The sequence below is a fragment of the Globicephala melas genome, chromosome 1 (assembly GCF_963455315.2).
Source record: "Globicephala melas chromosome 1, mGloMel1.2, whole genome shotgun sequence".
In the NCBI taxonomy this organism is placed as follows: Eukaryota; Metazoa; Chordata; class Mammalia; order Artiodactyla; family Delphinidae; genus Globicephala; species Globicephala melas.
In genome coordinates, this window is record NC_083314.1 from 88,716,294 (window position 1) to 88,860,472 (window position 144,179).

A 144,179-nucleotide genomic window follows, 5' to 3' on the forward strand; every position below is an offset into this window, starting at 1 on the left:
TTAGCATAGTAAGAGATTAATAACTAATAATAAAATAGAACAATTATAATGATATATTAGAATAAAAGTTATATGAACGTGGTCTCTCCCTCCCTCTCTCTCACTCAGAATATCTTATGGTACAATTTAATGGCTCTTCCACTTTAAGCACTTATCACGCACTGTGGCATTCACTTTGTTTTTAACTTTTTATTTTATATTGGGGTATAGCTGATTAACAATGTTGTGATAGTTTCATGTGCACAGAAAAGCGACTCAGCCATCCAAATACATGTATCCATTCTCCCCCAAACTCCCCTCCCATTCAGGCTGTGTGGCATTAACTTTTGCAATTTGAGGTTGGACAGCAAAACTAGTACGAATTTCTTTTCCTTCTTCACAATTTCACGGATAGAAGATTCATTCTTACCGTAGATCTTAGCAACCTCAGCATAGGATTTTCTTCTTTCCTTAAGTGGAGAACTTTCACCTTCTCACTTAAAGCGCTTTGCAACTGCTCTTTGGCATAACCAAACTGCCGGCATCACAACTCTTGCACTTTGGGGCCATGGTTAAGTAAAATAAGGGTGACTTGAACACAAGCACTGCGATACTACAACAGTCATGCTGATAACCGAGATGGCTACTATGTGACTAACGGGCAGGGTACCCTGGACGAAGGGACGATTCGCGTCTCCTCCTCACAGGAGGAGGCGGGATGAAGCAGGACACGCGAGACTTCGTCCCATTACTCAGAATGGCACGCAATTTAAAACTCACGAATTGTTTATTTCTGGAATTTTCCATTTAGTATTTTCAGACACAGCTGACTGCGGGGTAACTGAAACTGCAGAAAGCAAAAGGATAAGGTGGGGACTACTGTACTGTGTGCCAGGAGAGGTGCCGGGGCAATACGTAATAACAACTAAGATACAGAGGCAAATTTACCATGAAGTTAAAGAAGCTTAAGCTTTAGGGCCTCCCATTAGCACAAGTCCAGAAAGGGATGCTAGCAGTGTTGTACACGTTTTGGAAAACTTTGCAAAAGTGAGCTATTTTAACCACACTTAGTTAAGAATGGTGTCTCTTTCCACTCAGACTCTGTCACATTTCCCTTAGTGCAGGATGACACTGAAGTGGCATTCATGGGATCTGGCTGAGGGCAAGTTGGGGATACAACTGGGTTTGCATTTTGTGGGGTGGTTTGCAGTCACTTTTTAAATAAGTTTTTGCTAGCCATCTCAGTGTGGAAATGGCCTCCAGGGATCCTCCTATTGCCCATGGTACCTTCTCATCTGGCACGTGGCACTAAGGAGCAGGGCCAAAGTTCACATCAGATTTGAATGTGTCCTATGGAAACTGGCACTGGAAGTATGTGGGTGGGGAAAGAAACAAGATTTGAATTGCATAGAGCCAAAAGTTAGTCTATGGGAAAGTCTTCCAATTGTCAGATGTGTAAAATTCTAAATGCAGGATTCAGTTCTCACAGATACCTAGTCATATATAGTAGGAATATTCAGTAATAGTTATGCAATTCTATGCTATACTTTTTTTTTATTTTGATGACAATTATGCCAAATAGGACTTATCAAAATATGTTGGTAGGGTATAAACTGTAGCAGTCCTACAAACAGCAAGTATGTCTGGTTTTATGCATGTTTTATGCATCCCAGTCATCAATAATAAATCTAATTTTTATTATGCTGGAAGAAAGACTTACTTCTCTTTCCTTTCTCTATATAGCAAATATCACAAAACTGTTGTTATATAAAGAAGTGATAAAAGAGTATTCGACAAAAAATGCAGCGGAAGAAAGTATTACAGCAGTGTGCTAGGCGGTTAATTAATAAAAACATTGTATTATTTTTCTGTATCTTCTGATATTTGTGAACATTTTCAGCTTTAAAAGTCTTACAATTTATTATTTCTTTTCTCAATCTAAATAAAGATCCACTTTCACACCTAATTTTGCTTTTGTAATTTTGTATTTCTCTTAAAGAGGGCCCTTCAAATTGTCTAAGTTTCAGGCCCCTCCTACACCCCTGGAGCATATGGTCATGGTTTACTCCTTGTCATGGTCTCATGGGAAAACTCAATTGCCTCCCCCTGCTCATTATATATGTGATCACTGAATACCAGGTTCTGAGCTAGGGATGGGCACGCAGTAGTAGATGAAGCAGATCTTGCACCTTCCTAGGTATGGAGAGGGAGACACCGATATCAAATAAACTAAATCATACTAAATAAACTAAATCATACGGCATGCTGGAGAGAATAAGGGGGCAGAACTTCTCATAGGAAATATTTTAGCTGAGACTGAAAGGGTAAGAGTTGGTCAGATGAAGAATAATAAAAGAACATGGCAAGCGGAAAGAACAGCGTGACCAAAGGCCCTGGGGTGGTAAGGGCCTGGTGCATGACAGGTATTCAGTAAGTATCAAATTAATTTTTAAAATAAATATTACAATTTGTGCAGGGCCAGGGTGCTATGGGAACATGAAGGAGAGGCACTGAACCCTTGCCAAGGGCAGCGGCAATGGACGGATGAGGAATAAGCGAAAGTTAGTCAGGTTGGAATAGACTTTCTGACTTTCAGGAGAAGAAACAGCACGTGCAGAGGCCCTAGGATTAGAGAGAGATCAGAAAGCAGTTCTGTATGGTTAGACCACAGTGAGCTGGATTTAAGAAGGAAAGTTTGGCTGAGGGAAGGTGGAGAGGTAGAACTGGCAAGAAGTGAGGCCAGACATGTAAACCAGAGCCAGACCATGAAAAAGCCTCATAAGCCATGGTAAGATGTTTGGACTTTATGTTGGTAAGGTGGTTTTAGGAAAGGAAATGACATGCTCAGATCAGCACGTGAGAAAGATTTGGTTGCCAGGTGGAGAGAAGACTGGATGGGCGCAGAGGCAGGAAGTCCAGGCACGAGGCTGTTAGAGAAATGCAAGAGAAGGTGGTGGCCAGAGGTAGTGGCAGTGGGGATGCGGAGAGGCAGACAGATCCGTAGAGGAAGGTTGTGGTACCTGATGCAGTTAGCTGGACAAGGTAAAAGAATCATATTGGGGGCCGATGCCAGGCTGGTTCCTAGTTCCTCTTCCTTTAGGAAGCTAGCCAATCTCATGGGAGACAGGCTTCTTGTTTACAGTGGAGGGTTTCTTTCCAGTAGCAGGACTGCCTGTGATCTGCGGTCATCCTGTGCTGCATATCTTCTGTTCACCCCTCGGACCTTGCTCTCTGTTCTCTGACTTCTCACTGGGCTCGGCCAATGGGAGCTGACAGAAGACTGGAGGGCAGGGGAGAAAGGTCACAGTATTTATTCCTGGTGGCCTCCCTGAGAGGAGGACCCAGACTAGTTATGCCCTTCAGTCTCTCTCGAGACAGCCTTCTCATCTCTACTCTTCCCCTTCCTGGTTTCGGTATTCACTTCCCTTCCCTTCACTTAGGACTTAAGGAGGTTACAGCTCCACTGACCAGCTGCGGAATCACCCCAACATCCCTGTGGTTCCCCCACGCCTCATCCACAACTTGGTAAGTTCTTTTAAGTCAGACCACGCCCCCACAAGCCCAACAGCCAGTAAGACCAAGACCGCACCCTCAGCCCTTTTCCTGATGACCAAGCAGCATCTTCCTGCGCCCCTTGCCCCAGGCCAAGTCCTGCTCCTGCCCGAAGCCTGGAGTTTGGCTCTGATTCCTGGCTCTGACTTCCCGAGCACTGGGCCCTGCCCCGTTCAGCCCCTGTGGTCTTCCTCCAGTGCTGGGGAGACCTGAAGAGCCAGTTATCAAGTGACCAGTGACCAAGAACCCCCTCTGCCTCCACTGAGAAGGCTGACTACACCTGCCCAATCGTTGTTCTCAGACTCACCATCTTCTAGGCTCCCTGATGACCTGTAATCTTCTTTATGTCTGTCTGGATGTATGTGTCTATGTCTCCAGTAATTTTGCCTGTTGCCCCCTCCCCGACCTGGGCGCAGGGACAGTGCACTGTTCGCGCTTTATTCCAGCGCCCAGCCCAGTGCCCGGGACATAGTAGTTACTGGGTAGCTTTTCGTTGACCAACACACCAACCGACTGGGCTCCCATCATCTGTTGACAGTCTTCCCCCAGATAAGACAGAGCACCATTGATTAGGCTGCAGGCTTCCCGGCTACAAATCTTTTCAGTCTTGCCTCCTGCAGAGGCGTCTCTTCAGCATCGTGACTATTTCCAGCAACTCCTCAGTCATACATTTATAGTATTCTTGTGAGACACTCCCTGGGCCCAAGAAATGTCTTCGTTGGCCCTAAGCACTGATAAGTCCACAGACACTGACTTCACATGTGGCGTGACTCGTTATATCATCACCTTTCATATTAATTAAATCTCAGGGTTTGTTACAGAACATTTCAAAGTCTGCCTGTGTGTCTCCAACTAAATTATAAGCTCCCAGAGGGCAGAACCCACGTTTTATACCTCTTTAAGGTGGAGTTTAGGTGTAAGGTGACTCAGGAAGAGGCATCTAACAATCAACGTGGAATGTGGGGCTGAGGATGAGAGAGGAGGTTGGAGCCAGACACAGATTTGGGATGCAGCTGCCCAAGGGAGAGCTGATACTGGTGGGAGAAGGTGTAACATTGCTTTGAAGAACGACCACCTTCGGGATGTGGGAGGAAATATACAGCGCAACAAAGGAAAAGACAGAATAGTAGGCTTGTGGGAGGTCATGGGAATGTTGCTGACTCAAGTCGATGGGGAGGGGACAGGTCACCGGGACCAGAGGAGGCGGGAGTGAGGAGGGGCTGATCCATATGTCAGCTGAGAAGTTGAAGGTGCCTTCGGGGCCCTCATGGTACAGTAGTGAGGGTGGACCACACTACAAGGAGCCAACGAGTGAGGAAACTAAGGCAGCGAGTGCAGTTTCAAGAATTAGATAAGGGAAGGGAAGAGAGGGCAGTCACAAGAAAGGGCAGCTTGGCACAAAGGAGGCATTCCATAAATATATCTGTTCATAAAAATGTGTAATCAAAGACTTCCCTGGTGGTCCAGTGGTTAAGAATCTGCCAGCCAATGCAGGCGACGCGGGTTCCATCCCTCGTCCAGGAGGATCCCACATGCCACAGAGCCACTAAGTTCGTGTGCCATGACTACTGAGCCTGCGCTCTAGAGCCCATGAGCCACAACTACTGAAGCCCACATGCCTGGAGCCCCTGCTCCGCAATGAGAAGACACCGCAATGAGAAGCCCCCGCAATGAGAAGCCCGCACACTGTGTCGAAGAGTAGCCCCCACTCGCTGCAACTAGAGAAAGCTGTGCACAGCAACAAAGATCCAATGGAGCCATAACTAAATAAATAAATAAATGGGAAAAAGAATGAAACTGTAAGTCTCTAAAATAATGAGACTAAGGCTTAACATGACCCAAAACATGTTTTTAAAAATTAAATTAAATTAAAAAGTTTAAAAATGTGTAATCATATGTACATTTGTTTTTATAAACTATATCTGAATATATAGGAGAGATAGAAACAGATTGTGGGCAGAGGTGGAAGACCATTCGCAATGGAGTGTTTGAAGATGGAGGCAAGCTAGGTCTGAGTAGGAAAGCATGGGATGCAGGTGAGGCCTTAGACTTGGTCAGGAAATGGACATTCCTGGAAGACAGGAATGATGGCATGCAGGGAGGGTAAAAGAAAAAAAAAATGGATATTTTGCAGTGAAAGGACTGCTTCCCTAGCAAGTTTCCCAAAACATGAAACAACTCTGACTCTTTCTTATTTGCGCAGAGGCATTTAGATGGATTTCAGAAGCTCTTGAGCCTCTTACAGAATGCAGGATTTCTGTCATTGGATTTAAAATGTCTACCATAGAACATTATACCTCTAGCCTGGACAGGGCATTTGAGGGCAAGCTCAGAAAAAGGAGGTAACGCTACCAAAGAGTCCAGAAAACCAAAACGCCTCCTTCATTCCAAGCACGGAGGTCAGTAATAAAAAAGCGTTTAATCCACAGCTTGAATGCAAAGGTTAGAAGAAAGAAAAAAAGCAACCCTGAAACTATATGATGCGCACTCCTTTTTACAAGCCTGACAAAGCAAGCAGGAGACAAATCCCATTTACAAGGACAGTAAAAGCTTGGACTCCTCTCTGACCCAAGCCCTCTCCATGCATCATAAATATTTCCATAGTCATAAATATCACTGATGAGGAGGCAGAAGGCTCTTAATAGGCTCCAACGTATTTCACGGTGGAGGCAGCTAGGAAAAATGCACTGAATAAGAAGAAGACACAGACTTCCGGGAAGATGGCGGAAGAGTAAGACGCGGAGATCACGTTCCTCCCCACAGATACACCAGAAATACATCTACGCGTGGAACAACTCCTACAGAGCATCTACTGAACGCTGGCAGAAGACCTCAGACCTCCCAAAAGGCAAGAAACCCCCCACGTACCTGGGTAGGGCAAAAGAAAAAACTAAACAGAGACAAAAGGATAGGGACGGGTCCTGCACCAGCGGGAGAGAGCTGTGAAGGAGCAAAAGGGTCCACACACTAGGAAGCCCCTTCGCAGGTGGAGGCTTCGGGAGGCGTAGTGGGGGAGCTTGGGAGCCGCGGAGGAGAGCACAGCAACAGGGGTGCGGAGGGCAAAGCGGACAGATTCCAGCGCAGAGGATCGGGCCGACCGGAACTCGCCAGCCGAGAGGCTTGTCTGCTCGCCCGCCGGGGCGGGCGGGACTGGGAGCTGAGGCTCCGGCTTTTGTCGGAGCGCCGGGAGAGGACTGAGGTTGGCGGCGTGAACACAGCCTGCAGGGCGTTAGTGCACCGCGGCTGGCCGGGAGAGAGTCCGGGGAGAAGTCTGGAACTGCCGAAGAGGCAAGAGACTTTTACGTCCCTCTTTGTTTCCTGGTGCACGAGGAGAGGGGATTAAGAACGCTGCTTGAGAGAGCTCCAGGGACGGGCGCGAGCCGCGGCTAAAAGTGCGGAGCCCAGAGACAGACATGAGACGCTAGGGCCGCTGCTGCCGCCACCGGGAGGCCTGTGTGCGAACACAGGTCACTAGCCACACGCCCTTCCGGGGAGCCTGTGCAGCCCGCCACTGCCAGGGTCCCGGGATCCAGGGACAAGTCCCCCGGGAGAACGCACAGGCGCGCCTCAGGCTGCAACGTCTCGCCGGCCTCTGCCGCCGCAGGCCCGCCCCGCACTCCGTGACCCTCCCTACCCCCGGGCCTGAGTGAGCCAGAGCCTCCGAATCAGCGGCTCCTTTAACCCCGTCCTGTCTGAGCAAAGAACAGACGCCCTCCAGCGACCTACACGCACAGGCGGGGCTAAATCCAAAGTTGAGCCCCTGGGAGCTGTGAGAACAAAGAAGAGAAAGGGAAATCTCTCCCAGCAGCCTCAGAAGCAGCGGATTAAAGCTCCACAATCAACTTGATATACCCTGCATCTGTGGAATACCTGAATAGACAAGGAATCATCCCAAATTAAGGAGCGGTGTGGATGAAAGGCTCTTGGTGCTGCAGCCAGGAGTCAGTGCTGTGCCTCTGAGGTGGGAGAGCCAACTTCAGGACACTGATCCACAAGAGACCTCCCAGCTGCACATAATATCAAACAGCAAAAATTTCCGAGAGATCTCCATCTCAACGCCAGCACCCAGCTTCACTCAACGACCAGCAAGCTACAGTGCTGGACATCCTATGCCAAACAACTAGCAAGACAGGAACACAACCGCACCCATTAGCAGAGAGGCGGCCCAAAATCATAATAAGTCTACAGACACCCCAAAACACACCACCAGACGTGGACCTGCCCACCAGAAAGACAAGATCTAGCCTCATCCACCAGAACACAGGCACTAGTCCCCTCCACCAGGAAGCCTACACAACCCACTGAACCAACCTTAGCCACTGGGGACAGACACAAAAAACAACAGGAACTACGAACCTTCAGCCTGCAAAAAAGGAGACCCCAAACACAGTAAGATAAGCAAAATGAAAAGACAGAAAAACACACCGCAGATGAAGGAGCAAGATAAAAACCCATCAGACCTAACAAATGAAGAGGAAATAGGCAGTCTACCTGAAAAAGAATTCAGAATAATGATAGTAAGGTTGATCCGAAATCTTGGAGATAGAATGGACAATAGAATGGACAAAATGCAAGAATCAGTTAACAAGGACCTAGAAGAACTAAAGATGAAACAAGCAACGATGAACAACACAATAAATGAAATTAAAAGTACTCTAGATGGGATCAATAGCAGAATAACTGAGGCAGAAGAACGGATAAGTGACCTGGAAGATAAAATAGTGGAAATAACTACTGCAGAGCAGAATAAAGAAAAAAGAATGAAAAGAACTGAGGACAGTCTCAGAGACCTCTGGGACAACATTAAACGTACCAACATTCGAATTATAGGGGTTCCAGAAGAAGAAGAGAAAAAGAAAGGGACTGAGAAAATATTTGAAGAGATTATAGTTGAAAACTTCCCTAATATGGGAAAGGAAATAGTTAATCAAGTCCAGGAAGCACAGAGAGTCCCATACAGGATAAATCCAAGGAGAAATACGCCAAGACACATATTAATCAAACTGTCAAAAATTAAATACAAAGAAAACATATTAAAAGCAGCAAGGGAAAAACAACAAATAACACACAAGGGAATCCCCATAAGGTTAACAGCTGATCTTTCAGCAGAAACTCTGCAAGCCAGAAGGGAGTGGCAGGACATATTGAAAGTGTTGAAGGAGAAAAACCTGCAACCAAGATTACTCTACCCAGCAAGAATCTCATTCAGATTTGATGGAGAAATTAAAACCTTTACAGACAAGCAAAAGCTGAGAGAGTTCAGCACCACCAAACCAGCTCTACAACAACTGCTAAAGGAACTTCTCTAGGCAAGAAACACAAAAGAAGGAAAAGACCTACAATAACAAACCCAAAACAATTAAGAAAATGGGAATGGGAACACACATTTCGATAATTACCTTAAATGTAAATGGACTAAATGCTCCCACCAAAAGACACAGATTGGCTGAATGGATACAAAAACAAGACCCATATATTTGCTGTCTACAAGAGACCCACTTCAGACCTAGAGACACATACAGACTGAAAGTAAGGGGATGGAAAAAGGTATTTCATGCAAATGGAAACCAAAAGAAAGCTGGAGTAGCAATTCTCATATCAGACAAAATAGACTTTAAAACAAAGACTATTAGAAGAGACAAAGAAGGACACTACATAATGATCAAGGGATCGATCCAAGAGGAAGATATAACAATTGTAAATATTTATGCACCCAACATAGGTGCACCTCAATACATAAGGCAAATACTGACAACCATAAAAGGGGAAATCGACAGTAACACATTCATAGTAGGGGACTTTAACACCCCACTTTCACCAATGGACAGATCATCCAAAATGAAAATAAATAAGGAAACACAAGCTTTAAATGATACATTAAATGAGATGGAGTTAATTGATATTTATAGGACATTCCAGCCAAAAACAACAGAATACACGTTTTTCTCAAGTGCTCATGGAACATTCTCCAGGATAGATCATATCTTGGGTCACAAATCAAGCCTTGGTAAATTTAAGAAAATTGAAATTGTATCAAGTATCTTTTCCGACCACAACGCTATGAGACTCGATATCAATCACAGGAGAAGATCTGTAAAAAATACAAACACATGGAGGCTAAACAATACACTACTTAATAACGAAGTGATCACTGAAGAAATCAAAGGGGAAATCAAAAAATACCTAGAAACAAATGACAATGGAGACACGACGACTCAAAATCTATGGGATGCAGCAAAAGCAATTCTAAGAGGGAAGTTTATAGCAATACAATCTTACCTTAAGAAACAGGAAACATCTCGAATAAACAACCTAACCTTGCACCTAAAGCAATTAGAGAAAGAAGAACAAAAAAACCCCAAAGTTAGCAGGAGGAAAGAAATCATAAAAATCAGATCAGAAATAAATGAAAAAGAAATGAAGGAAACGATAGCAAAGATCAATAAAACTAAAAGCTGGTTCTTTGAAAGGATAAACAAAATTGATAAACCATTAGCCAGACTCATCAAGAAAAAAAGGGAGAAGACTCAAATCAATAGAATTAGAAATGAAAAAGGAGAAGTAACGACTGACACTGCAGAAATACAAAAGATCATGAGAGATTACTACAAGCAACTCTATGCCAATAAAATGGACAACCTGGAAGAAATGGACAAATTCTTAGAAAGGCACAACCTGCCAAGACTGAATCAGGAAGAAATAGAAAATATGAACAGACCAATCACAAGCACTGAAATTGAAACTGTGATTAAAAATCTTCCAACAAGCAAAAGCCCAGGACCAGATGGCTTCACAGGCGAATTCTATCAAACATTTAGAGAAGAGCTATCACCTATCCTTCTCAGACTCTTCCAAAATATAGCAGAGGGAGGAACACTCCCCAACTCATTCTACGAGGCCACCATCACCCTGATACCAAAACCAGACAAGGATGTCACAAAGAAAGAAAACTACAGGCCAATATCACTGATGAACATAGATGCAAAGATCCTCAACAAAATACTAGCAAACAGAATCCAACAGCACATTAAACGGATCATACACCATGATCAAGTGGGGTTTATTCCAGGAATGCAAGGATTCTTCAATATACGCAAATCAATCAACGTGATACACCATATTAACAAATTGAAGGAGAAAAACCATATGATCATCTCAATAGATGCAGAGAAAGCTTTTGACAAAATTCAACACCCATTTATGATAAAAACCCTGCAGAAAGTAGGCATAGAGGGAACTTTCCTCAACATAATAAAGGCCATATATGACAAACCCACAGCCAACATCGTCCTCAATGGTGAAAAACTGAAAGCATTTCCACTAAGATCAGGAACAAGACAAGGTTGCCCACTCTCACCACTCTTATTCAACATAGTTTTGGAAGTTTTAGCCACAGCAATCAGAGAAGAAAAGGAAATAAAAGGAATCCAAATCGGAAAAGAAGAAGTAAAGCTGTCACTGTTTGCAGATGACATGATACTATACATACAGAACCCTAAAGATGCTACCAGAAAACTACTAGAGCTAATCAATGAATTTGGTAAAGTAGCAGGATACAAAATTAATGCACAGAAATCTCTGGCATTCCTATACACTAAGGATGAAAAATCTGAAAGTGAAATCAAGAAAACACTCCCATTTACCATTGCAACAAAAAGAATAAAATACCTAGGAATAAACCTACCTAAGGAGACAAAAGACCTGTATGCAGAAAATTATAAGACACTGATGAAAGAAATTAAAAATGATACAAATAGATGGAGAGATATACCATGTTCTTGGATTGGAAGAATCAACATTGTGAAAATGACTCTACTACCCAAAGCAATCTACAGATTCAATGCAATCCCTATCAAACTACCACTGGCATTTTTCACAGAACTAGAACAAAAAATCTCACAATTTGTATGGAAACACAAAAGACCCCGAATAGCCAAAGCAATTTTGAGAACGAAAAATGGAGCTGGAGGAATCAGGCTTCCTGACTTCAGACTATACTACAAAGCTACAGTAATCAAGACAGTATGGTACTGGCACAAAAACAGAAATATAGATCAATGGAACAGGATAGAAAGCCCAGAGATAAACCCACACACATATGGTCACCTTATCTTTGACAAAGGAGGCAGAAATATACAGTGGAGAAAGGACAGCCTATTCAATAAGTGGTGCTGGGAAAACTGGACAGCTACATGTAAAAGTATGAGATTAGATCACTCCCTAACACCATACACAAAAATAAGCTCAAAATGGATTAAAGACCTAAATGTAAGGCCAGAAACTATCAAACTCTTAGAGGAAAACATAGGCAGAACACTCTATGACATAAATCACAGCAAGATCCTTTTTGACCCACCTCCTAGAGAAAGGGAAATAAAAACAAAAGTAAACAAATGGGACCTAATGAAACTTCAAAGCTTTTGCACAGCAAAGGAAACCATAAAGAAGACCAAAAGACAACCCTCAGAATGGGAGAAAATATTTGCAAATGAAGCAACTGACAAAGGATTAATCTCCAAAATTTATAAGCAGCTCATGCAGCTTAATAACAAAAGAACAAACAACCCAATCCAAAAATGGGCAGAAGACCTAAATAGACATTTCTCCAAAGAAGATATACAGAGTGCCAACAAACACATGAAAGAATGCTCAACATCACTAATCATTAGAGAAATGCAAATCAAAACTACAATGAGATATCATCTCACACCAGTCAGAATGGCCATCATCAAAAAATCTAGAAACAATAAATGCTGGAGAGGGTGTGGAGAAAAGGGAACCCTCTTACACTGTTGGTGGGAATGTAAATTGATACAGCCACTGTGGAGAACAGTATGGAGGTTCCTTAAAAAGCTACAAATAGAACTACCATATGACCCAGCAATCCCACTACTGGGTATATACCCTGAGAAAACCATAATTCAAAAAGAGTCATGTACCAAAATGTTCATTGCAGCTCTATTTACAATAGCCCAGAGATGGAAACAACCTAAGTGTCCATCATCGGATGAATGGATAAAGAAGATGTGGCACATATATACAATGGAGTATTACTCAGCCAGAAAAAGAGACGAAATTGAGCTATTTGTAATGAGGTGGATAGACCTAGAGTCTGTCATACAGAGTGAAGTAAGTCAGAAAGAGAGAGACAAATACCGTATGCTAACACATATATATGGAATTTAAGAAAAAAAAAATGTCATGAAAAACCTACGGGTGAAACAGGAATAAAGACACAGACTTACTAGAGAATGGACTTGAGGCTATGGGGAGGGGGAAGGGTAAACGGTGACAAAGCAATAAAGAGGCATGGACATGTATACACTACCAAACGTAAGGTAGATAGCTAGTGGGAAGCAGCCGCATAGCACAGGGAGATCAGCTCGGTGCTGTGTGACCGCCTGGAGGGGTGGGATAGGGAGGGTGGGAGGGAGGGTGACGCAAGCGGGAAGAGATATGGGAACATATGTATATATATAACTGATTCATTTTGTTGTGAAGCTGAAACTAACATACCATTGTAAAGCAATTATGCTCCAATAAAGATGTTTAAAAAAAAAAAAAAAAAAAGAAGAAGACAGGGTGAGAGATCTCCTGGGAAGAAATTAAAATAGAATCTTCCACTAGAATGATGCTCCATCTATGTGCTGACTTAAGCCAGGAAAGAACTAGCTGAAGACTCATTGTGAGAAGCATTTTCTCCCACTGGCCCAGGGCCTTTTCTATCTCAGAAATGCCAATTCCCTTCAAGCTGAGTTTTGTGGTGGTTGATTTTGTTGATGATGAGCCACCATAAGGAAGGAAGGGAGCTCACTAGCATTTTTTAAAAATTCATAGAGCAGAAGCAAGAAGAACTACAATCCTGCAGCCTGTGGAACAAAACCCACATTCACAGAAAGATAGACAAGATGAAAAGGCAGAGGGCTATGGACCAGATCAAGGAACAAGATAAAACCCCAGAAAAACAACTAAAAGAAATGGAAATAGGCAATCTACCAGAAAAAAGAATACAGAATAATGATAGTGAAGATGACCCAGGAGCTCGGAAAAAGAATGGAGGCAAAGATCGAGAAGATGCAAGAAATGTTTAACAAAGATCTGGAAGAATTAAAGAACAAACAAACAGAGATGAACAATACAATAACTGAAATGAAAAACACACTAGAAGGAATCAATAGCAGAATAACTGAGGCAGAAGAACAGATAAGTGACCTGGAAGACAGAATCGTGGGATTCACTGCTGCAGAACAGAATAAAGAAAAAAGAATGAAAAGAAATGAAGACAGCCTAAGAGACTTCTGGGAAAACATTAAACACAGCCACATTCGCATTATAGGGGTCCCAGAAAGAGAAGAGAGAGAGAAAGTACCCGAGAAAATATTTGAAGAGATTATAGTCAAAAACTTCCCTAACATGGGAAAGGAAATGGCCACCCAAGTCCAGGAAGTGCAGAGGGTCCCATACAGCATAAACCCAAGGAGAAACACACCGAGACACATAGTAATCAAACTGGCAAAAATTAAAGACAAAGAAAAATTATTGAAAACAGCAAGGGAAAAATGACAAATTACATACAAGGGAACTCCCATAAGGTTAACAGCTGATTTCTCAGCAGAAACACTACAAGCCAGAAGGCAGTGGCATCATATACTTAAAGTGATGAAAGGGAAGAACCTACAACCAAGATTACTCTACCCAGCAAGGATCTCATTCAGATTCAATGGAGAAATCAAAAGCTTTACAGACAAGCGAAAGCTAGGAGAATTCAGCACCACCAAACCAGCTCTACAACAAATGCTAAAGGAACTTCTCTAAGTGGGAAACACAAGAAAAGAAAAGACCATACAAAATGAAACCCATAAAGATTAAGAAAATGGTCATAGGAACATACATATCAATAATTACCAGGCTTCCCTGGTGGCACAGTGGTTGAGAGTCCTCCTGCCGATGCAGGGGACGTGGGTTCATGCCCCAGTCCAGGAAGATCACACACGCCTTGGAGCGGCTAGGCCCGTGAGCCATGGCCCCTGAGCCTGCACGTCCGGAGCCTGTGCTCTGCAACGGGAGAGGCCACAGCAGTGAGAGGACTGCGTAACGCAAAAAAAAAAAAAAAAAAAAAAAAAAAAAAAAAAAAAAATTACCTTAAACGTGAATGGATTAAATGCTCCAACTAAAAGATACAGGTTCACTGAATGGACACAAAAACAAGGCCCGTATATATGCTGTCTACAAGAGACCCACTTCAGACCTAGGGACACATACAGACTGAAAGTGAGGGGATGGAAAAAGATATTCCATGCAAAAGGAAATCAAAAGAAAGCTGGAGTAGCAATACTCATATCAGATAAAATAGACTTTAAAATAAAGAATATTACAAGAGACAAGGAAGGACACTACATAATGATCAAGTGATCAATCCAAGAAGAAGATATAACAATTATAAATATATATGCACCCAACATAGGAGCACCTCAATACATAAGGCAACTGCTAACAGCTCTAAAAGAGGAAATCAACAGTCACACAACAATAGTGGGGGACCTTAACACCTCACTTATACCAATGGACAGATTATCCAAACAGAAAATTAATAAGGAAACAGAAGCTTTAAATGACACAATAGACCAGATAGATTTAATTGATATTTATATGACATTCCATCCAAAAACAGCAGATTACACTTTCTTCTCAAGTGTGCACGGAACATTCTCTAGGATAGATCACATCTTGGGTCACAAATTAAGCCTCAGTAAACTTAAGAAAATTGAAATCATATCAAGCATCTTTTCTGACCACAGTGCTATGAGATTAGAAATCAATTAAAGGGAAAAAAACATAAAAAACACAAACACATGGAGTCTAAACAATATGTTGCTAAATTACCAAGAAACCACTGAAGAAATCAAAGAGAAAATCAAAAAATACCTAGGGACAAATGACAAGGAAAACACGATGATCCAAAACCTATGGGATGTAGCAAAAGCAGTTCTAAGAGGGAAGTTTATAGCTATACAAGCCTACCTCAAGAAACAAGAAAAATCTCAAATAAACAATCTAACCATACACCTAAAGGAACTAGAAAAAGAAGAACAAACAAAACCCAAAGTTAGCAAAAGGAAAGAAATCATAAAGATCAGAGCAGAAATAAATGAAAGAGAAACAAAGAAAACAATAGCAAAGATCAATAAAACTCAAAGCTGGTTCTTTGAGAAGATAAACAAAATTGATAAACCATTAGCCAGACTCATCAAGAAAAACAGGGAGAGGACTCATATCAATAAAATTAGAAATGAAAAAGGAGAAGTTACAACAGACAGGGCAGAAATACAAAGCATCCTAAGAGACTACTACAAGCAACTCTATGCCTATAAAATGGACAACCTGGAAGAAATGGACAAATTCTTAGAAAGGTATAACCTTCCAAACTGACCCAGGTAGAAATAGAAAATATGAACAGACCAATCACAAGTAATGAAATTGAAACTGTGATTAAAAATCTTCCAACAAACAAAAGTCCAGGACCAAATGGCTTCAAAGGTGAATTCTATAAAACATTTAGAGAAGAGCTAACACCCATCCTTCTCAAACTCTTCCAAAAAATTGCAAAGGAAGGGAACCTCCCAAACTCATTCTCTGAGGCCACCATCACCCTGATACCAAAACCAGACAAAGATACTACAAAAAAGGAAAATTACAGACCAACATCACTGATGAATATAGACTGAAAAATCCTCAACAAAATACTAGCAAACAGAATCCAACAACACATTAAAAGGATCATACACCATTATCAAGTGGGATTTATCCCAGGGATGCAAGGATTCTTCAGTATATGCAAATCAATCAATGTGATACACCATATTAACAAATTGGAGAATGAAAACCATATGATCATCTCAATAGATGCAGAAAACGCTTTTGACAAAATTCAACACCCATTTATGATAATAACTCTCCAGAAAGTGGGCATAGAGGGAACCTACCTCGACATAATAAAGGCCATATACGACAAACCCACAGCAAACATCATTCTCAACAGTGAAAAACTGAAAGCATTTCCTCTAAGATCAGGAATAAGACAAGGATGTCCATTCTCACCACTATTATTCAACATAGTTTTGGAAGACCTAGCCATGGCAATCAGAGAAGAAAAAGCAAAAAAAGGAATACAAATTGGAAAAGAAGTAAAACTGTCATTGTTTGCATATGACATGACACTATACATAGAGAAACCTAAAGATGCCACCAGAAAACTACTAGAGCTAATCAATGAATTTGGTAAAATTGCAGGATACAAAATTAATGCACAGAAGTCTCTGGCATTCCTATATACTAATGATGAAAAATCTGAAAGAGAAATTAAGGAAACACTCCAATTTACCATTGCAACAAAAAGAATAAAATACCTAGGAATAAATCTACCTAGGGAGACAAAAGACCTATATGCAGAAAACTATAAGACACTGATGAAAGAAATTAAAGATGATACCAACAGATGGGGAGATATACCATGTTCTTGGATTGGAAGAATCAATATTGTGAAAATGACTATACTACCCAAAGCAATCTACAGATTCAATGCAATCCCTATCAAATTACCACTGGCATTTTTTACAGAACTAGAACAAAAAATCTTAAAATTTGTATGGAGGCATAAAAAACCCCGAATAGGGCTTCCCTGGTGGCACAGTGGTTGAGAGTCTGCCTGCCGATGCAGGGGACATGGTTCGTGCCCCGGTCCAGGAAGATCTCACATGCCGCGGAGCAGCTAGGCCCGTGAGCCATGGCCGCTGAGCCTTGTGCGTCCGGAGCCTGTGCTCCGCAATGGGAGAGGCCACAACAGTGAAAGGCCTGCGTACTGCAAAAAAAAAAAAAAAGACCCCGAATAGCCAAAGCAGTCTTGAGGGAAAAAAATGGAGCTGGAGGAATCAGACTCCCTGACTTCAGACTATACTACAAAGCTACAGTAATCAAGACAATATGGTACTGGCACAAAAACAGAAATATAGATCAATGGAACAGGATAGAAAGCCCAGAGATAAACCCACAGACCTATGGTCAACTAATCTACGACAAAGGAGGCAAGGATATACAATGCAGAAAAGACAATCTCTTCAATAAGTAGTGCTGGGAAAACTGGACAGCTACATGTAAAAGAATGAAAGTAGAACACTCCCTAACACCATACACAAAAATAAACTCAAAATGGATTAGAGACCTAAATGTAAGACCAGACACTTTCAAACTCTTAGAGGAAAACATAGGAAGGACACTCTTTGCCATAAATCACAGCAAGATCTTTTTTGATCCACCTCCTAGAGTAATGGAAATAAAAACAAAAATAAACAAATGGGACCTAATGAAACTTCAAAGCTTTTGCACAGCAAAGGAAACCATAAACAAGACGAAAAGACAGCCCTCAGAATCGGAGAAAATATTTGCAAACGAATCATTGGACAAAGGATTAATCGCCAAAATATATAGACAGCTCATACAGCTCAATATTAAAGAAACAAACAACCCAATCCAAAAATGGGCAGAAGACCTAAAAGACATTTCTCCAGAGAAGACATACAGATGGCCAAGAAGCACATGAAAAGCTGCTCAACATCACTAATTATTAGAGAAATGCAAATCAAAACTACAATGAGGTATCACCTCACACCAGTTAGAATGGGCATCATCAGAAAATGTACAAACAACAAATGCTGGAGAGAGTGTGGAGAAAAGGGAACCCTCTTGCACTGTTGGTGGGAATGTAAATTGATACAGCCACTATGGAGAACAGTATGGAGGTTCCTTAAAAAACTAAAAATAGAATTACCATATGACCCAGCAATCTCATTACTGGGCATACATCCAGAGAAAACCATAATTCAAAAAGACCCGTGCACCCCAATGTTCATTGCAGCACTATTTACAATAGCCAGGTCATGGAAGCAACCTAAACCCCCATCGACAGACAAATGGATAAAGAAGATGTGGTACATAGACACAATGGAATATTACTCAGCCATAAAAGGTAATGAAATTGGGTCATTTGTAGAGATGTGGATGCATCCAGAAACTATCATACAGAGTGAAGTAAGTAAGAAAGAGAAAAACAAATATCGTATATTAACGCATATATGTGGAACCTAGAAAATGGTACAGATGAGCCGTTTTGATAACAGAAATTGAGACACAGATATAGAGAACAAACGTATGGACAACAAGGCAGTGGGGGGGAATGATGGTGGGATGAATTGGGAGATTGGCATTGACATGTATACACTGATGTGTATAAAATGGATGACTAATAAGAAAGAAAAGTAAATAAATAAACGTAAAAAAAATTCATAGCAGGATTTTTTAAAAATTCATAGCAGGATAGTGGAAAAATAAATGGTAGTGTATTCATACAATGGAATACTATTCAGCAACAAAAAAGATGGACCACTAGTCACACACCATCATGGATGGGTTTCAAAAACATTATGCTGAGTGAAAGGAGCCTTACGTAAAAGAGTACATACTATATAATTCCATTTATATGATGCTCTCTAATAGGTCATTAAGGGTGGGGAAAAAATCCAAACAATGGTGGCCTTTATGGGTCGGGGGAGAGATGAAACGGGAAGGGATGTGAGGGAACTTTCTGTGGTGACGGAAGTGTTCTCTACATCTTGATGGGAGTTTGGATTACACAGGCACTTGCATTTGTCAAAACTCGGTGAAAGTACCCTTAAGATTTGTGTATTCCATTGTATCTAAATTTTACCTCAAATGAAAAAACTAAACGAAGATTGAAATCTAGTTAATGATATGCATGCTGAAGTAATTAGGGGAAAGTGTTCTGATGTCTGCAAATTACACTGAAATGCACCACTAAAATAAAATAGATTCATGGATGGATAGATGCATAAATGTGTGAGAAAGCAATTTTAGTAAGTTGTTAATGGTAGAATTTAGGTGGCTGGTAGACAGCTGTTCCCTGTAAAATTCTTTCCACTTTGCTATGTGTTTGAAAAATTTTGCAACAAAATGTTAGAAACAAGAGTAATGTGATTTTTTTAAAACAGCAAACATTTACTGAGTCCCTAGGTGTGCCAGGTACTTTACATACATTTTCCCAATCCTCATACTATCCTGATTTTACAGACCAGAAGGTTAACATTCAGAGAAACACAGTTTCAGGGTCAGGGATGCTTCTTTGCCCTTCTTTTACGTTTGCCCTCCAGATGCAGGATCTGGCACTTGTAGTTTGGGTAGCAAACCCTGTCTTCTGCAGCTGCTGCCTCTGAGACTTCATCCTCAGCCTTGGCTTCTGATTAACCGCTAAGGTGAAGAGAAGTCCTCAACCACCAATCAATCAACACTGTCACAAATATTAATTGAACACCTACTACATGAAGGAATTCAAGGAAATATGAAACACAGTCTCTGCCTTCAAAGGCTCCCAAAGTACTGAACCTAGCCTGAAGAACTGGACTCTCTGTGTGACTTTGGCACTAACTAGCTGTGTGGCCTTGAACAAGTTACTTCAGCTCTTGGGCTTTATTCTCTTGATCCATGAAATAAGGGCTTGAAATAGACCATCCCTCAGGTTCCTGGCAACCCTCATGTTTCTGTGACTTTTGATCCATAGTAATTTGAAGGGTCATCAGCTGATCCAGATAGTGTTTGCCAAAGGAATACAGATGAGGGAAATCCTTTGTGGGGGGGAGTGCAGAGAAGTCCCCAGGAAGTGGCGTCTAAGCAGTGCCCATGTGGATGGGGGAGGAGATGGTGTTCCAGTGGAGGAGATGCAAACACCGGGCCTGAAGGGAGGACACACGGGGACTGTGAAGAGGGAGTGTGACTGGAGAGGGGGTTCGTTACCAGGAGCAGAGACAACACCGAGAAAACAGTTTGCGCTTTAACTTCTGAGAAGCAGGACCGCACAAGAGGTGTTAGGCATGGGAAGTATGTGATAAGGTGGTATCTGAGGAAGATTAATCTATTTATTTTCAGTCATGGAAGAAAAGAGCAGCATAAGTAATCACAAATGTCAGATCATTATAAAACCCTGTGGCAGACTCTAGAATACCCTTGATCTGTGACTTTCAAGCTATGATCTTGAGAACATTAGGGCTCCTGGGAAGCGAGGGGAAGCTGAGGGGAGGCAGGGTCCAGCACCCTCTCCCACTCCCGCCTTAACTGCAACAGCACTGCTTTTTTTTTTTTTTTTTACATCTTTATTGGAGTATAATTGCTTTACAATGGTGTGTTGGTTTCTGCTTTATAACAATGTGAGTCAGTTATACATATACATATGTTCCCATATCTCTTCCCTCTTGCGTCTCCCAACAGCACTGCTTTTATTGGTTTCATATATGGGAGTTCCAGATAAAACTTATTTTGAAATAATTCAACAGACTTCAACTGAACGACGTAAATTAATTACACAAATAAGCAGCCAGACAAAGTTGTCAGGAGGGGGTTGTTTGAGGATAAATAATTTGCTGGGCATATGCCTCACACAGCTAACTGAGATGACTCCACATTTCCACCTGCGAGGTGCCAGCTCTGATAAAAGCAAAGAGTCTTAGGAAGAGGGCAGATTTGGAAACGGCTGTGCCTATGCCCCAGGATGTTACTGAAACGTTTTCACTCTGTGCAACATGCATGTGCAGTGGACTTTCAACTATGAAGCGACTCAGGCAGTGGACTTTCAACTATGAAGCGACTCAGGCCCAGTCGGCCTTCTGTCCTGACTTGAGTCCCTCAGCAGGTCCCAGGGCCTCACTCCCCTCCTGGTAGCTGCCTCCTCCCACCCCTCTCCCTGACTCTTTGTGATGTGTTACCCTAAACAAACACTCAAGAGCTTTTCACTCTGCAAAATAGACCAGGGTAACAAAAACAACAAACCTGGGGAAGTTACACAGGTTCTAGATTCTTGCAGATATAATTTGGTTGGATCTCCTGGCTTTGGTCTTCTCTGCAGGAGATAATAGCTGAAAAATTCTGCCCTCCACATTTATTCTTGGATGGTCTCATCAGTGGTCCCTTCTTTCAGACCTGACTCTTAGATGCCCTCAGGCATAGCATTAGCCCTCCCCTTGTTTCAGGTGCTCCCTGACCCTCTGTCCCACAGAAAAAGGGCCTTCCTCATAGCTGTGTTTTCACCCCGCCACTTTGTGCATGACCTTATGCTATGCCCCCTGGTTATCTAATACTGCCTAAGAAGTCCCCCAAAGTTTAACGGCTTAAAAAAAAAACAATCATTTATTATCTCTCACAGTTTCTGTTGGTCAGGAATTTGGGAAGGACGCAGGGGGCAGTTCTGGCCCAGGGTCTCTCATGTGGTTGCAGTCATACGTCAGCTGGGGCTACAATCATCTGAAGGCTTGGCTGGGGCAGGAGGATCCATTTCCAAGGTGCTCACTCACCTGACTGCCAAACTGCTGCTGGCTCAGGTCAGGGGACTCAGTTCTTCTCCATGTGGGTCTCTCCATGTCACTGCTTGAGTGCCCTCATGGCATGGCAGCTGGCCTCCCCCCAGGCAAGAAACCAAGAGACCAAGTCAGATGCTGCAGTGACTTTTACAGCCTAGCCTTGAATGTCATACACTATCCCTCCTACTTATTTACTAGTCACACAGTGACAGACCTGATTCAGTGTGAAAGAGGACCATGCAAGAAAGCAAGGGTTACTGGAGGTCATCTTGGAGGCTGGCCCACCACACTATAGAAAGGTCAGAAGAAGAGGACCAGACTCAAGCCATCAAATAGTTCACAACTTAGTTGGGGGTGGGGGAGAAATCTTATAGACCCGTAATAGTAGGAGGAAGAAGAAGGAGGAGGAGGAAGGAAGGAAGGAGGGGAGGGAGGAGAAAGAAAAAAAAGGCAGGCAGTACATGCCCTGGAATGCAAATTAGGTATGGAGTAAGCAAGACAGATATAGCCTCTGCTCTCTTGAAGTTTGTAATCTAGAGGGAATGGCAGTTTTCGTGTAAATAAGTATAAATAATTGCACTTGGAATAAAATCCAATCTCCTTACCTTGTCCCTGCCTATTCTTTTCCTCTACTACTCATCTCCTTTCTCACTGAGCTTCAACCACACTGGCCTTTCCTCCATTCCTCCAAGAGACCAAGCTCCCACCCCCCACGGGGCCTTGCACTTGCTGTCCCCTGGAATGCTCTCCAGGTCTTTGCACAGCCAGCTCTTTCTGGCCATTCAGGTCTCTGCACTTAGCTGCCACCTGATCTTTTCTGGTTTTGTCATTCCCTTCCTCCAGCTCGAATGTAAGCTTCGTGAGAATAGACTTCGTTAAATCTTCCTCACTGCTGTGCCTCCAGATCTGGATAGCACTTGTTATGCGGTAAGTGATGCATAAATACCGTAATGAGTAAATGCAGTGCCTGCTTTCTGACGAGGTTCTAAAACTGTATAAAATCTTCCTCTAGAATGTTGTAAACTTAAGCTCCAGCCCTGTCTCTTGTCCATCTTGCAATCCAAACCAAGGTTGGTGAATTGCAGGCCTACCTAGGATCTAACCTTGCTGACTCCTTGACCCTGAGCAAATAGCATACCTCTGCCACACCTGATCTTCCACCACGTCTAGATTCAGTTGATCCAGCCCAGGCTGACTGCGTTATTTGTGTTTTCCCTTGGAGATGGGTCCTCAGTTTCTGATTGCCTTTGCTTGGCTTCCTGAACAACTTCCCTCTCTCTCTCCTCTGCGGGAAGGGCCATTCCAGCCTTGTTTTGCTGCACTTGTGTTTTCAGCTTTCCTGGGCTGAAATATCAAAAACAGTTGCTCATTAATATCCCAGCTTTCCTGCTTTTCAGGAGAAACAACATGACAAACAGAAACCCCATGCATATTTATTTTGAAAATACGGTTTTCAATTTGAGAGCAAATGGACACTGCTGGTCTGCAGGTCTTTTCACCTGCTGTGGCGTGTGATTAGTGAGGTCTTTTCCCTCCGGGTGGTGGTGCCAGCTAATGGACTCATGCTCCCTCTGTATGTTTATTTATCTTCAGTTAATTAAAAGTTTGCCAAGTCTTCCTCACTGCCCTTGTTCACAGCAAGGCCAAGAGTTGGCTTGTGGCACTGATCCGGGTTGGCAGCCTGGGTGGGGGAGGCCATCCTATTAAATCTTAATCTAAGAGGGAGATCACGCCTGTGGGCTTCCATCCCTGGGGTTCTCCCGCTGGGAAGTCACAAATCAGTGCCAGAGCTCAGTGCCAGTGGCAACTCTCCCTGCCAGGCCTGAGTCAGCACCAGATGCAATTTTTTGGAACTGTTATTTGACAATAAATTTGAGAATTCTGGGAGATGTCTCTTAAAAACCGGAATGAATTACACACACATCTACCTTGGAAGGGGATGTTAACCATCATGTGAAACTGTATCTTATAAATGATGAATGAGCCAATTTGCCAACATTAATTTTGAAGTTATGGGTTAGGTTAAGACTAGCAAAGTATCCTGTACTTCAGATGTTATGAAACTGTGCCTCCACCAGGACTGGAGGAGGAGATTAAGAACTGAGTTGGCACTCAAGGCCTCCACTGCCCCATTTTTGGAAAGGCCCACAAGTTCGCCTTCCCACCAGCCTCCTCCCTTCAGTCACTGTTAGCTGTGTGCTAGCTTTTGAATCATTTCAGCAGGTACCTTGGCTGACAAACTTGGAAGATAGGAAGAGCACTCTGTTGTGAGTTGAAGTGTGTCCCCCAAAAAGATGAGTTGAAGTCCTAACCTCCAGGACCTGTGAATGTGACCTTATTTGAAAATAGGGTCTTTGCAGATGTGATTAGTTAAGATGAGGTCATACCGGATTGGGCAGGCCTGATCCAGTGACTGATGTCCTTATAAGAAGAGATCACAGCAAGGTCCTACTGTATAGCACAGGGAACTATGTTCAATATCTTGTAATAACTTATAATGGAAAAGAATATGAAAAAGGTAAGCCTAAAACTAACCCAACATGGTAAATCAACTATACTTCAATTAAAAAAAAAAGAAGAAGAAATAAAAAAGGAAGAGACACACAGGGAGACCACCATGTGATGTCTGAGGCACAGACTGTAGTGACGCATCTACCAGCCAAAGTGTGCCAAGGATTGCCGGCAGCACCAGAAGCTAGGAAGAAGCAAGGGAGGATCCTCCCCTAGAGCCTCCAGAGAGAACACAGCCCTGCCAACGCCTTGGCTTTGGACTTACAGCCTCCAGAACTGAGAGGATAAATTTCTGTTGTTTTAAGTCACAGAGTTTGCAATACTTTGTTACAGCAGCCCTAGGAAACTTATACATAATCTACTCCTGGCCCCGCTGCTGCATGCCTCAGCCAGCTTGCATCTCTGCTGAACTTTTTTTTTTTTTTGCAGTATGCGGGCCTCTCACTGTTGTGGCCTCTCCTGTTGCGGAGCACAGGCTCCGGACGCACAGGCTCAGCGGCCATGGCTTACGGGCCCAGTCGCTCCGCAGCATGTGGGATCTTCCCTGACAGGGGCACAAACCCGTGTCCCCTGCATCAGCAGGCGGGGCTCTCAACCACTGCACCACCAGGGAAGCCCTCTGCTGAGCTTCTTGATAGGCTTGGTCACCCTTGCTCCTTTCACTTTCTGAGAGGTCTTATACAATGAAATCCCAACTTGCTAGAAGGTTTTTAGAAAGTGGGAAGTCAGGCTAAGAAGAAAGCCTCATCACATCTCAAGTCTTCCGGATGATTTTTGAAACATCTCAGTCCAACTTCTTGTCCAACTAAGTGGAGGTGAGTAAGCACAGTAAGATGGCTCATTGACAATGGAGGATGTCGCTCTGCTTCAGGGGTCATCACTCTAAATTCAGGTCTCCCTGGTTGGCATCACAGATACAGAGAGAATAAGACGTTGGCATAAAATTGTACTGACCCCAGCACTTATTCTGGAAACTGAATTTTTACTTTCACATTCCTGACTAGCTCTTTGTCTCTTCTAAAAGCTGAACGTATAACGACAACAAAATTAGAAAAAGTTAGATTGAGAGTTCAAGCTAGGTGAATTTCTAGTAACCAAGATTCTATAATATTCTGTTGTAGCTGTGGGAAGGGATATTGAACTTGAGGTCAGAAGACTTGGACTTGAATTCCAGCTCTGCTCATCCTCACAACAACCTGGCAAGGCAAGTATAATTATCCCCCAATTACACATGGCAGGATGGACTGAGGCTGCCCCCATCCCCTCTCCAAAGAGACACACTCAAGAACCAAAAAAGTGTCTTCTGCTTGGTCTTATTTTGCTGAGTGGGGCTCACCTGCTGAGGGTAGAGACGAACTACTCCCGACAACAGAGAGAGTTTTTTAAAGTTAATAGAGGTGAAAAGGAGAGAGCAAGAAAATGATTGGCAGGGAAGAGGAATTTGGGAGGATGGTTGGAAAAGAAAGGTATCTGATGGAGAATCTGATTGTGTCTATTATGTAGTGTGTGATCTGTGTCTTTTTCCCTATGTCCCCCAACAGATTTCTAACTAATGTGTTATGGAGTTGAATCTGGTTTGGGATGTGGGCATTTGATGAGGAATGAAGACCACCCATGAGAATCCAATCATCCCAGGGCTACAAGGGAGCTAAAGCTCAGAGAGCTTGAGCGCCTTGTCAGGGTTACACAGCCTTAGGTTCTGAAGTCAGATCTGTCTGACCTCACACCTATGTTCTCTTGTAACATATGGCTTGTTCTCATGGTGAATTTGCCAAACTATTTCAGACCCAAGAGGTAGCACAGGTTGAAAATTTAAATATTCCAAAATTATCTGTGTAAATGCCCTGGACAACAAACAATAATGGCCTATTCATTGTAGCTTTCATATGGCCAGAGCTTTGCTGTTTCGAGAAATGACCTCTGTTTATTGAGCGTTTACTCAGTGCTAAACCCTTTCCTTCGCATTTTATGATCTAACCTTCCGAGCAGGTCGGAGAGGTAGACATTTTTATCCCTATTTTACAAATGAGGAAATATTAAAGAGTGACTAGACCAGGTCACTGTTGGAAAGCAGCAGACTAATACCTAAACACCAAATATCATATAATTTACTTTCTCAGTAGATAATACATGCACATAGTACAACGTTTACCAAGGAGAAGGCCAACAGTGAAAAGTTAGAGCCTCTCTCTCCACCATCCCCCAGAGGCCCTGTTCCCTTCCCTGCCACCCTCACATGTCCTTCAAAGACATCCTTGGTATTTACACATATGACCACCGGTGCCTCCCTCAGGGGAAAAGAACGTTTGAAGTTAACCCAAGGAAACAGTGTCTTCCCTCAGCCCTCTCTAAGCTTCAGTTTAAACCTCTGGAGCTCAATACCCAAGTGGAATGTGTTTTCATGTTTTCCTGGGGGTTGGTGAGGGATACTGAACAGAGCACGCGGTCTGGAAGCTGATAGGATTAAGTTCAAGTTCATGCCGAGGGCAGGTGACTTGACCTCGCTAAACCGTTTCCACACCTGAAACTGGAAGCTAGCATCCCCACCTCCAAGGGCTGCGGTGAGGATAATATAAGAGAATAAAGGTAAAACATCAGGCGTATCTGGCGTCCTCCCTCCCTCCCTCCCCTCCTGAACAAGAGCCTACCGTTTTCCTGATGCATCTCTAAGAATACAGAGAAAGGGAAAAGCAAACTCCCCAAATCTACGTGCAGTTTAGTGATCAGCTTTGACCTAATTCTACTTCTAAGCATTTCCTTCTCTTTCCTAACCTCCCATGACCTCCCACCCAGCTGCCAAGTATAGAGAATACATGAAAACTTGGGCCCAGTGGGGGCCTGGAATGTTAAAGCTTTTGAGAAAACAGCTGTTTGTTTGTTCATTTATTACCATGATTTTACCCCTGTCTCATTTGATCACAAGAGCCTGTGGGGAAGAATAATAATCCGCTGCACTTAGACCAGTCTACACAGGGATCTTCCAGCCTTGATTTCACTCTACAGCAGCTCTGTGAAAGGGGCAAAACTGCAGCTCAGAGATTAAATGCTTTGGCTAAGAGGAGCAAGGCAGAAATAGGGCTAGAACCCAGGTCTTCACTGGTTTCCTTGGCTTTTGTGGTCTCTAGTAGTTTTTTGTGTGTAATCACTACTGCATCCGTTAGGATGCATGTGGCTGCAAGCAACAGAAAATCCAAGCCACACTTGCTCATGTAGCTGGAAATGCAGAGGTTGGATGGCTTCAGAAGCAGAGCAGGACAGTGGCTCTGTGCTCCTTCTGCTCCTCTCTTATTTCTTCCCTCCTCCATGTATTGGCTTCATTTTCAGGCTGGCTTCCCTCATGCCAAAATGATTTATTGCACTCCAAACAGCACACCAACACATCACAATGTCCAGAGGAAAAGAGAGTCTCTTCTTGTGTCTGCCTAATGCATGAGGAAGATTCTTCCTAAGAAGTCCCAACAAACAATGCTGCTGTGCCTCATTTTCTCAAACTGGAGCCAAACTTGTGGCAGAATCTGTCATACTTGTTACCACTCTGGCTCTTTTGAACACTCATCCTTCATTAGCACAAGTTTAAAATCTTTAGCCCCACCTCCCCAAGGTGGAAGCCAGATTTTGCTCTCCTGACACAGACACAGGACTTTTACTGCAGCTAGTGATGCAAGAAGAAAAGTACAGAGCCTGTTTCTCCTCCCTCCTCTCTCCCTCCTACAGTGCAGTCATCAGAGGTTGCAGTAAAGTTGAGCTCCTGGCACAGAAGCCGCTGGGGTACAGTCTGCAGCACCCGCATCCAGAGCTTGGTGGTGGCAGCAGTTTTCTTGTAGCTCTGCACTGTGGAGCGGTTTGGGCCAGCTTGGTCTGGATCCTGGCTCTCCAGCTCTCCTTATGATCGTGTGAGCCACCCATTGTCCTTTTAATAAATTTGTAAAGTGCTGAATCACCCAGAGTCAGCTTCTGTTATTGCAGCTAAGAGCCTGACTGATTCACACACCCGTTCCTGAGCACATGGCTGGGGCTGGACCCGTGCTCTCTGCTGACCAGCACATACCTGAGTTCCTGAACCAACAATGGTGGTGAGAGGGTTGGGATAGCCCTACACCAATCAAGACCAGCTCCGAAGTTCGGGGTGAGATCAGTTCCGCAGGAAGCACAGGAGGACGTGTGCGAAACCTATGTAAAAATTGGGATTTGTGAGAGAGGGAATGGATGCTTCATGGGCACCCAACAATCTACCAAGCCCTGCTGTGAGAGGCTCTGCAGCTAAGTATGTTCACCCTCACAACACTCCATAAGGTAGGCGTCATCCCCATTTTAGGGACGTGGAAACAGACATGGAGACATTAAGTACAGGATGATAGAATTTTATTTGTTGGTTGGTTTTGTTTTTTTGAAATTAATTAATAGACTTTTTTTCTTACAGAAAAATTGAGAAGTACAGAGAATTCCCCTATACCCCCTCACCACCACTACCACCATCCCTGACTGTTTCCTCTATTATTATTAATATCTTGCATTAGTATGGTACAATTGTTAAAACTGATGAGCCAATATTGATACATTACTATCAACTAAAGTCCATACTTTACATTAAGGTTCACTCATATCGCATAGTCTGTGGGTTTTGATAAATGTGTAATGATGTATATTACCATTACAATATCATACAGAATAATTTCACTGCCCTAAAAATCCCCGTACGCCACATACTCATCCCTCTCTCACTTCTCTGAACCCTTTGCAACCACTGATCTTTTTACTGTCTCCATAGTTTGGCCTTTTCCAGAATGTCACATAGTTGGAATCATACAGCATGTTGCTACCTCAGAATTAATAAGCTCAAGTTCAACCTAGGTCTATTGGACTCTAAAGTCATTTATACACTCATTTTTCTCACTCGCAGGTCTGTGGATCAGCTGTGGCTCTCCTGAGACCCACTGGGTTTGGCTCCAGCTGCAGGCTGTGTTCAGAATGGCTCCACAAACCTCTTCATTTTTCTTGGGCCAGTGGCTACTCGGGGGCCACCCAGGCTCTCAAGGTGGATGGAGGAGTGCATGGGACCAAGTAAATTGCACAAGCACATTTAAGCTTTTGCTGGCCTCATGTCCACTAACAGTTCATTGGCCAAAGCAAATCACATGGCTGTGCCCAACATCAATGGAGCAGGGACATATTCTTCACCTACTCTGTAACAGGTACTGCAAAGCTCAATGGCAAAGGACATGTATGTATAGTAACTGAAACAGGAAAGAGTAAAGAATTGGGAGTAATAATTCAATCTATATGATATGGGATTCTTTTTTTCTCAGCTACTTTTTGCCCATATTCATTCATGATTTCAATAGGTATTTATTGAGCATCTACTCTGTGCCAGGCACTGTTCTAGGCAGTGAGGCTACTGTGGGGAGAAAGGCAGATTTTGTCCCTTGTTCTCGTGGAGCTTACAGCCTAGTGAATTCTTCCAGTGTGTATATATATTCCTTTCAGTGTCTTCAAAATCTTGCTAGAAGAAGCCAGCAAGGGAGGGCAGAAGAATGGAGGAAAAGTCGAGATGGGGGGAAATGGAGAGGCAGATCAGTCTGGGTCCCAACCAGTGGCCATCCTACAGCTGAGCCTCTCTCACCTGCTCTCCTTACCTACTCCTACCTCTGTATTTAATTCTGCCTGCCTTTCCTGTCCCAGGTTTGCTAGGTTCTGCTACTCCAGGGAGGCCTGGCCTTTCCCCCTTATAATCTGTCCATGTTGTAGTAGACGTTTGTCTTTTGGGGGATGTCCATCATTCCCTCCAACTTCAACTTCATACCGTTTCCTTAATTCCCCTTTGGCAGGCTACAGTGGTGTGCAGGCCTGAGCACTTCCATGGGGTGGCCCTGCTTAAGGCTCAATTGCCTGGCCACTGACCTATCTGTGGCTCTTGTCCCATTTTCCAGGCCCGGCCCTTCAGCCTTTCCCCTTGTGGATTCTGGAAGCCTCCACTATCTTGCCGATAATTTCTTCTTTGTTCAAGAGGGTCAGGGGCAATTTCTGTTGTTTGTAATCAAGAACCCCAATCATAGCATATGACCAGACAATCCCACTTCTAGGTATATATCCAAGAAAAATCATATATCCATGCAAAAACTTGTACACCCGTGTTCTTAGCAGCATTCATCATGATAGCCAAAAGTGGAAACAGCTCAAATGTCCATGAACTGATAAATGAGTAACTGAAATGTAGTACATCCATACAATGGAATATTACTCAGCCTTACAAAGGAGTGACGTGCTGATACATGCTACAACACGGATGAACTTCGAAAATATACACTAAGTGAAAGAAGCCAGCACGAAAGACCACATAGTATATGATTTCATTTATGTAAAATGTCCAGAACAGGACGTAAACCTATAGAGATAGAAAGTAGATTAGTTGTTGTCAGGGGCTTGAGGGGGAGGGTGATTACTAATGGATATGGTGCTGATAAATGTTCTAATATTGAGTGTGCTGTTGGTTGTACGATGCTGTGAATATACTAAAACTCACTGAATTGCACAGTTTAAAAGGGTGAATTTTATGGTATGGGAGTTATATCTCAATAAAGCTGTTATTTAAAAGCAAAAGAGCCCTAATCAAAACACCTTCTGGTGCAGGGAGCTCAAGGGGGGAAGGTGGCCTGGGCTACTAAGAAGAGCACCACACTGGGCTCTGGAGGATTCAGTTCTAACCCCAGGTCTGCTTCTTGCCAACCTTAAACTTCACCCTTTTGGACCTCAGTCTTTTCAGCACTAACATGAAGAGGCTTATGAGACCAGTGTTATCCATACTCCAGTCACTTGTGAGCCGCCTTCATGATTTTTGTTGCATCATTGTGCCAACTGAACAATTATCTACCTAGTTCTTTAAATTAACGCATTTATTTAAACCTAGCATCATTCTAAACAAAAATATTCATAAAATCATGCATTTGTTTATGCTGGTTGTATTTCCCAAAACACATTAAAATCAACACTAGATAGTAAAGTTAGAAATGTTCACTCCCCCTGTCACTGTCTGATTTCTACCATTTGGGAATCCTGGACTAGGGTCTTCAAGGGTGGTCTACAAACTAGCCCGCTGGGTAGAGGACCAGGCCTTGCCTTTGTTCCTCCCTCAACTAAAGTGGACTTTTAATTATTGCCTCTTAGGACGTGACCTTGTCCTGTGGCCGCACCTCACTCTGGTTGCAGGGATTTTCAGTCATAGAAAATGAGGGCTGTCCCAAGGCTGACTCCATGTAGTAACTCAAGGGGCATTTCCTGGAATTCTGGGGATGGTTATTGTTATTCTAATTTTACAGAGGGGGAGATTGTCTCAGAAACATTAACTAACAGACCAGAAGAGGAAGAGACAGGATTCAAAACCAGATCTTTTCAAAATTCTTTTAACTATATCATAATAGAACATGTACTCTTTTAACTACAGCATAATAGACCATAGGGCCAGATATTTTGAGGTGGACATAACTTGAAATGAATCAGGCCATACACATAGCTGCCACCTTTGCCTATGGGCGGGAACCGCATAGAGGAATGGGGCACTAATGTGGCTTCTGAGATGAAAATTGTATCCATTGAATTTCTATATATCAGTAATAAACAGTAACAAACTCCCCTAATACTTCCTCATTACACACATTCCACTAATATTTACTAGTTCAAAATTCTATTCCCCACTAGTCAGGGACCATGTCTTTCTTATTCACTGCTGTGTCCGCAACACTTGGCCCAGTATTTGGCACAAAGTAGTCCCCCTAATTAGTTTCCGTTTAATTCACCAGGCCCTCACCGCAAAGGTCCTCTAGCCCAGGTGTGCGTGGTTGGGAGGTAGAATGAGGTGGGCTAAGACAAGCCCGCAGGCAAGAGCAGGACTCACCATGACCACGCTGTCCAGGCACCTGCACAGCAGGCAGGAGGAGGCTGGTAAGCCCTTCAGTCGTGTTCCATACGTGGATCGCGTGTATCATGCATCCTCTGCCATGGAGCAGACTGCCGCCGCCACCCAGATCTGTCTGTGGAGGTGGTTTCAATCTGTCCAGATCAGAGAGCAGAGCAGAGCAGTGATGCATTTATTCCACCCAAAAAAATAACTGTTGACAGCCAGCCCCACGCAAAGCCCCGTGCCAGGCACCGTGGAGGAGACAAATGTAACTCAGGCTCGCACTGACTCCCATGCCAGGCCCCTGAGTACACAGATCCACCAGCCTAGGTCTGCCAATTCCTTGTGCAGTGTTCTTTCCACAACAGGACCGCCTTCCAGAAGTGATGCCCGAGCTGCCAGGATTAGGAGCATTCTTTCTGCTGTGTCCTCTGGAAGGATGCCACTGAGACTTCCCCACGAGGGACCTGCAGTGAGCTAGTGTGAGGGTTCAAGGGAAACAGGACTCATCCCACCCCAGCAAGCTTCCAGTGGCGGCTGGGTCAGTATCTAGATGAGATGGAGGGGGTAAGAAGGATCTGCTCTCAGAGGGCTGGATGGGGTAAGATGTGGGGTTAGTGCCTGGGGGCCAGGAGCAGAGGGAGAAGCAGGTATGTGGGGCATGTGAAGCACTCTCTTTGGGGCTTCAGTGACCTGGGGCTTTCTGGCTGGTTCCTGTCAGGGGAAGGGGCACTCCTCCCTAAGGTAACAAACCCACAAGCTCCTTCCGCAGCCTCTGCCCCTCTTGGGACCAGCAATGACAATGGACCTAAAGCCTTGTGCTTTGTGCTTTTGGCATTCAGCACTCTTTTCTCATGAGGTTTCTACCCTTTAGGCTCCCCGAGAGCCAGGGTGTGCTCTCAGGACGGCTGTGCTCCCCTCCGTGGGATGGGCCACTGTGGATACAGCAGCCCACTCATTGTGAGGCATTTCAGTTGCGCAGGCAGATCAAAGATGGAGAACCAGATAAAAAAGCTTTCGGGAATCCTAAAGAGATGATATAATGGGTGGTCTACACGGGTTTCTCAAACTTGTCACTATTGACATCTGAGCCAGATCATTCTTTGCCCTGTGCAGTGCAGAACGTTTAGCAGCTTCCCTGGCCTCTATTTACTATGTAGTAGTGAGCAGTTCCCCAGCTGTGACAACCAAAAATGTTTCCAAGCATTTCCTATGTCCCCCGGGGAGTAAAATAACCCCTTGATTAAGAACCACTGCTGCACAGTCTTCAAGGCTTTAGGTTTGAATCCTGGCTCTATCATTTGCTAGCTGTGTGAGCACTGCAGGTTGTTTAATCCGGGCCTCAGTTTTCTTATCTGTAAAATGGGGATAATAATAATACCTACCTCATAATATTGTTATGAAATAAGTTAACATGTACAGAACAGTGTCCAGCACATAATAACCACTCAATCAGTGCTATTGCTCTTATCACCAGAAACCAAATGCAGATAAAGTGGAATGTCAAAAAGACTGCTCCATAAACACTCACTGTGGTACACAAACAAGAAATTTAATTCATTCATTCATTTTCTGCCCTGCTTATTTCTGGTAAACTATTTGAGGCAGCTTAAAATAAAAGCACACATACTACCAGGCAATTTAAAGAAAAATTTTTTTATAACACAAGGGTAATTTTAATATTTAAAGAAATTATACAGATCACAAGTAAGCACCAATATCACTTAGATTAATGAGGACAGGACATAAAGCACAAAAGTTTACAGAAGAAAATAACATGAAAAAAGTTCAACAAAGATATAAAAATTAAATAGCAACCAAAAATAAGCTATTAAAAATGTCAGATTAACGAATAAGAGGCAATGAAACTGATACTTTCATATATTGTAGTTAGAAACATGGCAAATTAAAACTGATTGAGATTAATAACCATGAAAACCAGAGAGGGGAAGTTAATTTCATCAAGAACTCAAAATCAGATGCAGTGTTCACTTAAGCAACAGACAGAAACCTGAGCTTCCTAGCAGCCACTGCAAAAATAAAAACACAGCCAAGAGAACTCACCACCAGGACCTGCAAGGTCCATCTAGATTTAGAAAACCATCTTTGTTTTCCCAACTTCCAAATGAGATAAACTTTGTTCACTAAGCCCAAGAGGAACTTTTATCAAGTGAGTCCTAACACAAGGGCCTTGAGTAACAGAGTTAGACAATGTTTCAACAGCAGTTCTGAGGCCATGTATCAGCTGCAATTAAAGCTCATTTAAGGCACACACAACTCTACACCTCTGCTCTGGCCCCTCCTCCTGCACGGATGAATGAATTCCCTGGATATATGCCTGCCCATCTAAGCACAAGTTGGGGCTGTCAGGAGAAGCAGCCTCTCCCCACTGCCTGCCCAGCTGACGTGCAGTCCCCTTCCAGGCTCACTGGCAGGGCTGGTGGCCAGGGCATGCTGCCAGCTGCTTAAACACTCCTGATGGCTTGGCTCTCTGACTGCAGCCCCTCAGTAAAGGGAGGCCCATAGCAGAACCTGGCACTGAGGGCAACACTGTAGCCAAATTCCCCCAGCACTGTGCTGAATGGCTCCCTGGGGGCAAGGAGGCAGGCGAAGGGGCCAGCTCTGAGTGTGGAATAAAAGAAGTAGGGGCTAGAAGCACCCCCAAGGCAAAGGAAAACAGTCACCTGAACAGGACATAGTGAAACCAGCTCCTTGGGACCACCCTGGTGGCACAGTGGTTAAGAATTTGCCTGCCAATGCAGGGGACACAGGTTCAATCCCTGCTCCAGGAATATCCTACATTCCACGGAGCAACTAAGCCCGTGCTCCACAACTACTAGAGCCCACAAGCCACAACTACTGAAGCCCACATGCCCTAGAGCCCACGTGCTGCAACTACTGAGCCCACGCACCGCAACTACTGAAGGCCGTGCGCTCTAGGGCCCGCGTGCCACAACTACCGAGCCCGCATGCTGCAACTACTGAAGCTCGCACGCCTAGAGCCCGTGCTCCACAACAAGAGAAGCCACTGCAATGAGAAGTCCGCGCACTGCAACGAAGAGCAGCTCCGCTGCTCACCACAAGTAGACAAAGCCCATGTGCAGCAATGAAGACCCAATGCAGCCAAAAAAAAAGAAAAAAGAAAGCAGCTTCTTGCCCTCTTAACCTCACTATGCCTCAGTTTCCTCTTTTGTAAAATGGGGATAATATTGACCCATGTGGTTATTGTGAGGATTAAAAGAGTTCTACAGGGCTTCCCTGGCGGCACAGTGGTTGAGAGTCTGCCTGCCGATGCAGGGGACACGGGTTCGTGCCCCGGTCCGGGAAGATCCCACATGCCATGGAGCGGCTAGGCCCGTGAGCCATGGCCGCTGAGCCTGCGCGTCTGGAGCCTGTGCTCCGCAACGGGAGAGGCCACAACAGTGAGAGGCCCGCGTACCGCAAAATAAAAATTTTAAAAAACAAAGAGTTCTACATACAAAGTGCTTAGAACAATGCCTGGCACACAGTAAATGTTAGCTACTATTATTGTTATTATTTTTGCCCTCAGCACTCTTCTGTGTATATCCTAGACTCAAGCAACACATCTCCTGGAGGGTCTCACAGTGCAGGGAGGTGATAGGAGAAGGTTTCTGAACTTTGAATCGCTGTGTAACCCTCAGCCTAGAGACTAGCAATGGGACCAAGTACTAGTTCACAATACACAGGAGGAGCCTTAAGCATGAAGTACTAGTCCAGCCCTGCTACTAACTGGTGCCTTGGTGCAAGGGCCTGGGGCCTTGGGCATATCCTTGTTCCAATCTGGGCCTCAGCTTACTCACCTACAAAATGAAGAGAAGGGACTAAATAATTCCTAACTTTGACTATGCATCCAAATCACTTCAGGACATCATAAAATGCAGATTCCCAGATTCCGGCATGAATCCAAGTCTGGAAAGGGAGACCGAGAATCTGCATTTTAATGAGCTCCTTGGAGAATCTTGATGTTCAGTCAGGTTGGAAAGCCACTATGCTAGCTATGCTCTAAGGCCCTCTCCAATATTCATGTGCTAAATTAAAATCACAGACTCAGGGAGCAAAAGGAGCTTGCAGTGACCATGCACCTTAGGGGTCCAGGGCAGATGGCCACTTGCCTGTGAGAGAGCTCCAGAAGAATAATGCTAACGCCCTTGATGCTCTCCCGGGGTTTCATCAACCCTAGAGGTGAGAAGTTATACCTTCTGTCTAATCAAACACTCTATCTCAGCAATCTACCTCCAGCCCTGAGGGCTTTGTTCTCAGAGTTGTAGAGCAGGGCTATTTGGTGCCCTCCAGCACGACCTTCATGACCTTGAGTGCTGCTTGAAGTCAGCCTGGTCCCAACAATACTACTGGTGAGATGGCTTTTGATTTTGGCCCTTTCTTTCCATTCCCACTGCTGCTGCTCTAGTTTAGGCTGTTAATACCTCTTGCTTGGACCATATAGCAGCTTCCTAGCTAATCTTCTGCCCTTCGATCTCTCCTCTCTTCAATCTCTCCTTCATGGCATCAACATTTTCCTAACCCCAACTCTGATTGCATTACAGCTCCAGCCTACAATCCTCCATGTCTACCAATCAAACCCTAACTCCTCAGCCTGTCATTCAAGGCCTTTCAGCACATTTTTGTTTTTACTATGTCTGTGAACAGGAAATGAGATCACACAGGCCACATTTTTGCTTTTATAGCTTATTGCATTTCTCTTCCACAACCCCCTCTGGCCAAGAGCCACCCTGGGCTACAATTGACTTTCTTGAATATTTTTGACAGAGGGTTTCCCAAACTTGAACACTGTGGAACATCCTCTCCCCACCATTGTCTGTTTTTCACGGCAAAATACTGATAACATCTCATGGATACTAAGTGATTCACGGAAGTCAGCTTGGGAAACACTCTCTATGATCTTCCACCTGCTTATCAATGACTTGACTCTCTATTCTGGGGTCTTCCCAGGTCTTGAACTCCAACTCAGAACAACCACCTAAGGTTGTCATGCCTGCCCTCTCTCCATCTGGCTGTTTTTGAATACTGTAAATGTCCTACAGCGACGTGGAACTAGAACACTAGTCTATCACCACCGCTATCCCTTCTTTGCCTTCCTTCTTGAGCTGGTACCTCATTTTCCCCCAACGTTGAATTTCTCAAGGCCCGTCTTGATTTACTTACATGAGCATGGGTGGCCATTCAAACATTTTTGTTTTCCCAACTTCCAAATAAACAGCCTCCTCTTCTCATTAGCAACTTTAGCAGGTAAATATCTACCCCTCTTGGGGCTACTCCCCTTTCCCACATCTATGACAGACACTGTTGACTGATCACAGCACTTGCTCCTAAGCCCCAGATGTGATGATGTAGATTCAGAATCCTTCTCAACACTGTTCCCCAGGCAGGTATTATCCATCAATCAAAGTTGGCATGCCAGTTGAGACAGTTCTACTTACCATCAATGACCTAGTTGATTAAATAGCTAAGGTGTTTACTAGAAAAGCTCTGTTGAGTTTCAATTTCAACTCTCTATGGAACCTTAAACTAGTCTCTAGTTACAGCCTATCTATTCCAAGTCTTTTAGGCTGGAGGATCCGGGCTGTGGGAGAGGCTCTATTAGAAGTCTAATTTGGCATAAGAATTAGAATAAGATTGCCAAGGTCAGAAGGGCTTCAACTAAGAACTGTCCTGGAGCACAGGAAAGAGACCACCTCCCATCTCTTTCTCCTGCCAAAACCCAAAGAAGTGTCTGGTGAGCTGGCTAGGCTCTAGCCATAAAGAAGAGCACCTGAGCGGCTACAAGACAAATGACAAACTACCCCTAGAAAGATGAATCTCTGGGGCAAAGAGCAATTGGAGATGGCTTTGATGTCCCTCAGCAGCAGCAAGGTTTTCAATTTGGCCTGAACAAATGGAACCATCATCATTGGAAACACTGATATCTTCAGTCAGGTAGCAGGCTGCTCCAGTTTCTTCTCTCTCCTCCGCCCCCTCCTTCTCCTCCAAGCTGATCACATTTCCTTGGTGATTTTCATGCTTAGTCAGTAGGTCTTAGGGCACAAGTTTCAATTCCATAGGGACCTTGTCCATATAAACTACTTTGTACTAATGTTATCCTCTGTACGGTATACTCCTTCCTTTCCTCCTTCCATAAGTGCTGATTAAACACCTACTATGTGCTATGTGGCGAGCACCACTGTGGAGAAGAAAGCCCTTGAACTGCAACGGGAGCCACCAGGGGAGGCTCTGTGGAGACAAAGATAATGTCACTGCTCCGATCAGCAGAAAAATGCATTTCAAGTTACTTTCTCTCCTCTTGAGATCTCAAAAGAGCTTTAACTGAGTGGGAGCAAATTGAGAGCCTGGCAGCTAGAACGCAGGAATTCCAGGGAATTCTACAAAATCACGAAGAGTCCCCATACGGTGAACACAAACCAGTCTCAAATCCGGAATACAATTAGGAGAGATCAACAGAATACTCTCTAGCCTTTAATTATTACCAGGGACTGTTTAAAGTGTTTTATATATATTAACTCTCTGAATCCCCACCATAATGCTATGGATTAAATATTTTATTCTCATCATTCCAAAGATGAGAAATAGAGGCACAAAGAGCTTAAATGGTTTGCTCAAGGCCAGCAGCTAGGAAGTGATGGAGCCAGAACTTGAACTCATGTAGTCTCATTGCAGAGTCCTAAAGTACCTGAAATATGTACATTTAACAACAAAGAAAGTGTTAATTCATAGATTGGAGTGGTGGGGGGATGGGGGTGGATAATAACTGGATGGAGCTTTTGATCCCAAGATAGTCTATCAAAGACAGAAGGGCTTTTTTGTTTTGTTTTGCTTTTGGGGGCACACTGTGTGCCTTGTGGGCTCTTGGTTCCCCAACCAGGGATTGAATCCTGGCCCTTGGCAGTGAGAGTGTGGAGGCCTAACCACTGGACCACCAGGGAATTCCCGACAGAAGGGTTTTGGTAGATGAGAAGCTCAGAGTGCCTAACATGCCCTCCTACTTTTAAGGAAGTCCTCACAAAGGCCAGCCACTCCACCAGACCTACCCACATCTCCTGGTGTCCCCTTGACAGATAGCAGACTGGGGCCCCAGTGCCTGACCCAGCTTACAATGTTCATGTTCTTGAATGCCAGACGTGGAGACAGATCTGCATGGGTCCCTGTAATAGCAATCCATATTTTTGACTGGAAAAAAAATATGATGTAATTAGTACCCACTGCAGCAATGTCACTGGTCCTAGAAGCCTGAAGCCCTAACCTCTAGACTGGACTCTTCCACGTACTGTCCCTTGATTTGGTTTCTTCATCTGTAGATGTTTTTTCATTCATTAAACAATTCTGAGCGCCTCTCTGTGCCAAGCACCACTGCTAAACCCTGAAACCACTAAGTTGAATTCAGTAGTTGCCCCCAAGGAACTCACTATTTGCTGGTAGAGACAGACAGGGAAAAGGGTCCTTACAATGATGCCTTGTGTCCTCGCAAGGCTCCGGAAACCAAGGGACGGCCCCACCCTGTCCCTCCTCCCTGGGAGTCTGGGAACAGCAAATGAGATCACACAGGGGAAAGTGCTTTGTAAACAGCAGAGGGTGAGAATGAGGTATGCGGGGAGGAGGGGAGGGCCATAACCCAGGAACTGTCTGCCATGTCTGGAGAACTTGGGCAGGCAGCTGACCAAGCTAAGTGCTCTGTCTGGGTCTGGGAGACTGGGCAAGGCCTCCTGGATGTGAGGGGACAAAGCCTGAAGAAGCCCTGGGCTCACTCTCCCAGCCAGCCAAGCCCAAACCTTGCTGCCCAGGCCAAGCTACTCTGGGCTCTGCGTGGCAGGAACCTAAACCTGTGTGATGCTGCTGGGAGCTAGGCGCTTTTGCGGACCCCTGCCACCCGTGATCTCTTCAAGGTTGTAGCCTGAACGTGACAAAGGCCAGGTCTCCCCTCTCTTGTGTAACCCGAGGAGCCCGATTCCCATGAATCGCCTTATATAATGAATATCCCTGAGAAATGTTGGCCCGAGGTGACGCCAGCCACTGCCATTCTCTGTGCTGAAGCGCCACCTAGAGGCCAGCTCTAGCTCAAACGACTGGGTAGGTACGTTTCAAAATTTGCCTCGGCAGGGCGAAACGCGGAAAAGAGATGTTAAAAGGACTAAAAGGCAAGAAAACGGCAGAGGACCAGTAAGAGAAGCCCATCAGGCCCCCTGTCGTCTGCTGAGTCAGGAGCTGAAATGTCTCAGCTTCTCACCGGACAGGGTTTCCTCCATGGCTAGGGACCAGTGTGAGAATGTCACTGTTTCTCACATACTGTAAATTCTAGACCCGAAGAGCAAACACGCCAAGAAAACCCTCCAGTTCGCCCTGCAGCCCAGACCCCAACCACCTGCTCCTCCTCTCCTACCCCGAAGTTCAGACTCTCTGGCTAGCTTGGGAAAATGGTTTTTCCGTGGATAAGTCCTCCTCTTGGGGAGACTTTGCTGATTCTGCTTACATTTCTGGAATCAGCTACCCTGCACTGAGCATGAACACACATTTCTCGTGGGCCATTTATTCAGAAGTAGCTGGGCGAGTCTACAAAGGCATCAAAGATAAGCCAATACTTCAAAATCAGCACAGAGTTATTTTTGCCTCAAGAAAATCCAAGCCAGATGGTAGCAGAAAAGTATCAAGAAAAGTAAACCAAAGCTCTCAAACTGAGCAAGGAGGGTTTTTTTTAACCCTCTTACTTTAGGTTTTTCTCTTCAATCTTTTGCCAGACCTGCAATTTAGTTTCCTACTACTGAGCTTACTGAACTCAAGTATAATTGGAAAACAAGATACATGAAATATTCAAGGTCTCATTGTCCATCAAAGCGTCCTAGTTTATGCTGCTTAAAGATGGCACTACGTGCAGTATCCCCGGAATACCCACAGGGGCGACAACACGTCTTTGCCTCCAAGCAGCTGCTGGTCCCTCTTCCCACCCTGAGGAACCTGGGGAAAACTAGAATCCATTAAAAAGCTACAGCTGTTTCTCATGGATAAACTGCAGTCCACTGACTGGCCAAAGAGCCCAGAGGAAGTGAAGTTGTCATTTCTTTCACCTATACTCTCAAGTAAGTTAGATTTACTAAAACTGAAATTTGCTTCTCCCCGGTAGAAACAATTCCACTTGGTGTTCACAGCAACCTCGATGTGAGATCCTGAGATGAATATTATTATCATTGCTGCCTTGCAGAGAAAGAAATGGAGGCTAAAAGAAGGTGAGTAATTTTCCTGTAAGTGAAGTAGCCAAGGTTTGAACTCAAGTGCTCTGCTTCCAGTTTTCCCAAGGTCACCATCTCTCTTGGCATGAAGTCAATGTATTAAGTACTGAAGAGGATATTCTGAAAAACAATTCAGTTTGCCACAGATTGTTGCAAGAATTCTTACACAGGCATTAGGACTACACTTTAAGGTGGACTTTGTAGACCAGGGATGACCCTCATTCAGAAATAATGCTCACTGGAGGTCAGTTCACACAATACGCTTTCTGGGAGGCTCAATGTTTCTCAGTTAAACAAAAAGACTTCTTTTGATTTTGTTTCCCACTTCATTCCTTTCATTGAAGCTAGACAGGCTCTTTGTCCCCTAAAAAATCCCATGCAAGTGTTGTAATTATTATTCTCTGATAAAGTGAGTTTCCTCCTGGGAGAGAGAAGGAGAACAACTAAACAAAAATTGGAAAAAACAAAGGCACAATAGGGACAGTGGTGAGGATGGTCTCTTCACCCAGAAAAATTACAGTATTTCAGAGCTGGAAGGGACCTCTGAGAGCATCTGATGACAGTCCAAATGCTCTCTTGGCAGCCGATATCAAGACCCAGCAGTTAAGCGACTTCCCAAGATCACAGCTCTGAGTGGCAGAGCTGATCAGAATCCCAGTCCAACTGGTTCCTACCTGAAGGCACTTTTCATTTAATCAGTTTCAAGAGATTGTATCTTGTTTCTAAATAAAATCCAGCTAGGAAACCAAATCTCCAGGGATACCCCTGAAATGACTCTTTGGGGACACTCCCCATCTTGAGCTGTTCCAGATGGGATGGGATGGGATGGGAAGGGGAGGGGAATAGAATGGAGAAGAGGGGAAGGGAGCGGAGAGGAGGGCTCCTTTCTGAGTGCCCATAACAATAGCCAATAGTGAAAGTTTGTTGAGCTGTGCTGGGCATCCTGCTTAGAACTTTAAATGCATTAGCTCCTCCCAACAACCGTATAAGGTAGGCATGATTCTTTCCACTTTACAGAAAAGGAGAACGAGGTACAAGGAACTGGCTTAAGCTTTTACAACTTGTAAGAGGTGAAGGTAGGACTGGAACAGCTCTGTTCTACATCAAAGTCCAAATCAGTGACTTAAAAACCACATAGTAAATGCAGGGCCCAGGAAAACTCAAATGTTGGCTGTTCATAGGGAATCCTCATATACTAGTCAGCTGTCTCTACAGAAAACCACAGACACGGCCGAGCTTGAAAGAGGGCATTTCCACCATGGATGGCAGATGCGGGACTTAGGAGTTTAGTTTCTTGCTTCTTCTGCCCAAACTTTCTTACTGGATGGGTGGGGGAAGAGTAGGATGATCAATACGGAAGAAAACATTCAGGACCGGAGGTTTAGTGGGGACAGAAAGAAAACAGGCTTGCTTTTTAAACCAAAGGTATTCTAAAAGCCCACTCTGCCTTCAAGAGCTACAGAAGAAATTCTATGCCATTCTTAAATTCTTTCACTACCCCCAGTAACCATTTCACTAACAGATCTTACATATGCTAGAACTTGAATTAGACACAATGAAGGACTTCTGGGGAAAATGAACCAGCTATCTCTGTAAATTGGAATTTCTCTGTATAGAATCCCTTTCCTGGAGGGAAGAAATATACCCAGCCAGTTCTTACGGCCTTCTCTAAATTAAGACTGCCCAATGGAAGAAACACCAAGACATTCCACAGGGGAAGATGAGGAGGTAGTTTTCAAACTACTTGCCTCACTGGGTATTAAAGTCTTTCCAGCTCAAAGGGCCTTCAGGAAATGGTACATACTCAGAAGTAAGACAGGTGACTAAGGTGTCAGAGAAAACTGGTGCTCTGGAGGAGTGGGGCCCAGGATGCCAAACTCCTGCCAACATGATGCATTGCTTTTTCCCCAAATCTGGAACTTATTGTGATTTTGTGCTTCTCCAGAAGTCAAAATTTCTCAACATTACACACTTGAATCTTTTTTAACATCTTTATTGGAGTATAATTGCTTTACAATGTTGTGTCAGTTTCTGGTGTATAACAAAGTGAATCAGCTATACGTATAAATATATATCCCCATATCCCCTCCCTCTTGCGTCTCCCTCCCACCCTCCCTATCCCACCCCTCTAGGTGGTCACAAACCACCGAGCTGATCTCCCTGTGCTATGCGGCTGCTTCCCACTAGCTATCTATTTTACATTTGGTAGTGTATATATGTCCATGCCACTCTCTCACTTCGTCCCAGTTTACCCTTTCCCCTCCCCGTATCCTCAAGTCCATTCTCTACGTCTGTGTCTTTATTCCTGTCCTGCCACTAGGTTCTTCAGAACGATTTTTTTTTTAGATTCCTTATATATGTGTGTTAGCATACAGATTTTTGTTTTTCTCTTTCTGACTTACTTCACTCTGTATGACAGACTCTAGGTCCATCCACCTCACTACAGATAACTCAATTTCATTTCTTTTTACAGCTAAGTAATATTCCATTGTATATATGTGCCACATTTTCTTTATCCATTCATCTGTCGATGGACACTTAGGTTGCTTCCATGTCCTGGTTATTGTAAAGAGAGCTGCAATGAACATTTACACACTTGAATCTTAAGTTCTTTTTTCAGTAAGAGCTCATCGCTGTGGTCCCTGAACCAGCCCCAGGTTACTTGTATAAAGAACAGGGCCATGGAAGCAGCAGTAATTCACTGTTTGATGACAATTGTATTTCTTCTCTGCACTAGCTATTTGTGGCATGGAACATATACTCGTGCACCTGTCTCTGGAACTTGCCCAGAAGAATAAATAATTCAAGCTACCCTCTATCACTGCTGACTTTAAACACATGCCTATTGTTTTGGTCTTTGTTTTTTGTATTTTTTATTATATTTATTTTTTTATACAGCAGGTTCTTATTAGTTATCCATTTTATATACATCAGTGTAGACATGTCAATTTCCAAATTCATCACAACACCCCCCCACCCCCCCGCCACTTTCCCCCCTTGGTGTCCATAAGTTTGTTCCCTACATCTGTGTCTGTTTCTGCCCTACAAACCAGTTCATCTGTACCATTTTTCTAGGTTCTACATATATGCGTTAATATACGATATATGTTTTTCTCTTTCTGACTTACTTAGCTCAGTATGACAGTCTCTAGGTCCATCCACGTCTCTACAAATGACCCAATTTCGTTCCTTTTTATGGCTGAGTAATATTCCATTGTATATATGTACCATATCTTCTTTATCCATTCATCTGTCAATGGGCACTTAGCTTGCTTCCATGACCTGGCTATTGTAAATAGTGCTTCAGTGAACATAGGGGTGCATGTGTCTTTCTGAATTATGGTTTTCTCTGGGTATATGCCCAGTAGTGGGATTGCTGGGTCATATGGTAATTCTATTTTTAATTTTTTTTTTTTTTTTTTTTTTTTTGCAGTACGCGGGCCTCCCACTGCCGGGGCCCCTCCCGTCGCGGAGCACAAGCCCCGGACGCGCAGGCCCAGTGGCCATGGCCCACGGGCCCAGCCGCTCCGTGGCACGCGGGATCCTCCCGGACCGGGGCACAAACCCGCGTCCCCTGCATCGGCAGGCGGACTCCCAACCACTGAGCCACCAGGGAAGCCCTATTATTAGTTTTTTAAGGAACCTCCATACTGTTCTCCATAGTGGCTGTATCAATTTACATTCCCACCAACAGTGCAAGAGGGTTCCCTTTTCTCCACACTCTCTCCAGCATTTGTGGTTTGTAGATTTTCTGATGATGCCCATTCTAACTGGTGTGAGGTGATACCTCATTGCAGTTTTGATTTGCATTTCTCTAATAATTAGTGATGTTGAGCAGCTTTTCATGTGCTTCTTGGCCATCTGTATGTCTTCTCTGGAGAAATGTCTATTTAGGTCTTCTGCCCATTTTTGGATTGGGTTGTCTGTTTCTTTAATACTGAGCTGCATGACTATTTATATATTTTGGAGATTAATCCTTTGTCCCTTGATTTGTTTGCAAATACATTCTCCCATTCTGAGGGCTGTCTTTTCGTCTTGTTTGTAGTTTCCTTTGCTTTGCAACAGCTTTGAAGTTTCATTAGGTCCCCTTTGTTTTTTTTTGTTTTAATTTCCATTACTCTAAGAGGTGGATCAAAAAATATCTTGCTGTGATTTATGTCAGTTTTCTTCCTATATTTTCCTCTAAGAGTTTTATAGTGTCTGGTCTTACATTTAGGTCTCTAATCGATTTTGAGTTTATTTTTGTGTATGGTGTTAGCGAATGTTCTAATTTCATTTTTAACATGTAGCTGTCCAGTTTTCCCAGCACCACTTATTGAAGAGACTGTCTTTTCTCCATTGTATATCCTTGCCTCCTTTGTCATAGATTAGTTGACCATAGGTGTGTGGGTTTATCTCTGGGTTTTCTATCCTGTTCCGTTGATCCACATTTCTGTTTTTGTGCCAGTACCATATTGTCTTGATTACTGTAGCTTTGTAGTATAGTCTGAAGTCAGGGAGTCTGATTCCTCCAGCTCTGCTTTTTTCCTTCAAGACTGCTTTGGCTATTCGGGGTCTTTTGTGTCTCCATACAAATTTTAAGATTTTTTGTTCTAGTTCTGTAAAAAATGCCATTGGTAATTTGATAGGGATTGCATTGAATCTATAGATTGCTTTGGGTAGTAGAGTCATTTTCACAATTTTGATTCTTCCAATCCAAGAACATGGCATATCTCTCCATCTGTTGGTAACATCTTTAATTTCTTTCATCAGTGTCTTATAGTTTTCTGCATATAGGTCTTTGGTCTCCCTAGGTAGGTTTATTCCTAGGTATTTTATTCTTTTTGTTGCAATGGTAAATCGGAGTGTTTCCTTAATTTCTCTTTCAGATTTTTCATCATTAGTGTATAGGAATGCAAGAGATTTCTGTGCATTAATTTTGTATCCTGCTATTTTACCAAAGTCACTGATTAGCTCTAGTAGTTTTCTGGTGGCATCTTTAGGATTCTCTATGTATAGTGTCATGTCATCTGCAAACAGTGACAGTTTTACTTCTTCTTTTCCAATTTGTATTCCTTTTCTTTTTCTTCTCTGATTGCCGTGGCTAGGACTTCCAAAACTATGTTGAATAATAGTGGTGAGAGTGGATATCCTTGTCTTGTTCCTGATCTTAGAGGAAATGCTTTCAGTTTTTCACCATTGAGGATGATGTTTGCTGTGGGTTTGTCATATATGGCCTTTATTATGTCGAGGTAGGTTTCCTCCATGCCCACTTTCTGGAGAGTTTTTATCATAAATAGGTGTTGAATTTTGTCAAATGCTTTTTCTGCATCTATTGAGATGATCATATGGTTTTCATTCTCCAATTTGTTAATATGGTGTATCACATTGATTGATTTGCATATACTGAAGAATCCTTGCATCCCTGGGATAAATCCACTTGATCATGGTGTATGATCCTTTTAATGTGTTGTTGGATTCTGTTTGCTAGTATTTTGTTGAGGATGTTTGCATCTATATTCATCAGTGATATTGGTCTGTAATTTTCTTTTTTTGTAGTATCTTTGTCTGGTTTGGTATCAGGGTGATGGTGGCCTCAGAGAATGAGTTTGGGAGTTTTCTTCCTCTGCAATTTTTTGGAAGAGTTTGAGAAGGATGGGTGTTAGTTCTTCTCTAAATGTTTGACAGAATTCACCTGTGAAGCCATCTGGTCCTGGACTTTTGTTTGTTGGAAGGTTTTTAATCACAGTTTCGATTTCATTACTTGTGACTGGTCTGTTCATATATTCTATTTCTTCCTGGTTCAGTCTTGGAAGGTTACACTTTTCTAAGAATTTTCCCATTTCTTCTAGGTTGTCCATTTTATAGGCATAGAGTTGCTTGTAGTAGTCTCTTAGGATGCTTTGTATTTCTGTAGTGTGTTTATGATTTCTTTCCTTCTGCTAACTTTGGGTTTTGTTTGTTCTTCTTTCTCTAGTTCCCTTAGGTGTAACATTAGATTGTTTTGTATTGCTTGTATTGCTATAAACTTCCCTCTTAGAACTGCTTTTGCTGCATCTCATCGGTTTTCGATCATCATGTTTTCATTGTCATTTGTTTCTAAGTATTTTTTGATTTCCTCTTTGATTTCTTAGATGATCTCCTGGTTATTTAGTAACGTATTGTTTAGCCTCGATATGTTTGTGTTTTTTACGTTTTTTCCCCTGTAATTGATTTCTAATCTCATAGCGTTGTGGTCATAAAAGATGCTTGATATTTCAATTTTCTTAAATTTACTGAGGCTTGATTTGTGACCCAAGATGTGATCTATCCTGGAGAATGTTCTGTGCACACTTGAGAAGAAAGTGTAATCTGTTCTTTTTGGATGGAATGTCCTCTAAGTATCAATTAAATCTATCTGGTCTATTGTGTCATTTAAAACTTGTTTCCTTATTAATTTTCTGTTTGGATGATCTGTCCATTGGTGTAAGTGAGGTGTTAAAGTCTCCCACTATTATTGTGTTACTGTTGATTTCCTCTTTTAGAGCTGTTAGCAGTTGCCTTATGTATTGAGGTGCTCCTATGTTGGATGCATATATATTTATAATTGTTATATCTTCTTCTTGGATTGATCCCTTGACCATTATGTAGTGTCCTTCCTTGTCTCTTGTATCATTCTTTAAAGTCTATTTTATCTGATATGAGTATTGCTACTCAAGCTTTCTTTTGATTTCCATTTGCATGGGGTATCTTTTTCCATCCTCTCACTTTCAGTCTGTATGTGTCCCTAGGTCTGAAGTGGGTCTCTTGTAGACAGCATATATATGGGTCTTGTTTTTGTATCCATTCAGCAAGCCTGTGTGTTTTGGTTGGAGCATTTAATCCATTCATGTTTAAGGTAATTATTGATATGTATGTTACTATGACCATTTTCTTAATTGTTTTGGGTTTGTTTTTGTAGGTCCTTTTCTTCCCTTGTGTTTCCCACTTAAAGAAGTTCCTTTAGCATTTGTTGTAGAGCTGGTTTGGTAGTGCTGAATTCTCTTAGCTTTTGCTTGTCTGTAAAGCTTTTGATTTCTCCATCAAATCTGAATGAGATCCTTTCTTGGTTGTAGGTTCTTCCCTTTCATCACTTTAAATGTGCCATGCCAGGGCTTCCCTGGTGGCGCAGTGGTTGAGAGTCCGCCTGCTGAGGCAGGGGACATGGGTTCGTGCCCTGGTCTGGGAGGATCCCACATGCCGCGGAGCGGCTGGGCCCGTGGGCCATGGCCGCTGGGCCTGCACTTCTGGAGCCTGTGCTCTGCAACGGGAGAGGCCCCAACAGTGAGAGGCCCGCGTACCGCAAAGAAAAAAAAAAAATGTGCCATGCCACTCCCTTCTGGCTTGTAGAGTTTCTGCTGAGAAATCAGCTGCTAACCTTATGGGAGTTCCCTTGTAAGTTATTTGTCATTCTTCCCTTGTTACTTTCAGTAATTTTTGTCTTTTTTTCCAATTTGATTACTCTGTGTCTCGGCGTGTTTCTCTTTGGGTTTATGCTGTATGGGACTCTCTGCACTTCCTGGACTTGGGTGGCTATTTCCTTTTCCATGTTAGGGAAGTTTTCGACTATAATCTCTTCAAATATTTTCCCGAGTCTTTTCTCTCTCTCTTCTCCTTCTGGGACCCCTATAATGCAAATGTTGTTGTGTTTAATGTTTTCCCAGAGTTCTCTTAGGCTGTCTTCATTTCTTTTCATTCTTTTTCCTTTATTCTGTTCCACAGCAGTGAATTCCACCATTCTCTCTTCCAGGTCACTTATCCGTTCTTCTGCCTCAGTTATTCTGCTATTGATTCCTTCTAGTGTATTTTTCATTTCGGTTATTGTATTGTTCACCTCTGTTTGTTTGTTCTTTAATTCTTCTAGGTCTTTGTTAAACATTTCTTGCATTTTCTCTATCTTTGCCTCCATTCTTTTTCTGAGGTCCTGGATCATGTTCACTATCATTATTCTGAATTCATTTTCTGGAAGGTTGCCTATCTCCACTTCATTTAGTTGTTTTTCTGGGGTTTTATCTTGTTCCTTGATCTGGTCCATAGCCCTCTGCCTTTTCATCTTGTCTATCTTTCTGTGAATGTGGTTTTTGTTCCACAGGCTGCAGGATTGTAGTTCTTCTTGCTTCTGCTGTCAGCCCTCTGGTGGATGCCTAATGTTTTTGAGAGAGAGGAATTCACATAGGCTTTGATGGAACATTTAAAAGGGACACACAATTAAACTATTTGATCTGGCATATGACTCAAGAGCAGCCACTCATTCCACATATGGGGTTGTACTTGTTGATTTAAAAAGTCGGCTTCTCCTTGGAAGAGAATAAAATAGAAGCTTAAAAGCACTTACTCTTGAATGCGCCAAGAAGCACTTACTCTTGAATGCGCCAAATACTTTGCTTCTTTGTTCCCAGGTGCACTCAACTTACAATCATTTATGCTGTAAACACGTGTCAGTTTTTTGTGTTCTGGCAAAGCATCGTGCAGTGCTGCAGTCCCTTTTGTTTGAACCGCTGTGTGGCTAGGGATGTGTGGTGCTTCAGAACTGCAAGCATGCCAGCCAGTGTGTTCATCAGTTTCATTTCCAGTTTCTCTACAGTGCATTTCAGTATACAAAGCATTGACTGGGGTCAGAGAAGCAGCAGCAGCTCAGTGGAAGACCGTGGGCTTCAGATCATGTGACTGTAAGCAACTCATTTAGCCTGAGTTATAAGAAAATTCTGCCAACCTGTCTGGGTTATTGGAAGGCTGTATTTAGTTTGCTCAGGCTACTGTAACAAAATACTACAGACTGCATGGCTTAAATGACAGAAATTTATTTTTTCACAGTTCTGAAGTCTGGAAGTCCAAAATCAATGTGTCAGCAGCTCTGATTTCTTCTGAGGCCTCTCATTGGCCTGCAGATGGCTGCTTTCTCGCTGTGTCCTTCTCGCACATGGTCTTTCTTCTGTGCACATGCAGGTCTGATGCCCAAATTTCCTTCTTCTTATGATGACACTGGTCATATTAGATTAGGTCCAACCCTAAAGACCTCATTTTAATTTAATTACCTTTAATGATCTTATACAGTCGCATTCTGAGGTACCAGAGATCAGGGCTTCGATTTGAGGGGCCTGAAATTTGAGGGGCCTGAAATTTGAGGGGCTGAATATGGAGTTCAGCCCATAACTAAGACTAAATGACAAAGTAGGGCCTTGATGAAAGCTCACATTTTTTCCTTTCTTTGACATGGGAAAAGAACCTGTGCTTTGGAATCATAAAGCATAATTTCAACTCCTGGTTCTATTGCCTGCTAATTATGTGATTTTGGCCAAGTTGCTTGTTTCAACATCTGTAAAATGGGAATAAGACTACCTCCCTCAAACCACTGTTGTGAAGATAAAGTGCTGAGTATGTAAAGTGCTTAACAATACCTGGAAGGGGTAGGCAGAATGTATTTGCTAATTTTGCATTATTTGTTCCTAGCAATAATTGTGATTAATGCTTCCTACTTGTCTCTTTTTGTTAAAGAGCTCTGGCAACTGGCCTTGATGATGGCCTGTGAACTAAATAAACAAAGTGACCAAACTTGGTCCTAGAGATTTCAAGATTTCTTGATTGGCTGAAGAAAGCAGCAGAGGTGGCAGATGGAACATCGCCAACAGAGCCTTGATTACACAAGTCCACATCAGACCCCCAGAGCATCAGACCATCTCCTTCCCAGTATGACCACCCCTGTACTTCTGCTTTCCTTAGCCTATCTCATGACAGAATTTCCCCTATAACAGTCACAGGCAGCCCGTCCTGAAAGCACTGGCAAGAAAGATAACAGGATTGGAACACAAGCAGTATCTACAAAGGACTCTACCACACAAGTGAGGAGCTTTAGACCAAGGGGAGGTAGCTGAGCTGAAAGGTGTTGTAATTGTTACTTCTAGTCAGGGAAGACTCTAGACAGAAGCCTAGTTCTCCGTTTCAACCACTGCAAACCAGCAAGTTTAAAGGGAACCTCCAGAAATGAGCAAGACCAACCCTCATCCTGACACATAACCGTGTTACTACATGGTTGCAGCAGTGCTACTCCAAAAGTGGTCTGCAGATCTTGCCTATCTGCCAACTCTTTGCTACTAGTCCATGACAAAGCACAGAATAAGCACTTAGAAACTTTAACAGCAGTTTGACTGAATACTTTTATATGTTAAATCTATAATAAAAACTTTAACTTTTATTTTGTGTCCTTTATTTTTCTAGAAATTCATTCTTATTATATTTTACAAAAGTAATGGTCCATGGCAACTGGCCCTGCAGCACAGATAACTTCAACACTAGCTTACAAGCTTCTAAATAGCTGAGTGTGAATAAATATCTTTCATAACTCAGCAGGACCCTACTACTTGGGCCCTAGTACATCTCATTTCAAAACAAAAAATATGATAAAACCATGGCATTTTTCTTTATTCCACCTAATAAGAAAATGATAGTCAGGAATAAAGTAAAAATCAATTTCCAGTATACATTCCAGTCCAGACTCTCACCATATTGAAAGTGATCAATGTCCAGAGGCTTTTATTCCAATGTTTATAAAGACTGGAGACATAATACTCTGTTCAGAACTGGAAGGTATCACAGTGGGAAAAATCCTGAATATGAGTCAGAAATTCTGCATTCAAATTCGGGCTTTAAAAGCTTTTTGACATTGTGTAGGTGATAATCTAACTGAGCCACTTTTGTTAACTACAAAAAGTGGAGATTAAAATCCTCTGCCCAATCTACATCTTAAGAGTGCTGTGAGAGTCGAATAAAATAATGTCTGTGGGATGTGCCTCATAAAGAATAAAGTGCAGCACAGGTGATGATGGGATCAGTATTGTCAGCTCAGCCTTCAGAGAGTTGACAGACTCAAAGGAAATAGCCCCTAACATGGTACAGTGAGGAAGCTGACCAGAATACTGACATTCTTCAAATATCTTGTTAAAGATTTACCAGATTAGAAACACTGCCTTCAAATTCTTCTCGGTGCAGAAAGCACTCTTGTTTTCTAACAAACCGTTAGGTGTGTTTGTTTTCATCCTGCCAAGTGTACAGCACCCTGGTGGGTAGCATGAAGGAGAAAGAAGAGTGCACAGTGCCTGCCTGGAGCAGCTCACAGTGCAGGGTGCACCAGTGGCAGGCTCGAGGCTGTGTGTGTGACTCTTAAACACGGCAGGAACTAGAGAAGGGCAACTCTTTCCCATTTTAACTTGCACAGCTATTTGGAGACCCTCTCAAAAGGATCACAAACTTAAAAATGAACCATTTCATTCCTGTCCTTTAGGCAAGAGAAGACCAGAAAATCATAATGTATTTTAGCTTTATTGAAGACATATTACAGTAGACAAACAAGTAGACAAACACATGCTTTATAAAATATACATTCTCATGTGTGAGAAAATATAAATAGACACTAGGAAATGGCCACACTGAACACAACAACTTGGCTTATAACTCTCTTTAGGTACATCTAGTACCAGGGCTGCTCAGACTGACATCCTCTGATAGGGGTAAAAGGGAGAACAGGGGGAAAGTAGAGGGTAGAAGTAGTCTCTCAATGGATCAAGTGGCCACTTTAAGTAGCCAAAAGATATTCCAAGAGCACTTGACCCCCCGATGATCAATTTCTCTTTAAAGACAGAGTTGACAAAAGATCAGTCTACTCCTTACATTTGAAAACAGGCTCAAATCAAGCTTTTTATTCACCTTCACCCCACCTATTGGTGGAGATTATTAGGATTGCTAAGAAACACTCAAACACACAACCTTGAAGGAGCAGGTCCAAATATTACTCCTCACCCACGCATGCACGCACACACACACACCCCTACCCCTTACTACCCACAAAACCTCCAGATGATTTGTGGGCTTTCAGGTGTTGTTTTAAGAGAAGCTTATAACATATCCCAATTCAGAACATGTTATTTTTGTCAACAAATGAGGAGGAAGCGGGGAAGGAAGGAAGAAAATTAAGGCTAACTGATGTTGGCTTAGATTGTACTCCAAACAAAAATGTTTTAAATTAGAAGAAAGAGGGAAAAACATCTGCCACAGTGAACTGGGAAAGAGACCACGTAAGAGAAAAATGAATCATTACTTACAGGTTGCCTAAAAATCTTAGCTCAACTTTCTAAGGTCCAACTGTTTCACAATTACTTCAGTAATCTGCATCAAGAAGCAAAGTAAGAAATGGAGGCTGTAGCATAAAATGACAGCCAATTTACCTCGGATACTCCATTACCCGTTTGGCATTTCTGTGGATATTAAAATGATAAGAAGATGCCATAACACACGTGGGTAAAATACTGGGTATAAACTTGAACATCACAATTCCAACCCCATTCCAAATGGAGTCCCACTGATACAAAGAAACAGGAATAAAAATTAAAGAGTAAAAGGGAAGGTTATAATACATTATAGGCTTTAAAATTTTTTATTATGGTCATACCATTTGGGTTAGGAACCTTATAGATTTTCTCAGAAGAATGAGCCCAGAGTTTCATGTTTTCAGCCATTAACACAAAACTGGCTCCTTTTGTCAATCAAAGAACATAATCTTTTAGTTTAAAAAAAAAATCTTTTTAAGTGTTCCACACTTACTGTATATAAAGAATTCTGAAAGACAAAGTTTTAAGCCTGTCTTGCTTCTGAAGATTTCCAATGATAAAATTGAAAGAGAGCTAAAAGTCATCTTGCCCATATTTGATTTCAATGCAGAAATTTCTTCAATGCTATTAACAGATGATTATTTAGCTTCTGTATACACTTTTTCCATGAAAGGCTGATTATTCCAATTGTCAGACAAATCTAATTGTTAGAGTGTTAGCTTATATAGAATTATTGGCAAGTGTGTACTACATCTCCCTGTAACTTCTTCCCCACTGATATGACCCCTGTCTGCTGGAATAAAAAGAGTGAATCTAATCTTTGTTTCATATGACAACCCTTTAAGTAACTAAAGACTTTTATCATCTCTCCCTTTTCTTAGGAAAATGGATAATAGAGTCTAAGTTGCTTAACATCTTAATGTTTCTTTTACAACCTGCCAATGGGCAATGTGAAGGCAACTGTTTTTAAACATGAAAGTTACCTTACAGAGAAAATACACATTTAAAGCATTCTAAGAGGGCACATTAGAGGGAATGGCACACTGGGCTGGGTTTCTGGTATTTCCTATCCTACAGATTAACTTACATCTAGGGAAAGCACTTTAGAGGCTACTGAGTGACAGGCAGCCAACGGGTCAGGCATAGACTCTGTGGCAGGAAGACTTGGAGTACAAGCACAATGTTATTTCTTCTTCCAGGTATACTTACAGAATCAGTCTAAGAGGGGCACAAACAAATTAAGAGACTTTATGTATCCCTACTGATATGAAGTCGTAATAGGGACAATATTTCTCTCAGCATTTGTTTGCCTTGCTTTTGCAACATTTTTGATTAAACTGGTGGCAGGCAGACATTACACTGATGGGAAGAAACACAGATGAGCCACTAATCCAGTTTATAGTAGAGCATTTGCTATATGCTCTACATATGCAATACTGAAAAATTTCAGGAATTCCAACTCCTAAGATTAGAATTTATGAAATTTACTATTTTTTAAGACCAGGGATAGGCTATTCACATTTAAACAAATTCCTGACTAGTTTTTCAGGCAAGTTTTTTAGTTATTTAGGAAAGCTAGCAATACCTGGGAGGACATCTCAACCATTCGAGTTGACAGAGAACTTGGCTATTCGGGAGACCAGCCTGACACCACTGGCAGTAGAAAGACCACTGCTAAAGCAGAGGCAGCAATCATGTATTTTAAGTTTTCTAGAGCACTGGTTTGCAGCCTGGTTTTTGTCCTCTCACATGTAACAGCTGATGCTCACTTGCAGCCTTGTTCTAACTCCACTTTTTTCACTAAATAAAGTCCATCAGAATGTCAGAGTACTATAATTAGAGAGATGACCTTGAATACATTAGAAAGGTGAGTCACAAACTAGTTACAAATTAGTTGTGGCACACCTCTCAACTGATTCTGATACTCTGGTGTATTGTAATACTAGCATTCAGACCTGGTGTTCTGGAGGACAATGGGTGGTTCTCAATCTACTCAAGATTCTTTATGTTTACTGACACTGTTTCAGAAGCTGAATATTTCTTCTCCTTATGAGGATTTCTTATAGCATTACTCCTGCTAGAGAGGAAATAAATCTGGCTCAAGTCAGAGTAAGCAGCATCACTCCTGTTCTACTCTAAAAAATATTTCATGAAAGCAGCTTTTTATTAGAGTAGATAATCCTCCTTGATTCCAGGAGGGATCACAGATTCACAGAATGTTACAGCTGGAAAGGGCTTTAAAGCATCTAGTAAAATGCCCTCATTTCATAAATGAGAAAGTCAGGCTGAGATGTAAAGGGACTTGCCCTTGATTACACAACTAGTAAGCAGCAGAGCTAGGAACTAAATCAGGTTTCGTGATTCTAAGTCAGTCCAGTACAAATTATACTACAACCTAGTAAAGTAAGAAGATGGATCAGAAATTGAAGGAAGAAAATAGTGATACTTAAGGAGTTCAAAGTGAAAATGAAGAGAGGCTGACAATTTAAAAAGGAAAAAGACAAATGCATGATGGCATAAAACAGCTAGAAAAGTGCTGCTGCCTATGGGAGAAGAATTTAGGATTGAAAAACAGTATGAAATTCAGCTAAACTTCCTGGCAAAGAGCTGAGAAATTATGTGAGTTTAAAACCCTTGAAATGCACAATGACTTAGAAATAGATTATTTTCATTTAAGTGGTTGAAGTCATCTAGTATGTAACTAGTCCTCACTAAATTTAGAGGATAGAATCCAACAGCCTTTCTTTTTTTTCTGAAAGCAGAAAGAAGAGCTTTAGTCCATTACACTTTATTAGAGCACTAAGTCTTTTGTTTACATAAAACTTTCTGCTATCAGAAATTCAAGAAAACTTTTTGGCTTAAATAATCACTTGTACAGGGCTTCCCTGATGGCGTAGTGGTTGAGAGTCCGTCTGCTAATGCAGGGGACACGGGTTCGTGCCCCGGTCTGGGAAGGTCCCACATGCCGCAGAGCGGCTGGGCCCGTGGGCCATGCCTGCTGAGCCTGCGCATCCGGAGCCTGTGCTCCGCAGCGGGAGAGGACACAACAGTTGAGAGGCCCGCGTACCGCAAAAAAAAAAAAAAAAATCACTTGTACAAAACAAGGACCACTCTAAAGCTTTACAGTATAAGAATTTCTGCACGTTCTTCTACTCCCAAAAGCAGTCTTCCCTTCTTAAGACATACTGTGCATTGGTAGAAGAGATATTATTTTAAAAAACAAACACACACAGAAAAAAAAGCAATCTTTGGTTTCCTCATCAACTAAGTACTTTGCTGAAGGAAGATATTCCCCAAACAAGTTTTCCTTTATCTATGCGCATATGACAATGACAAGACTGCTAGTCGTTTGAAAAAGCCTTTTTATGCTTGAAAGATTATATTACCTGGCACTTGTAAACAGATGACAAATGATTAGCTGTACAAATCTTTAGGCATAAAGAAAGTGGTTAATTACACCAAGATGGTGTTTGTGTGTACGCAATTACTAGGTACCCTGCTTCTATACTTATACTTCTTAACAAACACGTATTTAAAACTTTAAACAAAGTCTTTGGATTCACTAAACCAAGTTGTACAAAATCTGTGGTCTGAGAAGCAGCTGTCAATATTATAACTGAATATTATATATAATTTTGGCATATCAAAAATATTTACATTGCAACACATATGACCAATGAATACGAAAATTATTTATAAATGCACATATATATACAGTGAGATCCCTGGGCAACAGGGACCAAAAAAAAAAAAAAAAAAAAAAAGAGAGAGAGAGAAAGAGAGATATTCACAAGAATACAAAACGCTCGACCTAGTAATAGTTGGTCAAGTCTGGGATTCTTGTCGAAGACCTTGAATATCAAAGCCCCACTCTCAACTATAGGATTAAAACCACTGCAGAATCCCAGGCACACTTCCCGGGGGGCTCCAAAGTTATTTTTGTTCCTTGGAAGGCAAAATAGAACAGCATTGTTTACTCAGGATCATTCGGTAGGTTGAGACAATCCAGGGTGTTAAGCAGCAATGAGACTCTCCCTAACAGGCAATGAGCACCTGGGCACATCCCAGTAGAACCATAAGACAGCACTCTGTCCTCTATCTTCCTCCGCCTGTGTTGCACATTTTCTATTAGATGTACCCATTTCTGTCAGCCATTACCCTTTCTTCGTCAAGTATAAGCCCAAACAAATGTCTGGGCCCCCTTGATGTGGTCAGATGTAATTGTAGACAAAGAGCAAAGCAAATGCTGACTTTGGGGTTTCTTCCAAACTCTGAGGTAGTAAATACAAAATCAACTAATTTGAGTCTGCCCAGATTTCATTCTGGAGTGAGTTTCATGTGCCCTCACTGCCATCTTGAATGTTCCGAGTCCTACTAAAATCAAAAGTGTGGTCGTGTAACCTGTGACAGGGCATGGGGGAAGTGGAACAGTCTGGATCACTCTCTGCCAGGCCCTTGTTTTGATGGAGTTGTGGTGACTCAAAGACTGACTGCTGCGATAAAGGAGGATGAGGCATACCTGGTTCTTTGCTTATGTTCCACAGAGGCCGCTGCAAGGGTTCTGAGAACGAGAGACAGTAATAATTATCAGTGGTGAATGGAAGTATAAAATTAATTTTCTAAAATTTAATTTTCTTCTACCCAAGTCTTCAAAGAAATAATAAGAAATAACCCAGTATTCCTGAATAAGGACGTTAAGATAAAATGTATACTTGCCATTTTCTTAGCAAAAACAAAAAAAAGAAAACAAAACAAAAACTGAAACCATGGTCTTTCAAACACTTCTACTCAACAACTTTACCAATTAATTACTGAAACCATGCTGTGCCATCTGCTTTCACCTATTACTGGTGTTTCTACTGCTATAAAACTTAAAACTCTTTAGACACATGGAAACAGACTAAAAGAGAATTAGTATTCATATAGTAATGAAAGTTGCACAATACATAAGTAAAAATTATTGATTCAGTGCAGTCATTGTATCTTTAAATAACAATTAAATGCTTATCTTAAAAAAAATCATTTTGGGCTTCCCTGGTGGCGCAGTGGTTAAGAATCCTCCTGCCAATGCAGGGGACATGGGTTTGAGCCCTGGTCCAGGAAGATCCCACATGCCGCGGAGCAACTAAGCCCACGTGCCACAACTACGGAGCCTGCACTCTAGAGCCCACGTGCCACAACTACCGAAGCCCGCATGCCTAGAGCCCGTGCTCTGCAACGAGAGAAGCCACCGCAATGAGAAGCCGGCACAACACAACAGAGAGTGGCCCCTGCTCGCCGCAACTAGAGAAAGCCTGAGAGCAGCAACAAAGACCCAACGCAGCCAAAAATAAAATACATACAATAAATATATTTATTTTAAAAAATCATTTTAAAAATAAACAACCATTCCCCTCCAGCTTCTAGCAAGCCAATAACTCTACCAACAAAATAATAACCAAAAGCTGGTATTTTAAATCAGGTTATCTATACTTTGGCTTCAAAAATATGCATTTCTCATTATTATTTACTGCAGTGGTGGGCTCTTTCCCCAGAGAACATTTACTGAAAGTTATATTAACTTCATGGGGATGTATTTTGGAAAATGCTAGCCAAATATTCTAGAAACAAACACTCAGAAATAAAAATAAAACCCATGTGCAAAGTAAGCTAGAGCAGGGTTTCTCAAGCTTTAATATTCATACAAATAACCTGGAGACTGTGTTAAAATATAGACTCTGGTTCACTAGGTCTGGGGTGGGACACATGCTCTGCATTTCTAACAAGCTCCTAGGTAATGCTGATGCTGACAGACCACACTTTGAGTAGCAAGGAGCTAGAGCATCCTAGCTAAGGAACAAGCAATGCACCAAAGCACTCTCATTTGCTGATTTCCTCACTTACAGACCAGATTAACAATTAAGACATGCCTAAAGTTGGGGAAAGATACTGCATTTTTAGTTCTACTTACAGTTATTTTGTGCGTGTATATCTCTTCTAGGACATGGGGAAATGGATTTAGTGTTGGTGCCTTTCTTTCATGGACACAGAATTTTAAAGACAAGAGACTAACTTCAATAACAGGATATTTTTCTCTGACCTGTACCCTCTAGAAAACTTTAGAGGTGGTCTCTTAACTAAGAACAACAGAGCACATTGTAAAAGTCCATGTCATTTCATTCACTCCAGCCAGAACCATCCCTGGAAGCACCACTATACAATGTCTTCCACTGTAAACCTGCGGTGCAAAGCCCCACCCTATTTCCAGTGCTCTTTCATTTCAGGCAGACAGGAGGGTGACAGTGGATAAAAAGCCTGGATGGACAGGAAGACATGCTCAGTAGTGCCCTTCATGGTCTAGAAAGAGTTTTGTTTTGTTTTGCTTTGCTTTATTGACTGGGTTGTTTCAAATGCCTCGTCGGCACAATATAACATGTGTTTCTTTTCCTGGGCTACTATCCCCAAACTGCTTTCCCAATTATGGCCCTGACTGTAATACTGCACAGATGAAAGCAAATACCTGACAAGTGATACTGACATGCAACATTTACCTGATAGAACAGCAACCAAATAAAACATTTTTAAATCTTCTCAGTGAAAATCTTCATCAAATTATGCCCAAATCATTATATCCTTAGCATTTCAAGTCTCCATTATTTAAATAAACATGGAAGAAAAAAGTAGTGCCTGTATGAAACGTCTTTATAGAAACTTTTTCTACATGGCTTCTGAATCTTTAGAAGTAAGATCTTGTTACTCCCACAAAAGCTGTTTTCATCCTACAGATCCAGACTTCTTTCTAAATCTAATCTCTAAAAATCTTTGGCTCTAGTTTATATCAATTAATAGTAGCTAATTACTCCATTATACCAACTTGTTTGCTTCTGTCAAATGAGAGTGCTACCTATATGACAGAAGGAAAACTCAAGTAGGTGAAAGTGAAAACAAACCAAAATAACAAAAAACACTGTGCCCTTTACCACTGCTCTTCTGTGTAGAGGAAAGTTTCTTCTCATTTATCCTCTCATGGTTGGTGGGAAAGGCAGACATCTCTCTATCTGCTGCTGATACCAGGCTCTCCAGGGTGGTGGCATCTTGGGGAAGATGTGCCAAATAAGTCTCTTTGGGCATCTGGACCATAAGGCTGGACAGTGTCTGATCTAGAACATCCTCTTCAGCAATATAGGTGTATGGACAGTATTCTCGGGTCCGGGAGTAGATGTTAGCATTGTCATAACAATCTGAGCAGATAACCCGGGTGCCAGTGCCACCTAATGACAACACGGGAAAGAATCCAAACATCCTTCAGTTAAGGAATCAGTTTTGCCAACTATTAGTTTTCTCTAACAGTTGTCATCATATCTGCATTTGTTCAAAACTTGCATTATAAACCAGATGAAGTTTCAAGGTCTTTCTGTGAACTAACTAATTTAATCCTTATAACATCCCTAAGAGGTAAGTATTATTATTATCCCTATTTTACAGACAGAGTAACTACAACACAGAGAGGTCAGGTAAGGCCCAAAGACATACATACTGCCTGAGTGAAGAGCTGCAATTTAAACTCAGGCCCTCTGGCTCCAGCACCCATGCTCTTGAGTAGTACGTTAAGCCATCTTTGACAAGCCTGGATAAGGTCATGCGCAAATCAAGGGAGCCAAGATAAGGCTGGCACTGTGCTACAAGACACATGTTTGGCTTAAGCAAACTAAAGCAGAGAACAAGGGGTTTTGATGACTTTATTTCACAAAAGCCCACATAACTTTTGTTAAGTCAAGAGGTTAAGCAACACTAATTGCTAAAAGGACCCCTAGAGAAAGCCTCTGATGGTGAAGAGTCCTGCCTGACAAGTGTGTGTTTGGCAGAAGTAAAAGTTTAATAATGAGCTCCCTGGACAATTAAGTGCTTTGAAAACTGAATGATAAAAAAAGAGGAAAGTGAGAAATAGAGACTTATTCATGTTAAGCAACAGAATGTTAGAACTGGAAAAGAACAGGAAGTAATTAAGTTTAACCCAGAAAGCAGTGTTATTTCCTACAAATTGCAAAAAGTAGAGGCTTTTAAGTATTCTTTAAAAAGCTAGAGGGGGACTTCCCTGGTGGCACAGTGGTTAAGAATCTGCCTGCCAATGCAGGGGACACGGGTTCGAGCCCTGGTCTGGGAAGATCCCACATGCTGCGGAGCAACTAAGCCCGTGTGCCACAACTACTGAGCCTGCGCTCTAGAGCTCATGTGCCACAACTACTGAGCCCACGTACCACAACTAATGAAGCCTGTGCGCCTAGAGGCCATCCTGGCCAGGGAAGGTCTCACAAACCACACAGTATAGCCAAAAAGAAAAAAAAAAAAAAAAAGCTAGAAATACCCTCCTTTCCATGGAAAGCCAAAATAACGGAATAGAGCTTCCATGTGTATACTACTTGAAGTACTACACAGATTTGTGGAAAGAATATTTAAGAATCATGAGAGAAATGTTTTATAAAATATTGTTTCTTTATTTTTAAAATGAGGAGATTAAAGCTCAGCTTTTAGGTAACTTGTTGGTGACCACACGGCTGGAAAGAGGAACTGGGAGTCAAACCGAATTCTACCCCTTAATTCACTTCCCTGTGTTCTGTCACTCCCTATGGGAAGAGTGGAGTCGGGAAAACTAGTGTTGAGAAGTCAGGTTCACTTAACTATTTTATATCTCTCTGATGTTCTCCAAATTAAGATGAGAATCATCAATACCCTTTAAACCTTAGTGAATGTCTACCTGTCAGCAGGAGATACAACCTCCCCGGGATATGGTCTGAAGGGTGCTCATACCTGAAAAGGATAAAAGACACCTGAAGAAAGTTTCTAGAGCATCTCCTTCCTACAACAATACTTTGGTTTGGGAGCCTCTGCTGTGTTCTCCAATCCCTTGTTTAAGGATGTGTTTTACTCCTTTCTGTCAGAAGATTTTCTCCTCTGTTAAGACTTTAGAGCCTGAACCAAGATGGCAGAGTACAAGGACATGCTCTCACTCCCTCTTGCGAGAACACCAGAATCACAACTAACTGTTGAACAATCATCAACAGGAAGACACTGGAACTCACCAAAAAAGATACCCGACATCCAAAGACAAAGGAGAAGCCACAATGAGACAGTAGGAGGGGTGCAATCACAATAAAATCAAATCCCATAAGGCTGGGTAGGTGACTCACAAATTGGAGAACACTTATACCACTGAAGTCCACCCACTGGAGTGAAGGTTCTGAGCCCCAGGTCAGGCTTCTGAACCTGGGGGTCCAGCAATGGGAGGAGGAATTCCTAGAGAATCAGACTTCGAGGGCTAGCGGGATTTGACTGCAGGACTCTGACAGGACTGGGGGAAATAGAGACTCCACTCTTGGAGGGCACACATAAGTACTGTGCGCATCAGGACGCAGGGGAAGGAGCACTGACCCCAGGGAGACTGAACCAGAGCTACCTGCTAGTGTTGGAGGTTCTCCTGCAGAGGCGGGGGGCAGCTGTGGCTCACCAAGGGACAAGGACACTGGCAGCAGAAGTTCTGGGAAGCACTCCTTGGCGTGAGCCCTCCCAGAGTCCGCTATCAGCCCCACCAAAGAGCCTGCAGGTTCCAGTGTTGGGTCGCCTCAGGCCAAACAACCAACAGGGAGGGAACCCAGCCCCACCCATCAGCACTCTAGCGGATTAAAGTTTTACTGAGCTCTGCCCACCAGAGCAACAGCCAGCTCTACCCACCACCAGTCCCTCCCATGAGTAAAACTTGCACAAGCCTCTTAGATGGCCTCATCCACCAGAGGACAGACAGCAGAAGCAAGAACAACTACAATCCTGCAGCCTGTGGAAGAAAAACCACATTCACAGAAAGATAGACAAGATGAAAAGGCAGAGGGCTATGGACCAGATCAAAGAACAAGATAAAACCCCAGAAAAACAACTAAATGAAGTGGAGATAGGCAACCTTCAAGAAAAAGAATTCAGAATAATGATAGTAAACATGATCCAGGACCTGGAAAAAGAATGGAGGCAAAGATCAAGAAGATGCAAGAAATGTTTAACAAAGACCTAGAAGAATTAAAGAACAAACAAACAGAGATGAACAATACAATAACTGAAATGAAAAATATACTAGAAGGAATCAATAGCAGAATAACTGAGGCAGAACAGATAAGAGACCTGGAAGACAGAATGGAGGAATTCACTGCTGTGGAACAGAATAAAGTAAAAAAAATGAAAAGAAATGAAGACAACCTAAGAGACCTCTGGGACAACATTAAACGCAGCCACAGTCACATTATAGGGGTCCCAGAAGGAGAAGAGAGAGAGAAAGAACCCGAGAAAATATGTGAAGAGATGATAGTCAAAAAATTCCCTAACATGGGAAAGGAAATAGCCACCCAAATCCAGGATGCGCAGAGAGTCCCATACAGGATAAACCCAAGGAAAAACACGCTGAGACACATAATAATCAAACTGACAAAAATTAAAGACAAAGAAAAAAAACAAAGCAGCAAAGGAAAAATGAAAAATTACATACAACGGAACTCCCATAAGGTTAACAGCTGATTTCTCAGCAGAAACTCTACAAGCCGAAGGCAGTGGCATGATATACTTAAAGTGATGAAAGGGAAGAACCTACACAACCAAGATTACTCTACCCAGCAAGGATCTCATTCAGATTTGATGGAGAAATCAAAAGCTTTACAGACAAGCAAAAGCTAAGAAAACTCAGCACCACCAAACCAGCTCTACAACAAATGCTAAAGGAACTTCTCTAAGTACGAAACACAAGAGAAGAAAAGGACCTACAAAAACAAACACAAAACAATTAAGAAAATGGTCATAGTAACATACATATCAATAATTACCTTAAACGTGAATGGATTAAATGCTCCAACCAAAACACACAGGCTTGCTGAATGGATAAAAAAACAAGACCCATATATATGCTGTCTACAAGAGACCCACTTCAGACCTAGGGACACATACAGACTGAAAGTGAGAGGATGGAAAAAGATATTCCATGCAAATGGAAACCAAAAGAAAGCTGGAGTAGCAATACTCCTATCAGATAAAATAGACTTTAAAATAAAGAATGAGACAAGGAAGGACACTACATAATGATCAAGGGATCAATCCAAGAAGAAGATATAACAATTATAAATATATATGCACCCAACATAGGAGCACCTCAATACATAAGGCAACTTGCTAACAGCTCTAAAAGAGGAAATCAACAGTAACACAACAATAGTGGGGGACCTTAACACCTCACTTACACCAATGGACAGATCACCCAAACAGAAAATGAATAAGGAAACAGAAGCTTTACATGACACACTAGACCAGATACATTTAATTGATATTTATAGGACATTCCATCCAAGAACAACAGATTACACTTTCTTCTCAAGTCAGCACGGAACATTCTCTCACATCTTGGGTCACAAATCAAGCCTCAGTAAATTTAAGACAACTGAAATCATATCAAGCATCTTTTCTGATCACGACACTATGAGATTAGAAATCAATTAAGGGGAAAAAAACGTAAAAAACACAAACACATGGAGGCTAAACAATACGTTACTAAATTACCAAGAGATCACTGAACAAATCAAAGAGGAAATCAAAAAATACCTAGAGACAAATGACAATGAAAACACGACGATGCAAAACCTATGGGATGCAGCAAAAGCAGTTCTAAGAGGGAAGTTTACAGCAATACAAGCCTACCTCAAGAAACAAGCAAAATCTCAAACGATCTAATGTTACACCTAAGGGAACTAGAGAAAGAAGAACAAACAAAACCCAAAGTTAGCAGAAGGAAAGAAATCATAAATATCAGAGCAGAAATAAATGAAATAGAAACAAAAAAACAACAGCAAAGATCCATTACACTAAAAGCTGGTTCTTTGAGAAGATAAACAAAATTGATAAACCATTAGCCAGACACATCAAGAAAAACAGGGAGAGGACTCAAATCAATATAACAAAAAAGGAGAAGTTACGACACTGCAGAAACACAGAGCATCCTAAGAGACTACTATAAGCAACTCTATGCCAATGAAATGGACAACCTGGAAGAAATGGACAAATTCTTAGAAAGGTATAACCTTCCAAGACTGACCCAGGCAGAAACAGAAAATATGAACAGACCAATCACAAGTAATGAAATCGAAACTGTGATTAAAAACCTTCCAACAAACAAAAGTCCAGGACCAGATGGCTTCACAGGCGAATTCTATCGAACGTTTAGAGAAGAGCTAACACCCATCCTTCTCAAACTCTTCCAAAATACTGCAGAAGAAGGAAAGCTTCCAAACTCATTCTATGAGGCTACCATCACCCTGATACCAAAACCAGACAAAGATACTACAAAAAAAGAAAATTACAGACCAATATCACTGATGAATATAGATGCAAAAATCCTCAACAAAATACTATCAAACAGAATCCGACAACACATTAAAAGGATCATACACCATGATCAAGTGGGATTTATCCCAAGGATGCAAGGATTCTTCAATATATGCAAATCAATCCATTTGATACACCATATTAACAAATTGAAGAATAAAAACCATATGATCATCTCAATAGATGCAAAAAAAGCTTTTGACAAAATTCAACACCCATTTATGATAAAAAACTCTCCAGAAAGTGGGCATAGAGGGAACCCACCTCAACATAATAAAGGCCATATATGACAAACCCACAGCAAACATCATTCTCAATGGTGAAAAACTGAAAGCATTTCCTCTAAGATCAGGAACAAGAGAAGGATGTCCACTCTCACCACTCTTATTCAACATAGTTTTGGAAGTCCTAGCCACAGCAATCAGAGAAGAAAAAGAAATAAAAGGAATACAAATTGGAAAAGAAGAAGTAAAACTGTCACTGTTTGCAGATGACATGACACTATACATAGAGAAACCTAAAGATGCTACCAGAAAACTACTAGAGCTAATCAATGAATTTGGTAAAATTGCAGGATACAAAATTAATGCACAGAAATCTCTTGCATTCCTATACACTAATGATGAAAAATCTGAAAGAGAAATTAAGGAAACACTCCCGATTTACCACTGCAACAAAAAGAATAAAATACCTAGGAATAAACCTACCTAGGGAGACAGAAGACCTGTATGCAGAAAACTATAAGACACTGATGAAAGAAATTAAAGATGATACCAACAGATGAAGAGATATACCATGTTCTTGGATTGGAAGAATCAAAATTGTGAAAATGATTATACTACCCAAAGCAATCTACAGATTCAATGCAATCCCTATCAAATTACCAATGGCATTTTTTACAGAACTAGAACAGAAAATCTTAAAATTTGTATGGAGACACAAAAGACCCTGAATAGCCAAAGCAGTCTTGAAGGAAAAAAGCAGAGCTGGAGGAATCAGACTCCCTGACTTCAGACTATACTACAAAGCTACAGTAATCAAGACAATATGGTACTGGCATAAAAACAGAAATATAGATCAATGGAACAAGATAGAAAGCCCAGAGATAAACCCACGCACCGATGGTCAGCTAATCTATGACAATGGAGGCAAGGATATATAATGGAGAAAAGACAGTCTCTTCAATAAGTGGTGCTGGGAAAACTGGACAGCTACATGTAAAAGAATGAAATTAGAACACTCCCTAACACCATACACAAAAATAAACTCAAAATGGATTAGAGACCTAAATGTAAGACCAGACACTTTAAAACTCTTAGAGGAAAATATAGGAAGGACACTCTTTGACATAAATCACAGCAAGATCTTTTTTGATCCACCTCCTAGAGTAATGGAAATAAAAACAAAAATAAACAAATGGGACCTTTTGAAACTTCAAAGCTGTTGCACAGCAAAGGAAACCATAAACAAGATGAAAAGACAACCTTCAGAATGGGAGAAAATATTTGCAAACGAATCAATGGACAAAGGATTAATCTCCAAAATACATAAACAGCTCATGCAGCTCAATATTAAAAAAACAACCCTATCCAAAAATAGGCAGAAGATCTAAATTGACATTTCTCCAAAGAAGACATACAGATGGCCAAGAAGCACATGAAAAGCTGCTCAACATCACTAATTATTAGAGAAATGCAAATCAAAACTACAATGAGGTATCACCTCACACCAGTTAGAATGGGCATTATCAGAAAATCTACAAACAACAAATGGTGGAGAGGGTGTGGAGAGAAGGGAACCCTCTTGCACTGCTGGGGGGAATGTAAACTGATACAGCCACTATGGAGAACAGTATGGAGGTCCTTAAAAAACTAAAAATAGAATTACCATATGATCCAGCAATCCCACTACTGGGCATATACCCAGAGAAAACCGTAATTCAAAAAGATACATGCACCCCTATGTTCACTGCAGCACTATTTACAATAGTCAGGTCATGGAAGCAACCTAAATGCCCATCGACAGATGAATGGATAAAGAAGATATGGTACATATATACAATGGAATATTAGTCGGCCATAAAAAGGAATGAAATTGGGTCATTTGTTGAGATGTGGATGGATCTAGAGACTGTCATATAGAGTGAAGTAAGTCAGAAATAGAAAAACAAATATCGTATATTAACGCATATATGTGGAACCTAGAAAAATGGTACAGATGAACTGGTTTTCAGGGCAGAAATTGAGACAGATGTAGAGAACAAACGTATGGACACCAAGGGGGGAAAGCGGTGGGGGATGGTGGTGGTGGTGTGATGAATTGGGAGATTGGGATTGACATGTATACATTGATGTGTATAAAACTGATGACTAATAAGAACCTGCTGCATAAAAATATAAATAAAATAAAACTCAAAAAAAAAAGACTTTAGTCAATTTTCATCCTATTTTGCATGGGGTAAATGTTTTCATTGAGTAGCTTACTTTAAAATATTGCTTCAGATTACTGTGGAAAACTATACACTTAAAAAAAAACTAAACAGGGTAGGCTGAAATTGTAAGCACAGATAATAAAAAGTCATTACCATCAGCGCCTTTGTGTAAATATCCATTGGCAGGAGGCATAAGTTGCTGATGACTACCTGCCTCAGAGTTGCTGTAGCCTTCCTGTGGCTCAGACAGTGTTCCTTGGGAAGACAAGTAGCTGGGAATGTCTGCAGGCAGATTGAGCTCGTCTGTAAAAGAGACATCTGTAACTCTCAAATAAAGTTAGGCAATTTAAGCCAAAACTCAGAAGACTATCTTGCAAATGCATTCTACTTTGGTACTAATGGCCAGGAAAATGTTATGTACCTAGGAACTCAACAACTCCTAGAATTTTCTCTGAAAATTATTTCTCACTAGAATTCTCCCCCAAGCTTCATTTTAAAAGTATTACCAAAAGAAAAAAAACCTGAAGTCTGAAATCTTATCCACAGACACACTTTAGCAATCTATCTGGCTATACCTCTTCTCTTACAGGATTTCAGGGTGGGGGACAGGTGTGAAAGACTGATCTCTGTCATAACGACTCCACTCTTCCCCAAAGGAAAATTACAATGGAAATGAGCCTTAGGTATTAAAGAAAGAAGGTGCACATGCAACTGTTTAAAAGAACAAAGTTTTGGGGGACTGTCTACAAATTCTTAAGCTTATTCACTAGAGCGGTTCCATTATATCAAGAAAGTAGGACATTTTAACAGAAAAACTCTTCCTTCTATCACAAATAAATTATCAAAGCTCCTTAGTTTTTTATATTTAACAACAAATCCTACACTACATTCCTGACTCAGGTATAAGCCACAAGGGTCAACCGGGTACCACTCACCTGTGTTCGTGATACTATAGTCTTCATTTTTCCTTCTCATGTGGTAAATAACAATGACCCAGATCAAAGAGGTACCCACAACACAGCAGACCACAACAATGATGACAATGCCAACTGTGGTCCACCCATCGTCTTCATGCCCAATGCTACTTTGGGAAGAGTCACAATTGGGGGTGGAAATCACATTTAGGTAAATGTGACCACGTTCTGTCCCAAGGGTGTTGGACATAATGCAGGTATATTTCCCAGCATCTTCTAGCCCAGCATCTACAATGATGAGAAGCTGGTTGGCTGCAGCAAAGAAGTGCCGTTCTGTCACCAGCAGTGGTCCATCATCTTTGGTCCAGTTGAGGCGAGGGGTAGGACTCCCTCCAGCTATGCACTGTAATACTGCAGTTTCACCTCGGGTTACTGTCTTGTCCTCCAGAGGTCTAATAAATGAGGGTGTCTCTAACAGAAAGATGCATTAAAAAATATTAGGCAGTTTTATTCCTAATTGAATTAGACTAATTAGGTTACGATGAAATAAGCACTTTCATATGCTCATGGGAGGATTAGAAGTTAATGTTTCAGAAAAGCAAAAGCCTCAAAAAATCTAAATCTCATCTCAGGAATTACACCTTGAGCAAGCTATCCTAAGCAAAGAATTCAAAGGTTTATATACAAAAATGCTTATTACAAAATTAGTTGTAATTTTTAAAGGTAAAGGGAAAAATCTAAAAATCTAGCAGAAAAATGAGTAAGTAAATTATACCACAGCCACATGATATTCATGAAGACTTAATGACAAGGTAACCCTGTGATACAATATTAAGTGGAAAGGGCTTCCCTGGTGGCGCAGCGGTTGAGAATCTGCCTGCCAATGCAGGGGACACGGGTTCGAGCCCGGGTCTGGGAGGATCCCACATGCCGTGGAGCAGATAGGCCCGTGAGCCACAACTACTGAGCCTGCGCATCTGGAGCCTGTGCTCCGCAACGAGAGAGGCCACAACAGTGAGAGGCCCGCGCACCGCGATGAAGAGTGGCCCCCACTTGCCACAGCTAGAGAAAGCCCTCGCACAGAAACGAAGACCCAACACAGCAAATATAAATTAATTAATTAATAAACTCCTACCCCCAACATCTTCTTTTAAAAAAAAAAAATTAAGTGGAAAAAAGTAGGTATACATAACCACATAAGGATGAGTGTTTTATTTTTCTTTTTTAGATTTTTTTTTTTTTTTGGATGTGGACCATTTTTAAAGTCTTTATTGAGTTTGTTACAATATTCCTTCTGTTTTATGTTTTGGTTTTTTGGCCGTGAGGCATGTGGGATCTTAGCTCCCCAACCAGGGATCAAACCTGCACCCCCTGCATTGGAAGGTGAAGCTTTTGTTTTGTTTGTAAGTATTTCTTTCATTGATCTTTTTAATTCTTTAAATTTATTTATTTATTTTTGGCTGCACTGGGTCTTCATTGCTGCGTGCGGGCTTTCTCTAGTTGCAGTGAGCAGGGGCTACTCTTTGTTGTGGTGCGTGGGCTTCTCATTGCGGTGGCTTCTTGCTGCAGAGCACGGGCTCTAGGTGCACGGGCTTCAGTAGCTGTGGCTCACGGGCTCTAGAGTGCAAGCTCAGTAGTTGTGGCACGTGGGCTTAGTTGCTCTACAGCATGTGGGATCTTCCCAGACCAGGGCTCGAACCCATGTTCTCTGCATTGGCAAGTGGATTCTTAACCACTGCGCCACCAGGGAAGTCCCAGAAGGCCAAGTCTTAACCACTGGTCTGCCAGGGAAGTCCCAAGATGAGTTTTGTGGGATTTTTTAAAGATTTATTATTTATTTATTTTATTTTTGGCTGTGTCGGGTCTTAGTTGTGGCATGCGGGATCTTCACTGAGGCATGCAGGATCTTTCCTTGCAGCACACGCGTGGGCTTCTCTCTAGTTGTGGCATGTGGGTTTTCTCTTCTCTACTTGTGGTGCACAGGCTCCAGGGCATGCGGGCTCTATAGTTGTGGCACGTGGGTTCCAGAGCATGGGCTCTGTAGTTTGCGGCAGGCAGGCTCTCTAGTTGAGGCGTGAGCTCAGTAGTTGTGGTGCGCGGGCTTAGTTGCCCTGAGGGACGTGGGCTCTTAGTTCCCTGACCAGGGATTGAACCCACATCCCCTGCATTGTAAGGCAGACTCTTCAGCACTGAACCACCAGGGAAGTCCCAAGATGAGTGTTTTAAAACTCCAGAATATGTCAAAATCTTTAACGGTGTCTGAGTGACCTTCCCTCTTTTTTCTAATTTTCTACATATCTTAAATTTTTTAAACAATAAACTTATTTTTCTGATTACACAAGTAATTACACAAACCAACACGTTTTTAAAAACCCTAACATCTAGAGGAAAAGAGAATTTACCTTGAATTTGAGTCCCATGAAGAAAAGTGTTTTCCAAATGTATGGACGCCAAAGGGGGAAGAGGGTGGGGGGTGGGATGAATTGGGAGACTGGGATTGACATATATACACTAATATATATAAAACAGATAACTAATGAGAACCTGCTGTATAGCACAGGGAACTCTACTTCACTTTGCTGTACAGCAGAAACTAACACAACACTGTAAAACAACTATATCCCAATTTAAAAAGAAAAGAAAAGTGTTCTCATAAGAAAACAAACTGGCTTATCAGGGGAAATCTATGAGGAAAAGACATTTTACCAGAGGATAGGATTAACAGGAGCACACTGGAAGGAAAACAGGAAATCTAACCAGAAGACAGATCATTTTTTTCATCTTATAATTTTTTAAAAAAAAATGAACTGGGGGGAAAGTTACATTGTCTCAAGTTCTCTGTGAAGCAGGTATGTGAGGCAGTATAAAAGTGCAAACTCACTATTGAATAGTAGAAAAAACATATACATGAAGTAGAAAACTTACAGAGGGAAACATAACAGGACAAAGGGATTTGAATATTCAATTCATGGGATAAAAATCTCTAATTCTGCCCTCAGAATTTCCCCAGATTTCAGTTTACTGATCCACTAATATCCTAGGCTGACATAACCCTGCATAAATTGGCAGAGCAAGGAAACAAAGACATAAGAATCCCAACTAAAATCTCAAACATAGATTCTTCTTGCCATTAAGACCAAGAGTCAATCCATAATAAAAAGACTCCCACAAAAGCAGGGACCCACGGAGCAATAAACATACCTAACACGATTAATGAAGCATTTGCTGAGAGGCCGCCTGCTATGTTCTGTGCCATGCAGCTATAGATCCCCATGTCTTCTATTTTCACATTTGCAATGAAGAAGACATCATCCTCAGGCATGACATGCATGCGTCTCTCTCGAGCCGCAGGAAAGTCAGTACCACCATCTTTCTGCCAGGAAATCTGAGGTGCAGGGTGCCCCTCTGCAGCACATTCTAATCTGGCCATGGCACCAGTGCGAATAGTTAGATCCATTGGAGTTTTCAGAAAAGATGGCATCTCTGTTCCAAAAAAGATCACCAAGAGAAAGTGGGTGGGTGGGGGGAATACACGCACACACACACACACACACACATACATACACTCATACCTACATACAAGGGAGGGAGACTCTATTAGGCAAAATACCGACTGTTGCAATGCTCCATTTCTTTGAGAAGACATGCTCCCTGCATTGACAATAAATGCTACTTCAGAGGCCATCTTTTCTCCCAGAACCTCAGGGCATGGAGTACAGTGATGACTAACTCTTCTAGAATGTGTGGCAAATCTACCTGATCTCCTTGATAGGGACAGAAAAAGCAGAAGCCACAAACCTTTTTGAACATATATTTTAGAACCTAATATTTACTATGACTCCCTTACTTAAGAGACTAAATGGTGCTTCCCAAACAAACATCTACAAAGCTGTCAAGGAAACTGCATGATAAAAAAAATTTATGCCTTCAAAACATCTCATAAAACAACCCAGGATCAAGACATATGTACATCTTTTGGTTGCACAAAGCCTGAAGTGTTGTAGTTATTCAGCCTAACAGGTGATATATCAATCAAGCTGTTTTGTTTTCTTCTTTCACAGCCACAATGAAAAAGAGCATTATTTTCAAAAATGGTTTTGTGTGACTACATTTAGACAATGACAATGATCACTGGACCCAGAAATGTTCTCAATACTCCCAGTTATTGGACGGCCTGTGAACAATGTCAGGAATAAATTTCATAGTTTTTAGAACAGAATTATGGTTCTGGAAAGAAAATGGAGAATTAAAAAAAATTTTTTTTTCAAAAGCATAAATAAAAGTGAAAGTAGCCCATCTCCTAGAGCCACAGAATTCACCTTTACCCCTCAGTCAAAGACTGATTAGGGACAGTAAATGGGTAAATTAGCAATCCAGTCTGTATACTGTCATAACCCTAAAGACAAAAACAGTAAGGAATCCCCCTGCAATGTCAGGTTTATCCTAATTTTCTTGGTCAAAGATTCAAAAATCAAACATGAAAAATCCTTCTAACCACAAAACTATCAGGGAGCATAATTTCTTACCATTCACAGTCAGTTTGGCTTTATGAGAATAGTTAGAACCAAAGTGATTAGTAATAATACACTGATATTTTCCTTCATCTGTGAAATTTACATTGAAAAGATGTAAGACACTAGTGTATTCCAGAGCTTCTCCAGCTTGTTGCTGATAACGAACAAAATTCTCAACATCAGCATCATACAAGATTTCACTGTCTTTGCGCCACAAAGTAGACATGGGTGAATCACTGCTGCTCACTGCAGTGCATGTCATAGTCACGTTCATGCTTCTTAGAGCAACTGTGGTTTCAGGATGGTTTCTTATCTGCGGCTTGAGAAAATCATCTAAGGAGAAAAAAATGGGGCAGGAGCCAAGTCAGTTATTTATTTTTGCTTCTATAGATTCAATTTTAAAACAAATAATGTAAAATTGCATGTTATGTTTACAAAATGTCATGTTAAGGTTGAAAGGGACTATAGAGCTAGAATCCAATTCCCTTGTTTTAAGATGAGGAAAATGATGCCCAGAAGGGTCAAATGACTTGCTCTAAGATATGTAAGTCCACAGCTAAGCCTGGACTGGAACCCAGGTTTTCAGACTTCAGGGCTTAGCACTCTTTCTACCATCCCTTACTGTCACTTATGCTTTGAATGTACTTCTTAAGTATTACCAGTTACTGAGAAAAGGAGAAACCTAAATTAGAATTTTAAAACAAGGTCTAATTCTATTTCCCCTTGTGTGTATGTGTATGTGTGTGTTTGTGTGTATATGTAACATATATAAAAATAGGTATTCCAGGCTTCCCTGGTGGTGCAGTGGTTGAGAGTCCACCTGCCGATGCAGGGGACACGGTTCGTGCCCCGGTCCGGGAAGATCCCACATGCCGCGGAGCGGCTGGGCCCGTGAGCCATGGCTGCTGAGCCTGCGCCTCCGGAACCTGTGCTCCTCAACGGGAGAGGCCACAACAGTGAGAGGCCCGCGTACCACAAAAAAAAAAAAAAAAAAAAAAGGTATTCCTATTAATAAAACATACTATTTGAAAGTACTTTGTGCATAACTTTCACCTAAAATAGTGAATAATTCCAAACATGTCAAATGTCCAAATGAAGACTGGCTTAGGACTGGCTAATAAACTATAGATTCATAAATAATAATATATTATTGGACTGATTCAGAGAAGCAGGTATATGAATTCTTAACCAATGTCTTCACTGGGTAACATTTCACTGTGCCATAAAAGTGATAACTAAAAAAGGAAGATAAATTGTATGGTGTAAGCTTATGTTTAAAACTAAAGTCAGAAGGGCATTCATGGCAATGTAAGCAGAATTTAATCATTACTAGATTCTTTGTTTTCTTCCTTAAAATTTGTAAAAACAACTTAAGTATTTTATGTGCCTGAACTCCCAAATGTCCTAAGCATCTTTAAGTAGACTGTGGAAATACATCTGGCAATATACAGGTATCTAAATGATCAGAGTTACTAGTGATATGCAACACAGATACACTAATCTAAAAGTTCCACTGTGTAAAGCTAAGAATTTGTTACTAAAGGAAATGTAAATGTAAAAGAAAAATTTACAAATTGAGAAAAAACAATATAGATGTATACTTGAAATTATAATTAAGTGCTAGAATCAAGACAACTTGTCTATGACAACTTGTCTCTGTCCCCCTTCCCCTCCAAAAAACTCCCAAACCCTGCTGCTTCTGTCTTAGGAAAATGCATCAAAAACAGAAACCGGGCTTCCCTGGTGGCTCAGTGGTTGAGAGTCCACCTGCCGATGCAGGGGACACGAGTTCGTGCCCCGCTCCGGGAAGATCCCACATGCCGCGGAGCGGCTAGGCCTGTGAGCCATGGCTGCTGAGCCTGCGCGTCCGGAGCCTGTGCTCCGCAACAGGAGAGGCCACAACAGTGAAAGGCCCGCGTACCACAAAAAAAAAAAAAAAAAAAAAAGAAACCAAATGAAACTGTTACATTCATACATTGCTGGTGACAACATAAACTAGTGCTACCTGTTTGAAAACACCTGGTAGCACTTTTCAAGATCTACTAAATATAAAATCATGCTTTTGAATGAATTCATGAAAAAAAACTCACACTTTTTGATTCAGGAATCTTACTACTAGATATTTATTCTAAGGTTAATAATCTCCCTAAAAGGTAAAGGCCTACATTTATAAAGATGCTATAATATAGACAGTATTTTAAATGATCATTTAAGAACACACTGAGGAAAAAAACTGCTTATGATATATTAAGTCGAAGAACACAAAATTTAAGCTACAATTACAATATAAAAATGTTAGAGAAGAATCTAAAGAAATGGAAATAGATATGCTAGTAGGAAAGCATTCTATTTAAATTTTTTTTTAATTCCGTTGTTAAGATAGTAAGTGCATAATATACAAAATATTAAAACAAAAATACAAACCACAGACAAAATCTTTCAGATCCACATTCAGGATGCTTTGCCCTGCTAGCCATTCAGGGTGTGCACAGCTTACATTCACAGAATGTTGAAAGTTATTATCAACCAGCCACTGAAGCAACCACTTCAAATGGCAGTCACAGAGCAAACTGCTTGTGTTCAGAATTCTGCAGAAACAAAAGGAAAAGAAGTGCCCTTTACTTTTCATTCCAAGTTTCTCCAGCATTAAAAGCTTACTACACAGGACGTCCCTGGTGGTGCAGTGGTTAAGAATCTGCCAGCCAATGCAGGGGACACGGTTCGAGCCCTGGTCCGGGAAGATCCCACATGCCACAGAGCAACTAAGCCCATGTGCCACAACTACTGAAGCCCACGCACCTAGAGCCTGTGCTCCGCAACAAGAGAAGCCACTGCAATGAGAAGGCAGCGCACCACAACGAAGAGTAGGCCCCGCTCCCTGCAACTAGAGAAAGCCCACGCGCAGCAACAAAGACCCAACACGGCCAAAAATAAATAAATTAAGAGGAAAAAAAAGCTTACTACACACCTAAGCATTTTTCTTGCCAAAAAAATGTTTAACCTGGATCTAACCATGAAAAAACAAATTTAGACTGTCAGCCTTGTTTCCTCAAATATGACAGTGTCATGAAAGACACTAATAAAAGGGGTAGGGGGAATAAGGGTAAGGGATTTATTTTAGATTAAAGGAGACTAAAGAGTCATTACAACCAAATGTAAAGCGTGATCCTTCATTAAGAAAATATATATACACAAAGAACATTTTTGGACATTAGGGAAATCTCAGTATGGACTGCATATTAGATAATATTATTTTATCAATGTTAATTTCATTGGGTGTGATAATAGTGCTGTGGTTATATAAGAAAATAACCCTGCATAGGAAATACATGCTGAGATATTTTAGGAGTGAAGTGTCATGATGTCTGTAGCTTACTTTCGACTGGTTAAGCAAAATAATAAGTGTATGTATATACGTATATGAGTGTGTGTGGAAAGAGGGAGAGAGACAGAAGGAAAGAGAAAGGGAAAGAATGAAGGAGGGAGGGAGAGCAACAGGTAACAAATTTAGCAAAGAGTTAACAATTGATGAATCCAGGTAAATGGCATATGGATGTTCATTGTACTGTCCTTTAAACTTTTGACGTTTAAAATTTTTCCCAGAGAAATTTGGGGAAGAGCTTACTATATATATTGGGACATAGAGACATCTTTGTTGTGGAGAGGGTATAATTATTTTCAAATTATTTCATCAAGACTAAAAACATTTCAGCCCTGTGGCAATGTGTACTGCAACCTAAACTAAGAACCACTGAAAAATGGTTTGTGGTTATAATAGGCCTATAAAATATACGTGAAAAGTCAGTGTTTTGTTTTAATGACCCTTAAATGTCTCATCCACTTGGAAGTAGGGAAAGCAAGTGATTTTGACAACATTATAACCTGCTTTGCATGCATCACCAAAATCCTCAAGTAATTTTAAAGTTTGGTATAAAAATACCTAAGATCTGATTCCAAAGAAGTTTCAAACAGTCTTTAAGGTACCCCAAAAGCCATACTTTATCAAGGGCAATTTTAATTAAGCAGGCCAAAAGTTACCTTTTGCATTTCAGAATTCTTATGTTATATGCATTCATTCACCGAGAAATATTTGAGTCTACTATATGCCAGGCACTGTTCTAGGCTGTCGCACTACAGCTCTCACAAAGCTTATGTATTTAGAGCCAAGCAATAAACAAACAAATGCAAAGTATAGTGTCAGAAAGTTAAGTCCTGTCAAGAAAAACAAAGCTGGGCAGAGACATAGAGACAGCAGCTACCAGTTTAGATAAAGCAGTCAGGGAAAGATTCTTTGAAGAGATGGCATTTGGGCAAAGACCTGAAAGAATCGAGAGAGCAAATCACATGAAGATCTGAGGTAAGATTGTCACAGACAGAGGAAACTATGCACAAAGACCTTGAGGCAGATACTTAGTGTGCTTAGTGTGAAAAGCAAGGAGGCCACTGAAGCCAGAGCACAGAAAGTGAGGGGACAGTGACGGGAATGAGGTCAGAGAGATGGGCAAGAAGGACCAGGCCATGTAAGTGCTTTATAAACTAAGGAAAGAACCTGAGTTGTTTTTTTCCTATGTGTGCTGGGAAGACACCGGAAGGTTAAGAACAGAGGAATGATATGGTCTAACTTATGCTTTCTTAGATATAATATAAGTTACCTCGTGAGACATGGACTTACATCCTAATTCCACTACTTACCTTAGGCAAGATACTGAATGCCTCCAAAATCTCAGTTTCTATTCCTGGAAAGTGGGATTAAGAACACCTACCTCAAAAATTTTTTTAAATAAAGCATTTAGCATAGTGTCTGGCCACAGATACCACAAGATTCACATTAGTTCCCTTCACTTCTGTTTCTTTTGCATCTTTCCACCCTTCACATGCTAATGAACTCTGCTGTACCTAATGGAGTATATCCTGCATTCTCTCCGCAAGTATATGGATAGATATATACCAAATATCAACAGTGGTTGTCTTTTGAGTACTGGGGACTTGGAGTCTTTCTCTCCCTCTTGGTTTAACTATCTAATTTTCTACCATGATTACATAATTTTAATGCAGAACAATTTTTAATTCATATTTGACTCTCCCACCTCCCCCCAATATTTATGCAAAGCACTGTGAAGGACACCAAAAAGTATTAAGAGATACTTCAATAAATGTTGATGTGAAATTCTGTATTATAAATACGACTTAAATTTAAAGTAACCAAGAGCAACTAAAACTTCTCAGTAAATAAGCTGCATTAGAGTTCCTGCATTAGCAGCTTGTTCAAACCAACTCAAAAAATCACCAAGTGACTCTCTGAAGAATGAAACTATGATATTTGCTTTCACCTATAAAAATTATATTTTAAACTGATTTCTCTTAACAAGAGTTAAAACTTTCTTGCTGGCCCTCGGATTATCACAACCAAAAAAAGGTAATACTGATATGCAGTAAGTTGTGCCTTTTCAAGTTAAAGTAAGCCTTAGGAGAAATAACTCAAAATATCTCAAGAGACCAAAAAAATAAATAAATAAATAAGCAAGCCACTTTAAAAATCTGGCAGACGACTTCCCTGGTGGCGCAGTGGTTAAGAATCCACCTGCCAATGCAGGGGACACAGGTTCGAGCCCTGGTCCGGGAAGATTCCACATGCCAAGGAGCAACTAAGCCTATGCGCCATGACTACTGAGCCTGCACTCTAGAGCCTGTGAGCCACAACTACTGAGCCCGCGTGCCACAACTACTGAAGCCCGCGTGCCTAGAGCCCGTGCTCCACAACAAGAGAAGCCACCGCAATGAGAAGCCCGCGCGCCGCAACTAAGAGTAGCCCCCACTCAACGCAACTAGAGAAAACCTGTGTGCAGCAATGAAGACCCAATGCAGCCAAAAATAAGTAAATAAATTTATTTTTAAAAAATCTGGCAGAAAATAACAAAAGATGATCTCCATAACATTTTAACTTTTGTTATTATCTTAGTTATTCACCTTTTACTATATGCCAGGCTCTGTGTGGAGTATCTTCTCAAAACCCTCAAAAGCTTTCTAATGCACTTAGAGGGAAAAAAGTCCTAACTCCTCATGGCCTATTAGGCCCTACAAGATCAGGCCTGTTTATGTCTCTGACCTCATCTCCTACCATTCTTTCCCTTGCTCTTGTCTTCCAGCCACATCAGTGTCTCTGCTGTTCTTCAAGCACAAAAAGCAAGCTCCTTCCTCAGGGCCTTTTCACTTGCTCTTCCCTGTGCCTGGAATGCCCTTCGCCCAGTATAAGATGGTTTGCCATTTCATCTCACTAAGGGCCTGGCTCAAAGGCTGTTATCTTCAGAAAAGCCTTCCCTCACTACTTCAAAATAGCGATCCCTGTACGCTGTACACCTTTGACCCAGCTTTTTCTTCAGAACATTTATTATCTGATGAGATATTATATACCTACTGGTTTACTATTTATCTTCCTAACAGAATTTTGTAATATGCTATGAAGACAGAGACTTTGTCTTGTTCACTACTGCGTTTTTAGCATTTAGAACACTACCTTACATAGCAGATGACAATAAACATTTCTTCCATAAACAAATTATCTCATTTTATCTTCACATAAGCCTGAGGGTGGTGCTCTTCCCATACTGAGAAGGGAAACTGAGTCCTAGGCTAAACACACAGTTGTAAAGAATGGGGCAAGAATCTAAACCGAGGCCATTTGAACTCACATACTTCCAGTGCATCTCAAACTATATGTGGAGAAGGACCAGTTTTTTAAATTCCCAATCTGTTATAGATCAATACTTTTATAAAATTCAACAGAAGTGTCACAGTAAGGTCAAATTGTTCTATAAGTTTCTAAAAAGCTTGCTCTGAATTTCTGTCCTTCTCTCGTCATGAATCAGCTCTGGTCCACAGACCTCCCTTTGAACAGCCTTCAGGCAAGGCAAGGTAAGTTGATATAGCCCGTTGATTCTCACCAGTGGCTCAATATCCGAATCACCAGAGTTTAAAATTAAGAGCAACGCCCAACTAACCAACCCACCCCTGGGAAATCCCCCCTGGGAAATAAGAACAATTTTTTTAAATCATGAATGAAAAAACGTTAAAATGATATGTATTTTTCTATCATAACTATTCAACAGTTTTGGAACATTTAGTAGTTTGAACAGATTAGAGACATCCTCTGTGACCATTATACTTAAAGTGCTAGATCACCTCCAAAAATTACATAATACCTTAATTGTAACTCATTCCAAGAGAACACATGTCTCCAACAGTCCAAAAAGGAAGAGGGGAATAAAAAAGGAACAGTAGGGTAAACATAAAGCATAAGCAGCGTTGCTAAGGTCTCTTTAACTATATGCATCAGCAACACAGGGAAAAAACAGAAGGTCTTGGAGCCACACACTCTGGACTTTTCAATGTTATTTTTAAATTACATCCAGTTACTAAAATAACTGAATGTTAACACTTTCTTTTTTCCTGCCTGAATTGTGTGCTTTGGGAAACATCTGGGTCACATTCATCACACTTTAAGCACAAGCGTGGATAATGATCTAATTAGTGACAAAAAAGACTTAAGTTACGTACAGTTCTTTCAAGCGAGTCTGGGAAAAAGCATTTTCTTGGATAGACATTATAGCATTGTTGTTCAAATCTCTGAAATGAAGAGAAATGAAACATTACCAGTCACCATTTCTACAATTAAGTTATATAAACACTTTAAATGGTCATGAAAACCTCTGCTAAGAGCAAAGATTATTTATATACTGAGCAAAATGGCTGAAAAATACTTACAGATGCTCAAGGGATTCAAGACCAATGAATGCTTTCTTTGTAATTGACTTAATCTGATTTCCTTGTAAGATTCTGAAATACAAACAGACCTTTCTAATAAAGCTCTCCACTAAACAAAATTAAATTCATTAAAATAAACATTTACCTATAACGAGTGAAAATAAGCCTAACATGCATTCTTAAGAAAGTTGTGAACTTCATTATTAACCAGTGTGAAGCACAGAATAAATGTGTCTATTAAGATGTCAGCGCTCAGTGAGGTATCTATAAACAACCATCCTGACCACAGATACACCTGTAGTTTTCATATAATAAACTGGATTATATTCCCAGTTTCTCCCTTCTCAGCAAAAGATCATCCGGTCAAAGAAACTCAGACAAGTGTGAAGTCTGGGAGACATTCTTATGGGAGAAGATCTAAAATCTTGCTTGAGAGAATCCTCTCTTGCTAAATTACCCATAAATCTCACATGATTAAACAGATCATGGTTCAATTCTGGTTTCAGTGCATTTCTTTTACTTAAATCAAAATTTTAGTTCCATAAATAACTTCTCTTTAAGTGACACTAGGAATGTTCTTTCAGAAAGTGCCCCACCACAAAAAAAACAAAATGAAAAACAAACCAAAAAACAAAAACCTTAATAAACAATGAAGCTTCTTCCTTTAGTGGGTGAACCAGAAGGCTCAGACTTTCTAGCCACAGCAAATAGACACAATCCAATCACATTTACAATAGGTTCTTTAAAATATACCTTCATAGACATACATAAATATCATAAGTACATACAATTTAGTGAGACTTGTGAGTCCAGCAAAGGCTTCACTAGCATCTTCTATGGCCCATGAAATTTCATTGTTCCTTAAGTTTCTACGAAAATGTCAGGGATAGACAGGTTATGTTAGTCAACATGACCATTACACCATCAGGCATCATCCTGACATAGCAATGCTAATTTTAATTTTGATCCTTACAGTAAAGGTTAGGTTATTTATGAGAAACACTCAACTCTTCTTTTTAAAGAATACCTGAGATAAGCAGATAAGAACTAATTCTCATAAGCTAAGAATTAAGCCGACCTTGGTAAATAAATTAAGCACCTGCTAAGAGTATTAATCTTCCTAGCTAATAGCCCGTAATTGTGTTAGCATATTAAAAATTATAGTCAGGGCCCTACAAAGAGGAGGATTTCAAGATGCAGGGGGTATGGCTTACAAATCTTATTTCAGACTAATGGGATTTTGGGGTGATCCAAGCCTTCCCCTGAGCCCTTAAATCTAAAATGGCTGACAAAAAGTAATGTCAATACAGAGCTTCACAGCTCAACAGCAATTAAACATGCCCCCTGGAAAGTAAGAATGATATACCCATGTGCTAGAGTGATCACTCTGTTTTCTTTAAAAGGAAAAGTATGGATCTTTTAAAATCCACTGTTCCATTCTCAGACGAAATGCAATTGCACCACACCATGTCATCATGGAAGAAATACCAGTTAAAGATATTTAATCACTTTTGCTTCCTTAAGTCATCTCATAATAAAGCACAAAGTTTTTTGCTTTATAAGACATATGTAGGGCTTCCCTGGTGGCGCAGTGGTTGAGAGTCCACCTGCCGATGCAGGGGACATGGGTTCGTGCCCCGGTCTGGGAAGATCCCACATGCTGCGGAGCGGCTAGGCCCGTGAGCCATAGCCGCTGAGTCTGCGCGTCAGGAGCCTGTGCTCCGCAATGGGAGAGGCCACAACAGTGAGAGGCCCGCATACCGCAAAAAAAAAAAAAAAAAAAAAAAAAAAGACATGTGTAAAGTTATGTGAATAATAGTAAGGAGATAGGAGATCACTCTTCCCATTTAGCTATGTCTTTACCTGAAGTGAAAGCTAAGAAAGATCATTTTATTTTACTAAAGAATAAACACTGAAACAACTGATGGCTCAACTCTGCAGGACTTTTCCCTCTCCTCCACAGAACAGCATAAATAGAACTCACTCACCAAAGGGAGTAAGAAGTATATCTACTCTGGCAAGAGCATTGATCTAAAGCCGGAATATCTCAGATCTGTTCCTAATTCTGCCTTAACTATTTTTGTAGCATTAGATAATCATTTACGTCTGCAATTACTTTCCTAAACTTTAATGCTAAAAGTAATAATCAGTGGTGTACTAAAAGAACCTGTCTGCCATCCCGTGCACTGCCAAAAGACTACAGCTGCGTCTAATATAAATTCCTGAGTTTGCACTGATCTAATTTAACCTCTGATAAGCTAGAAAAGAGAAAAATTTTTTAAAAAAAGGAAATCACTTTTACTTTTTCAAGGCCAAATCTAAAGGAGGACTACTTCATTAAGTTAAAAAAAAAAAAGAAAAAACATCAAACACACACAGGTGCACACACAGACACCTTCACAAAATTATCATGCTTTCTTTGTCACTTATGGTTAGGTCCCAAAGTTGGAACCTGCCTCTTTTCTGAGACCATTTATCAACTAAACCTGATGACCAAAAAGTTCCCTATACAGGAACCTTAAGAATCTACAAATTCTACTAATTACTCTTTTTCTCTTATTCTGCTCTATGTTTGAGATTACTATATTTCATTAAAATACCTCTTCATTCAATTATATTCCATGATCAGGGTAAAACATTCAACTTACAGAACAACAGAAGTTTAGAGTTGAAACTGCCTTTTGCAACCATCTAATCCTATATCCATCCTTCACTGGACATAAAAAAAAAAAAAACCAGGAAAGGCTAAGTAATTTTGTTCATCTAACAGTAAAATGAAAAGCACATGAGGGACTTCCCTGCTGGCGCAGTGATTAAGCATCCGCCTGCCAATGCAGGGGACACGGGTTCGAGCCCTGGTCCGGGAAGATCCCACATGCTGTGGAGCAACTAAGCCCATGCGCCACGACTACTGAGCCTGCGCTCTAGAGGAAGCGCATGGCAACTACTGAGCCCACGTGCCACAACTACTGAAGCCCACACGCCTAGAGCCCATGCTCCGCAACAAGAGAAGTCACCACAATGAGGAGCCCGTGCACTGCAACAAAGAGTAGCTCCCGCTCACAGCAGCTAGAGAAAGCCTGCATGCAGCAACAAAGACCCAACAGAGCCAAAAATACATAAATAATAAATAAATAAATAAATTTATTTTTTTTTAAAAAGCACATGAGCTTTAGCATAAAAAAGACCTGGGAAAAGACCTGGGTTCTAATCCTGGCCCAAACATTTACAAGGTATATGACTTTAAACAAATCATTTAATCTCTCTGAACCTCAGTCCCCCAGTATGGAAAAAAGCAATAATATCCCAGTACTCTGAATGCACCTGGCACATATCAGATCATTAATAAATGTTAGTTTTATTTGTCCAAAGTCATGCAGCAAACTGGTAACAGTGAAGAGGTTTCCTGCCAGAGCTGTTCCCACTATATGTCCTGCATCCTTTTCAATGAGAAGTGGTAGATCTGGTACACTACTGGTAGTTCTAGGTCAGAGGAGTAAGAAAATGTGCATTCCTGACACTAGCAACTGTGTTTTATTCCACAGTAACTGGCACAATAAGAGATGCTTTGTTGTTTAGTTAACTCAGAATTAAAGTACAAACTGAAATGGCTAGAGATACATAAAATTTACATATAGGGATAGAGATAAGCAAGACTGTCTTGCCCCAAGGCATAGGAGAGAAGAACTGCAAAATATTAACATACATAATATGTACACTGATTAGCTGTTTTGCTTTAGTGCTTTAAAAAAATTAGTAAAAAAAAAAAAAAAATCCCCAAAAAGGAGAGATATACTTACAGTGTCTGAAGATTGGAAAGAAACCTAAATACACCATCAGCAATGTGAGTGACTCTGTTGTCCCCTAAGTTCAATCTCTCCAGTAAGCTCAGACCCACAAAGGCAGATTCATCCAGGCGGGTCAACTGGTTATAGGACAAATCACTAAAAACAGGAAACATGGAAGGTAAAAAATTCACTCTCTTCTAGTTCAACTTTCATATTCTTATTCTACTTACATGATAAATTTAGGGCTTTCAAACTTCTAATAAAAAGGGATATTAGATCTCATTACTGGCCATGGGAATGACTTATTCAATCTGCTCTAGTCTCACAGCTTCCACTGAAATGCCATCTCACACTTACAGTTCAGACAGTCTTTGGCAGAACTCCCATGCATCAGGGCTGATTCTTTCAACAGCATTCTGGCTCACATAGAGCTGTTGTAACATTCGCAAGCCATACAACCACCCCTTGTTCACTTCTGTAAGGTTATTATGCTCCAGTTCTCTGCAGAATTAAAGAAAGGAGGAAATATGTTTCAAAACAAGGCATGCAGGACTTCCCTGGTGGCACAGTGGTTAAGAATCCGTCTGCCAATGCAGGGGACACGGGTTCGAGCCCTGGTCCAGGAAGATCCCACATGCCGCAGAGCAACTAAGCCTGTGCACAACTACTGAGCCTGTGCTCTAGAGCCTGTGAGCCACAGCTACTGAAGACCACATGCCTAGAGCCCGTGCTCCGCAACAAGAGAAGCCACCGCAATGAGAAGCCTGCACACCACAACGAAGAGTAGCCCCCACTCACCACAACTAGAGAAAGCCCGCGTGCAGCAACAAAGACCTAACACAGCCAAAAATAAACAAAATTAAATCTTTAAGAAAAAAAACCCAACAAGGCATGCAATGAGAAGATTCCAAAAATCTTCATTAAGTCTTGCACAGAGAGGCATATACCTTTGCTCAACCCAAGTGAGCAGACAAATTCTATTCATAAATATGTACATGTTTCTTAAGATTTAGTGCAAGAAGCCTGTAAGACTCTCTAAAATATCATATCTATAAAATCAACTCACCAAGAGATACAGTATACCTGTTCTGGATAAATCCTAATAATTTTCATCAGTCAAACATTAAGGGAATATAAACTTTTCAGATGAAATGTTTGGAAGAATGATGACAAAAATACCAGTTAGATAACAAAGCTTAAATCTTAATTTATTTCACATAAGAGAAGGGAGGAAGAGCTAAAGTACTGTTATAATTAAAGCTACTATCCTAGCTGTTTGGCACTGAAAAGTCCCAGACTCCCTTCCTAACAATCTCCTATTCTAGTTCATAGTACTTACAATTCTTCCATGTTATCCAAGCCAAAAAAAGCTCCATCCTTGAGTTTGCTAATTCCATTCCGCTGCATTTTCAAAGATCTTAAGGAGTCTAGACCTTGGAATGTGAGACCTTCCACAACTTTAATCCTGTTTCTTTTAAGTTCCCTTTAACAGAAATAGTTTTACAGTCAAAAAATTGGTTTGCTGATTTGCCCTAATAATAATAAAAAGAAACAGACATATAAGAAAAAACAATCTTCTTATAATCCATCTATTTAGTTACTCACAAGAATTGGAGGTGAGGTAGCTTGAAGATCTTGGGTGGAATCATGCTAATTCTATTCCTGTTTAACTTTACCACTAATAAGGAACTTGACAAATTATCGAAGCAACCAGCCTCCAAGATGGTTATCCTATTATTGCTCAAATTCCTAAAATGAACAAGATAACAACAAAAAAATTCAGTGAAACTAAACATTCTACCACTGTAAAGCTGCCTCAAGTCTATGACTAAGCCCCAGCTCTACCACTTAGCAACCGTATGCAACTTTACAAATCATTTAACTGCTTTGTTTCTTCAAGTACAAAATAAGGATAATACCTACTTCATTTGGGTTGAAACAGTATGTGTGAATGTGTTTTGTAAACTGTAAAACACTAGCACTCACGCTAATTATCACCACCATTACACAGGTTAAGCACTGTTTAACAAACTACTCCCATTTACCTTTTACATGACTGTTAGTAAAACATAATCCAGAATTAAATCTCAAAAATTACCCTGGATACTTAATATTTTCTGAAAATAGTGTACTCTTTAAGGGAAGAAAAAAACAAAAAAAATCTAACCTAGGTTTGTTTCATATAAGCATATCAAAATCACAATAAATAAGACATATCTGGGAAGATAAATATCAATGAATAATAAACATGCACTTCAAATTAAATCTAGTTTAAACTCTATTTTACTTACAGGTATTTAAGCTGCATTCGAGGAAATGACGATGTCTTGACTTCTGATATTATATTTGAGCTGAGATCTAAACTCTCGAGAGCAGGGTAAAACTGGAACGCTTCTGCATTTATTTCTGGGATTATATTATGGACTCTATAAAACAAAGATTATATTAAAGCTATTGCCAGTGATCCACCCTAAACCACAAAAATGTTAAATAATTAGGATCAACAACAAGGGTACCTAAAACAAAAACAAAAAAAACTGTGTACTATGCATAATTTAAGTAAAAGACCTGAAATTTTATTTACTTACAATGAGAGAAGAGTAATATTAGTGGTTGGTTCTCCAAAATATGGGATTTCAGTTAGCTCATTATAATTCATTTTCCTGAGTAGGGGGAAAAATAGATATAAAAATTTAGTGAGGGAAATGCTACCTCGAGTTCTAGTTTCTGGCTAGTACATATTCTTTAGGATAAATGCCAAATCTGAAAAAAGCTTATGACCCAGAATGAGTTAGACTAAATATTTTCTACTGAGAAATTAGAGATTTTAATAAAAAAATGTTTTCATGGTATAGATCTATGATTTGATACCAATATTAGAAAGGTTAGGAAATATTTTGCACATTAAATATTTTTAATCCCAGCAAGGTTATTTGAATAGTTACTATTATGACTGCTAATTTAAGTCCTTCTTAAACAAAAAAAGAATAATTCATATCTCTATATATATATTTCTTTATAATAAATAAAATAAATTTATATATAAGTTAATTAAATAAATTTTTAAAATACACACACATATTTTTTTGTTACTCAAAGTTAGGGAAAGTTGCTTGAGACCACAGACCTAAAAGATTATCTCAATTGTTTTAGTAGCAAACCTAATGCAATCACATTTCACCAACCTGTTTTTCAATCACTGAACAACCTCAACAATCTAGAATACAGAAAAGAAGCCAGAAGTAAAAGGCCTCCAAGTAATCAACTGAAGTTACAAAGTCCATGTAATAAATAATAAGGCCATGCACTTCCCACTAAGCATTTTCCTTTCCTCAGGACCTACGCTTTCAGCTAATAGGCTTGTCAATTGTTCATTCAGTCCGCAGCAGATTAGGGGCAGCCAATCTGAGGCAGGGAAGGAGAGAATGCAGAACAAATGAGAGCACAAAGTACCCCTTGTCAGAAAGAAATTCAAAAGAAAAATTCATCTGAGGATTCTGAGGGTGTTTAGTATAGAGGTAAACAGGCCTCAACAGTTGTGCCTCTGGGAATACCACAATGCAATAACTGATATTAATAATATTTTAGAAACTTCTCTCCAGAAACTACGTAATAATACATCTCAGTACTAAAAGAAAAACTTCAATGAAGAGGAAAACTGAATTATATTAACTACCATATTCCAGGTGATACCAAAAATATTGTATTTCATATAAACCTACTTCAGACATGATGCTTCCACCTTAGACAAGTCAAAACATTAAAAAAAAAAAATTTACACAATACAGAGTTTCACTGGCTGAAACTCTGGCAAAAAATAAAATAAAATATATTCACTCTGAAGAGGGGAAATCTTATTTTAGGCCCCAAGGAAGTAGAACAGTATTTCTACGCAGTTTACAACTTGAAATCACCAATGCAATGGCATAATACCCAGAGAGTTTGTGATACTAACAAAGCCAAAGACAAGTTTAGGCTTTTAAACATGTTTTAATCTAAAGTTTTCTTTCCTTCAATTTTTTGACATTTTTGCATTAAACATCCTGAAATTCATAATTCATCAAATCACCTCAAAGAATTTAATGTAAGTTTAAATAAATAAAAATAACTTACACTTCTTGTAATGTTTGAGATTCCAAGCTTATGTTCCAGTTAGACAACCGATTATGACTCAAATCCCTAAACGGAGGATAAGAGATCATTCTTAGTTTAGCCCTAGAAAGCACACTTAAAGGAAAAAAAAAAAAAAAAACAAAAATAGGAATCTAAACGCCCTATCAAATGTGAATTTAAGTAGTACAGATAAAAAGAAATGTTTATAATGCATGAATAAAAATTTATGTAGATTTCAAAATAGCTCTTTTACTTTCTCCTTTTTATAAGGGTTTTTTGTTTTTGTTTTTACTAACTAGGAAATACATTCACATGGTTCAATAATCAAAAAGTATAAAAGGATATACAGTAAAAAGTCTCCCACCCTTGTCTCCAGCCATCCAATTTCCCTCCCCAACAGCAACAAGTGAAAATATACCATTTCTTTTACAGCCTGTCAGATACTTTATGCATGTACCAGAAAAGTTTTACACAAATGGTAGAATAATTTACACATTATTTTGCCCCTTGGTTTTTTCACTTAACAACATATCTTGTAGATCATTCCACAGAGATATTATGGTTTCTTTATCCCTTCCAGTGATTATGTTATACTTTATTATAATGCAGTATGCTTTACATACTTTTGAAAGAAATATATACTTTTAAAGTAACATAATATAAAGTAATATATACTTTTAAAGTAATATATACTTTACATAATATATAATATATATTACACTTTAGCTGTAGATAAACTTGAAGATGGATTAGATTTCACAAGTCAAGACAGTGAGCTTATGTATTAGAATTGGGGTTGACCACATCCTTGATAGAGATGTAGTCTTCCTTAAAAGCAAACAAAGCAATCTAGCTTCAGGGAAGGGAAATTCATCTCACTCCAAGTTACGTTAATGATGATGGTGGTGGTGGCGGCAGCAGCTAACATTTATTAAGTGTCAGGCACTCTTCTATGCACTTTATACATATAAATCTGCCTAAGTCCACACAACAACTTTATGAGGCAAATACCAGAAACAGAGATTAATAATTTGTCAATCCAAGGTCACACAGCTAATAAGTGAGGAAGTCAAAAATTTGAAATTCCATCTCACTTCTAGTGAGTAGTTTATTAGATACAGCAGAGATTTCACTCAAATTAGTCATGAGTCTAAATATTTAAATAGGCTTAAAAATTCACCTTGCTGCTTTCTGGCATCTTTTCAAGACTGAGGTGGAATCTAGCCCACACAAGCTGTCTGCCCAAGAGATGTATTACACATTACAATATGGCTAGCAATAGGGATACACTAGAGAAACATTACAGATCACTTTAACTCACTGTACCACCACGGGCAGTTGACAGATGCATGCAGTTTTGAACGATGTCTCTATCACAGCACAACAATTTGTTCTCAGCTAGTTTCATGTCTGTCCATCTGTAAAACCTAGCCACTTTCATTTAAGAGCTTAATTTACACCATACTATAACTAAGGCTAGATCAAACTGTCACTTTTTCACACAGTTCTAAAACCTTTATTCTAAGATATATGGCACCAGGTATCAGCTCAAGGACACTCATGAATGGAGGGGTGTGTTGGGAAATGTTAAGAGAGAAAAACATGAATTCACTCCACATAAAAATCTTATCTGCAGACACTGTCATCCAATTCACACTTGCTACTGAACAACAAACACAGAATTTCACACGAGTGAAAAGATGTTTATTTACTGTGGTGTTTCAACTTAAGGAGAAATGCGACTGCTCTAATTTAAGTTAGATACTCCATATTCTACTGCAAGGTGGCTGGTCTGGCAAACAGAGAGCTAATATCATCTGTATAGTAGGCTACCACAGCATCATTTACTTCTACATCTCATGCTTTCTGGAATTTTCCTTTTACAGATGAAGGGCTTTCATTTTAATCAGTGCCTCTAATGCCTTTCCAAACCCTAACCTCCTTGGCAGTATAACTTTTGATTGTACTATCCCCTATATTTCTCTCATGGATGTCAATGATGACCAGACAATCAGTTTTAAAGAAAACCATTATTAAAGAAATCAAAAGCAATCAGATTAAATTTAACTTATACATAGTATAAACCACTATATATTCAGGATCAGTGAAAACTGTCCACTGTCTCTACTGGGTGAAAGAATAATTTTCTCTGTGTGTTTGAAAAACCTCTAACACTTTTTGATGGAATCCAAAAGATACCTGAAATAATTTGGAGCCTCTCTACAGACTAATGCTGTCTTAAGAATATATGCCTCAGGGCTTCCCTGGTGGCGCAGTGGTTAAGAATCCGCCTGCCAATGCAGGGGACACAGGTTCCAGCCCTGCTCCGGGAAGATCCCACATGCCACGGAGCAACTAAGTCCGTGCACCACAAGTACTAAGCCTGCGCTCTAGAGCCTGCTAACCGCAACTACTGAGCCCACGTGACACAACTACTGAAGCCCGCACACCTAGAGCCCATGCTCCACAACAAGAGAAGCCACTGCAATGAGAAGCCTGCGCACTGCCACAGAGTAGCCCGTTTGCCACAACTAGAGAAAGTCTGGGCGCAGCAACAAAGACTCAATGCAGCCAAAAATAAATAAAATAAATAAATTTATTTTTTAAAAAAAAGAATATATGCCTCGGGCTTCCCTGGTGGTTCTGTGGTTAAGAATACGCCTGCCAATGCAGGGGACACGGGTTCATGCCCCGGTCCGGGAGGATCCCACATGCCGCGGAGCGGCTGGGCCCGTGAGCCATGGCCGCTGAGCCTGCGCATCCGGAGCCTGTGCTCCGCAACAGGAGAGGCCACAACGGTGAGAGGCCCGCGTACAGCAATAAATAAATAAATAAATAAATAAATAAAAAAGAATACGCCTGCCAATGCAGGGGACACGGGTTTGAGCCCTGGTCTAGGAGGATCCCACATGCCACGGAGCAGCTAGGCCTGCCTGCCACAACTGCTGAGCCTGTGCTCTAGAGCCCGTGAGCCACAACTACTGAGCCCACGTGACACAACTTCTGAAGCCCACACGCCTGGATCCCATGCTCCACAACAAGAGAAGCCACCGCAATAAGAAGCCTGCACACGGTAATGAAGAGTAGCCCCCGGTTGCCGCAACTAGAGAAAGCCCACGCGCAGCAACACAGACCCAACGCAGCCAAAAATAAATTAATTAATTAATTAAAAAAAATAATAATAATATATGCCTCACAGGTCAGAACCACATATAATGAGGCTCTCTGGACTTTTCTGCAACAAATCCACGTTGAACAGATTAAAAAACACTAACAATGAGCTGAAATACACTCCCAAAGTGGTACTATCATAGAAAGCAACTAGTATAAATCATATAGCTGTTTTCTCAAAATACCAGATGTGTAACTAGAATTATATGGATTGATCTGATCACCAGGTATCCATGCAATAAGCATTTATTGAACCATGTGCCAGACACTGTGCTAAGTGCTAAGGTTACAACCACTGTCAACTTTAGTAACCTTTTTGTCTTTTTTTTTTTTTTTCCCCGGTACGCGGGCCTGTCACTGCTGTGGCCTCTCCCGTTGCGGAGCACAGGCTCCGGACGTGCAGGCTCAGCGGCCATGGCTCACGGGCCCAGCCACTCCGCGGCACGTGGGATCTTCCTGGACCGGGGCACGAGCCCCTGTCCCCTGCATCGGCAGGCGGACTCTCAACCACTGTGCCACCAGGGAAGCCCCTTTTTGTCTTTTTTGAAAGCAACATTTGTAGTACTCTGTGGAGCCACTTCAAAATGGTAAACATAAACTCAACATCAACTCAACTACTATCCTTCACTGAAAAATGTGTAAATTAACTTTCTTTTATATCTAGATTTCACTCTGGCATTTAATATGACATGGGTATACGAAGGTACACAGACATACTCTTGCTCTCCATAAGAAATTTCCGATTTATTTTTTTAAAGTAGTCCAAAAAGGCTGAAGAAGATAAATTTGAAGACTTCAAATATCAGATGTAAAATTCTTATATTAAGAATTTGAATAATTTTCAAAATGAAAGTCTCTATTCTTGCCAGTGGCCAGTCATTAATTTCATTTAGTTCACATAAACTAATTCTAGTTTATCTGTTTGTTTTTGTTTTCTAAGTGCAAGTCCTGAAATGGAGAATGTCTTTCAAAGATTTTCCCCTTGAAATATCCTTAAAATGCACTTAAATAGTTGAAGTAATCTAATGCTTGACAAAACAACCTAAAGAGTCTAGCTTTTTAACAGTCAATAATCTTTATTTTTTAACAAGACTAATATCTGAATATTTATGGATACGATGTTTGGAGAGTACAGGTCTCTCAGCGAAGGCCTTACTTATTAGCTCAGTGTTATACTCAGTTCCCACTCATGCTAATCTACAGGGATGTAGCTGTAATAAAAGATGAATTATTAACGTTCTTGATACCATGTGGAGCCAGAGGTGCCATTAATGTAGCCATTTTGTACCATCAGGGTGTAAATAATTTATAAGATATGCAGAGCAATCACAACTGTTTGAGGAGAATCAAGTTCTGCAAGCTAATTGCAAAGAAGTTCTGTAGCAATGGAGATGTTGAAGTTTTCTTCTGCCCAGTCATATATGTACACTTTTGAGTCATCATCAATCTTATTTGTTTTTGAGTATCTGCTGTTTTGAGATAGCTTTCGGTATAAAGCTGTTAGTGATAAAGGAAAAGTAAACCTAAAAGCAGACAGAATTTTGAGTTGTTTCGGGATCCCTGTCTTTAGTATACTCCAAGAGTACTTAAGATAATCAGCCTGTTAAATCACAGTACTAGGATCCCTGGTGGCACAGTGGTTAAGAATCCGCCTGCTGGAGACACTTTTTTTTTCCTCCCTCCTTCCCTCCTCTCGTCCCTTCCCTTCCCCTCTCCTCCCCTCTCGCCTCTTTCCCCACTAAAAAAAAGAATCCGCCTGCCAATGCAGGGTACATGGGTTCGAGCCCTGGTCTGGGAAGATCCTACCTGATGCAGAGCAACTAAGCCCATGCACCACAACTACTGAGCCCTCGCGTCTAGAGCCCGTGCTCCGCAACAAGAGAAGCAACCGCAATGAGAAGCCCGCTCACTGCAACGAAGAGTAGCCCCCGCTCACCGCAACTAGAGAAAGCCCGTGCACGGCAATGAAGAACCAGCGTAGCCAAAAACAAATATATAATAAATAAATAAATCACAGTACTATAATGAGCGAAATGATAATCCTGAGTATATTTTTTAAAGTAAATTACACTGGATACACTCTAATTAGCAAAACAGGGATTTCCATTCACAAAAGGGCAAATTATGCTGGATAAATACATAAAACATTGTCATACCCAAACTACTGGATATATAATATGTTGGTATCTTTTAACTTTTTGCAAAGGGCCCCTTTATCAGAAATTTTGTTACCGTTGAAGTTCACAGTTCAGCCTATTCTCAAAAGCTTGTATTACAGCATGAAGCATAATGCTATTCCAAATTAAGGTTTCATCCTTCAATTGCATTACTTATTTACACTGTACAACACTTTTTATATGAATCCAAAAAGTTGGATGTGGTAGGAAAATGGGAGCACTAATTTTCAAGAATAAGAGGCATATCTTATTTTCTTCCATCATCTTTCCCTGGGTTCTGAATGACTGAAAACATTGCTTCATTGTGGGGACTACAACAACAAAACAAGAAATATGAATTCTACAGCTACCTTTAAGAATAGAGTTTTTGCACACCCAGTTCTGGTACCTGGGGCAAGTCATTTAACCTCTCTAAACTTCAGTCTCATCTACCATTAAATGAGGATACTAGTACCTACCTCAATGGATTGCTCAGATGATTAAAAGGATATAAATAAAATGCTTAGACTACAGGTCAGTGTGTAAATAGTAGATTATATAATACTAGATTTGAAATAGAATGATGGTCCAGCACTCTCACCTTCTCTAAGTATTTACCTTTTGTACACACAGGCATAATCCACTTCCCAAGGTAAAATCTTAATTAATTGGAACTACTCCCCTAAATTAGCTTATTAAAGTAATAAATTAAATATTGCTTCTGAATTCCAATTTCATGAGAAAGATGCCAATAACAAGGCAGCCCACCAAAGATTTGGTCAAATTATTGAGGTATAAACCTATATCACAAGATATGATGTTTTAGAATAACCTAAGAATTCTATTCTACATAGAGTCATATAATTATTAAGAGATATCTACCAGGAAGTTACTGTAATAGCAAAATTATAAAATAAAAAGAAATCTAAATGTTCAATAAAATGAGATCAGTTAAATAACTTATGAAAGCTTCATATAATGGAAATCTCTGCAGCCAGTAAAAAGAATAGCATAAGGAATATGGTCAATAATATTGTAATAACTTTGTACGGAGACAGATGGTTATCATGACACCAGACTAATCATGGTGATCACTTCATAATGCATGCAAATTTTTAAAAATGCATGCAAATGTGAAATCATTATGTAGCACACCTGAAACTAACATAATATTGTAAATCAATTATATTTCAATTAAAAAATAAAAGAATAACAGATATTTATACATAGTGCATAGTACAGCTTTGTGGTGGGGAGGTGTTTCTAAAGAAAAGGGAAAAGATGTATGTGTAACTCTGTGGAAGTACACCCAAGAAACAGTTAACAGTGAATTTTCCTTAGGTGGAACAAGGAACTTGTTACTTTTCCATTTTATATGCTTTTGTACTGTTTTAATAGTTTATCATGGGAAAGTATTATTTAAAAATAAACTCACACATAAAATCTATCTTTAGCCCAGAATGTGACTAGGAAACAAGATTTTAATTGTTACTTTTCGAAGAGACTAGAATTGTTCTTACAGAGTGTTTTCAGAATAATGCTCTAAACTGACCCAATCAGATTAATTATGACATTAGACAAAGGAAAAAATAATAATTAGATGTATTTTGCATTCCTAATCAGTAGTATACCTCAGAAAGATAGTGGAACACACATACTAGATTTAGTTTTTGGACTGATCTATGAAACAGTAAATTGCATTTTTGAACCCAGTGTCTGGCCTTCAAATATCAAGCCAATGAACAGCTGAATTTTTAGCAAGCAGTACAAAACCACAGCATATTAATCCCATGCTTTTAATGTTTTTTCCATTTAGAATAAAAAATAATTCAGCAATAGCAGAACAAAGGCTGTTGCTTATACATGAAAATATACAGAAAGCTAAGATACTTTCCATCATCATTAGTGAGCATTTTCTGACTATGAACTGGGTTCACATCTTCTTATCAGACTATTTTATATTTGGATAGACTATATTTTATTATAATTATTAAGTTATTATATTTTGGGGAGTGAATAGATATTAAATTTAATATAAACTGTCTTATCACTTACGTTATTGGCAGAGAAGGAAGGTCTAATCAAAGCCAAGCATTAGTTGGGTTTCTCATTATTATCTCTTAACACCTATATAGTTTAACCTGGCACCAAGTCTAATATTTCCTCAAATAAGCATAATTATGCTCAGGGTTTGCTATGCTTTTCCTGTTGCTACCTGCCAAGATTTTGATTATATAACTAAGATGTCATAGTGGTTTTGAAATGGATATACAAAAAATAAAAATATATAAGAGAAAGCCAAAGTTAAGAAGTGTTTAGCTACAAATTTATTTACACCACACTTCATTAATGTTGCACTGTTTATGGTTTAACCTTAAAACTACTCATCACTACTAGTTATTCTGACAGTTATTCCGGCATTTAAGTTTATTACAAACAACACAGTTACAGTCTCCTTTTTGGGGAAAAGTTGGGGAAGGGCAAGAGAAGGAAAGGTAAAGAATACACACTTTAAAAAAAACAGGTTTACAGCATAGTAAAGAAAGCTTACATTAAATATTCTGTTCCTCTGGTTTTTGTCCCAAACATGAAATTAATAATTTGGATGGAATCTACTTACTTAAATTGCTTTTATTTTTTTAAATATTTATTTATTTATTTAGACTGCACCGGGTCTCAGTTGCAGCACACAAGATCTTTGTTGCAGCATGCGGGATCTAGCTCCCCAACCAGGGTTCGAACATGGGCCCCCTGCATTGGGAGTGCCAAGTCTTATCCACTGGGCCACCAGGGAAGTCCCTAAATTGCTTTTATTTTTTATTTGCATCAGCTGAACATCTTAACATTTTTGATAACTGGAGTAACACAGAATAAACAAGTTGAGTCATTTAGTTTGGCGTAGAAAAGAAAACATCATACAAATGCATTCAGATTTTTTTTTAAACATTTTTGCTAAGCTCCTTAATATGATTTGTTTTCTCTACTGCTTAAATGCTAGTTTTCCATTATGATTAAAGGGCCTTTAAAAAAGAAAGTATACCATATAAAATGTCATGGTCCTAAGATGAGGGAAATATATTTTCTAGCATCAGGAAGCCTAATGATTATCTTAATGTACAAGTAATTAAGTAATTCTTTGATTATCCATGTGCTTACTATATATGTTGTATATAAGGAAATGCAAAATATTTTTAATATAACAAAACATAATTAGGACAATAATCTCTATAAAAATAAAAGTGTCCTCCAAAGCATAAAGGACTTTTAAAGAATTAAGTAAAGCACAGATCTCCTCAATTAACATTCAGTAAGCAACAACTGTTTATGGTTCAGTAGTTCTTCACCACTGCTGCACATCAGCATTACCAGGGAAGATTCTAACACACTGATGCTGGGGTCTCATCCAGACCAATCAAAGCAGAATCACTGGGGTGTGAGACCTAAGCACTGGTATTTTGCTAAGGCTCTCCAAGTGATAGTCTAACATGCAGCCAGTGCTGAGAACCCTTGCGCTTCTCCAGAAATCTAATACCCCAAAGCCTGATGGTCAGACATGCTCTGTTAAGATTCTTTCAATCCTTTTCCTTTTCTCGCCTTACAATGAAACTGTCCTCGCCAGGCACTGCACTAAGTAGTATGGAACAAAACAGACATTTGGAGAGTTTATATAATCCCTCCTGGAGTTTACAGGATCACCTTAAACTAAAGTCTCACTGACACCAAAATGCCACTAAATTATATTTACTATCAGGATGAAATTCCTGTAAATCCCTATTTGTACCACAGGAGGGTGGGATAGAAAGGGGTAGAAGAAGGAATGGGTGCTTTTATTTCTATTTAATTCTCTTCTGTATTGCTTGATTTCTTTTAATGAGAATATATGCTCTTTTATAATTTATGTGTATTCCCTAAAATAAGATTTTAAAAATGAAGTCTTAGGTAAACGCAGGAAGACATACTAGTACACTGTTAGATAGCTCCTTGGCTACATAGCTCACTGGGAAGGAGAGTCAGGATTTGGGTTTAGGTATGGGAGTCTACAGCAAGGTGAAATGACCCTAGGTTTCTTTACCACTTTCCAGTAGTAGCCTTGTTTGGCTCTCTTCATCTCTTAATTATTGTTCCCTTGCCCAGAAAGATCTTGTCAAAAAGGGCGAAGGTCAACATTGTAAAACTCCTTAGGGATATACTGAGCACACTACTCTCCTCTTTCCAATGGTTCTAACATCTAAAATCGAGTGCCATTCAGGGCAAGGGAACCAGTGAAGACAAAGTTAACATTAAGAGAATCAAACAAATTGTACAAAGAAAAGCAATTAAAACAATATGATTTTTCCCCTAGCAAATTAGCAAATAATAATTTAGATGATGATAATCAATGCTAGGGAAAGTATGATAAGACAGGCACTCTCAGTGTCAAAAGGAGTTTAAGTTGGTAAATTATGCTGGGCTCAATGTAAAATATCAAGATAATTCAGTGTAGACTTGTGTTAACAATGAGATCTAAGTGATCTTTACCAAATATGTATTAGATAAGATTTCTTAAGCCTCTCATTATAGGCTTTCTTCTTCAGCTATTTTCTGAACTAACAAAAATGCCTTGAAGATTACAATAAATTTCATGGGCTCACATCTTCTGTTTATCACTTTCCCAGGCAGACCAGGATAAAGAAGATGAAATATGTTAAAATCCTTAATGCAATGCAAGAAAGGCATATTGTATATGCTTTGAAATAATTGTTGGAAGTGAAACAGTTCGATATAACAGTAGTATGCAAGCCAAGGACAACAGATATTGAATTTTGGAAACACCATAGCAGTGTATTCCCCGTTCCCCTAAATGTGCTTTAGGGATTTACCAGTGGGTCTGTTTCTTTTAAAGAATAAAACTGGTGTTTCTGCTAGCGCCTAGAAAGATAAGGTACGTGAAAGACATCCAAATGCCTTTGAAGGATCCCAACTTTAGAAATAGGTGGCTGGTGTACAGGTTGGAATGAAGTTGTAGACTATTAAAAACCCCTCAAACTGGGCTTCCCTGGTGGCGCAGTGGTTGAGAGTCCGCCTGCCGATGCAGGGGACATGGGTTTGTGCCCCGGTCCGGGAGGATCCCACGTGCCGCGGAGAGGCTGGGCCCGTGAGCCATGGCCGCTGGGCCTGCGCGTCCGGAGCTTGTGCTCCGCAGCGGGAGACGCCACAGCAGAGAGAGGCCCGCGTACCGCAAAAAAAAAAACCTCAAACTATGGCTGCAAGCTATAATGACACTTTGTGCAACTGATTATTCACTAATATTTAGTAAATATCTAATAGATGCTGCAAAGTCCTATAAAAACAAAGACAATCAGAATAAATGAAAGATTGTTCACACAGAAGTTTTTCTGAATTTTGGTGCAATTAAACAAAACATCCTAGAGTGAGATGGGAGTTAGAATTAGTAGTAACTTAGTATGCCTATATTCAGAAATTTTTCTCTATTTTTTTTAAAAAGATGATCTTAAAATACAAATAATTAGCTAAGATAATATACTGATTCACTCAAAATGTTTACTATGGGGAATGAGGTACGCTGAAAAGAAATCATCTAATAAGATATTTTAAAAACTAGAGGGACTTCCCTGATGGTACAGTGGTTAAGAATCCGCCTGTCAATGCAACGGACACGGGTTTGCTCCCTGGTCCAGGAAGTTCCCACATGCTGCAGAGCAACTAAGCCTGCGAGCCACAACTACTGAAGCCCATGCGCCTGTGCTCTGCAACAAGAGAAGCCACCGCAATAAGAAGCCCATGCACCACAACAAAGAGTAGCCCCTGCTTGCCACAACTAGAGAAAGCCCGCGCGCAGCAATAAAGACCCAATGCAGCCAAAAATAAAATTTAAAAAAAAACTAGAGAAGTAAAGGGGAAACATTGTGGGGGCCAGGGGGGATAAATTAGGAGCTTGGGATTAACACACACACACTACCATGTATAAAACAGATAAACAGCCAAGACCTACTGCACAGTACAGAGAACTCTACTCAGTATTCTGTAATAACCCATATGGGTAAAGAAACTGAAAAAGAATGAATATATATATATGTATAACTGAATCACTTTGCTGTACACCTAAAACTAATACAACATTGTAAATCAACTATACTCCAATAAAATTTTAAAAAAACAAAAAAAACTAAAGAAGCAATTGAGAAAGGACTGCTTTAATTTCTTTGAGAGCTTCTCCTCATCTCCCTCAAAAGGTTTTCTTTAATTCAATTATTTGCTGCATTCATTCAACAAATACCTTTGAGTACCTACTGCTGGTCACTGTTCTTCTATAGCAATGAATGAACAGATAAAAATCCATGCCCCCGTGACATTTACATTCTATTGAAAAGACAAAGTAAAATATGTAGCATGTCAGAAGATGATGCCTACTAAAGACAAAAATAAAGCCAAGAAGAGGGCTGGGGCTTTCTATGGAGAAGAGAGTTAACCTGTAAGTCCTGAGTTTCTTATGGAGACTGGTGTGAACAAGAATAAAGGGCATAATGAGCCTGGGGCTGATGGTCTCACAGCAGATACTGGTTGGTGGTGAGGATGTGAGGGTCAGGGCAAGGAAGGCATGGGGAATCTTCCCAGGAATAAGCTCTTCTTCACTCTGGAGTGTAGAACTGGGATAGGATGATATTAGGCAGAGCAAGAAGCGTTTCCTCTTGATTCCTACCTAAAGAGGCCTAGAAGCCAAGAAAGGGAAGTCCTACTTTGGTTTGATGACAGAGTAAACCACGTTTCTAAACCCACAGCCAATCTCACTGTGCTCCGCCCCGCAGTCAATCTCACTTCCCCATAAAATGCAGTGAAAATATCATGGAACACAAAATGGAAGAAGGAGGTATAAAACAAGGGTAGATAGTAACAAATGGGGTAAATATGAGGGACCTTAATACAGGGGAAATCTAATCTGTACCTTTTTTAAAGGGACTCATTTTCAGTTCACCACCTTGTGGTTTGAAGCAATTAAAGTGAATTCTTCTTTTCACATCCCAGCTGGATTATCCAATTGAAAAGCATCAAGTTATGTCAAAGTTATGTTTCTGCCTCTCAGTTTTCTTCACAACCTGTATCCTCTACATGCAATAGAAGGTTGAAGAGTTCATTTTCAGAAAAACAAACATCCTCAAATCAACTCCCCTACCATATTACCTTTCTAAAACCTAAGAATATTTTCCAAAGAGTATCTCAGTCCTTACCAGTATCACTGAAAATGTAGAACGGAAGGATACTACAAATTATTTGCCCTTTTAGGAAAGAAATATGAAGTATAGGCAAAGCTCTGCGGTTTTTGCTTGACATCACGCAAGTCACTGGTAGTGAGCTCAGGACCTCTGAAGGAATCGAGGCTAACTCCACCTGTAACTAACAGTGAAAACATTTTACCAATGTCACTCACACAAAGCAACAGCTAAAGAGGTTAAAGCTCAAGTTATGTGCAAATCTGAAAGACTTCCTGGAGTTATTTAACATAAACTGCCCTCTTCCTAATGCTGAAGAACTAATCTGTTCACAACTACTCCAAAGAACAATGTGGACAAATCTTAAACAGTAACTATTATGAGAACAGAGGAGACTAAGAAACTAGAAGTAACAACTAAATGCATATGACATCCAGACGTATTTCTCTTGTACCCTCTGAGGCACAAAATGACAGTAAGTATTGTCGCAAGCAAAAGAGACAGAGATGGCAGGTGGCTAAGTGTCATCTGCCATCTCTTTCCAATTAATCTAGTAGAGCAGTAGTTCCCAAATCCATGATGAAGTTTTCAGCAGTCAACAGTAAAACGAAAATAATAAGGTCAAGTTTTCCATAAAGCTAAATATAGTTAATCTACAGAATTTTCCTTAACTCTAAAATCATGTATTCCTGGGACTTCTCTGGCGGTCCAGTGGTTAAGACTCCACAGTTCCACTGCAGGGGGCACGGGTTCGATCTCCGGTCGGGGAACTAAGATCCTGCATGCTGTGTGGCCGAAAAACTAAATAGATAAATAAAAATTAAAAAAAAAAAAATCATGTACTTCCTAATTTTTTGGTGCTATCATGAAATGACCATAACAGCAAATAATTGTTGGAGGAGAGGGGTTCTAACGTTCTTACTTGAAAAAACAAGAAGTTGACTAACATATCTGGTCTTTCAATCTTCTGTGTGTGTGTGTGTGTGTGTGTGTGTCTGTGCCTGCGTGTGTAAAATCAGAACAATGTGACACAGAGCTCTGCCATGGAGAATCCAGTCAAGTTTTAAACTACCAAATAAAATTTGAAAGAGTTTCTGACATATAGAAGCATAAAGACAGGGCTTCCCTGGTGGCGCAGTGGTTGAGAATCTGCCTGCCAATGCAGGGGACACGAGTTTGAGCCCTGGTCCGGGAAGATCCCACATGCCGCGGAGCACCTAAGCCCACGCACCACAACTACGAGCCTGCACTCTAGAGCCTGCGAGCCACAATTACTGAGCCCACGTGCCACAACTACTGAAGCCCGCATGCCTATAGCCCATGCTCCGCAACAAGAGAAGCCACCGCAATGAGAAGCCCAGGCACCGCTACGAAGAGTAGCCCCTGCTCACCGCAGCTAGACAAAAGCTCACACACATCAGCTAAGACCCAACACAGCCAAAAATAAATAATAAATAAATTTATTTTTTTAAAAAAGCAGCAGCATAAAGACAGTATCTAGGGAATTCCCTGACAGTCCAGTGGTTAAGATTCGGTGCTCTCAACTGCGAGGCCCAGCTTCCATCCCTCGTCGGGGAACTAAGACCCCACAAGCCGAGTGGTGTGGCCCAAAAAAAAAACGACAGTATCCATGAACTGGCACAACCACTATGGAGAACAGTACGGAGGTTCCTTATAAAACTAAAACTAGAACTACCATATGACCCAGCAATCCCACTACCGGGCATATATCCAGAGAAAACCATAGTTGGAAAAGATACATGCACCCCAATGTTCACTGCAGCACTATTTACAATAGCCAAGACACGGAAGCAACCTAGATGTCCACTGACAGAGGAATGGATAAAGAAGATGTAGTAAATATATACAATAGAATATTACTCAGCCATAAAAAAGAATGAAATAATGACATTTGCAGTAACATGGATAGACCTAGAGATTACCATATGAAGTGAAGCAAGTCAGAGAGAGAAAGGCAAATATCATATGATATCACTTATATGTGGAATCTAAAAAAAAAAAAAAGATACAAATGAACTTATTTACAAAACAGAAAGACTCACACACTTCGAAAACAAATGTATGGTTACCAAAGGGGAAACATGGAGGGGAGGGATAAATTAGGAGTTTGGGATTAACAAATACATACTACTATACATAAAATAGATGATCACCAAGGACCTACTGTATAGCATAGGGAACTCGTACTCAATATTCTGTAATAACCTACATGGGAAAAGAATCTGAAAAAGAATGGATATATGTATATATATAAATGAATCACTTTGCTGTACACCTGAAACTAACACAATATTGTAAACCAACGATAAACTCTTTTTAAAAAAGACAGTATCTAAGTAAGGTTCTGCCTAGGAAAAAAATCACTTCTATCTTTACTCACACACACAATGCTCCTGACACCAGATATTTTTGGGTTTTTTCCCCCACACCAACCAATTCTCCAACACCAGCTGGATATCCTGCAATTCAACTCTGACACTAACTGGAGTTACTGCAGACCCCACAAATTAAGGGCTCAGTCCCACAAGACTGCCCCCTACACCAATCACAAACAGTAGATCCCTATGTTACCCACAAATTCTGTCCGAGTTGGCTACAAATTGGAGGTTCCCCCTCCTTGGAATCAAGCACCTGCTAGAACAGCTCACAGAACCCAGGAAAACATTTACTTACATTTACTGGACAAACAACATGATAAAGGACACAGATGAACAGCCAGAGGAAGAGATACACAGGGCGAGATCCAGAAGGGTCTGGTGCAGGAGCTTCTGTCTCCATGGAGTTGGGATGCACCACCCTCACAGCATACATCCTGGTAGGTGTGTTCACCAACTCACAAGCTCTCTGAACGCCATACTTTGAAAATTTTTATGGAGGCTTCATCACATGGGCATGATGAATTACTACCTCAATCTCTAGCCCCTCTCCTCTTCTGTAAGATGGGGGGCGTGGGGCTGAAAGTTCCCAGTTTCTAATCACCGCTTGGTCTTTCTGGTGACCCACCCCAATCCTAAAGCTATCCAGGAGCCCACCAAGAGTCACCCCATTAGGTCAAAAGACACCCCTATCACCCAGAAAATTCCAAGAGATGTAGGAGCTGTGTATCAGGAATCAGGGTCAAAGACCAAATATTAGAACAAAAGGCACTCCAAATACTTATCACTTTGGAAGTTACAAGGGTTTCAGGAGCTGTGTGCCAGGAGCCAGGGGCAGAGACCGATATATATATACTCAAAAGATACTGGCATGTTGTAGAATCCCATTCAGTCATTAATAACTGGACCAGTCCATCATCATATGGTATGAAAAATAATTTTCAGGTAAGGCCACTCGGGTTTGCAGGCTTCCAGTTAATCTTGTCAGGTTCCAAATGCAGGTGTGGTCTAGGCAAACATACGGTTTCACTCTTTCAGTCATCTGGTGTAACTGCATTAAGAGATATAATCGACTACTCTGAACCCTTTTGAGGTGTTATTATTGGATTTCCCTCACTACACAACCCATTTACTTGTTTCTTTATCTTCAGCTACTATTATTGCTCCTTCTCTCCCTGTATACCCAAACTCTTTCAACTTCGGAAGGAACATCAGGTTCAGCCACTGTGCTGGTCTAGATAGCAAAGAGCAACACTAGTTTAGCAAGCTCCCCCGCTTCAGTCCACAGTTCATTTAGCGTAAGGTAACACAGTTACAGAACTACCTGGGCTCTTTTTACCACCAGGCAATATAGTGGCATTCACTGTTTACCTCAATTTTGCAAGATGGGGTGAAGGCACAACCCACCCCATCAGGTACTTAGGAATCTTGAACCCAAATTTAAAATTACAGTTAGCTTCTTGCTTAGGAATCATCTATGTTTCCAGCACTTATATTTGCAGGCCTGGTCCTATGACCACTGCATCAAGCAGGGGGAAGAAAGTTAATAGGGGAAAGAAAGAAAAAAGTATACTTGTTACACCAGAGTACTTCTCCCTTAGTAAGAATTGCATAGTCATTCCACACCCTCTTCCCCAGACCCACCAGAAAGAGGACTCTATACAGTAGGGCCACTCCTTTAGCCCCACCCCATGTTGAGTATGAGTACACTTTCATGGTATACAAGCCAGCCCTTCATGTCTTTTTCTCTCCCATTTTAGATAACCAATGTTTTAATTGCCCATTCTAGTTCTCCATCAAACTAGTACCCTGAGGAGGCTCTCTCTCTGCCCACTCTTGGACATTATGGGCTATAAAGTGTACTCCTTGGTCTGAAGAGATGATGGTCAGCCATCCATGGCCATCCATGGTCTGGCCATAGGCCGTTGTCCATGAGTCAGTAAAAACTCAAACACAGGGGTTTTTACCACTGTTCAATTCTTGCATTACTCTAGGAAAACAGCATGCAATTCAACCCAGTGAGCTAATGTCTTTACCTTCTTCTATCGGTGGTGGCCTTCAAAATAGGATGCTGTCCCTTCACCTTGCAACTGTCATTCACAAACCAAGCAGCTCTTTTTTGGTCAGTTATGAGCTGTTTATAGGACACTTCCAAGTGACAACATAATCCAGCAGCTCCTCACACAGTTCCAGAGTCAGTCCTAAGGGAACAGAGGCTCCCTATTCTTTAGTATATCCTCCTCGCATGCCCTGGACAGTATGATCCTGTGTAAACCATTGCCATTTTATTATGAAACTCTTCTGGGCACTGTCCTCCCCACTGGAGTGTTTATCAGACATTATGCAAGATATCAAGATTCTTTTCAAAATTACTTTATGACTTTTAGTCATATGGGCAGTTTAATGTCCAAAGGAAGCCAGTAACTACCCTTCAACTGGAAATTCTCCAGTCCAAAGTCCTAGAAGCTGTTGCTGGGAGGCACTCAGGTACACACAGGGTTATCACACAGAGAATTTTCCCATACCAACACTCCAGCTTCTATTCTATGCTAGGTGGGCTTGGGCCACCTTACTGGTTCCCATTTAGCGTGTCCAATTAGCAATATTGCTTGAAGTGTAGATTTACATGCCTTCTGTTTTACAACACTAGGTAGAGAAAACATTCCCCAACCAGATACAGTGTCCATCTTCATTATACAATCAGGTAAAAGTCTGATCAAATATACCATTCTCCTACAAACTTTCACCTTACATTCTTAACTAGAGCCTCCATTAGGGCTTATATGAACAAATTTTGGCTGTAGAGTACTAGGTAGGGGAAGCAGTCCCCATACAGACGTAACACCCATTCCTATAAAACACTCAGGTAAAGAAGATACAACTCGGGCTTCCCTGGTGGCGCAGTGGTTCAGAGTCCGCCTGCCGATGCAGGGGATACGGGTTCGTGCCCCGGTCCGGGAAGATCCCACATGCTGCGGAGCAGCTGGGCCTGTGAGCCATGGCCGCTGGGCCTGCGCATCCGGAGCCTGTGCTCCGCAACCGGATAGGCCACAACAGTGAGAGGCCCGCATAGTGCAAAAAAAAAAAAAAAGAAGATACAACTTAAAGCCTGTTTAAACATTCCAACTTTCATAATCCTATCAACCCTTATATTTTTATGTTCTCAGCTGTATCAGGTTTCACCAGTGGGTTTTGGTACCACAGTGCAAGATGATCTCCTATCAGGAAATCCTGGGAACTTCTCTACCTTCTGACCATTTTATCCACTCTACTGCAAAAGGTTTTGGGGTCCCCCCTTCGTGGGCTGAGCCAAGGGACCCTGGCCCTTTTGTCAATTTTTTTTTCTATTTTTTGGCTGTGCTGCAAGACATGTGGGATCCTAGTTCCCCGACCAGGGATCAAACCCACACCCCCTGCAGTGGAAACACGGCATCCCAACCACTGGACGGCCAGGAAAGTGTCCCTTTCTGTTAATTTTTATCTCATTTAATCTGCCTAACCAATGACCCAAGCGTTTGCTGGTCAAGTTTCTCACTGCAATCTCAGTATTTGGATTTTTAGATTTCTTCAAACTAAACAGAGCAGACTTCTTTGGAGACCTTTAATGTTGGGGGATCAGAAGGAGGTCTTTCCAGCCTGCCCAACCTTGGGTAGTGCAGTAATAAGAGCTTTGTTTTAACCCCACTAATGTCTGTTTTATTCATCCCATTTCTTAAAACCATCTAAAGCCTTCCATTCTGCTGGGTTGAATTCCATGATTCTTCCCTATTTCCTTTGTTTTGCTCCTAACAATATTTGCTTTATTCACCTTATTTCTTAGTAACTGTTTAAAAATGTCCACCTTGCTAACATCAGTTCCCTGACTCCTTTGCCTTTCCTCATTCTCTTGTTAACTAACCTAATGTTTTTATTAGCATCTTTATAAGATCCAGAGGGGAAGCTGAGGCAGCCAATACATAAGGCTTCCCCAACTGTCCCCTAGTTTTGCAGCAGTAAGGTTATATGGGGTGCCCATGTAAGAGTTTCCCCTTAATCACAGCATTTACCATGGACTGGGTAACAGGCACATTCAGCAAGTGAATATCCCAATTATCATAAAGATAATCCCACATGGCTTATACACAAAACATATCATCTGCTTCCACTTGGCATTTATTGGAGGCGGCAGACAGTCCTCTTTCTCAGGGATAAACAGACCTTACAGTGGCTTCTGCCCAATCCATTAGGCTGGCTGTTCCCTCAGGAATAAACTACTTTGTGTCTGGATCACATATGGCCATCAGTGATTGTTCCATAGTGACCTGCAGATCCTCCATCAACCCAAACACACTTTTCCCCACTGCAGCATCTAAAACCAGATACTGCTCCTAAATTAATGACTCTCACAATCCATTTTTATTTTTTTATTTTTTTTAAAGTCTTTATTGAATTTGTTACGATATCGCTTCTGGTTTATGTTTTGGGGGTTTTTTTTTGTGGCTGTGAGGCATGTGGGATCTTAGCTCCCTGACCAGGATTGAACCCGCATCCCCTGCATTGGAAGGCGAGGTCTTAAGCACTGGACTGTCAGGGAAGTCCCTCACAGTCCATTTTAATAAAGGTTCTTCAGGAAGCTGATGTTACTGATCCACAAAATGAAACAACTCCTTCACACTGTACTCCCTGATTTCAGTAGTTTCTTGGTTTTGCCCTCCCCGCACACTGACTACATTCTTGGTGGCCAGAGGTCTTAGAGGTACTTTCTGTTGTCCTTGCTTAATTTTTCCCTTGGTGGGCAGCTTTGAGGCTAGTTACCAAAGCTCAGACTTAGTGAAATCTGAGCTTGGTCCAGCATCAAGGTCTGACCCAGCACTCTCTTTTAATTTCACTTTTACATATTACTTCTTATTACATTATTTCAATTTTAGCTATTATAATTTGGTTACCACAATAACGAAGGGATTAAACAGTTCATCTTTTTCTTACTAGTTTCCCTTTCCTTATGCATCCAGTGAACCAAGAGGCTAGAAATTGGATCCATCTCTAAATTCCATTGGTAACTTTTACCTTTAGTAACTTGAGAGCAGCACAGCTGCCGCTCCATACCATGGGTGACCATGTGGTCACCCAGGAATCAAAGGTTCTGGATCCCCTGCCTTTTTATCCCCTCTCTTCCCAAACCACATTTCCATTAGCCAGATCCACTCTAGCAAATCTCACTCCTGTCATACCAAACATCTAGGAAAAATTCTGTGTTAAAAGAAGAAGAAAAAAAAATTCAATGACACGTGTTAAAACCTGGTAAGAAAGACTTTATTCAAGGTGGTGCAAGTTATCTGTAAGGGTATAGGGACCACTATGATGAAATTTTGCAGTGGGGGGAAAGAAATTGGGCTCAACTCCAAATACCGCAGGGGCAAGTGTGAATTTATAGCCATGGAGCAGGGTGGACAAAATCAGTGGATGGAAAACTGGAAACAAGGGTAAGGGGGGTTCTGGCTAAATAGACCTAAGTGGATTCCTGCTGAAGACAAGCCATGGTGATCAGACATCACCTGGAGGATGGTGGAACATGAGAAACCAGATCAGATATCAAGGGTGATCAGGTATCAAGGGATTCTTGCTAAAACTGCATTTTACAAGTAAGTATACAGATGAGCCTGGATGAAGGTGGTTCAGTAGTCAAAATTTAGTCAAAGAATCTTTGTCAGGCCCCTTTCTTGTTCAAGGAAAGAAGAGACATTCTTCTTTCCTCTGAACAATATGTCTATTTTCTCATTCAGTAGCCTTTTGTTCATTAAGGACCAGGTGAACCTTCTGTAGGGACTTGGTATTATATTTGCTCAATGGTACCAGCAGTCAGGTATTTAATGAGGGGAGTTTCTATGAAAATAAAAGCCAAAATTAATAGTTAGAGATTCAGTTTCTCAGTCCAGAGGGTAGCCAGTTGGGATTCTTAGATTTGAAATTGAAGCATCTTTAAAAGGTAGAATGAGGATGGCAGTGGCCACCTGAAGAAGTTTCCTGGTTTGCAGTTTGAATGTCTCTGGTGATGGATGGCATTAAATGTTCTGATGAATTCTGTTAGTGATCCACACAGCAGGAGGCACAAAGGTTGCCCATATACAATGTGTTGTGCTCTTTTTTTTTTTTTAAGTTTATATCAAGTCATCCAGCTTCAGCTTGCAGGATTTCAGGAAAAGGGCAATTTTAGTTCTCAGTGATGCCACGTCAGGAGAGTGGGGGAAAAAAAACTGGAAACATTAGTTTGGAGAGTTAGAGTCAGATACTGGAGGAAACCAGAATTGAGAATGTGGTAAGGACTGGCCAGTGTGCAAGATAGAAGCCACAAGGGTGCACTACAGTTTTACACTGAAAGAAAAAAAACTTCCCTCTATAGTTAACCTTTTATTTCTTGTTTACATAATTCTGGTCTCATTAGATTTGTCCTGATTACTCATGTAAGTGCAGCAAGAATAGTGATTGACCATATAGGCAGGCTCTTTTTGAGTTCATTTTGCTCAAACTTTTCATAAGGAATCTCAGATTAAGTTTTTAAAAGCCTCTCGAGGCTAGGAAGCCAGCTCAGGAACTAGCCACCAGACTTCATCTCCCATTCCTAAAGATTCAGGTGACTCTCTCTCTTCTTGATGTCCCCAGGATATCGTAAGGTTCCTGGACCTGCCAGGAAGTGACTTTCCTTACTCACCTATGAGGCTGAGAATGCTGTAAGCCAGACAGCAGGCCAGTTTTTCCAAGAGCACCGGTTCCATGAAGGCAACCTTAGTCCCTTAAACCAGATTCTATGCACAGTTCACTCTTAAATATAACATTTCAGTCAAAGTCATGATAATATAACCTATATTTCCAATTGTATCCTCTTACAAGAGCACATTCTTATTGAACTTAAACTACCACATTGTCATGAAAATAAGAATACTGGCTAAAAGTTTCTGAATTCTGGAGGAATCAGGTAGGGAGAAAAAGTAATTGTCTCATCTTTGTTCACAAAGGTATTATCTACCAGATTACTGTTGTAAGCTATAGATAACATAAGAGAAAAGAAAAAGGTTATTTATTTGTTTGTTTTTTATTTATTTATTTATTTTTGGCTGCGCTGGCTCTCCACTGATGCATGGGGGCTTTCTCCAGTTGCAGCTAGCGGGGGCTACTCTTCGTTGTGGTGCATGGGCTTCTCATTGTGGTGGTTTCTCTTGTTGCGGTTGTAGGCGCACGGGCTTCAGTAGTTGTGGCGCACGGGCTTAGCTGCTCTGCGGCATGTGGGATCTTCCCGGACCAAGGCTCAAACCCATGTCCCCTGCATTGGCAGGCGGATTCTTAACCACTGCGCCACCAGGGAAGTCCGAAAAAGGTTATTTAAATCTGAAGAGCAAAACATTAAAGAACCAGTAATGTTTCAAACAAAGAGTGATAAAAAAAATTATAACCATCCTCATCAGTTTATTCAGTCCAATGTAATTAATTCTTGTTCTACTTGATCTTGGGTTAACAGTTTCATAAATCCATCAGCTTCTTCATTACTTCTGGAAATTCTCTCAATCTCGTGGCATGGCCTTACTGATGGCATCATGGAGCATTCTTGCCTGTGGCTGACTGTTTATGCTTTCAGAGAAGAATGAGAGTAAAACAACTTGTCCGTGAATGAAAAAAGACTTAAAATGGCCATGGTTAAAGTTCTGATGAGAGTTCATTTGATAAGAAAAATTAGTTACTTCTGTGGCATACAATATGTTATCATAATAACCAGACAACAAGGCTATTTCAAATCTCTATGAACTTCACACTTTTCTGGAATACCTATTATTAGTAACATATATCCGTACGTGTATAACCTAAGAATATTTGTCCTCATTTATTTGACTATGCTTCTCATGTAATTTAAAATACCAAATAAACCTAATTAGTTTAACATATCCTTTTACAACGTGAGAGACATATCCTTTGAGATTTTCCAGGGGCCTCTGGAAAGTCTCGAAGGTAGTTCGAGACTCCATTCTAAATGGAGTCAAAAAGACTCCATTTAGAATTTGATTTTGAGAAGTTGTCAAAAATACTGAAAAGTTTAAACACTTGACTAAATAAGATCACAGGTCACTGTGAAACAATACTTAGTTATCCATTTAAACAAAGTGACAAAAGATTTCAAAGGCAAATACAGAAAGTCACATAGTTGTTTAAAAAAAAAAAACTTAGCTCTTCTAATATTGAGAAAACTCAATGTTTTAGAGTAATCAAAGACCTGATAAAGACAACATGAAACACAGGAAATTATTTTGATAAGACACAAAATCTTTGTTTCCTAGGCAGACTACTTAAAAGGTAAACCTTTTTACAGTTTCTTAATAAGAACAGACCAACAATCCAATAAAACTTTGGGATTCTAGTTTTGCATCAATACACTTTTGTGTTTGTTTTTTGGCCACACTGCGCAGCTTGCAGGATCTTAGCTCCCCAACCAGGGATTGAACCCACCAGGGATTGAACCCAGGCCGAGGCAGTGAAAGCACCGAGTCCTAGCCACTGGACCAGCAGGGAATTCCAGTACACTTTTGATATTAAAGTTCACTTTTTTTTTTGTAACTTACAAATAAATCCATTCAATCTCAGCAACTTAACCAAACACAAAATTCCTGTTCTGCAAATCTTCTACAACCATTTTTCTAATATCTATTCAGTTTTTGTACTGTATTTTTCCTCTTTCTCATTCTGGAACTCATTCTACCTTAGAATAAAAATCTTTTTTTCCCTTAACTAAACACATCCTTCATACCTTGCATACAAAGTTATTTCTCTTCATTCTTACAGTTTCTAGTAGTTTCATTTACATATATTGATTATGATTTTTAACTATTAATAAACTTTTTTTTAACAGAGAAAACTAGGAAGTAGGCAATTGTGGTCTGTCATGTATCAGTTTTCTGTAGTAAACTAGTATATTTCTGAATATACGATTTTGCAATTTCTAGAGGCATACGATTCCTCTTAGTACAATTTTTGTGTAGCAAAAGAATGTTTACTAATAGATCCAAATATCTTGTTTCTTTGTAACATGTAAAAACAAGATGCCAAAAGTATATAAACTTAAATTTAGGTTCAATAATGAATGTTTCAGTAGTTTATCTTACTTACAAATGACTTTGATTTTTATTTTAGGCAGACACAACACCAAACAAAGCCAGCTATCATCTGAAGTTATTTCCCTATTAACTATTTTTTATAACACATGCATGTTAGGCAAACATCACAAAAGCAAAAACCTAAAAAGTTACATACATAGTATTTCCCCCTTTTTTATTTTACTGCTGTGCTTGACATACAGGAAGCAATTCATTTTTTTTGTACATTTTGTTCTTAGTTTAGATTTAATGTCTGCACCATATTCAATGCTGACAACTCTGAAGACATGCCTGTTCTTATTTTACCAACAATTTTCAAATTAGCTTTATTTACGAAAAATTATCCCAGATAATGTAAACTTAAAACACTGAGCTTCTCTGTTTCTGAGAGTTTCAGGAATACTTAATTTATGTAACTGCTCATTTATCTCTCAGCTAATTTGAACAGGATTGGATTTTATAAATTAATTTGGTAATACCATCTAGAAGTAGAAAAACAGCACACCTCTACAACATATATACAGACATACATAAACATACAGACAGATGCTAATAGAGATCTTAAGTTTTCACTGGAAAATTTTAGTCATGAGTTAGTTAGTAAAACATAGTAATACAAACTCACTGGTTTATATAAAATAATAATCTCTTGTCTTTTCTCTACTCTATGTTTTTATGTGAATTGTGTTTATGGCAAATGGGACAAGTATGGGTTACCTGTTTACCAATTTTGTACAGACCACCTTCCGTTGCCCTGATAGGTAATCTTATGGAGGCTATGAACCAAATTTTAGGTGTTGACCAAGGAGACACCTAGAGGCATCTAGAGGCAGGTCTCCAAAGCCCATCCAACTGCTGAAAACATACAGTCTATTTCCAATTAGCCTTTTTCCTTTTCAGCTTCAGGTAGTTGTTTTGGGGGGTCCCTAAGTTTCTTAACAGCCTCTAGTGGAGGGCAGGGGGTCCAAAGATCAAGTGACTATAAAGACTGAGGTGGAGGGCTTCCCTGGTGGCACAGTGGTTGAGAGTCCGCCTGCTGATGCAGGGGACACGAGTTCGTGCCCTGGTCCGGGAAGATCCCACATGCCGTGGAGCGGCTGGGCCTGTGAGCCATGGCCGCTGAGCCTGCGCGTCCGGAGCCTGTGCTCCGCAACAGCAGAGGCCACAGCAGTGAGAGGCCCGCGTACCGCAAAAAAAAAAAAAAGACTGAGGTGTAAAAAGGTCTGGCAGGGGATAGAGGATGAAGGGGCTTTGAGAAGGACATATAGTATTCAAGGGAATTGGAGGAAATACTGAAGGCGGTGAGAGGGCAAAGGAGGAGCAGAAGCAATGAGAAGGGAGACGTCTTAGCGGAGCCAGTGTAGAGAGATCACAAGTTTCCGAAAGAAGCCAGTGAAGTTCCACATTATCCTCAACAAAAGCATGCCAACAAGAATGGAGGGAGACAGAGAATATACTCAGCAGGGGTTCAAGAAGGGGGTTTGAGCCATCTAATAAGTTCTCATGGGAAAAGCAGGACCCAAGAGAGGGACAAAGAGGCCTCACAGAGAGCCAAGAAGAAAGACTTCCAGCATAAGGAGTCAGGGAATAATAAAAAAGAGCCAGAAAGAGACTTCCAGCCCAAAGAGTCAGGGAATAAATAATCCCCACTCAGGAAAAAAAGAGCCAGGAAGGAGAGATTTCCAACCCAGTATCTTTCAGACAAGAAAACCTAGGACTCTAACTGCGCTTTCTTACAAACAGAGAAACCTGGGACTCTAACCCAGCCTGTGTTTATCTGGGACTCTATCCCAACTTCTGGAGTATACAGTTGACCTTTGAACAACACTAAGGTTAGGAGCACCGACCCTCTGCAAAGTTAAAAATCCACATATAACTTGTAATTGCCTTCCATACGTGCAGTTCCTTTGTATCCAAGGTTCTGCATCCATGGATTCAACCAACCATGGACTGTGTAGTACTGGAGTATTTACTATTGAAAAAAATCTGCATATAAGTGGACCTACACAGTTCAAACCTATGTTGTTCAAGGTCAACTGTACTCAGACTCTTAACAATCAAAATCTGTCCTTACCAGCTTCCACGGACGTTAGTCCGGAGCAATGATTCAGGAGTCGGACTCAACAATGGATCCCCGATCAATCAGTCAGGAGTGAAGATAAAGGCTTCAAAGGTACGCACTTAGGGTCCTGGGTGAGAGGTCCGGGGGTCCAATGATGAATCTGATCCTATCCCGAGTTGTGGCACCATAACTGTTAAAAGGAAAAAAAATACTCAATGATACTTGTTAAAGCATGGTAAGGAAGACTTTGGGGGATGGGGCTTTCTCGATACATAAAGGAACCACTACAATGAAACTTTAAAGTGGGGGAAAGAGATTGGGCTTAACTCTGAATACTCCATGAATAAGAGAAAACTTATAGCTAAGGAGCAGAGTGGTGTCGGTGAATGGAAAATTACTAAGAGAAAACATCTGGTAAGGGGGTTTTTAACTAAACAGACCCAAAAGGATTCTTGCTGAAGACAGGCCAGGGTACTCAGATATCACCTGGGCGATGGTGTAGGAGGAGGAATCTGATCAGACATTGAGGGTGGGGGACTCCTACTAAACTAACTTAGCAGGGATACTGCTAAAACTGACTAAAGTTTGCTCAAGCAAAAAATTTTTGTCACTGGTTTCTTCCTTTACTCACACACACAGTACTTCTGACACTAGATGTGTGCTTTTTCCCCACACCAACCAATTCTCCAACACCAGCTAGATGTCCTGCAATTCAATTCAATTCTGACACTAACTGGAGTTAGTGCAGACCTCACTGGTTAAGCTCTCAGTCCCATAAGATGGCCTCCCACTTCAGAAACCAATCACAAGTCGTAGCTCCCCATGTTACCCACAACTTCTGTCCAACTTGGCTACAAACTGGAGGTTGCCACGACCCCCCTCCTTGGACTCAAGCACTGTTAGAATACCTCACAGAACTCAGGAAAACACTTACTTATGTTTACTGGTTAACTGTATAACAAAAGACATGATAAAGGACACAGATGAACAGCCAGAGGAAGAGATACACAGGGCGAGATCCAGAAGGGTCTGGTGCAGGAGCTTCTGTCTCCATGGAGCTGGGATGCACCACCCTCACAGCATACCTCCTGGTAGGTGTGTTCACCAACTCAGAAGCTCTCTGAACTCCATACTTTGAAAATTTTTATGGAGGCTTCACCACATAGGCATGATCAATTACTACCTCAATCTCTAGCCCCTCTCCTCTTCTGTAGGATGCGGGGGGTGGGGCTGAAGTTCCAAGCTTCTAAGCACAGTTTGGTCTTTCTGGTGACCCACCCCAATCCTGAAGCTATCCAGAAGCCCACCAAGAGTCACCTCGTTAGGTCAAAAGATACTCCTATCACCCAGGAGATTCCAAGAGATGTAGGAGCTCTGTGCCAGGAATTAGGGTCAAAAACCAAATAGAAAAAGGAAAGGTGCTCCTAGTTCTCCTATCACTTTGGAAATTATTGATACAAGGGTTTCAGGGGCTCTGTGCCAGTAACTGGGGGCAGATACATAGTTTAAAACCCAGGGTTAAGGAATTTTGTCTACCATCTTTTTGATGATTGCTGCAAGTCTGAGCATTTGAGTTTGAATCACTAATACATTTAAAGCATTGCATATGTTTTAAAAATTCAAAATTACATAAAGAAAACCACATGTACCTGTTTTATAGCTGAAGGCAACTGATGAAAAATATTACATTTCTCAGTTTAAAACAGCACAACCTCATCTTTTAATATTCTAAGAGTTCTTCTGCTAATGTAAGACTTCCATCCAATTACATTTCTACAAGAGAATTGCTCTCCAAGGCATTTCACTTCAACTGAAAATGTCAATTTCATTATAGGACATTTAAAATTTTTGAATGTCACTTGGCTTTAGGCAATTTGTCTTGATTAAAAAAAATCAAACCTAGACACAAAATAAATATATCTTACATAAATGCAGATACAAAATAAATGTATCTTAAAACTATTTCTAATTATTGTTTATCTACCAATGGAGAATCTTAAAAAGTAGGCCACATTTATTTCAATTACAGCTAAATGAAGTTGTGTTGTTTTTAAACCTGCACCAGATTTAGTCTGTCATAATCAGGTTCAGTTTGTCATAATCAGGTAGTTGTTCCAAGAATTTCTTAGAAAAAGGTAGTTACTGCATTACTAAGATGTTATGCTAGGTTTAATTCAGACTATACTGCAACTGATATGAACTGCTAAATGTTATTTGCATCAACAGAACCAGAATTAGCTACAGGTGTCACTATCATAAAACAACAGGAAACACCTTATTACACTGCAAATCTATGCTACTACATTTGGTTATTTAAGTTACCTTAATTTTCTCAAGGAATTTATGAGGTAGCTTCCTTTCCTATCTAACATAAGCTATTTGCAAATGTATACACACTTTAACCTCTGCAGAGACAGACCTTCTATTTGTATTCCATTTCCAATGGAAATCCAAACATCCCCTCATATTTTAATCACACCTCGAGCTTTTTTTTTTTTTTTTTGTGACAGGTCTTGTTTTAGAGACGACTCTGTTAGAAGTCTGTCAATAAATACATTGCTCAGGGCTTCCCTGGTGGCGCAGTGGTTGAGAGTCCGCCTGCCAATGCAGGGGACACGGGTTCGTACCCCTGTCTGGGAAGATCCTACATGCCGCGGAGCGGCTAGGCCCGTGAGCCATGGCCGCTGAGCCTGCGCGTCCGGAGCCTGTGCTCCGTAATGGGAGAGGCCACAACAGTGAGAGGCCCGAGTACCGCAAAAAAAAAAAAAAAATACATTGCTCAGTTAGCGGCAGAGAAATAACCGTATGTTAGTGGTTAACAAGCCCCATAATTGCAGCATTTAATACCTACTGTTGCTCCTAATGCCACCAGGCTGACTCAGACTAATGAGCTCTCCAGGTGCCACTAACACAGGCCTGTCAAGGTGATCACTCTGCAGTGGAGTCTCCGGAAGAATTCATCCATCCAACCATTGTACTTGCTTCTCATACATAAACAAAGAGGACTGATTTTTAAGGTCTTTGCCACAAGGAAATGCATTGAAAACAAAACACTTAATTTTGTAACAGATACGCCTTCCCTTCTTTACAAGGTGAATCCTAAATTAGATCAAAAATGCTATTTATAAAGATATTTGTTCAAGGTGGTACTGGATGTAGTTAACACATGAAGTTTTAACCCAGTTGTCGAAAATACAGCACAAAATTAGCCAAAACCTGAACTACAGCCAAAAAACAGTTCATAAGTCTTTATGATCGTGGTTATAAAATCACGTGCTTGGGGACCATTCAAGCTGATGCACAGGATGATGCAGCCCAAAACGAGCGAGGAGCCCCAACCATTCAAGAGCCAATGCCGGAGCCCAGGACCAGTGAGCCCTTAACAGTATCGCCGCCCCAACTCCTCCCAGCCCAGAAATCAGAGACTCCCTGCTCCCAAGAATTTTAACCCTGGTCTTCGTACAAGTCTCCAGAACCTGAACACCAGGTTTTCAGGCTCCAACCAGCACCACTCCCCAACAAAAAAAAGCTCACAACATCGCAATGGCATTCTCCTTCAGAACTTAGGCTCCTGGCCGCGCCCTCCGACCAGGCCCGTCTCCCTCCTGTCCCTCGAGGAAGGGAAGCACCCCCCTTTCCTTTGGTCCCCCGCCCGGCAACTCTACTCACAGGCTGACGGCGTCGGGGGGCAGTGAGCTCGACAGCGCCCTCCAGCTGGGCGCTGGCAGTTTCCTGCGACTGCAATCCAACAGAGGGATGCGGCAAGAGCAGGGCGCGGGGCAGAGGCCTGCCCGGGCGGCCGGCAGCAGGAGGAGGACTGCCTGGGCGAGGAAGAGCAGCCGGGAAAGCAGTCCGGACCCACACTCCAGCAGCGGCTCCTCCCGGACGCCTTGGGGCGCCGGCGCCATTTTTCCCCACCCCCCCGACCTGGACGCAGCCCAGAGGAGCCGCCAACTAGAAAAAGTAGCTCGACGGAGACGTTTGGCGGCTGTTCGACCACCTAGAGAAACTGCTGTCGCCTGTACCCTCTAAAGGCAGGCGAGGGGCGGATACAGGTCAGCAGCGGGGGCGGTGGCCGAGGACACACGGCTGAGGACCTACGGACAACGCTCCTCCGCCCCGCCCCACGACGCAACGTCTTCACGCACAGGAGCCAACCAATCGGTGCCACAGGACGAGGTCGCGTCGGGGGCGGGACTCCACGAGGGGCGGGGCTGGAGACAGGGAGCTCCTTAAGGAGGACTTTAAGGTGCTCAGCTCTTTGGGGAGCCCCCTGGAGCTCCGCCGCTGTTCCTCCGCTGGAGTGTGCAGTGGCTCCTTAGGAGGGAGTGAGGGCTGAAGCGCTGAAGTCCTAAGTCCTGATTTGAGATGTATCTACTATAGTAGTAGAAAAGTATCGTTTATCTTCTCCCGGCACCAAGAAAGGGGAATGGCAGAAGGGGTGCCTTCCAAGTCGCAAACACTAAGGGGGCGCGGGAGTTTTCATGTAGCCCACGGCCTCCAGAGCCGAGCTGGGTCCTCCTCTGCCCCTCCTGGTCTGCGGCTTCTGCAATCCTGCAAGTGGAAGGAAACTCCCACTCTCCTAACAGGAAGCAGGTTACCACTATCAGTTGATGGGCTCTTAAGCTCCTCAAGGCAGATGCCCTGTTTTTGCTCTGTGTACCTCCAGCTTCTGTTGTCTTGGAATTCAATAAATGTTGATTGGGCTGCACTTGCAAGGCATGTCTTTAAGGAAAATACTCTTCTTTCCTCTGTTTTGGAGAATGCTGTCCTATATTTACACTCACTCTCAAAAAAGCAAGCAGGGCATTTGGAACTGTCAACAAAGTAACGGCTGGATGTAAGGAATTTTTTTATTCTGAAGCAGAGGCTGTGGAAAACCTACCAGGAACAGTGAAGTCTGGCCACCTTGTTAGCGCAAGTTCGTGTGCCTGATGCACAGTGAGGCCAAACAAACCAAAACGTTGGAGTCTGGAGCAGAGAAAGGTTTATTGCAGGGCCACTGAAGGAGACCGGTGGCTCAGGCCCCAAAACTCCCTGAGCTCCCCAAAGGGTTTTGGTAAAGCATTTTTAAAGGCCAGATGAGGGAGGCGAGTCGCAGGGTATGTGGTCAGCTCATGAACAATTCTCTGATTGGCTGATGGTGAGGTAACAGGGCAGTGTCACAGGGGTTAACATTATCAGTCCTTAGGCTCCAGGAGGCCTGGGGCTATGTGTTCATGGTCATCAAGTAGTTAATATCATCCGTTTGGTGGGGGTTTTTAACACCTGTAAAACAACTCAGGAAATGTGCATCAAATACTGTTATCTATGTAATTCAGAGAAGAACTAAAGCAGAGGATGTGGGGGAAGGCCTGACCTGGGAAGGCGATGTAAGGTCCTACTCAGTTACAACCTTAGACTCACTCAGCCGTGCATTATACCCAAATTATGGATAAGACTTTAAAAATAACAGTGATAGTTCATTTACATTTAGTGCTTTTATGCTCTTCAAGGAGTGTTTGCATCTGTTACATTGTTTGATCCCTCTACTACTGTGAAATTGGCAAGACAGTTATTGCTGCTGAGGAAACAAGCCCAGACAGGTTAAATTAACCTAGCCAGAAACAGAGGTAGGCTGGCATTACTATGGGTTTTCTGACCCTTGTAAATTAAAAACCTGAGCAGGTTAAAAGGAAATGATAATGCCTAGAACATAGGGTTGTCCTAGAAAGTAACTGAAATCAGTCTTTCCATGGCAAGTTTGGAGTCACAATTATGCTTTTTAAAACCTTTTTCTGTTTCTTAATATTGAAATATTTCTTGGAATCAAGGACAATGCTCCAATCCAAACTGAACTTTTAAAACCAAGACAGCAGGGGACTTCCCTGGTGGTGCAGTGGTTAAGAATCCGCCTGCCAATGCAGGGGACACGGGTTCAAGCCCTGGTCCAGAAGGATCCCACATGCCACAGAGCAATTAAACCCGTGCACCACAACTACTGTCTGCGCTCTAGAGCTGCGTGCCACAACTACTGAAGCCCACGTGCCTAGAGCCCGTGATCCACAGCAAGAGAAGCCAAGGCAATGAGAAGCCCGCGCACGGCAATGGAGAGTAGCCCCAACTCACCCTGCAACTAGAGAAAGCCCCTGCGCAACGACGAAGAACCAGCACAGCCAAAAATAAATGAATAAATAAATTTAAAAAAACAAAAAACCAAGACAGCAGAGTGAAACTTACTCTTAGCCTCACTTCCCCGGCTGTTGAAAATGCTTAACAACCTCCACTAAGAAACTGGGCATAGGCAAGAGACCCACACAAAAAAAGGGGAGAGGCATGTTAGTACCACTCTGCATTATAGTTTCACAGCTTCCCTATGGGCTCTTTAGAAATTCATGCTCTCTATCCTGTGTCTTCCCCAATAAGTGGTACAGGTCACACCAGCTAGGAGTCCCTCCCAGCTCTTAATTCCTTCTGCACATTATTTTTTTACCATATTTGACAGCACTTATATGTACCTTATATATATCTTTGTACTCCCATATGGACTAGCACAGTAACTGCCACATAATAAACATTCAATAAATGTTTGTTAAATAACTGGATGATGAGATTATTTTACACTCTACTTAATAAAGTTATCTAAAAATTTTTCTTTTAAAACTTTCTTGGGGGCTTCCCTGGTGGCACAGTGGTTGAGAGTCTGCCTGCCGATGCAGGGGACACGGGTTCGTGCCCCGGTCCGGGAAGATCCCACATGCCACGGAGCGGCTGCACCCGTGAGCCATGGCCGCTGAGCCTGTGAGTCCGGAGCCAGTGCTCTGCGACAGGAGAGGCCACAACAGTGAGAGGCCCGTGTACCGCAAAAAAAAAAAAAAAACAAAAACAAAAAAAAAAAAACACCTTTCTTGGTATGAAAAATATACGTAGCAATAAAGAGAATCACAGTGTAAGCCCCCATGTAGCCAACTAGATTTACCAAATACATGTTTTTAATAAAGAGTTTAGGGACTTCCCTGGTGGCACAGTGGTTAAGAATCTGCTTGTCAATGCAGGGGACATGGGTTCGAGCCCTGGTCTGGGAAGATCCCACATGCCACAGAGCAATTAAACCCGTGTGCCACAACTACTGAGCCTGTGCTCTAGAGCCCGTGCTCCGCAACAAGAGAAGCCACCGCAATGAGAAGCCCACGCACAGCAACGAAGAGTAGCCCCGGCTCTCCGCAACTAGAGAAAGCCCACGTGCAGCAATGAAGACTGAACGCAGCCAAAATTAATTAAATAAATTAATTAAATAAATAAATAAATAAAGAGTTTAGTGATCTGTTTCTCCATGAAAATGGAATAAAGAGTTTTTGTATCCATTGCCCTAGAATTATCTAATTAATCCTTGGGTGCCAAAGTACCTGGGAAGAGTTTTTAGAGTTCAGTGTGACCTATAAGCAGAGATAACTCAGCTCCAGACTCCTAAAGAAAACTGCTCACTTTGGATCCCTTGTTCCAGACCTTTGTATAAATACCAGACCTTTGTATGAACACTACCCCCTTAAAATTCAGCTGTCCTATCTCCCATTATCTATTGCCCATTATCTCTCCCATTGTCTCTATTTCAGTACAGAGACATATGTACTGAAATAGTTGTATGGATTTTCTTCTTCGACGCACACATATATACACTAGTACAGTATGTTATATAACATAGGTCACATATACCATATAAGGTATGTAAATATCTACTATATGAGATATACATGTGTGTAAAACATAATATTCTAGACATATTCATTATGAAAACTCTTCGCCAACTTGGAATATATGAACTTCCTTAAGCTGATAAAGGGTATTTACCAAAACCTACAGCAAATTTCATACTTAATAGTGAAACATTAAAACTGTTTATTTCACATTAGGATCAAGACAAGAATGCCTATCACTGCTTCTATATAACAGTGTACTAGAGATTGGAACACAAGTAAAAATATTAAATGTATAAGGATTTTTTTAATTGAACTATAGCTGATTTAAAATATTATATTAGCTTCAGGTGTACAACACAGTGATTCAATATTTTTATAGATTATACTCCATTTAAAGTTATTACAAAATTTCCCTGTGTTGTACAATATATCCTGTTGCTTATCTATTTTATTAACTTTTTTTAATTATTATATTTATTTATTTATTTATTTTTGGCTGCATTGGGTCTTCGTTGCTGCACACAGGCTTCCTCTAGTTGCGGCGAGCAGGAGCTACTCTTCGTTGAGGTGCACGGGCTTATCATTGCAGTGGCTTCTCTTGTTGCAGAGCACGGGTTCCAGGCACGCGTGCTTCAGTAGTTGTGGCACGCGGGCTCAGCAGTTGTGGCTCATGGGTTCTAGAGCGCAGGCTCAGTAGTTGTGGCACATTGGCCTAGTTGCTCCATGGAGTGTGGGATCCTCCTGGACCAGGGCTCGAACCCGTGTCCCCTGCATTGGCAGGCGGATTTTTTTTTAATAAATTTATGTACTTTCTTTTATTATTTATTTATTTTGGCTGCGTTGGGTCTTTTGTTGCTGTATACAGGCTTTCTCTAGTTGCGGTGAGCGGGGGCTACTCTTCATTGCTGTGCGCGGGCTTCTCGTTGCGATGGCTTCTCTTGTTGCGGAGCACAGGCTCTAGGCACACAGGCTTCTGTAGTTGTGGCACGCAGGCTCAGTAGTTGTGGCTTGCAGGCTCTAGAGCACAGGCTCAGTAGTTGTGGCTCATGGGCTTAGTTGCTCCACGGCATGTGGGAACTTCCTGGACCAGGGCTCGAAACTGTGTCCCCTGCACTGGTAGGCAGATTCTTAACCACTGGCAGGTGGATTTTTAACTACTGCGCCACCAGGGAGGTCCCTTGCTTATCTATTTTATAGATAGTAGTTGGTATCTCTTAATCCCATATCCCTATCTTGCCCCTCCCCCTTCCCTCTTCCCAATGGTAACAACTAGTTTGTTCTCTGTATCTGTGAGTCTGTTTCTTTTCTGTTATATTCTGTAGTTGGTTTATTTTTTAGATTCCACATGTAAATGATAACAGAGTATTTGTCTTTCTTTGTCTGACCTATTTCACTAAACATAATACTCTCTAGTTCCGTCCACATTGTTGCAAATGGCAGAATTTCATTCTTTTTTACGGCTGAAAAGTAATATCCCATCATATTGATATACTACTTCTTCTTTATCCATTCATCTGTTCATGGACAGGTAACTTCCCTATCTTGGTAATTGTAAATAATGCTGCAATGAATATTGGGGTGCATGTATCTTTTCAAATTAGTGTTTTTGGTTTGGGGTTTTTTTTTTTTTGGATATATAACCAGGAGTGGAATTGGTGGGTCATATGGTAGTTCTATTTTTATTTATTTATTTATTTTAATTTTTTTGCCTAGAAGACTAAGGCTTTACTTTTTTTTTTTTTTTTTTTTTGTGGTACGCGGGCCTCTCACTGTTGTGGCCTCTCCCGTTGCGGAGCACAGGCTCCGGTTGCGCAGGCTCAGCGGCCATGGCTCACGGGCCCAGCCACTCCGCGGCATGTGGGATCTTCCCGGACCGGGGCACGAACCCGTGTCCCCTGCATCGGCAGGCAGACTCTCAACCACTGCGCCACCAGGGAAGCCCGGTAGTTCTATTTTTAGTTTTTGAGGCGCCTCCATACTGTTTTCCTTAGTTGCTGCACCAATTGACATTCCTACCAACAGTGTACACGCATTTCCTTTTCACCACATTCTCGCCAATATTTGTTATTTGTGGTCTTTTTGATGATGGCCATTCTGACAGGTGTGAGGTGATCCCTCATTATGGGTCTGATTTGCATTTCTCTGATGATTAGCAATGTTGAACATCTTTTCATGTGCCCGTTGGCCATCTGTATGTGTTCTTTGAAAAAATGTCTACTCCAATCTTCAGCCCATTTTTTTGATTGGATTGTTTGTTTTTTTGGTATTGAATTGTATGAGCTGTTTATATATTTTGGATGTTAACCCCTTGTCAGTCACAACATTTGCAAATATTTTCTCCCATTCAGTAGTTTGTCTTTTCATTTTGTTGATGGTTTCCTTTGCTGTGCAAAAGCTTACTTTTAGGTCTTTAATCCATTTTGAGTTTATTTTTGTATATGGTGTAAGGAAATGTTCTAATCTCATTCTTTTACATGTAGCTGTCCAGTTTTCCCAGCACCACTTATTGAAGAGACTGTCTTTTCTCCATTCTGTAGTCTTGCCTCCTTTGTCATAGATTAATTGACCATAAGTACATGGGTTTATTTCTGGCTCTCTATTCTGTTCCATTGATCTATGTGTCTTTTTTTTTTCTGTGCCAGTATAAAGACATAAGGATTTTAAAAGAAGAAACAAAACTACCCGTACTTACAGAGGATATGATTGTCTGAAGAAAACAATCCAAAAAATCTTCAAGTAAACTATTGGAGCTAGTAAAATGTTCCAACAAGGTTGTGCCTACAAGATAAACATACTGAAATCAGTATTATTCTAGTAGATGAGGAATAATAAAATATAATTTTTAAAAGATAGCATATGCAATAGCAGTAAAAATTAAAAGAATCTTAGAGTAAACTAAAAGATACTTAGATCAAACGAAGTGCAAGAAAAAAAGTATCAATATATAGAGAACATTACTGAAAAGTATTTTTAAAAGACTTAAGTAGATGGAGAGTTTTACTATGCTTTTACACTGAAAGAATGATTATTATAATGATATGGATTCCCTCAGGTCAATTTGTAGACAATGCAATCCCAGTAAAAATCCCAAATGTACATTGTATTGCAAGGGGAAAGTAATAGCAATGACACTCTTGGATTAAAAAAATGTAGAACTTGCTTTACCAGATATCAAGATAGGTTTTAAAGTTGTAGCAATTAAAAAGCATAGGTTTGGGGTAATTCCCTGGTGGTCCAGTGGTTAGGACTCCACACTGCCACTGCAGGGGCATGGGTTCAATCCCTGGTTGGGGAACTAAGATCTCACATGCCACAAGCATGGCCAAAAAAAAAAAAAAAAGTGTAGTATTAATTCGAAGAGATACATTCACCCCAAAGTTCATAGAAGCACTATTTATAATTGCCAAGATATGGAAGTAACCTAAGTGTCCATCAACATATGAATGGGTAAAGAAGATGTGGTGGTGTGTATACGTATATACACAATGGAATACTACTCAGCCATAAAAAAGAGTGAAATTTGGGCTTCCCTGGTGGCGCAGTGGTTGAGAGTCTGCCTGCCGATGCAGGCGACGCAGGTTCGTGCCCTGGTCCAGGAAGATCCCGCATGCCGCAGAGCGGCTGGGCCTGTGAGCCATGGCCGCTGAGCCTGCGCGTCCAGAGCCTGTGCTCCGCAACGGGAGAGGCCACGGCAGTGAAAGGCCCACGTAGCGCAAAAAAAAAAAAAAAAGAGTGAAATTTTGCTATGTGAAACAACATGGATGGACTTGGAGGGCATTATGCTAAGTGAAATAAGTCAGACAGAGAAAGACAGACTGTATAATATCACTTATATGGGGAATCTGAAAAATAAAACATAATAGTGAATATAACAAAAAAAATGAGGACTTCCCTGGTGGCTCAGTGGTTGGGAGTCTGCCTGCCAGTGCAGGGGACATGGGTTCGAGCTCTGGTCCAGGAGGACCCCAACACATGCTGCAGAGCAACTAAGCCGGTGCACCACAGCTACTGAGCCTGCACTCTAGAGCCCGCGAGCCACACTACTGAGCCCATGTGTCACAACTACTGGAGCCCACGTGCCTAGAGCCCATGTTCCGCAACGAGAAGCCACTGCAGTGAGAAGCCCGTGCACCGCAACAAAGAGTAGCCCCAGCTCCCCGCAACTAGAGAAAGCCCGTGTGCAGCAACGAAGACCCTATGCAGCCAAAAATAAATAAATAAATAAGAAGAAACAGACTCACAGATATAGAGAACAAACTAGTGGTTACCAGTGGGGAGAGGGAAGGGGGAGGGGCAAAGTAGGGATAGGGGATTAAGAAGTACAAACATATTACTAGTAATATGCAGGAGACATGGGTTCAAGCCCCGGCCCAGGAAGATCCCACATGCTGCGGAGCAACTGAGCCCGTGCGCCACAACTACTGCAGCCCGAGTGCCACAACTACTGCAGCCCGAGTGCCACAACTACTGAGCCTGCACTCTAGAGCCTGCGAGCCACATCTACTGAAGCCTGCACACCTAGAGCCCGTGCTCCGCAACAAGAGAAACCACCACAATGAGAAGCCTGCTCACTGCAACGAAGAGTTGCTCCCACTGACCACAGCTAGAGAAAGCCCATGCCCAGAAACAAAGATCCAACTCAGCCAAAAATAAATTAATTAATTAATTTTAAAATATCCTTCATGAAAGAGGACTTCTCTGGTGGCGCAGTGGTTAAGAATCCTCCTGCCAATGCAGGGGACACGGGTTCGAGCCCTAGTCCGGGAAGATCCCACATGCCATGGAGCAACTAAGCCCGTGCACCACAGCTACTGAGCCTGTGCTCTAGAGCCCGCATGCCACAACTACTGAGCCTGCATGCCACAGCTACTGAGCCCCCATGCCACAACTACTGAAGCCCTCACGCCTAGAGCCAGTTCTCCACAACAAGAGAAGCGACTGCAATGAGAAGCCTACACACGGCCCACTCGCTGCAACTAAAGAAAAACCCGTGCTCAGCAACGAAGACCCAACGCAACCAAAAATGAATTAAATTACTTAATTAAAAAAAAACTTCATAAAAGACCTTTTTTATGTTCCTACAGACTTGCAAACAGTCCTATTTACAATTCTGTTTTAATTTAGTCTCCTTCCCTACATCGTAATCTTTTTCAAGTTATATACAAACATACAGCAATGGTTCTTGAATTTCAGCAAGTATCAGAATCACATGAAGGGCTTGTTAATACACAAACCCCAGAGTGTCTGATTCAGTAGGTGTGGGGTGACAGCTGAGAATTTGCATTTCTAACAAGTTCCTAGGTGATGCTGAAGTAGCTGGTCCACACTTTGAAAACCACACTTGGAGACCTACAGTAAAGTCTATTATACACAGGACATGTGTTTTTGTGGTTGTAGGAAACTAGGAAACAAAGCGGTGAAAGAAAATGAGGCATTCTCTGCATTTACCTTGGGCTGAGACCAGCACAGAAGCCCATAATCCTGGGTGGCGAATGGGAGTGCTGACAGTACAGCAGGTAGGAGCCAGGTGTCAGTGGAATGAGTTTGATTTGAACTCCCTTTTCCCTAAATATATGCCTGAACAGGTATGTGTGATGTAACTGGCTGAGAGAGTAACTTGACTGGCTTCCCGTCAACCCTCACTGTCCCACCTCCCCCATCCTCGGTATAAACTCCAGTTTCACACCCTGATGGTGGGGGAAAAGGGGGTTGAAAATGCTGACTCCATTGTGTACCCAACAAACCATCTCTCCCTGGGCTGCTTGAGCTTCTGAGCTAACTTGTTAGTCCCTTGGCTTGTTTTTGGCCAGCACAGCCACTCCCCAGGCCTGCTCCTTTATCCTTCCCAGGTTGGGAGGGAACCTACTCCCACTCTGGATGAGGCACTCGTGATGGTTTAATGGGCTCTTGGGACTCTCGGGGTTTGGATATTCTCAGCAATCAGCAGGAGCAGTCGTGCGTTTCTGGGCCCTCCAGCTTCACTCTGTTCACCAGCCTTCCGGGCCTGGAATGTACCACAAGCTTTTTAGCTGACTTAAAACCCAGGGAACTTGCATACGTGCCTGCGTGTGTGTGTGTGTGAGCGTGTGTGTGTGTGTGTGTGCATGCCCAAGGGGGAGCCAGAGGCCAGTGCACAGAAGAAAGCCAGAGGCTTCCGGCTGGTCATTATCTCCAGGCCAGAACCTTCCCGTCCCTAAATGGGACCCTGATACTCTGCCAAAGAGCCAGGCTCTCCCTCTGTATAATGAAGTGCTCACTGATTATCCTGATGATGCTCCAGAAGACTGGGGCCCATGGTGGCCCATCTGCTGCCAAGTCTGCTTCCTTGTTCTACTCCCCTGTGGAAATGAGGATGTCCCTGCAGCTCCCCTGCCGCCTCACTTCCCCAGCATAATGCACATCCCCACGGGACCCTGCTCCTGGGGGTTGAACTGAAATGACAGCGACAGTCTATTAACTGGACTAATGAGAGGCTTAGGCAGGGAGAGAAAGAGAAGCTGGAAGAGTGAGAAGGAAGGGGATGAAGGCAGGAATACCTACAGCACAGGAGTTCAGGACAAGATTTCAGATTGGAACGAGCGGCTCACTTTCTATGTGTTTGGGGAGTGGGCAGGCAGGGATTTGGAGGATGGTTTCACAACACTCACGCTTTTTATAGGAAACATGGTAATTTTTCATCAGCAAATTGCAACATCCTCATTTCCTGAAAGCCTGTGATCTGGGCAACTTATTGTTTTAGGAGCATTATCTCAGTTAATCTTCACAAGATCCATATGAGATGGGAAACTTTAGATTCATTTTGCCCATGAGACCCAAAGAGGTTTGCCCAAAATCATACTTGTAATGAATAACAGAGCCCAAACTCTTTACTACTGCCATTGTGGGAAGTGGTAGGGAATAAGGCTCCAGGCGTACATAAATGTAGCTCTTATTGAACATTCCTCTATTTCAGGCAGAGAGTGCTAAACCCTTTATAGGTAGCAGCACCTTCAGCCCTATAAGACAAGTAGGTTTATTGTCCCTGTTTTACAGATGGGGAAATTTAGGCTCAGAGAGGTAAAGTAATTTGCCAAAGACCACACAACTCAGGTAGGCGGAGAGCAGGGGTTTGCTCTCCGCCTACCTGAGTTCTTAACCTTATTTCATTGCCTCCCTTAATCTCTCTTTGCCCTGAGCTCTTGCAGGCCTCTTATGTAAGAGAAAGCTAGCTGCAGGAATGGTGAGACGGTTTAGTTCTCTCTAGTGAAAGCTGCAGTTTGACCTAGAGGATAGGGATCGCCAGGAGATTTAGCCTGTGGAACTGAAGCCTAAGCAAGCAAGCATAGAGGATAAATTGCCAGGACCTGGGTCTAGAAGCTTATAATGGATGCAACTGCAAGTGTTCCTTCAGGGCCACCTAAATCCAGCTCACTCCCCTCTCCAGGCAGAGACTTGAGGGAGTTGTTAATAGCAAGAAATTTTCCTCAACATTTTAAGATTAAAAAAATGTTCTTCTGTCAACAAGGCCAACAGGGTAATCTGCGCTGGTAGCTGCGTCCTTCCTGTTTGTCCTCCTGAAGCAGTTCCAGCTGACCAGCCACTGGGAACCTGCTGCTTAAGCAGCTGGTAATGGACTGCAAAACAACACAGGAAGGGCCTGGCGGGCAGGGTTCAGCGCCCTCCGAGGACTGTGGGCCTGCCTTGCAGAGAGAAGAGCCAAAAGATAAAGACACAGGAGCACAGCTGATATATCTAGCTCTCCATAGCTAGTGCATATCTAGCTGTCCTCTGCCCTGGGCTTCTTTTGTTTTTCTGCAAAAAATAAGAAATGCTTGTACGGCAAGTTCAAACCATATGGAAGAACATAAAATGCAAAGTGAAACTTCCCCTCCCACATACTCCCACCCACCATAACCACTGCTAACTATCTGCTGTCTATCTTTTCATACCTTTTTCTGCTAAATCTTGGCATAACTATAAGCTTACATTTTTTATTTTTTATTATCTAACACAAACTGGGATTGATATGTTGACCTTCAATTTGACAACAAACTGTCCAAAATTTTATACCAATTTACACTCCCACCAACAGTGTATAAAAGGGCACATTTCCTTCCATCCTAGCCAACAGTGACTTACTTTGTAGTAAAAAAAATAAATAAATGTTAGTATGTAAATTGTAAAAATACCTCTCCCACTCTTTCCCTTTCCTTCTGTCTTTTCACCTACTGTCCATTAAATTCACAACCTCTGACCCATCATATTACACAGAATTCCAAAGGTTTGTCAGCAGATGAGAAAACAAGGGGAGGTGGAATTTATGGCTCATCAACTGGGATACACAGAGATGCAATACTCTGTAAAAGGTGATGCCAACACATCATATATATTGACTAGAATTCAAATGTACAGCTCATTAGCAGGCAAAAAAATGTACAGTCAAGATTTCTTGTTAGGTTTGGGATCTCATTTGATCCTCAGATAATCATACAGTTAGAAAAAGCAAGCATTATCTCCCCATTTTAGAGATGATAAAACGGAGACTAACAAATTTGGGTGATTTGCCTAAGGTCACAGTGGCAGTCAAAAGTGGAACTCTAAGTCAGTGTTCTTCTCCTTACACTACATCCACAATTTTTATATGTGTGTCTATAGATATAAACAGTAAGTGCACCATGTGTAATTTGTGAACACTTATTTAGATTATACCCCCATTTTATACCAATAGACATATACTAGGTGTAATCTCTGTATGTATAATAAAATATATATAAAATGTGGTAGGTTTTATATACATTCTGTGCAGGAGACACTAAGAGGTGGCTTAAAGATAAAACCCCCACCGAAATGTCACCTGGCAGGCCCTGAAAAACAGTATGTCAGGGACTACAACATGACAAAAATAATTAACACTGCTGTATGTTATATATGGAAGTTAAGAGAGTAAATCCTAAGAGTTCTCATCACAATAAAAATCATTTTTTTCCTATTTCTTTAATTTTGTACCTATATGAGATGAAGGATGTTCACTAAACTTCTTGTGATAATCACTTTATGATGCATGTAAATCAAATCATTACGTTGTAATATTAAACTTATGCAGTGCTGTATGTCAATTACATCTCAGTAAAACTGGAAGAAAAACGTATGTCAGAGACTAAAAAGGGTTGGGAAAGGAACTCTAAATGAGATCTCTTATAGCCATGATTCTGGAACAAACAATGTGTAACAGGGTTTAAGTGCATGGAATTTTGGAATCAGATACACCTGGCTTCAAGTCCTAACAACCACATACTAGATGCATGACCTTGGACTGCCAAGTTAAGTTCTCTGGGCCTCACGTTTCTCATCTGTGAAAAAGAGATAAAATTCTCTATTTCACAGGATTATTACTGAGAGGATGAAATGAGATAATGCATGTAAAACACCTTGTAATATGCCTGGCACATATAAGTCTCAGTAAGTGTAGTTATTATTAATTTTTATTATATGTTTACCTATATTCTTTTTATTTGTTAGATTCAACATAGTTCAGCTGTACATAAAACTAAGCCTATGACTAAAGAAGTGGCAATAACGAAAGATTAACCTAGTAGTTCTCTACTGCTGCCCTGGCTGCTCACTAGAATCATCTGATGAGCTGAAAACAAAATACTGATGGCTAGGCCAAGAAATCAGGATCCCTGAAGGTGTTGAGAATCACTGCCATGTGTGTGAAGTTTTGGGGGCTACTAAGAATCAATGAATGAGGTTATCAATGAATGAGGTTATATTATATGAGGTTATATAATGAGGTTATATATTCAGACGACTTGCTTTAACTGAGCGAGTCGTCTGAATCTCTGACACCTGATGGTAGAGGATGGTTGTTGGTTGACCCCTTTTCACTTTCTCAGGAATCCTATTTTACGTGGGGAGATCTGTGTAGTCCTAGGGAAGCTGACTCCTCCCCTGACTTCAGAGGTCAAGCAGGAGACCCCTGAAGGCTAAGGTAGCCATTGCATTTTATCCACTGCCACTATGATTGGTTTAAAGTGTGCATGTGATCAAATCTATTGTAATCATGTGACTTTCAGGACTATTGTTGGGAATACTGGGACGAAGATGTTGTCTTTCCTCCTGAGTGTGAATGAGAAAGCAGGTAACCCTGGGAACTGTTTTTAGGCATCTTGGGACCCCAAAGGGAGTCAGCTTTAGTAAGACGACAGCAGAGAAGAAAGAAAGACATTGTTTCACTGCCAGATCAAGCCTCATCTAAAGCTAATTTGCCTCTCTGGATTTCCCTGGCAGGAAGACTCCACCCTCCCAATGCAGGGGACGTGGGTTCGATCCTGGTCGGGGAACTCAGATCCCACATGCTACATGGTACCGCCCAAAAATTTAAAAACAAAAAATAAAAAAATAATAATTAAAGCTAGTTGCCTCTGGACTTCCTAACATCATGAGCTGACAGATTCCTTATTCAAGTCTATTTTTCTGTTTGAAAGCATCCCAATAATGTACTTCTTATGTAAGTAGCAATAACAGTGGACAAGGAATGCCTGGTGTTTCTTTCTATTTCACAGGAAAATAACAAGTATTTTACTAGAGCCTCTTCCTGCTCTTTCTAGAACCCATACCCAAAGGTTGACTTCCCTAAGCAAAAGCAAATAAACAATAAACAAACAGAGCAGTGACTACTCTTCTTTCAAAGTCATAACCAGTTTGAGCTCAGGGTCTCTTGAACTTGTGGCAAAAGTCTTAGGTTCTCCTTGTTAAGTTGTTGAGAGGCATTTACACCAGCATCCTCACCACAGCTCAGACCCTGTTACTCTACCTACACACTTTCCATGGCCTCCTCAACACCCCTTAAGGACCCTTACAATCTGCCTCCATTCTCAGCCCCCACTACACCACCCTATTCTCTCATCAAACTATTTGCTATTCTCCAAATCCAATATGCTTTCGTGTTTCATTCTCCAGTGCCTTATGCACATGCAGTTCCCCTTGCCTGCCATACTCTTTCCCCCTTCTCTACATGGCAAATCCACCTTCAAGGTCCAGCTCAAGTATCACTTTCCCCATTTTCCAGATGCAGGGCAGGAGGGCCTTCCTTGGTCCTTTCATGGTCCTCTGTACGCACCTTCATCATAGTGCTTCTCACATGCTAGGGTCCATGTGTTCCTGCGCCAGTCTTCCCACCAGACCATGGTCGCCTCAGGAGCAGGACCTCTATCTTTTTCGTCTCAGTATCCCTAAAGAGGCAGTATAAAGTGATGGTTAAGTAAACTGGTTCTAGAGGAACCTAGTTTACCTAGTTTAAAATCCCAGCTCTACCACTCATTAGCTCTATTACCTTGGGTAAGATAGCTCTCTTTGCCTCAACTTCCTCATCTGTAAAATGAGGATTAAAAAATAATATCCATATCACACATGATGGTTAGAATTAAACAAGATACTGCAGCTAAAGTCCTCTGGCAGGGTTCTTTGCACAGGTTAGCCATGTCGGTGATTACAGCTAACAGCAAAGACAATCAGTTCCCCGCCTAGTCCCTTGCGTGTTCTAAGTACTAAGTACACATTGTTGAAAGTGAACAACAACCAGAGTTCTTAACCTAAAGACCTCTAATTTAATCCCAGAGAGGCAGAATGCTATTCTCTGCTTACTGCTGAGTCCCAAAGACTTTGACCCCAAGGAAAGAGGAACACGAGGAAACCTTTGAGAGAGCTTATAGGTCAGTCTTTGCAGTTCTAACTAGGCCACCTCTGAACAGCTTCTTACAGCGGCCTTTTTTGTTCTGCATGCAACCATTTTGAAAAGTTTCACCAAATCCATTAATTTCTGGGTTCAAAACAGCCTTTTTTTTTTTTTTTTTTTTTGCTTGTGTGAATGGTTTTATTTTTAAAACATTTTGTGTTACTTTTTATCTTTTTTTATAAAAATTTAAACAGCACAAAAAGGAAAAATTAAATGATCGCCTCCCCAGTCCTAACTTCAGAGGTAATTACTGCTTATAATTTCCTGTATTTCCTTTCACACATTTTCTTCTTTTAACTTCAGCTTTAATTGAGGTGTAACTGACATATCATAAACTACCTATAGTTAAAGTGTACAACTTGGTGAGTTTGAACACACGTATACACCTGTGAAGCCATAACCATGATCAAGATAATTGCTCCCCCTAAGTTTCCTCATGCTCCTTGGTAATCTATCCCTCATTCCCCCACCCACCAACCCTGTCCACAGGCAACCACAGATCTGCCTTCTGTCACTATAGCTTAGTTTACATACTCTAGAGTTTTATGTAAATTAAATAGTTCAAAACATACTCTTTTTTTGTCTGGCTTATTCCATGCAATGTAATTATTTTGAGATCCATCATGTTATTGTGTATATCAATATTTTATTCCTTTTTATTGCTGGGTAATATTCCATGTATGGATGTATCTCAGTATGTTTATCCATTCATTATCGATAGATGTTTGAGACATTTCCAGTTTTTTTCTATTAGAAATAATAGAAAAAATGTCTGTTTTTTGTAGTCATACTAAATATTAACGAAGACCCCTTCTCCTCAGGGTTTTTCATAGGATTTTCTTTAGAACCATTCATCCAAAATCTCATATCTGTTCAATCTGTTTCTAGACTTAATTGCAGGATGCAATAACATTCTTATTGATTTGGAGTAATTATTCCAAAACAACAAGATCTTTTTGAATCTTGGCTCTGTCAGCTAATTCATTAGGTGTTGCTCCCAAATTTGTCACCTACCAATTTAATAAAAATACTTTCTTAAGTCCTTGATTAAAATACCAAGGAGGGGGACTTCCCTGGTGGCGCAGTGGTTAAGAATCTGCCTGCCAGTGCAGGGGATACAGGTTCAAGCCCTGGTCCGGGAAGATCCCACATGCTGCGGAGCAACTAAGCCCGTGTACCACAACTACTGAGCCTGTGCTCTAGAGCCCAGGAGCCACAACTACTGAGCCCTAGTGCCACAACTACTGAAGCCCATGCCCCTAGAGCCTGTGCTCCACAGCAAGAGAAGCCACTGCAATGAGAAGCCCACACACCACAACGAAGAGTAGTCCCCACTCGCTGCAACTAGAGAAAAACCCGCGAGCAGCAACAAAGACCCAAGGCAGCCAAAAATAAAAATAAATTAATTAATTAAATTAAAAAAGAAACACCAAGGAGGACACGACCAAAGGCCCTGAATCAGTTCACATTGACATGAGCTGTTTAACCCATACAACCCAGCACACCATATTAGAATCTTGTCACATTTTTCATCATTTCCATAATGATATCAATGAATTCTTTAACTGTCTTGCTAAAATCAGGATAGAGTATAACGATTGTATCGCCCTAATTCACACATCTAGTAACTTTATCATAAAATAAAATAGAGACAATTTGACAGGAAATATTCCTAGAAAACTCATTCCAAGTGTCAACATCTTTCTTTATGAAGTGTCAACATAACTATTTAACACACTGTTCTGAGATTTTTTCCTGTGATCAACATTCTGCTACTGAGCTTCTGGAATCCGCTCTTTTCTCATTTATGAAATTTATGTTTTCATGTTTCCTGTCTTCTGGCACCCTTTTATTTTTACCACAACTTCTCAAGAGTTTTTTAAAGTTAAAATGTTTATAACTTTATGCTCAAAGATAGACGATTGCTAGTAGATCCATGATCCCCTCAACAAATTATTTTACTACTATGAAATATAATTCTCCGGGCCCAGAGATTTGGGGGCATTTTTAAAAAAACTTTTTTTTCGTGGGGGGAGCATTTTTAAAAAGCTCATTTACCTTCTGGTAACTGACTATACTGCTGAACTGAATGAATAAGCATTTTCAGAACTCTAATGGAAAACTGATGAATTCATAAAAGTGCTAACAAAAGATCAAGATGAAAAAAAAATTAGTTACATGGGACTGAGTGAACTGATGAAGATGATTATAATTTTTGTGAATTTGTTTGAATTAAAAAAAAAATCCCTCCCCCAAAAAAAAGCTCATTTACCATCTCCTTACTCCCTCTGACTTCAATTTCTTCTCAGCATTGTTCATGTCTTTACACTTGCTATGCTAGACCCTTTCCACCTTACAGTGTCTGCAGTGTAGATGAGTTTTGGTCTCAGTGCTGCTTTAGTGTGGGAAGGAAAAATACGAAACAACCAAATCAACAAAAATCAATCTTGGCCCACACTCCTCCTTGTTACCTCTCTCCATTAATTTTAAACTTGATAACTTAAAATTCATTCATCAGGTATTTGATGTATAATTTTTTGAACCCTTTGAATTACTGGCATTTAAATAAGTAAAAGCATGTTAATTTCTAGTGACATTTCAAAATAACCATGAGTGACATTAGGCTAACTGCTTACCCTCTCTGTGCCTCAGTATTTTCATCCATAAAAATGGGATAATAGTACCAGCTTCATAAGATTATTATGAGGATTAAATAAGTTTGTATATGTAAAGTACTCAGAATAGTATGTGATACACAGCAAGTATTATTTGTTGTTTCATTAGTTGTTAGCCTAAGGCATTTATGCGTGTAGCAGACATTACTGAAGACTTGGGGAGACGTTATAGAAACACAAACACCACAAACTGAATTTGATCATCATTTCTCCCCCAAAGCCTCCTTGCTTATCCAATTTTCAGACCCCACTCCCCTTCCTTTGACCTCTCAGAAACTCAGTTCCCCTCTCTCCATTATGCAAAACAACTGACCTGTCCACCTGCTAACTCAACCCCAGGCCTTCTCTGCAAAGATAGACTCCTGGCTATGCTGTGCTAACCTGTGAGCATTTTCCCAGAGCCAACCCTCCAGGGTCACTTAGAAAACTCTTTTCCTTTCTTCTTCCCCGGTAGCCCCTGGGAGGATTAGGAATCCAGACAGAGATTTATTTCCCTATCAGCGTGCATTTTGTCACCTTCCTTAGAAGGAAGAAGCTATAACAATCAATTCTCATTTTAAACTGCAATTTTAATTATTGAGACTTAAAAACATTTTAAATACATATTTTAAACACATTTTAAAGTATACATGTTAAACATATTTTATTAACTTCCTTAATATGAGATGTCATCAGTGTGTTGCCTAGGTCTTGATATTTTAATGACTGATGTCTCTGAAAAGTGAGGTTTTGAAAGCTCATCAGGGTTTCATAATTCTGAGATAAAAATGTCAGGAAGAATGTAATTGGCTCATTAACCCACAGATATAGTCCTGATCCTGACCAAGAGGGGAAGGAAATAAAATAGAATTTGGGGGGTGCTGCTGTCTCGGCTTCAGTGAACACCCGGGCATCGTCTCCTTTGCTCTCTCAAGCTCTCCTTGCTGCTGTTCCTCCTTCCAAGTAAGGACCTGGCCAGACCTACAGAAGACCTTCTTGAACAATTCAGAAGGGTGCTGGGAAGGTCTCCAAGGAGATATTGGACTTCCTGCCACTAAAGAAAGTTAGGGGCTAGGTGATAAATGGAAAATTAAAAGATGAGACTATATTTATACCCTAAGCTACAAGGCATGTCATACCAGTTATGCCTGATTATGCAAACCAAGGTGTCCCAAGACTTCATTAGCCCAAGACTAGAGAATCAGGTCACGCTTCTTAAATATACACATTATAATGACTCCAAGTCGTCTTCTCTAGAATATGAGAAGCTGATTCTCATTGGATCCCACTTTTCTTTTTTTAAAAAATGTTTATTTACTTATTTGTTTATTTGGCTGCTCCGGGTCTTAGTTATAGCACACGCGATCTTCATTTGCGGCATGCGGGCTCCTTTAGTTGTGGTATGCGAACTCTTAGTTGTGGCATGCATGTGGCATCTAGTTCCCTGATCAGGGATGGAACCCGGGCCCCCTGCATTGGAAGCGTGGAGTCTTAACCACTGGACCACCAGGGAAGTCCCTGGATCCCACTTCTCTTTCTTGTTTGTTTGTGACAGGAATCACGGAAGAAAGCCAATATGATCCTGGTATTTGCAGGTTTCCTCGCTAGGTACATTTGCGGCTGTTCCACATCTCCAAGGCCACACGATGCCATCCGGGCTCTATCTCCTCCCCAACACTGAATACTGCTGCTGCTCTCCCCAAAGTGTGTCTCCCCAACGTGGACACAGGCTCTGCCCTTCCCTCCCCAAAATAGAGCTAAGACCAGCAAGTGGGTGTCAAAAAAGTCTAACAGAAGCCTTAAGTCCAGTATAAGGCATGACACTGAAATGGGGAGACACCTAAACTGGAGGGGACATATCACAGCTCTTTGAATTTGTTAGTCCACACCCTCCCAAGGGGAGCCTCTACCAGAGGTGGCTCCATGGGCTTTCAACCTGTGCAATCACACAGACCCGCACGCTTACAAGGGGCCCACATTTAATGTTCTGCAGTTGCCATCTTGAAATTCTTAATAAATTTTTGAACAAGAGGTCCTGTTGGGCTTCCCTGGTGGTGCAGTGGTTGAGAGTCCGCCTGCCGATGCAGGGGACACGGGTTCGTGCCCCAGTCTGAGAAGATCCCACATGCCACGGAGCGGCTGGGCCCGTGAGCCATGGCCGCTGAGCCTGCACGTCCGGAGCCTGTGCTCCACAACGGGAGAGGCCACAACAGTGAGAGGCCCACGTACTGCAAAAAAAAAAAAAAAAAAAAAAGAGGTCCTGTATTTTCATTTTGCCATGAACCTTGCATATTATGTAGCTACTCACACTCTCCATTGTTTAAATTGGTATATAATTGGCATATATATAAAACGTTATATTCATTTTAGGTATACAACATAATGATTCACTATTTGTGTATACTGTGAAATGATCACCACAATAATTCTGGTTAAAATTAACCACCGTACATTGTTACAATCACACCCTGTACCCAGCTCCCTAGCTGCCTGTGTTTGCAGAGACCAGATCACTATCACCAGCCAAAGTGTCTATGATTATGCCCCTTGTACTTAGAATTCTGGTCCAACTCCAGGCACAAACTGCTCCAGAGATGCAATCCTGCTCACAATGAAGACAACCAAGTAGATAGATCACTTATGAGAGATGAAATTGTCCTTCAAGTAGCATAACCACAAGGCAGTGTATAAAGTGCTTTGATTTTTTTTAATTTATATTATTTATTTTTTATTTATTTATTTTTGGCCATGTTGGGTCTCGTTGCTGCGCCGGCTTTCTCTAGTTGCAACGAGCGGGGGCTAGTCTTCGTTGCGGCGCACAGGCTTCTCATTGCAGTGGCTTCTCTTTGTTACAGAGCACAGGCTCTAGGTGCGTGGGTTTCAGTAGTTGTGGCATGCGGGCTCAGTAGTTGTGGCACAGGGGCTTACTTGCTCTGTGGCATGTGGGATCTTCCCAGACCAGGGCTCGAACCCGTGTCCCCTGCATTGGCAGGCGGATTCTTAACCACTGCACCACCAGGGAAGCCCAAAGTGCCTTGATTTTAATACAAATAGATAACAAGCATATATCTGGGATCGTACAGATCCCATCATCGAAATGTGGTTATCTAAAGATCCAGATATTTGGTCGCAAGTAGACCAAAAACCAAGAAAACAACCATTTATCTAAGATGTGTTTTGCTTGAGGGACTTGGAATCACATAGACTTACTCTGCACATGAGGATGTTTTGGGGAGAGGTCAGAATGTTCCATGATACCAGAACTGGCTGCTGCACTCATCTCCTCCCCACCTACACTCCCATCCCCACTCCCACCCCCACTCATCATCTCCCTAATCTCTCACCCTCTCCTTCTCCTCCCTTCCTCTGCTCCACCCTACCCCTTTTAGGGCAGTTTAAGTAATTTTCTGGACTGGACCCTCATGGTATCTCCCCAGCCGGGGTCCTATAATCTGCAGAAGTCCCAAGAGTTGGGGATATGGGTGTAATGGCCTCCGGGTGCCTGGCTCCAGTCACAGCTGGGAAGTGGCAAAAACAAGAACCAGGAGGAAATGGGTCACTGCCCAGTGGTTGACAGGAACAACTGCTGTGCTTGAGCTTTTATTCCAGGAACAAATCTTTGCTCTTTTCAGCAGTGACCTGCATGAACCATAATGAACCATGACCATAATTCCTAACAGCAATAAAGTGGAGCAATAAAGAATGGCTGATTCCACATCTGTGGTGTAGGTGTTCCCTGGCAAGAGAAGAAAGATAGAAAGACATAATGCTTTCATGGAGACAAAAGGAAAAAAGAGACTGAGAAAATGAGATTTTTTAAAAAGTCTGAGCCTTGACCAACTGCCCCTAGATGCCTTCACACCAAAAACTTTTCGTGTTTGTTTTTCATTTTAATCCCTCTTCCTATTTTAAACACCCCTTCTTTTTTTTCAAGGGGAGGTACTGGGGAAAGAGTGGCTGCGGAGCCAAATCAAGCTGAGAGTTTGTAATCACGGGAGCCGTGTAATCACGGGAGCCGGTGGAGATCTCAGCAGAACCCCACTGTTTGTTGGATGGGTCCTGGAAACACCCACTGAATTGGCTTCTTCGTCCTTCCTGCAAACAAGATTGGAACAAGATTATTCTACTGCCTGAAGTGGTGACTTTGTGACGTCTTGGCCTTAGTCACGTCCTCTCTCCCACCCCAGCCAGCCAGCCCCAGGGACTCTTCCTCTTTTCCTTGGCAGTCCCTGAGTCACGGAGTATTATTTATCAGCCGGCAGCAGAGGGCGATCTGGCCCTGGTGAACGACCGGGTCAACTCCCGCCGCGCGCCCGCACACGCGCGCGCCCGATCGCTAATGACTTGCAGCTACATCATAAAGCTACCTCTTCACAAAGGAACATTGTCACTAAGCATTTTCCTTTTCATTCTTGAAAGCTCCACTGCCTTAGCTAACCCCTTCCTCCTCCCTCCTGCCTTCATGCTGGCTCTTTCCTCTCCCAACCCCTTGGAAGCAGCAGGAAATGAACAAGATCCACAGTGGAGAAAAACAAATCCCAGGGCCCTGATGAGGGAAACCACAGGGAAATGACCAAGTGGCATTAACAGCTGTAGGAGCTGTAGGCAGCTGGTGTGTGTGTGTGTGTGTGTGTGTGTGTGTGTGTGTGTGAGAGAGAGAGAGAGAGAGAGAGAGAGTGAGAGAGAGAGAGAGAGATTGAGAGAAAGAGAGAGAGAGAGAAGGAATGTGTGTGTGTATCCAATATAACAGTACTTTATCAATTTTAGTGTACATCAAGATCATCAGGAGAGCTTGTTAAAACACAGCTTCCAGGGCCTCTCTGAGGAATTCTGATTTAGTAGGTCTGGAGAGGGGCCCAAGAATTTACACTCTTAACACTCCCAAGATATTTTAATGCTGCCAGTGGTAGACCACATTTTGAGTAGCACTGCTGTACATCAAATGCAGTGAATAGACTATACAGATCTGCATCAGGGGCTTGCTTGAATAAAATCCTGATAAAGCAAACTCCCTTACAACAGGCAGTCCAGATCCTTCCAAATCCAGGCCAGAAGATCTCATAGCTCAGCCTACTGCGTTCCCTCCCCTTGGAAAAGGAGCAGAGACTGTATCAAGCAGAGCATTGTTTGGAGGGGGCTGAGTTCAGATAATAGGCTGTTTCTCCATTAACTGTTTCTTTCATCCCAACAGGGCAGGAGAATCCCATAGGCCCTTCCTTCACAGTAGGCAGGGTTTGGAGACTCTATCTACACAACCCTGGCTGTGTTCAATAGCTTGTGCCCAGAGGCCTCTGTCCCCTCCTCAGCATCCTCCAAACTCCAGAACCTCTATAGTCACAGAGGTTGTGGAATAAGCCTGTTATCCTCCAGAGAGCTGAGCACTTAAAAGCATCTAGTAGAGTGACTTAAGGAGAGCTACTCACTTCTGATTGTGTACCGAAAGATAACAGAGAAAAACTCTGATATACCTAGTCCTAGTCCTTAAGGAGCCCATAGTTTAATTGGAGAGAAAAACTAACAAATATGTAAGAGCAAATGTTACCGAAATGTAGTAAGCGCAGAGAGATAGCAAAAAACCCTTGAGGCCATCAGAGGAAAGGGAAGGCATCCTGAAAGAAGAAATTGCACTGAGATTTGATGAGTAAATATGAGTTCACCAAGGAGACAAAAGGTCAAGGGCAAGAGAAGGAGCCATTTGAGTATTGGGATGTGAAGAAAATTGGGGAAATGCTGAAATAGAAAATGCAGGCTGGGATGAGGGTCCCCTTTCAGAGCGCCTGGTACTTCAGCCCACTTTGGGCATTTATCACCACTACTAAACCAAAAAGGAGACCAAATGGGAAGGTTTGTTTCACAGATTCCTGTAAGCACTGTCAGCAGGAGGTACTTTCCCTGCAAAGACCCCCTCTATCCCAGGGAAGACACGGGGGGGGGGGGTCACTTTTCTCTCTGGAGGCCACTGTGTGAGCCAGAAGAGGCCTATGGATCTAGGGTCTGGTGCTCAGCTTTCTCATGTGACCATCTACTTGGCTCTGACATCTAAAGGGCTAGCAGCTCGCTGTGCCAGACTGTAGAACATAAGCAAAACGGGCAGAGACCACAAAAGGGCCCTGCAGACCAGTTTGTGAGTGCAAGAAAGCCACGCCCAGTGACTCCAGAATGACTCAGGAGGACCTTGAAGGAGGGGTATGTTGTTTAAATACACTGGCTAGGAAACAAAGAGCATTGTTCGGTTATGGCTGCCATGACCCAGTTTCTTCCCCTGGGCACATGGGGGAACCCAGTTAACATGGAGATCGACAGGGCTGCTAGAGGTTCGGGCATGTAAATCTTTTCCAAAGGGTACAGGACCATAGTGGTTTCAAAGGACTCAATTTCCAGGTCCTCAGTTTTCATTCATGTTCTTCCCTAAAAC

The 144,179-nt window shown here is 41.4% G+C and overlaps 1 protein-coding gene across 7 annotated transcripts; it reads right to left on the reverse strand.

The window, feature by feature from the left end:
• Positions 1–3,157: 3,157 nt before the first annotated feature.
• Positions 3,158–119,832, reverse strand: LRIG2 (leucine rich repeats and immunoglobulin like domains 2). Of its 7 annotated transcripts, none has more exons than XM_060301175.1 (22): positions 119,388–119,832; positions 89,610–89,675; positions 88,085–88,159; positions 87,788–87,922; positions 87,102–87,245; positions 86,836–86,979; positions 85,854–85,997; positions 85,509–85,652; positions 82,497–82,577; positions 81,709–81,780; positions 81,502–81,570; positions 76,372–76,535; positions 73,960–74,280; positions 72,635–72,916; positions 69,455–69,904; positions 68,673–68,822; positions 60,661–60,951; positions 58,221–58,262; positions 32,347–32,501; positions 28,507–28,628; positions 21,942–23,291; positions 3,158–3,259 (listed from the first exon to the last, which is right to left on the reverse strand). In XM_060301175.1, exons 1-19 carry the CDS (start codon positions 119,624–119,626, stop codon positions 32,497–32,499), a joined length of 3,018 nt encoding a protein of 1,005 aa, XP_060157158.1. In that variant the 5' UTR covers positions 119,627–119,832; the 3' UTR covers positions 3,158–3,259; positions 21,942–23,291; positions 28,507–28,628; positions 32,347–32,496. The 7 variants fall into 7 exon arrangements, with proteins under 7 accessions (XP_060157158.1, XP_060157145.1, XP_060157138.1 ...); XM_060301162.1 differs by lacking the exon at positions 3,158–3,259 and having other exon boundaries at positions 20,850–22,039; positions 23,086–23,291; XM_060301155.1 differs by lacking the exon at positions 3,158–3,259 and having other exon boundaries at positions 20,850–23,291.
• Positions 119,833–144,179: the final 24,347 nt, after the last annotated feature.

What these genes read in the sequence shown, in the direction of transcription:
- LRIG2 (XM_030869071.2), bottom strand. Translation starts at nt 119,626, where the DNA reads ATGGCGCCGGCGCCCCAAGGCGTCCGGGAGGAGCCGCTGCTGGAGTGT. An exon ending in CTACCTCACCTCCAATTCTT is followed by an intron (nt 86,980 to 87,101) that starts GTGAGTAACTAA and finishes TTTCTGTTAAAG; the next exon opens with GGAACTTAAAAGAAACAGGA. An exon ending in CTATAGTATCACGAACACAG is followed by an intron (nt 68,823 to 69,454) that starts GTGAGTGGTACC and finishes TCTCTTTTACAG; the next exon opens with ACGAGCTCAATCTGCCTGCA.